Source organism: Stegostoma tigrinum, chromosome 4 (genome assembly GCF_030684315.1).
Source record: "Stegostoma tigrinum isolate sSteTig4 chromosome 4, sSteTig4.hap1, whole genome shotgun sequence".
In the NCBI taxonomy this organism is placed as follows: Eukaryota; Metazoa; Chordata; class Chondrichthyes; order Orectolobiformes; family Stegostomatidae; genus Stegostoma; species Stegostoma tigrinum.
Window position 1 is genome coordinate 68,107,316 of NC_081357.1, and position 140,954 is coordinate 68,248,269.

Here is a 140,954-nt window from a genome sequence, read left to right on the forward strand (position 1 = left end):
CATTACATTGATAACTGTATCAGTGCCGCCTCGTGCTCCCATGAGAAGCTCGAAAAGTTCATCCATTTCACCAACACCTTCCATCCCAACCTTAAGTTCACCTGGACAATCTCTGATACCGCTCTCTCCTTCCTGGACCTCTCTGTCTCCATCTCCAGCAACCACCTAGAAACTAATATCCATTTCAAGCCTACCAACTCCCACAGCTACATAGAATACACCTCCTCCCACCCACTTTTCTGCAAAAAGGTCATCCCCTATTCCCAATTCCTTCATCTCTGATGCATCTGCTCCCAGTATGAGGCGTTCCACTCCCTTAGATCTCAGATGTCGTCAATTTTCAAGGATGCTCAACTTCCCCACCACAGTGGTCAAAAATGCCCTCCACCGTGTCTCCCGCATTTTCCGCAACTCATTCCTCACACACCCTCCCTGCAATAACAATAAAGACAGAATTCCCCTTGTCCTCACGTACCACCCCACCAACATCCAAATCCAACGTATCATCCTCCGACACTTCTGCCTTCTCCAATCTGACCCCACTAACAAAGACATTTTTCCCTCCCAACCCTTATAAGCTTTCCGGAGGGACCGCTCTCTCCATGACTCCCTTGCCCGCTCCACAATCACCACCAGCCCCACCATACCCGGCACTTTTCCCTGCAACCACAGGAAGTGCTACACCTGCTCCTCACCTCATCCCAGGCCCCAAGAAGACCTTCCACGTCAAACAGATGCTCACGTACACATCTGCTGATGTGTTATACTGTATCTGTTGTTCCCGATGTAGCCTCCTCTACATCGGAAAAACCAAGCAGTGGCTTGGAGACCGCTTTGTGGAGCACCTACTCTCGGTTCACAACAAATGGCTGCATCTCCCAGTCGTGAACCATTTCAACTCCCCCTCCCACTCCTTGGATGACGTGTCCATCCTGGGCCTCCTCCAGTGCCACAACGATGCCACCCAAAGTTTGCAGGAACAACACTTCAGATTTGACTTGGGAAACCTTCAGCCCAATGGTATCAATGTGGTTTTCACAAGCTTCAAAATCATCCCTCCCCGAACCACATCCCAAAACCAGTCCACCTCGTCCCCGCCTCCCTAACCAGTCCATCCTTCCTCCTACCTATCCACTCATCCCACCTCAAGCCCCACCCCTACCTCCATCCTACCAGCCTCATCCTGCCTTCTTGACCTGTCCGTCCTCCCTGGACTGACCTATCCCCATCCTAACTCCCCACCAATACTCACCTTTACTGGCTCCATCCGTGCCTCTTTGACCTATCCATCCCCTCTCCACCTATTTGCTCCTTTATCCATCTTCCATCTGCCTGCCCCGTCTCTCTATTTATATCAGAATTCCCTTCCCCTCCCCTATTTCTGAAGAAGGGCCCAGACCTGAAACGTCAGCTTTCCTGCTCCTCTGATGCTGCTTGGCCTGCTGTGTTCATCCAGCTCTGCACCTTATTATCTCAAATCTGGACACGGGTTCACCTGTGTTCCAAACTGCCTCCATCCTATCCAGATTCAAACTTCAATCCATCACATGACCTCAGATTCCAACTTTAATTGATGTCATGTTGCCTACTACAGTCACAGTACTTATTATGAAGCATACATGTAATTTGTGTCTATTAGCATGCACATGTTCTTTCAAACAGGAGAAGAGGGGAATTGGCTCCGCTCTTTCTAACTCCTTCTAGTTTCAATCTAACAAATATTTAAATCTACTTTTTCGCCCCCTACCACCCTGAAATAAAATTATAAAAGTGCAGCATCAAAACACACGCAAACGAAAACAATAACTTTTAAACAGTGAAGGTGTCTTGTGTGAACAGGAAGATAAAAGCAGGTGCAGTTTAAAAATTTTTGAGTCGAGTTATGAGAGTGAAATGATTGTTCAACTGTTGTCTTGTTTCATCATCAGTAGCAAAATTTATACTATCCTCAGTTCTCAGTGAATGGTTATTTTCCTCCATTGTTTTGTCACAGGTGTTTCTTTTGAGAGTCAGTAAGGCACAGGGAGAAAGTGAGAATAAGTATGCAGGCTTTGTCACAAAATCATTCTTTCTTCTCTCTCTTTTTCCCCTCAAGAATTGTAGCTGAATAGGGTCGATTTATATTTTCCAGAGTCTACATTTATTGTTTTTCCATTTTCCGGAACCTTTTACCTCCCAATATATGTACTTAGCAAGCAAGGTTGAAGTAAATAGAATACAAATTTATTAATGTTAACTTAGTTGTTCTGTTTAATAGTCCTGTGATGAAATGTTCATTTCAGTGCAGCTGATTTATTGTAATGAAGATAATAAAATGTGAGGCTGGATGAACACAGCAGGCCCAGCAGCATCTCAGGAGCACAAAAGCTGATGTTTTGGGCCTAGACCCTTCATCAGAGGTTCCCAATATTGTAATGAATACAGGTTTCCTAGATTTATCTCACTCTGTGATCAGGTAAAGATGGTGGTTATTTTAGGTCAGTATTTGTCTTTTTTAAAGCTATTTTTAATCTATGAAAATGTCAGACATTAAAATCAAGTGGTAGAAGTTGAATATTGATATCTATGGTTAACACTACCATAACAATGTTTACTGATCCCCCAGACCCAGCAGATTCATTTCGTATTGAGATCTTCTTCACAGTTCTCACCTCTTAACAAACTTGCCTCACTTTAGGATAGGACTGCAGCAATCTCCATTCTAATCTCAGCACTGTCTAAAAATTTCAACTGCAGAATCAATTTCTGCCTCATTGTGAGCTGCAACTCTGTGTTTTTCCTATCATATATTGATAATTGCTATATTTTATGTGCATTTTCCTGAAGGTTACCTCTCATCTGTATTCACTAAGGTTCATTGTCGTCAACATTTTCCCTGTTTCTCTCAGCCAGCTCAACTTTTCCCCATTGGACACTGCCAGAAGACCAACAATTATCACTCTGCTTTGTGTTTACATCCAAAATATCCTTTCATTCATAAACAAGCCTTTTGCCATTCATCACCTCATCGTGAGTAATTGCTTTGCAATCCTTGATATGAAAGCACCTAGCTTCATGATGATAATCCTTATCTTTTTCCTTTGATTCATTCAGGAATGTGGGATTTGAGTCATAGCCAATATTTCTTGCTTTTCCTTAAGTGCACTAGAAAAGGTGGTAGTGAGCTGTCTTCTTGAACCATAGCAAAGCATTTGCTTTGGGTAGACCCACAATGCATTAAAGAGGGATTTCAATTATTTTGATCCAGTGACGCTGAAGGAATAATGATATATTTCCAAGTCTAAATGGTGAGTGACTTGGAGGGGAAATTGCAGTTGGCACTGTTCCTACATATTTGTTGCTCTTGTCCTTCTAGATTGAAGTGGTCATGAATTTATAATTTTCTATCTAAGGAGCCTTGATGAGTTTGCAGAATGCATCCTAAGTACGATATACACTGCTGCTACCATGGATCGTTGATGGAGGGCATGAATGCATGAAGATGTGGTGCCAATCAAGTGGACTACTTTGTCCTTCATTATGTCATGTTTCTTGAGTGTTGTTGGAGCTGCCCCCATTCAGGCAACTGGGGAGTATTCCATAACACTCCTGATTTGTGCCTTGTAGATGGTGGGTAGGCTATGGGGAGTGAGGAGGTGAGTTACTAGCTGCATGATTCCTTGCCTCTGACCTGCTCTTGTAACCATAGTATTTACATAGCAAGTCCCGATCAGTTTGTGGTCAATGTTAGCCTTCAGGATGTTGATAATGGGGGATTCAGCAATGGTAAGTAATACTGTTGAATGGTAGAGAATAATGGTTAGAGGTGGTCATTCCTTGGCATTTGTGTGGCATGGATATTATTTGCCACATGTTAGCCTCAGTCTGAATATCATCAAGGTTTTGCCGTTGCTTCAGAATTTGAACAGTGTGCATACATCAAAAACTTGCCCACCTCTTTATGATAGAGGAAGGTAATTGATGAATCAGTTAAAGATGGATGGGTCTGTCTGTTTAACTACTCATTCTAAAATATAATCGATTCATCTCTCATCGTGGAGACATGACCTGTATAACTAAATCATAGTTTTCACTATTTCCTTACTCCTCTTTTGAGCTTCTTCCAGCCTTCACTGACCTCTTCATTTTCTATCACTCTCCCATGGTCTAACTCAAGTTTCTCATTGAGACATCCTCCATCCATCTTTCTCTCACTGAGCTACTTCTCATCCTCAATTTACACCTCGATCTACCTTGCTTTCTGATTTCACTATCAATCTGTTCCACCACAATTTCCCTCTGTGAACCAGTTGTTTGATCTATATTTATGAATCCTGCAATGGCATTTTGTTGCAACTGACCTCTCTGTTCTATGATCATTTAGGCTGGGACATTTCTCACTATTTTCTGGTCTCCCTCAACAGCCCACACACCGGGTTTACCATGCACCCATTTCAGAAAATAAGTTTTTATTCACCAATAACAAAATACGCCTCACAGTTTTATGATCCCGAAAGATAAACTTAAAATTCCTTATGTTAATTGCTAGAGTCAATTACCGAGCGCTATAAAAGTAATACAAACAGTATATAGTACAAGTTTTTTTTAGCTGGGATCTTCTGACAAAGAATCTATTCATGAATCATTTATAATGACAAACAGGCATCACAACAGAAAGAAAACCATAAAATTTGGTTTCCATTTACCACCATAAACACAGTGGAATTATATAGTCATTGCCTTTCTGTAAAGAACTGCATCTCTCCAGTAGAACCATTGATGAGCACTGTACTTGAATCTGTGGTAGTCTGTGCCATTCCTGTCATGTCGTATTCTGATATTAGCAGTCCCACAAGGGGAGTCAATTCAACTTACTTTCATTCTGTTTCCTTTTTCCATTTGGGTATAGAAACAGGAGCAAAGAAAAATGGGAAGAGAGGTGTAATGAATGGAATTTTTTTCATAGGCCAGTTGGTAGAATGCATTTCCATGCCATTTTCTCTTTACTTAATTCATAGTTCAAATTAAACTAAGAAAAATGCAAACCAAGTAAATAAGGAGCACCTATTTCCATCTAACTGGCATAGCTGTGTAATACAGTATCAATTACATAATTTAATTTACAAGAGATTTAAGATACAGATACTCAACAAAACAGAACTGAAGTACCTTAATTTATTTGCCCCTGCTTAAATTGCTTACATCCTCCGTGGGGCCAGATATCCTCCACATAACATATTTAAAATGGTGTGAGCACCTTTACAAATTGTGATTTGAGAATTCCAAAGTATATCATGTATAGTAAAATCTTCCCTTCATGCCAGCTGTGATCAAGGGTTGGTAAATAATTTTGCTTAGGACATAAGACAAAAATAGTTTACTAACTTATATATACATTCATTGTTGTGCAGATGAAGTAGTGGTCATTTTCTTTCTAATACTCTGCACTACTTCAGAATGTCCTTTTTTTTTCAATGACCAAAACTTTGTAAGTGCAGGCATAAGGAATAAAAGTGACAGTCTGCACAATATTGTAGTTTTAATGAATTTGTTCACTCACCCTTTTACTACGTTCTACAATAATGTGCACAAAGGTAAAATTATGGTTGGGTCTTTATTTGGGATATTTCCAACATGGGGCAAGAATCGTTGCGATTGTGTTAAAAAGCACAAAACATAAACATCGAGAAAACTTAGTATATATTGGAAATAATGACAATATATCAATAACGGCAGTAGTTCCATATATTTATGCAAAACATTTTTCAAAGGTGTTATATTTTTGCTGCTGCATCGGTTTGTTTTAATTGACTGTACAATTTATTTAATTTCCGTGCTGATATTTCTCCTTGCTGGTCTAGAAACCATTAAAATATGTTTTTTTTTTAAATTCACTCATGGTGGATGGGCATCACTGGCTAGGTAAGCATTTATTGTCCATCCCTAGCTGCCCTTGAGAAGGTGGTGAGCTGACTTCTTGAACTATCCCTTCAGGAGGGCATTCCAGGATTTTGAACCAGCAACACTGAAAGAAGGTGTTATATTTCCAGGGCAAAATGGTGAATGTCTTGCTAGGGAACTTGCAGGTGGTGGTGTTCTCAAATATCCGCTGTCTCTTCTCCTTCGAGAGGAAAGTAGTCATATGTTTGGAAGGCAATGTCTCAGGATCTTTGATGAATTTCTCCAGTACATCTTGCAGATAGTATACACTGCTGCCACTGAGTGTCGGTGGTGGACAGACCTAATATTTGTGGATGTGCTGTCAATTAAGTGGGCTGCTTTGTCCTGGATGGTGCCATGCTTCTTGAATGTTACTGGAACTTCACTCGTCCAGGCAACTGGGGAGTATTCCATCACACTTCTGACTTGAGCTTTGTAGATGGTGTACAAGCTTTGGGAAGTCAGGAAATGACTTAATCTCTGCAGTATTCCTAATATTTGACCTGGTCTTGTAGCCATTTTATTTATAAGATGAATTCAGTTCACTTTCTGGTCAATGGTAACCCCAGGATGTTGATAGATGGGGATCACTGATGGCAAAATCATTGAATGTCAGGTAGTGTCGGTTAGGTTGTTAGATTATTTCAGAAGATATATAGAGGTCTAAAGGAGCTGGGCGATAATGTTACTTTTCTCTGAGCAATCTCACTTTCGGTCACCCTCCAAATATAAATGCAGTGAGCTGATGTATAAGATATTTTGATGTGAAATCTGTGCCTACGGTGCCTAATTTAAACACTCCATGTGTTTTAAGTTGAGCTTCCAAATAAGTCAGAATTGCTTCTGATCAATTGCATTGTTCAAAGAAGGAGCCAAGACTGATCCAGCAGAAATCTTCTCTAATTTGGAATGAAGATATGACTGCACAATTTAATCTATAATACAGAGATTAAGTCTCTAAAAGTAGGTGAAATTTATCAGTGAGTGCTCCAGGTCGGAAATATTGATAGAGTTTATTTGGGTTCTGCTTTATTATGATTCCATCTTTACTCATCCTGCTGATTTCAACATTGGCAGCAGAAATTAGAGGATGTCTTGTTGGTAATGTGGTAGCATCCCTAACTCTGGGCAAGGTGCTTTGGTGTTGAGCTCCATGTCAGGGCTTGATGACTGTAGAAAGTGTACTTGTAACATGGTCAAACAGGTTGATTCTCCCAATATGCCTAATGAGTCAGTAAGGGCCAGAGAGTCTCCCAGACAACCATGCCGCACAAAGTAAAAGCCATCCTGCAGAATTTAATAAGAGCCATAAATATAGACCAATCCAACTGACGTCCATGGCCCAACCCTCAGAAAAGAGGTTGAGAGAAAAGACAGACAGTTGGAATTATGTGGTTGAATTCACAGTTTAAATAATATTTTGCAATACATAAATAAAGATAAATTGCAATGAATATGTACTTATATACCATTTGAAAAAGTAACATGAAGAGGATCATGATAAAAATAGCTTAGCATGCAGAAACGAATCTGAAGTTGTCTGCGAGTGATTCTCATGGTGAATAGATAGTGGAACAGAGTCTTCACCAATCCATATACTTAGTCCTGAATTGTCAAACACTGTGGAGACAGTTCTTTACATGACGGGGCGTGCTTGAGTTGGGGGGTCAGGATGAGGATATATGGGGGAGGAGATGTGGGTTGTGGGGGAGGTGAAACCAACTTTCTAAAGTACAGCAGCAAGTACTGGACCTTTTGTGCCCCCAGGCAGGAAGATAAAAATTAATTTTGTGAGTCTAAATGGAGCCTTTTTGCCTGGAGCATGGGGTAATCAATCCTCTCCGGGTCACGAGTAGAGCTCCACAGAGATCTGTATTAAGCTAGTTGCTCTTTCTATCTTTATTAATGATCAGGATAAAGGCTTTGATGTGAACAATCCACATCATTTTTAATGAGATAAACACATGTGTGGGAGTTAGGATCTTTGATAAAAAAAATAGTTTGCAGGTGGGTCCAGACACCATAGGGCAGATGTCTTTCATTATAGACAAGTGCATCATGATACAGTTAGGCAAGCACATTTCCAACCATGTTGAGAACTCAAAGCTGCAAAGTGGGCGAAGCACTTGGTATAATCGTTCATGGATTATTGAAGGACTATGACTAAATTCACAAGGCTGTTATAAAACTGCTTAGATTATTGGGATAAGGGTAGTTAAATACAAAATAACAAGCAAAATCCTTCCCTAATGGCAAAGATTTGGCCAGCCACATTTCAAATAATTTTTTTAATCTCTCATATCTTTGGGTGAGACTGATGAAGAGCCAGAAACCAGCTATGCAATTTTAAGGATTTTATAATTTGCAAAAGATTTCAAGGGGTTATTTTTGAGACCTGTGAAATAATCATGGGATTAGATTCCTTCCCTGAGGATAAACTATTTTAGCTGTATTGGTCGTGGAGAACCAGGAGTATCTGTTCAGCTAGTGTCTGATCACAGAAACACAATCATGCAAGTTTGTGCAAGGTACTCAGCCAGCTGTTATGATGTATTTATCCTGCAAACCACAACCATCTGTCTAGTCGTCAACCCTTCAACAATTTGACAGAGTGGCTGTTGGGTGACAAGGAATATCTACACTGACGTGGCACATGACACCTTTGCACACCCCCCTCATGAGAATGAAAGACAAGTAGAATACACATTAGTGAGCTGTGAAACTGACATTCAGATGGCTGGTATGCTTGGAGGCTCCCTACAATATTGTCCACAAATAGTCTCCTCTCTCAAAGCACTCTTCTGCACCCTGCACAATTTTGCCATGTAGAGCAGTTCAATTTGGAATGTGTGGAAGTCTGATAGCAGATTTCATTGGACAACAAAGATTCGTCAAAGGCAGGGGAGCCCACCTTAAAACCAGCAGAAAGAGAAAGGAGTCCACAGTTTGAAGCAATATAAATGGATTAAAAGTAACTGAGTTAATTCCCAATATATTAATTGCTTTCCGATTGTTTCTCATCTCAAAACTGCTTAGTGTCTTATAAAAATTCTAAGACTCAAAAAGCCGGTGAATAGTTGCTGTAGTTATAGCAATTTCTCTGAGATGCTAATAACCAATGAGTTCTGGTACTGTACTACAAATTGCCGCACCTTGACTGCCTCCAAGAAAGTGTGGCTTTGAACTTTTAAGTTCGCAGTACTATGCAGGGCTTTTTCCTTCAGTCATCCGTGGACATCACTGGCCAGGTCGGTATTTATTGCCCATCCTTTATCACACAGAGAGCAGTTAATGGTCAGCTACATTGTTGTGGGTCTGGACTGTAGGCCAGACCATGAAAGGATTGCAGATTTCCTTCCCTAAAGGACATTAGTGAACCAGTTGTTCTAATACAAGATTGACAATAATGGTTCCATGGTCTAGGCTAGATGCGTTTGAATTTAAATCTCCCACAGTAGAATTCAAGCCCATGTTCCCAGAATCTTAGCCTGGGATTCTAGATTCCCAGTCCAATGTCCAATGACATTACTGCTAAATCACTGCCTGCCCCTGTTCCTCAGGTATTGCTTGATTTGCTTGAGGAATACCTGTACTGGCATCCTGATAAAGAACCACATGTGGCCACATCATTCCCAGCCCAGGGTGCTGGAGTTCAACACTACTAGCATTGCTTGGAAGAGCAGGTGGCAGGGAATGAGGGATTCCTTGTATCAATGTCTGAGGTGGGTAACTGACATTCCAAAGTCAATTGCACCATTCTGGGAGGTAGGTCCAGTTCTACGTGAGATGGCTTATTACTTTCAGTCATGGTAGTGGCATAAGGTTTTCCATGACCTCGAATAATTGTTTGTACAAGAGGATAATTATCTTTTCAAGGCTGGTCTCCTGAAGTCTTCATCACTGTTCACCTCAGTGAATGAAAGCATTAAATGATCTCACATTAAACTCTCCACATTTCATAATTCCTGCTATCAATACCATTGCTCCTTCATGCTAATACTGCTACCTCATGTCCTAACCCAAAGAGAGTGCTGGGATTTAGGAGGGAATGTAACATATAATGACACATCTTCAAGAGAAGTCTCAAGAGGAAAAACAAAAGTGACAGCAATCCCTAGATCAGATGGCACTGAGAAGCTGAACATATCTATAGATGATGGACTTAAGAATGCAACAGAAACAGAAGTTGCTGGAAACATTCTGTAGGCCTGAGAACAGTTCTGAGGAAGGATTCTCGGATTCAAAACATTAACTCTGATTTTCTTTTTCATGGATGCTGCCAGACCTACTGAGTTTTTCCAGCAACTTCTGTGTTTGCTCCTGATTTACAGCATCCACAGTTCTTTTGGTTTTTATTCTTGACTTAAGAATGCAATTTGAAGTGTCAAGCTTGCTGAATATTTGCTGAGATGAATGCAATTACCAGTAATATCCAAATAATCCCTCCCCTGGCGCTTATGTTTTTCTTTAGACAATGAATCACGAAGGCTGTGTGTTGGACTCAGATAAAGGCTATGTAACAGGGTCATTTACCTTCCACTCCTTCATTCCTCCACCCACTCAATACCTAACCTGCTTTAAAACTGGGTCTGTAGCATTCTACAGCAAAATGCAATAGATCTGATGATTCACCCAGAGTACTCTGACAGCCAATCATTCAGCAGCAGCTAAAACACATGGCTTCTGCAGAATTAATTTAGTTATCAAAAAGAAGCAACTTCCCTCCAAAAAGAAAATAGCCTAATGATTTAATTGTCAAAGCTTTCAATGTGTTTCCCTTATGTTTGTAACTTTGAAATGTTGGCTCTTACAAGGACTTCTCGTCTTTTATGAGAAGCATTAACTCTCCACAATGATAAGCAACATTTCTTAGTTTTAAAAGAAGTGCAACAAAAATGTCCTGTACAGAGCTAAGCTGGAACTTTAGGGAAAGTATCCATACTTAGAACACTCAAAAATCATTGAGTAGAGACATTCACGACAAGATTGATCAAAAGAACAAAAAAGTAATTAAAAGATGGATAAAAATGTTAATTGAACTTAATAAACTCTTAACCAAGCTATTTCACCCTAATCTTCGAAAATATTCAGCTTTCATTTATATTTCATGTTTAAAGATTCTGCAAGTTTTGTAATATTTCATGCTATTAGTCTACCACCATTGCTGAATCACCCTGTATCAATATCCTGGGGTTATCATTGACCAGAAATGAAATTGAACTAGCCATTTATGTACCTACAAGGGTGGATCAAAGACTAGGAATCACACAGCCTATAATTCATCTCCTGACTCCCAAAGACTTTCCAGCATCTGCAAGTCGGGAGTCTGATGGAATACTCCCTTTTGTTTGGATGAGGGCAGCTCAAACAACATTCAAAAGGATTGACTCCATCCAATGTGTACCATGTACTAGAAGCACTGCAGAAATTCACCAAAGCTCCTTAGACAGCACCTTCTTCAGACACAATGACTACCATCCAGAAAGTCAAAGGCAGCCATTATGCAGGAATATCACCACCTGCAAGTTCTCCTCCAAGCTACTCACCACTCTGACTTGGAAATTATTCACTATTCCTTTAGCGTCACCAGGTCAAAATCATGAAGATCCTTCCCTAACAGTACAGTGGGTGTACCTTCAAGAAATAGACTGCAATTCAAGAGGGCAGCTCACCATCAACTACTCATGAGTAACTAAGGATAGACAATGAATGCTGGTCTAATGAGCTATGCCAGCATTATATGGTTGAATATTAAAGTATATAAGCAGAAAACAAATTTAAAGATATGTTTTCTAACTATGAATTAAGTATTAATGAAAGATTTCTATTATAATGGATAATAATGTTTAGATTGTAAGGATATGCATAGAAAGCAAACTAAACATTTTATTCATTAAGTAACAGTACACAGTCAAATAAAACCTTATCAAAAGGGTTTGAAAGTTGACTATCAACCTGTTTGGCCACTTTATCATCACAGCTTCCATGGCCGTCAAATCCTGGAGTGGAACTCAAGCCTGGAACTCTGGTTCAAAGGAAGGGTTGCTTCCCGCTGTGTCACAAGACCACCTGGCATAAGACTATTAGGGGATCTAAAAGTTGTGGGAATTCAGAAATTAGAAAGCAACAGATTCTCGTTAGCAGAGTTACATTAGGATAGAAGAATTTATTAAGTGTGATTTATTAGGTAATGTCAGTGGGATCTGTATTGTTTCTAATTTACATCAGTAACATGGATGCAGAAACTCAAGATATAACACATTTTTGCAGATAATATCAAACTAGGAGATGTAATAAATTGGACTAATAGATGAGAAATGCATCTATCTCTGCCTTAAACATATTCAAAGATTAGTGTCCACAGCCCTCTATGGTAGAGGATTCCAAGGGTTTAGAACACTGAGTAAAAAAAAAATTCTCCTTAGCTCGGACTTTAGCAGTCTCTTCATTTTTGTACTGTGCCCAAGTTCTAAACTCCCAGCCCGGGGAAATACCTTAGTTACATTGATCCTGTCTATCCTTTTAAGTATTTTGTAAGTTACAATGAGATTACCCCTTATTGTTTGAAACTCCAAAGAATAAATGTCCAGTTTACCCAATCTCTCTTCATAAGGCAATCCTGCCTTCCCAGGTTCAAACCTGGTATTTCTGCATCTATGATATAATATCGTTCCTCCGGTAACAGTTAAGAATTTCTCTTCACATGTGCTTCTCCTACCAAAGTGAATATCCTCATATTTTTGCACATCATATTACATCTACCATGTTCTTGTCCATTCAATTAGTCTGTCAAAAACCTCCTGAAGATAATTTACAACTTATCAGTAACATACATTCCCATTGAACTTTATATCATCTACAAATTTGTAAAGGGTAATAAAAGAGATTCTAGCTTATGAATAGGATAAGTTAAATAATGGCTGCATTAGGAAGATCAATGTGAATTTCATTTTGATGATTTGCAATTATTCATGATGTTCTAACATTAAGAAAAACATTTAAGCTAAAATGAAGATACAAACAAGTCTTCTTGACACTTAACCTGAGATCAAGATAAATAGCTAACATAGGAAGCGACAAGTAGAAGTGCCATAAGAAAACGTTGTTTGGGCAAAAGTAAAATGACAATATCAGGACATCTTGAAAGATCTACAGCTATGTTATGGATATATTGATATAATTAAGACTAGGATTAAAAAGAAAATCTGAGATTTCAATTTTCTGCAATTTAATGACAAGTTGAAACATTCTGATATATTTCTGAATTTTGAGGGAGAAGACACAAAGTTAACCCATTTTAGAGTTGATTTCAGCAAGTAAGTTAGACACTATTGCCTAAAGAATACAAATATGAAAATGGCACTCTGAAAAGTTTTCAATACAGCAAAGAAGTTAAATATATGGGTGACAGTTCGGTAAATTTAGAATTTGACTTGCAATTATTGTTACAATGTAGTTGAACAAAAAAATGAAATTTGAATGAATTTGTCTTCGTACATTAAATGAGAAAGAAGCAGCAAATTTAGACAGAATACAAGTGTACTTGTCACCAAAGCTTTGCTTGATTTTGGATTTTTGCTGGATTTTGGGTTGGGCCCTAAAGATTGTGAATAATTTGGCCCAATTTGGATCAGGACCTGATCAGGTGTACTCTAGAGCTCTGTGGGAAGCTAGGGAAGTGATTGCTGGGCCCCTTGCTGAGGTATTTGTATCATCAATGGCCACAGGGGAGGTGCCATAAGCCTGGAGGTTGGCTAAGGTTGTACCACTATTTAAGAAAGGCGACAAGGAGAACCCACAGAACTATAGGCCAGTGAGCCTAACATCAGTAGTGGGCAAGGTTTTGGTGGGAATCCTGAGGGACAGGATTTACATGTATTTGGAAAGGCAAGGACTAACTAGGGATAGTTAACATGGTTTTGTGCATGGGAAATCATGTCTTAATAACCTGAATGAATTTTTTTGAAGAAGTAACAAAGAGGATTGACAGAAGCAGAGTAGTAGATGTGATCTGTATGGACTTCAGTAAGGCATTTGACATGGTTCTACAATAAGTAGTAACCTTACTAGCCATGTACTCTTTGGTTAGTAAGGTTAGATCAAATGGAATGCAGGGAGAACTAACCATTTGGATACAGAACTGGCTCGAAGGGAGTAGGCAGAGGGTTATGGTGGAGTGTTACTTTTCAGACGAGAGGCCTGTGGCCAGCGGTGTGCCACAAGGATCAGTGTTGGGTCCACTGCTTTTTGTGATCAATATAAATGATTTGGATGTGAATATAGCAGGTATGCTTAGTAAGATTGCAGATGACACCAAAATTGTTGATGTAGTGGACAGCAAAGAAGGTTACATCAGAGTACGATGGGATTTTGATCAGATGGGCCAATGGGCCAAGCAGGGCAGATGGAGGTTAATTTAGATAAATGTGAGATGCTGCATTTTGGGAAGGCAAATCAGGGCAAGACTTACATACTTAATTGTAAGGTTCGGGGGAGTGTTTTAGAACAAAGAGATCTTGGAGTGCATGTTCATAATTCTTTGAAAATGGAGTCTCAGGTAGATTGGACAGTTAAGAAGGTATTTGGTATGCTTGCCTTTGTTGGTAAGTGCATTGAATACAGCAGTTGAGAGGTCATGTTGCAGCTGTACAGGGCATTTCTTGTGCTACTATTGGAATACTGTGTGCAGCTCTGGTGCCCGATTATAGGAAGGAGTTTGTGAAACTTGAAAGGGTTCAGAAAAGATTTACAAGCATGTTGCCAGGTTTGGAGGGTTTGAGCTACAGAAAGAGGTTGAATAGGCTGGGGCTACTTTCTCTGGAGCAACAGATGCTGAGGGGTGACCTTATAGAGGTTTATTAAATCATGAGGGGGATGGATAGGGTTAATAGATAAGGTCTTTTCCCCAGTGTTGGGGAGTCTAAAACTAGAGAGCATAGGTTTAATGTGAGTGGGGAAAGATTTACAAGGGACCTATGGGGCAACATTTTCTTGCAGAGGGTGGTGCGTGTATGGAATGAGCTGCCAGAGGAAGTGGTGGAGCTGGTAGCATTACAACATTTAAAAGACAATTCCAGATTTTGGACAGCTGGCTTTGAGAGACTGCTTGTAATTTAAATCATTCTCTGCTTCAGTGTATAACATGCATCCACAAACAAATGCACAAGCAACTCATTTTATCTAAAATCTTGAAAACAGAAGAGTTTCCTGACGAGTGGATAGAATGAAGATTTTCTACTGAGTGGGGTTGTCCAGAATGAGGTGGCATCACCTTAAAGTTAAAATAAAGTAGTCGGAGTTGAGTCTTAGTCAGTTGAAAATTTCAGAATTGAGATTGTCAGATTATCATTGAATAAGGTTATTGAGTTTCAGAAGAAGGGGCCAGAGATGGAGTTAAGATAAATATCAGCCATAATCCGAATGAATGGTGAAGCAGACTCAAGGAACTGAATGGTCTACATTCCTATATTCCTAAGCTAAAGAGTGCACCACTGGGAATCATATATGATTGGTTGTATCAACAAAGAAACTTTATAACTATATTATTCCAACATAACATTTTTGTGGTAATGATGATAGTCATTTCCTCACCTTTTTGGATGTTAAATTGTGAGACTGATATTTACTCTGCTGCAAAAATGAAGGTACAAGTAAAGGTATGACATGAATATGTTACCTTTCTCAAAGAAAAGAAAGCATACCTCAAACAGGTAGAAAACTGAGTCAAAACAAAACAGAAAATGCCAGACAATTGCAGGAGGTCAGGCAGCATCAGTGGAGAGAGAAACTTGACATTTCAGGCCGTGAGGAAAAGTTATCAATCTGAAGTATTAACTGTATATCTATCTCAGAAGATGCTATCTGGCCTGCTGAGTTTTCTTAGTATTTTACGTTTTATACCATGTAATTCTGCAGATTCTGACAAAATACAGTTGCTTTCACATGTGTAAAAGCGTGTTCCCTGCATCGATAACAAGCTGGCGTTGTGCTGCCACTATCAACGCAGCAATGATTGTACAAGAGCAAAATACAGGCACCATGAATACTGAGCAACTGAAGTTTTAAAAAAACGCAGAAAGTGCAAGGAATACTCAGCCGATCTGGCAGCATCTGCAAACCAAACGACGTCCTTTCCTCGTGAACAACAATAATATCCAGCCTGCATTGACGTTAACAGGCCAGCACTGGTCTTAGATTGTTCCTGTGCGCTCGGCTCTGAGAGCACCTCCAGCTGGGTTCATGCGCGTTCCGCAGACTGCACAAACTTTTGTAAAAATCCATTGTAAAATTTTAGACAATTTAAGTGATGGCGAACTATGTGGACGCATTATTCCAGCCGATTTGTATTCTTTTAGTGGAACTGCAATCAAATACTGATTTCATAAACCCTGTTACACGCTCTTAACTGTAGAAACTTTAGAACTGTAGGCAAATGTAGGAAAAAAACTATATGAGAATTTTTTTAACAAAACAAATTTCAAAGCAGTGGACGTGCAATTTGCGCTGAAAGCGCTTCCCACATTATCGCAATTTTAATAGGATTACCCCTAGCTTCCTTATTTCTGAATGAGCAACTGTTCCTGACATTTGGATCTCCCTGTTCTGTATCGTTGTTTCACTAAAAGAAATTCCTTCGCATGGAGTAGGACATTTCCCAAAATGATGTAAGCCTTAAGGTTGGAGCGTTTTCTTAACATATCGCTATCTCCATCTAAGTCAGCTCGTGAATTGGTACAGGACTCGCTCTGTTGATCATATTGCACCCACTGCATACGGGCAAATGACACGGAATTAAACGAAATTGGAATCCGATAAAAATCCTATCACATAACCTCTCAAAGAGGCCGGCTCCCGTTAACTGTCTTGTGAAACGTGGTATTTGCTCTGTTTGGGAAAGTTAGGCGAAATGGGTAGAGAAATGGCTTTATATTGTCTTCAAGCAGAAGGGGCGAGGTCAGGCCATATTTACTGAAAAAAAAGACAAGTATATTAGACAGAGCCCGATGCTGCCTTGTGGAGATTGTATGCGCCAGCTCACGTCATATGATCTGCTCAGTGCTGTTCTCCTCAGTCATATCGCCCTCAAGAGTGCGAACGACCTCAGCGCTGCTGCTCTGCAAGAAAACTTCGCGTTCTTGTTTGCCCTCAGCTCGACAGACGCTTCACACCTCCCTCCGCTCGTTGGACGAGAAGAGGCTGCAACTCTGTAATTAACCTGAAACTATCGAGCGGTTAGCAGCAATGACTGGCGGAGCTCCGAAGATGTTTAGCACCACAGCGTGAGACTGGCAAAGGCAAGCAATCTGCCGCAAGTGGCCAGCTATCGCAGTCATACTGGAGGGAGTTTGGATTGCAATATGAACTGCGGGGGAAATGTCTGAAGATATTTTATCTTGAATTTTTTAAGTGTAAAGGGAAATTGCACTAAACCAAATCTGATACGAAAAATGAAAGGCTTATTAAGCTTTTTGTTTAAAAAATAACATTATATACTTTCAGTTAGACTGTTCATCGAACGCTCTTTTAAAAATTTCCGTGATTTAAGGGTCTGAATGAACTGCAATCAGATAGCTGGAAAATTATTTCAGAAAGAATTACCCGAGTAAAACATTGGCATTTGTTCAGATTCTTGAGCTGTAGATGGCTCTGAAGGTGTTAAAAGTGACAGTTATTGACTGGAGACGGCAGAGCAGATGTTGACGGGACCTGGTCTGAGGCTATCCAAGGCGTTTCTTTTTAAAGAGGTGAAACCCCAGCACTGAGTTCTATGAGGAGGCTTCCAAGACACTTGGCTGCAAGATGTTACTTACAAGTCGGGCCAGTGATTCCGGGGCCCTACATCAGATCTGCAGGCACGTTGTAGCACTATAGATCTGGAAAGGCTGTTTTTACTGTTCTTTTTCTTTGCTGCATTTACATCGATAGCCAGAACTTGATTTTTAAGGAGCCGAGGATATCCCGGAGATTCTCCCAAGTGAGCTCCGAGTCACTGCTGCAGCTGCTTTTAGGAGACATCACCCGCAGGTTACTATGCAATTTCGACTGATTTCTGTGGTTCTAATTTTATTAAACTGTATGGAATACATTGGCAGCCAAAACGCCTCAAGAGGAAGGCGGCACAGACGAAGTAAGTTCGATTTTTAAAAAATGTCCTGTTACACCTGCTTACATTTCCAAATACCGGTACGACTTTTGTTTTCTCTATTTTTCTGTGTCGTCTGTATCTATAGCTCCCTTTTACATTTGGTCATGTAAATTCTAAACGTGGCTGCCTCAAACCATTTAAAGTTGGCGCGGAGGGGGCTTGTGTAGAGAGGGAGCGTGCACTTCAGTTAACTTTTCTGTCAGTCGGCTGTTCAAACCGATGCTTGAAAGTAGTGGGGTCTGGTTGAAAGTATTACCCTTTAAAGAAAAGGTACAGTGATCTACAAAATCGCAGGCTCAGTGCCTGGTTCCCGTCTCTAATCTCGGATATTTGCTGAGTTAATTGAGGAGTTACAACAATTAAAAAATTGTCCCTGAGGAAGGGGAGTGCGGTTCGCCTGTTGCTATAATTTCAAACAGCGGCTATCCGCTGGTCTAGTACAGGTCGCTTTTAACACTGGGAAGTCAGCGTGCCGTTGTGAAAGCTGGGTCAGCGCCTACTTCATTACTACTTGTAAGAACTCGGATTTAAAAACAGTGCGCAAAGAATGGCAGAAATTAAACCACTGAAAGAGGCGAAGTGCCGTGCGTGTGTTTGCTTTCTTACGTTTTATTAATTAAAGAGAGCAGGATATTATGGATCTCAGCGAGTGAATGGACTGACTGACATGCCAGCATACCTGTGCATGGGGGACCGTGTCTGGTTGAAAGGGCAACACGTATTGCGATCAACATCTATTCTCACCCGCCAGTGTTTTGAAAAATGTGTAGGTCAAGGGTACGGGTAGTCAGGTCACCAAAGCGGGGTCAATAAGTGCATATTCCCCCATCGGATGGAGTTGTTGCGGCTGAGAGCGCTTTTGTACTTGACACTTTGCTTATCGCCCTGAGATCGCGGCGCTAATGTGCTTCTTCAGTTTGATTGCAGAAGTATTTCAGTACTTCGCCTCTTTGGTCAACTACATGTAACCTGAAACTTACTGACAGACGTTCCTCGCAGCCCCTACTGCTTAGCGCCATGTAGGAACTGAAATAAGAGATCGCACATGCATTGCCCGTAAAGGATACTAGGAAGTGTTGTGTATGTTTATTTTCTTTCAGACAAATAACCATCGCACACCACCTTCTAGTGTCAGTATGTCAGTCCGGTAAGGCATTGGTTAAAACATAAGCATAATATGTGCTCAATGAGATAAGAAAATGTAATAGATTTTGGGGATGATTAATGAATATTAAGGAAGATTTAATATGTTTATATAAGAAAAACATTAAAAATAACAACGCTCTACAAATGAATGCATGTCTTTACAGGTCATTGATGTTTGTAGATGTCCAAAAAGCATCAAGTGTAAGATTTTCACACCAGTTCTTGTTAGAAGTGCAAGGACAAAGACAGTTCCTTCACAAATCAGGAACAAAAACCAGAAATTGCTGGAAAAGCTCTGCAGGTCCGGCAACATCTGTGGAGAAGTCAGAGTTAATGTTTCAGGTCCAGTGACCCTTCCTCCGTAGCCGGACCCTCAACCCTAACTCTGATTTCTTTGCACAGGCGCTGCCAGACCTACTGAGCTTTTCCAACAACTTCTGGTTTTTGTCTCTGACTTACAGCATCCGCAATTCTTTCGGTTTTTTTCCCCCCACTTCCTTCACAATTCAGTTGACATCAGTCATCAAAGCCTGTCTGAGCCGTCCTTTTGAAGGTTTCCCATCCTCTTATAATGATCTGTTATGAGTCATCTCGACCCGAAACGTTAGCTTGCTCTTTCTCCATGGACGCTGCCTGACCCGCTGTGATCTCCAACATTTGTTGTTTTCAATATATCTGCAGTAATTTGCTCCTACATTGTGATTATCCCCATCCCGACGCCCCACTTCGCTCGAAAAAAGAACCGAGCGACCTTTCTAGTGTTAAATCGGACGCAAGGAAAAGCAATTGTAAAACAACCCGAGCTCAAAGGATGCGGCGACCAACAGGATTCAGCCTTGCTCCATGCCTACACATTGATTTCAAATTTTAAAAATCCTTTGGCTATACCCTGAATGGCTGGATTCCAAGCGACTGGTCTATTTAGTTTGCAAATCAGTGCCTCGAGCAGGTAACATACTGGCGAATTTCTCGCTTCTGAGTCCCAGCAACTCTCTCGAAGCGCGCCAAGACATTCGCTGCAAGATCATCTCGACACCTTGTGCTTTCGGGTGATCCATTTCCAGTTGGAATAACTGAGAAAAAGAAGGCGCCTTAGCGCCGAGAAAAGCTCCGAAAGCATTTCTAACACCATTTCCAATCCTGGAGCTTGAAAGCCTGGGGATCAGTAGAGCAGAAAGCCATTCAGCAGCTTTCAAGCGCCGAGACAGAATTAGCCCGAGTAGGCGGCGGTAAATGGTGTTTGGATTTGGATGGATCCCGCTGTTGTGGGAAAATGACAACAGAGTTTGAGTCATTAGGAGAGGCTGGTTAGGCTTTGTTCTCTGGAGCCCAGGAGTTTGAGAGGTGACCTTTTAAAGGTTTACAAAATCATGAGGGGTGCGGGTGGTGGTTCTTTTAAATATCTGCTACCCTCGTCCTTTTAGGTGATAGAAGGTGGGGTTGAAAGGTGCTGCCAGAGAAGCTTTGATGACTAGTTGTACTGCAGCCCTCTCAGCGTGGGAGCTGGAACTCTGAGCGGAGACAAAGTGGAAATGTTCACTGAGCAGTGAAATATCAATGAGTTGCAAAACGAGATTGGACTCAGAACGAGCAACAAGTCTACACCCTTGCTCGAATCCTGACACAAAACCAGAAATTGTTGGAAAAACTTAGCAGGTCTGCCAGCATTTATGGAGAGAGATCAGAGTTAACGTTTCGGGTCCAGTGACCCTTCTTTAGAACACTGAAGAAGATGGCACTTTGGCCAAGAACCTTTTCAAGTTCCCTACGTTTGGGAATTCAGTCTTCGTTGACTTTTTTAACATACATTTTACGAACCCCGCCCCCCCCATGAAACTTTGGGTTGGAGCTTGCGAGGTGAAAGGATACATTTTGTTTTCTGCCATTCCTTCAAACACCTCGTAAATACCGTGCGAGTCAAACTCTTACATTTGCGCTATTGTGGTAATCGGTGTCACAACGGAATCAGCGACTGGTGTACGGGACCAGGCTTTTGTGAGATATGTAACATGCATGTACTGAGTTCCAGTCTTCCCCGCCCACATGCTTCCCAATATCACTGCTTCTACTGAGGGCGAGGCCTCCGGGGGAAATTCCGAGCGAAAGAGTAAAATATCCGATTACTGCCTGCTCACACCGCAGATTTGTTGTACTAAAAACTGGGTTCGAAGACCTTCAAATTTTGATCAGTTTGGAATCATTTTACATATGCGTATCTAGCACAAGCCTTTCAAGCGAACACCTACTGCGACATCTTGTGTTGTAAAATATTATTTCTAAGTCTACTTAACGCGACTGCTAAAAGTGGCGCCTATTGTCTGCCGCATGTACAATTGTAACTATTCCCGAGCTACAGCGTTACAAAGAAATTCGTTTATCCCGGGCCGTGGGTAATTACGACGAAGGCAGAATGATAACGACTGTATTTTTTGCTTACACCACTTTATAATTATCCAGTGTAATCCGGTCTGACAGGACATTGCAATTTGGGGAAAAGGCAACAGGAAAGCAAAAGCCTGCAGATGCCGGAGAAAAAAAAATGCCTTGTTTCCAACACAGTTAAATATTGATCGTATTGAAGGCTTGGCCGCAGTGCCAACATTTTGAAGAAATTTTAAGATGCAAGCATAACTTGACCATTCTGCAGCCAATGTAACAGAATGCGTAAACCAAGTTTGAAATTGAACACCAATTTATGAAGAAAAAAGATTTGGGAGTCATTTGTTGGATTTAATATATTCTTGCTGCTAGGTAGCTTGGTACCCCAATGGATGTGTTTTCCTAGTGGTGTTTTGCGTGCTGCTGTGTACGATTAGGGAACGTCACTTGAAAAATAAGTAACGTTAAAGCTCTGAGCAGACAGGCTGGTCTCAGGTTTTATCACCGAGAGACGAAGGGCTTAAGATTCAGGTAATGACACAGAAGAAAGAATTCACGCCCCTTTTAAAAAAAATGCGTTTGTTTTCTAAACCGAATTGAAACAAGATTTGAAAAACAAACGTGATAGATCATTTGAATGCAGTTAGCTCCAGGCACCTTCTCCCTTTGTTATCCCTGCAGCTGGAGAGGGCGGGGGACTAGCTCCATTACAATTCGTGGTCCCAAATCACAACATCTAATCATGTGTGTTGAAGGGTCTAGGCCCGAAACGTCAGCTTTTGTGCTCCTGAGATGCTGCTTGGCCTGCTGTATTCATCCAGCCTCACATTTTATTATCTAATCATGTGTGTGTTTACTGGCGGGAGATCGCGCACCAGAAACAGGTCTGCGCTCGGGTGGTTTCGATTGAAGACTCAGCGACGTTTCCAGGTTTCTTTGAGAAAATGATTAATTACGAAATTAATCCAAAACAACGCACCCGGCGAACGTACAGAGCTGTTACAACAATTTGGATGTTAACATAGCTATTTAATGACTTTATGAGAATTGAATTGGACGAGGATACCCCCAAGTCCACGGCAACAATAATGAATGTTGTAGATTAAGTTTTGGCAGAAGCGTTAGTGAGCGTGAATAGAATGACCGTACAGGCTTCTGAATGATGGCATTCAGCAGAGATTAGTCTGTGGGTAAAACAGAAAAAAGCCCTCAATGACTGAAAACCTCGAATGTGAGGAAATCTTTTCCAATCCGATTGGATTTGCCTGACACCGAGATGATGAAGGGACACATTAACGTCGCAGCTGAGATTCCTTTATCTTCAAAGCACTGGGAAGTGAAACATTGTTACAGAGGGCTCCCAAGCGGTGAAGGTATGCTCCAGTAGTAAAACCAACAACTGATTTTTAAAAAGTCAGCGATTTCTCTGTACCGTCAGATGAGTGTGGGAGGAGCTAATTGTAAATGTTGAACGAATTGAAAAGCGACAAGCGAAACCAGTCAGAGAACCTTTTGAAATGTTATGCTCTTGAAACTAGAACATTTTGTCAGGATTGGTGTCGCAATATGTGAGATGATCCAATTAAAAATGACTCGTAGTGACTACTGTATGAGGAAGGCCGTTCGAGGCATTTCAGAACTGCTCAAATAGTTGTAGGTGTAACAGTCCATTTTATAAACTCAGAAAGATAATACTATCTTTCAGAAATTAACACTTTTTTCTGGAGCGGATGTAGTGGTTTCTCCTGTCTAACTGATGCCTATAGTGACGCTAATGTTCTTTAGTTGCAATGTCGAACAGCACTAATGTTTGGGAATCACTCCCCCAGAGTGTAGTTCACATTGGAAACACATTCTGGCTTTTTCAATTGAGATCTGATGGCAGAAGAGAGATAGAAGTCTGTTACCAAAATAAATAGGACCGAAGTTACTTGATTCTACAGGGTTCAATCCACAATTGTTCACAAAGACTGTGATCAGCCCACAGCCAACAAGAGCGCTGTCATCAATCTGTAGGTTAATAAACACAGTGACAATGTCGAAAGTCCCAGTCAGTATCCTATGGGATACCTACATGTCAGTTCTGGTTTGGTAATTTTAGAGAAACATGAAAGGCAGTTCGACTTGTTTAGTTGAAAGGCCAGTTGCTTTTAGTTTAGCATACAGTGGCATTACTTAATGTTTAGCTTTGTTTAAAAGATGACAAAAAATCATAAATGATTAAAATATTAATTGCTGTTCGTGGATCAGAGTAAAATTATGACTCAATGCCCCCTCCCCTTTCCCAAATAAATTTCCACGTGGGAAATGGTAGTCTTTTCAAAACCCAGCGGTTATAATGCGTTGCGTCGTTGCCTGTTTGTGCAGCTTTAGAACCCACTTATTGCTTCCAATAACACTCTGAGCGATAAAAGTGATTTACACCGTTCCCCTACGAGCCCCACAGACGGCCGGTTCCAAACACAACAGCTCCCATTACAAATGGCCTGCTGTGTTCATCCAGCTCCACACTTTGTTATCTTAGCTCCCATTACAAATACAACATTGGACTTTTTTCAGCACAGAGCAGGATAGTGTCCCTGATATAACAAGGTGCAGAGCTGGATGAACACAGCAGACCAAGCAGCGTCAGAGGAGCAGGAAGGCTAAGTGCGCCTTTCTGGTTCTGCAGCTTAAATCGACAAGAAGGAATGAACCTTTTATTTTATATTTTTCAATGACGAACCCACGGAAACCAATATCGGAATGTTTGAGAATGCAGGAGAGGCATATGAGAATAATTTTCATACTTACAGGTTCATTCTGGTACAATAAGTCCTCATAACATGTTGGAAGGTAAATATGTGTCCTCATTAATAATCCAAGTATGGTTTGTGGGTTTGAACCACTGCAGTGCGTGGAAGAACCACACTGTCTCCAGTTTTAAAATGAACCCTTAAAAACTGTAGCTCTTTCATCACCCACAGAAAACTGAATTCTGGAGATCAAGCTTCCAAAGGTTTAAAGAAGGGTACTCCAACCTTACTCATACCCATCCCCTGTCCTTTAAACTGTCGGATAGCTTGAGCCCAGGTAAATCCCAGATATGTCCAGATCTTCAATTAGAGCTCCAGTGGCATTGCCTTCAATCAAGCGCCGTTTCTGTCCACTGCTCCCAGTCTGGAAAGACAGATGCTCAGAGCTTTCCTCAGTTAATGCGCACTTAAATGACCGGCGATTATGAGCAACATGTTTTTAAAATATGACTTTTTGTTTACATTTGGGCCCTGTAGTGAAAGCACGTGGTGTATCGGGTTGTAACAGTTCTATTGCTTTCGGAAACAGAGTCTGCACTTGTTTGGAACTGGGCGGTACGCATTTATTGTGACTGCACAGACACTAAGCCGCAATGATACCGCGCTCTTCTCAGGATCGCTCAAAACGATCGACACGTCAATGTGTGGAGTGTCAGCCGGCAGAAGAAATGCTGCCTCTGCGCTCTTCTAAGACTTAATGCTGCACTGAAAATGGTGAAAAATGGCAACAACCAATTCTGCTCCTTAATGCACGGTAAGTTGTCACACTGATACACTTGCACAGGCTTTGCAGAGCTGGCAGTGGTCTGGGGCGAAAGTTAGTTCTGAGATGATGCATTATTGACTCGATCGAAAAACAACGGATAGTAGGGCAAACCGCCTCTCTTGTTCAACCTGGGACGTGCCTAAACCTCATGAAAGACACGCTGAGTGAAACTTAGTACCCATCTTTTCATCTGTATCGGCTAAACGGACGTTCGTTTCTCGCATTTCACCTCCGTTAGCTCATTCAATACAAAGGTGGCAGTGTAACTGCAAGGCTGATCCAAATTTGGAGCCCACTGAAGCTGAGCAGCGTGAGACCTCTTCAGGATGCCAGTGCATATTGCTTGAGCTAAGCACTTAGCAAAGACGAACTCCAATCTGCTGTGAATCCAGACCAAAAAAAAGTGCTCGGGCAGTTTGCCGAATACCGTGGACAGCTGGAAGATTCGTACTCACGTAGTTCGATGGCTGGAGTCGTTCGAATGCACGAGAGAGCAATGATCCAATGTCTTCATATTAAAAGGCAGAGGTTTCTGTGGGGAAGAGAACTTTCCCGATGGGCACAGTATAAGAATACAATAGTATAAAGTTTATTTCCCCACTAGTTCTCTCACCGTTGACGGACCCCTGAGCTATCTGGACTGCTGTTCAGAATTCAGCGTATTGGATATGTAGAAACTCCTTTGTGATCTCAGCTGGAGCAATGTAAAGAGCGGCCACTCAATCCTGATAGGAAGTAACATTTTTCCTAATTTCCATTCCATTCCCCCAGCTAGTTATTTTGCCTTCGCTGCTTGATACCTATCTCAACTGAGTTTCTTGACACTCACATTGAAGATTTTTCTAATGCTGCATGTCATTTCAACAATTTTTGGTTTTCTGCCCCTAGCCAACTTGTCTTCACAATGGATGCCCAGTCTCTGTACCCTGACATACCCCAAAGCTTCAAAGCCCTTTTCTTGTTCCTTAAATAGAGGAGCAAACCACCCTTATCTCTGTCACCCTCGTCTTCCTGGCTGAATTGCTCTCTTACTGAACAAAGTTTCCTTTAACTTGACTAACGTCTTCCAAATAAAAGGGAATCCTGATAGGAGATAATGGGAACTGCAGATGCTGGAGAATCCGAGATAACAAAGTGTGGAGCTGGATGAACATAGCAGGCCAAGCAGCATCTTAAAGGCACGAAAGCTGACGTTTTGGGCCTAGAGCCTTCATCAAAGGGCTCTCTGATGAAGGGTCTAGGCCTGAAATGTCAGCTTTTGTGCTCCTAAGATGCTGCTTGGCCTGCTATGTTCATCTAGCTTCACACTTTGCTATCTCAGAATGCTGATGGGCCCTGATTAAATCTGTCTTTCTGTAGCATGTGTAGAACTTTTCCTTGTTCTAGACCATCTCAGTTCCACTCTCCCAATTGGTTTTCTGATGCATTGATGACTTTTCCTGAGAAGTGGGAAAGAAGTCAATTTTGCTTGTAATTTTCACCCTTTTCTTATGATCATGTCGTCCATTTCTCTTCATTCCTCAACATCTCTGTCTCAATTTCCAAGGTAACCTGCATATGAATATTCATTACATCCTCACTGACTCCTACAGTTACTTCATCTGCACATCATCACACCTTGCTTCCCTTAAGGATCTGAATACCATTCTGCCAGTTTGTACGCCTCTGTTACCTTCCACAACAGTGCTTCTGACTTGTCTTCTGACTGTTCTTGAACTGAGAATTTAAATGGTCCTCAATAGTAGCCAATATTTGCATGTTTACCTTCTCCCTCCTCACTGTACAAAGCTAGACACCCCTTCCAGGTGAATCAACTATTTGTTGGTACTTCATTCAATGTAATCTACTTGATGTTTTGTTCACAATGAAGTCTTCCCTTCAATGGGGAGAGTAAACATAGACTAGGTGACCACTTTGCAGAAAACCACTTGTTCACTCTGCAAGTGTGATTCCAACTCCCCATTTCTTGCCATTTCAGTACATTATCTTGTTTTCATGCTTATTTCTGTCCTTGGTTTGATCATGTATTCTTGTGAATCTCAATGGAAGTTTGAAACAGCACCATCACAATAGTGATAAAATGTGAATTATTTGTTTTAGATTCCACCATTTGATTTTAATATCACGGACTGAAATGATTTCAAAAAGGCAAAATACTGAATTAAAATGGCTGCTGTAATCACCTGGCCACAGGTCAAGCCAAACTTCATGAAACCATCAATAAACAGAAGCGGTCTGAAATGAAATTAAGATTTTTATTAAAAGAGACTGAAATCAGCCAGGCGTGTAAAAACATATTAGGGACAAAAGCACGCAGATGCTGGAATCCAAGGTAGATAAACAGGACACTGGAAGAATACAGCAAGTCTGGCAGCATCTGAAGGAAAGGAGCATTTCAACATTTCCGGTATTACCTTTCTTGCAGCCTCATGAAGAAACATATCATTTGTTTGATTCATTCATACTGTCATGAAAATTTTACATGTTGGAGATTTTGTTTAAATTTCATCCATAATTACCCAGATACAGACAATGAAACTAGATACAGGAATACACTAGTGATCTGTATTTCAAGGAATCCCTTTGGGAGAGCAAGCGTAATGAACTTGTAACTGGAATTGGAGAAGGTTCTTTCACCCTCTCTCTTTGCTGTCTCAAGAAGGACGATCTGGTGACAAAACAAATTGAAGAAATATCCAAACTTTGAGAATTCAAAGACATCTTCAATATTCTTGTCTGCAGTTGGTCCAGGACATCCCTAACTAACAACAGCTTCAGGTTGAAATCCAACACCTGAAGAGCACCCTAAGGATTTTAGACTCCATATTTGTTTATCTTCCTCTTCGTATATGACATTAACCCCCTTTTGATTTTGAGTGTGCATGTGTGTGTGTTGTGTGTGGTTGATGTTTTTGATGTTCTATTTTTATTTTTCTCAGCATTAGCAAGTAATAAACTGGCTCTTACACAAGGAAATCTTGCAATTGGCTCCTTATTGTTTCTGGTGAAGTTAGTTGGTGTGAGGCATAGCTGTTCGCTAAAACTAATTTAAAACATTCTGTTATAGCTGACCAAGGAGTTTAAAATGAAGACAGCCAGTTCAGCCCTTCTCATCTGGTTGTAACTCATTTTCCAATTAGGCAGTCCACAACGTTTGGGCTTGACATTGAGTTGAACAACTTTCGACCGTGAAATTTGTCTTCTTTGACTCTTTGCAAATTGCCAGTCTGTACCTTTTTTTCATATTGTTGATTTTGCATTGACTTTATCATTGTTCTGCCATTAACATTAAGGCTGTATTTATCCTTTTGTTTCTTTACTACAACTACTGTCAATCCCTTTGCTTTTTTTTTACATGACATCTTTGTTATCTTCTCTCTTTTGCCCTCTAATTTATACCAAAAATTCCCTTTTGTTCTACCTCCCCCTTCCACAATCAACAGCACAAAACTCATCACTGGTTTACTTCAGAGATAATGGGAACTGCAGATGCTGGAGAATCCAAGATAATAGTGTGAAGCTGGATGAACACAGCAGGCCAAGCAGCATCTCAGGAGCACAAAAGCTGATGTTTCGGGCCTAGACCCTTCATCAGAGAGGGGGATGGGGTGAGGGGTCTGGAATAAATAGGGAGAGAGGGGGAGGCGGACCGAAGATGGAGAGAAAAGAAGATAGGTGGAGAGGAGAGTATAGGTGGGGAGGTAGGGACGGGATAGGTCAGTCCAGGGAAGACACACAGGTCAAGGAGGTGGGATGAGGTTAGTAGGTAGCAAATGGAGGTGCGGCTTGGGGTGGGAGGAAGGGATGGGTGAGAGGAAGAACAGGTTAGGGAGGCAGAGACAGGCTGGACTGGTTTTGGGATGCAGTGGGGGGAGAGGAAGAGCCGGGCTGGTTGTGTGATGCAGTGGGGGGAGGGGACGAACTGGGCTGGTTTTGGGATGCGGTGGGGGAAGGGGAGATTTTGAAGCTGGTGAAGTCCACATTGATACCATTGGGCTGCAGGGCTCCCAAGCAGAATATGAGTTGCTGTTCCTGCAACCTTCAGGTGGCATCACTGTGACGCTGCAGGAGGCCCATGATGGACATGTCATCTAAAGAATGGGAGGGGGCGTTGAAATGGATCGCGACTGGGAGGTGCAGTTGTTTATTGTGAACCGAGCGGAGGTGTTCTGCAAAGCGGTCCCCAAGCCTCCGCTTGGTTTCCCCAATGTAGAGGAAGCCACACCGGGCACAATGGATACAGTATACCACATTGGCAGATGTGCAGGTGAACCTCTGCTTAATATGGAAAGTCATCTTGGGGCCTGGGATAGGGGCGAGGGAGGAGGTGTGGGGCATGTGTAGCACTTCCTGCGCATCCATTCTTTAGACAACATGTCCATCATGGGCCTCCTGCAGTGCCACAATGATGCCACCCGAAGGTTGCAGGAACAGCAACTCATATTCCTTTTGGGAACCCTGCAGCCCAATGGTATCAATGTGGACTTCACCAGCTTCAAAATCTACCCTCCACCAACCGCATCCCAAAACCAGCCCAGTTCATCCCCTCCCCCCACTGCATCCCAAAACCAGCCCAGCCTGTCTCTGCCTTCCTAACCTGTTCTTCCTTTCACCCATCCCTTCCTCCCACCCCAAGCCGCACCTCCATTTCCTACCTACTAACCTCATCCCACCTCCTTGACCTGTCCGTCTTCCCTGGACTGGCCTATCCCGTCCCTACCTCCCCACCTATCCTCTCCACCTATCTTCTTTTCTCTCCATCTTTGGTCCGCCTCCCCCTCTCTCTCTATTTATTCCAGACCCCTCACCCCAACCCCTCTCTGATGAAGTGTCTAGGCCCAAAACGTCAGCTTTTGTGCTCCTGAGATGCTGCTTGTCCTGCTATGTTCATCCAGCTTCACACTTTATTAACTGGTTTACTTCAGTTCTGAAGAAGAGCCGTACTGGACTCAAAACACGAACTCTTTCTCTCTCCAAACATGCTACCAGTCTGTTGAAATTTTTCCAATGCTTTCTGTTTTAAGAGTTACTTTGGGCATATAAAAGCTGAATTTTGCTGAAGGCTCTTTGACCGCAATTTTGAGATTAAGTGGGGAACCTGAGCTTGCATTTATCAATGGTGAGTTTGGTCTTGCAACCTGTAGAAGGCAGGCTTCCACTTGCTTCGCAATGAAGAATGATGGGAGAGGTCTCAATGCTGCAGGCCTGGTGTGGCTGCCTCCCATTCTGGCATGGCAGTCTCCAGGCCCAGCGAGGTGGGCTGTTGGCATAGCATGGTGGTCTTTCAGCAGTTACATGGTGGTCTTATGGCCCAGAGTGGCCTCAACACGGACTTCTGGTCTCGAAGTGACTCCTTAAAGTGCAGTCCCAGTCTGGCCAATCACTTAAGAAAGACTGTAATGTTTGAACATGCAGCTTTATTTCTTTTCTCTACTTAAAACTAAGAAAATCCGCATGTGTAACGTTTAACCTTATTTTATGTGCTTTACACTACACTATAATGTTTACCTTTTAACTTTGTTACTTGTTTGTATCTTATTCTTAAGTTTCAGTACCTAGGTACTTATATGTAAGAGGGTGCCTTGTGTGGCAACATTTCACTGTACTCCTATGACAGTAAAATCAAAATCAAATCAAATCAAAATGAATCTACAGGCTGGCAACTTAGGAGTCTTGGTAGCTCCTCAAGAGAGGTTAGCACTGTTGAAGCAGCTCAGTGAGGTCGGGGATCAGACAGAGGTGTCTCAATAGTCTAAGACTTTTTTGCCTGGAGGGTAGGAGGCTGAAGCGTGATGTTACAGTGGTTTGTAAAATCTTGTGGGGCGTTGATAGGTGAATAATTAAAGTCTTTTCTCAGGGTAGCGCGGTCCAAAACTAGAAGGTACAGGTTTAAAGTCAGTGGGGAAAGAGTTAAAAGGGATCTGAGGGGCAACACACAGAGGGTGGTGCACGTATGAAATGGACTGTCAGAGGAAGTGGTAGATTTGGGTACAATTACAACATTTAAATGACCGGAATGCTATATGTTTAGGAAGGGTTTAGAGGGATATGGGCCAAAGAGGACTAATACAGTTTAGGAAACTTGGTCAGCATGAACAAGTTGGACCAAACGACCTGCTTTCTTGCTGTATGACTCAATGACTCTTTGTAGACACACCTTTACTGGACTGCAAAGCAGCGCAAAAATAAAATGAAAGACCTCGGCTCCATTAGAATGGAGGGAATATTCTTTCTCTGCTTTTGGTGTGATTACAATTGTTGCCCTATCAATTGGGCATGTAACCTCCAGCCTTGAGGGAGGCCACCTGCATTGGATACATATAGACAGCCTCTCTATGAGCAAGGCTGATCAGTCTCCCCCTAATTGGGATCATAACCAGTATAATTGGCTACCTGGTTTTGTTCTGTTAGCAACCAACCCAATTCCCAGCCTGGTCTCAGAAACATTCCCAGTTGCACAAACACATCAAGGAGCTGCCATGATGAGGATATCCCTTAATTGCCTGGCTCCCTCATATGTAATTCCACCATCATGGGACCATGGAAATTCAATCTTAAGTATTAATTGATAATGAAGTTGAACTATAAACATTAATTGTTGTGGTAATAAATCAGGTGCTACAAGTATAGTAAATATTGAATAACTGCCTTATTTAATGTCCTTTAATGTAGATTTCCATGGTTTCTCTTAATCTCTAATACTGAAACAGTTGCTAATCAAGTGGTGAGTTGGTTGTGCTCCCATGTGCAATGTTGAAACTGTCAGTTGACACTTCTAGCCAATGTAAAACTCATGGCTTATGAGTTTCTGGGAGGAAAACATTAACTTGGTTTTAATTTCCACTTCATCTTTGGAACAGCCTTTACATTTTTCATTCAATTAAAATAAAGTTCTGGATAATGGTCTTGAAATAATTCATTTAAAACAAACTATGTAAAACACTAAAGACTATAAAATGCAATGTATGACTTCAACAGATTGGATCAGTTTTTTTATGATTTAGAGGTGGGCAGATCTCAACAGGCATGTGCAATCACAGAATAGTCTGATATATTTAAATAAGTAAAGAGAGCTTATAGTGCTGCCATGGAGGTTTACATAAACCATAATGTTTGGATGAATGAGATTCAAAATTTATACTATGAGCATTTTATTTTGTATTATGATTGCCATCACAAATATGTTGGATATTGAGAGGGCTAAATGGTTCATATATTGTCAAAGAGGAAAGACAAAACCTTCTGTAAGATATAAATATTTCATAGTTAATGAGGAACTTCAAGACAATATCAATAGTGATGCCTGAATTCTGACTCTAAATCCTGTTCATCAGTAAGAATGCCGACTGTCCGCCTCCCTAACTCATTGCTGCCGCAGCTCAACTCATCTGCTGCTGAATCCTTCTTCCATGTTGTTGGTGCCTCGAGAACAGAATACAACAATGCTCACTTGGTCAGCCTCTCAAGTTGCACTCTCCATTAATTTGACATTGTGAAAGAATCGGTCCACATTCTAAGTCACACAAAGTCTTGCTAAGACCTCCATTGGCTCTTGGTTCACCAAAGCTTCAATTTTAAAATTCTTACTCTTGGAATCATTCCCTAGCCTTACCCTTCAATATCTCTACAACTACCTCCTATAAACCTCTGAGATTGCCACACACCACCAATTGTAGCCTCTTGTACATCTCTAACTTTCATTACTCCCGTTTTTGGTGGCTGTAAAGTCTTCTGGTTCTCATAGTTTAGAAGTAATTATACTTTAGATTCAAATTGCTGGAGCACTATCAGGTATATTTCTCGCATCTTTCCATGTGGCTGGTGGCTGTTAAACTATTCGGCACTGAGGTGCAGTGGAAAAATGTGGCACCACAGATGTAAATTCTAATAACTAATAGTCCATATTTCTTTATGAACAACATAATAATATAACAATATAACCATATTTCTGCTTTTTACAGTGCGAAATTCTAGAAATTCTTCCCTGTTGTCTAATTCCCTCCTCATTTTCAGGATTCCTATTTCTTTGATTAAGTAAAACATATTTCTTTGACAGGGCTTCTTATTATCTGTTTTATTATCTAATATGGGTGACTGTTAATCTTTGACATTGCTCTTGTGAAGTACTTTGGTACGTTTTTCTACATTATAGGTGATATATTAAGGACAGCTAACAAAGTGTGGAGCTGGAGGAACACAGCAGGCCAGGCAGCATCAGAGGAAGAGAAAAGCTGATGTTTCAGGTCGGGACCCTTCTTCAGAAAAGAAAAGACACAAAATGTCAGCTTTTGGGTCCTTCTGTTGCTGCCTGGCCTGCTGTGTTCCTCCAGCTCCAACCTTTGTTGTCTCTGACTCCAGCATCTGCAGTTCTTGCTGATTCTATTAATACAATTGTTGCTTTTGTCGATGTCCCACACGGGATGCTTGGAAATGGAGCTTAGATGTAAAAGTGAAATCAAACATTTACCTGCAGAATTGGAAGAAAAAATTCGCAACAGACTTGGAAATCTTAGATTCAGTGGTAAATATACCCAACCAATGCAAAGCAGTTAGCAACACTGCGAACGGGATGTTGAAATTTGCAACCAGAACAGTAGAATTCAAGGCATGACCATTTTGTATAGACCTTAAATCAGATTACCTTGAGAACAGATAATTGTTCTCAAAACCAACTAAATAGATTAAAGCTCTGCTATCTTGCCACATGCAGTTATGAATGATCATGGACAGTCAAGTGACCAACAGAAGGAGAAGGCTCAATGAATGTTCCTAATCTCAGTGTTAATAGAATCCAACTTGGAGTGCAAAAGCCAGGACAGCAACCATCTTCAGCCAAAAATGACAAATAGGTACTCTCTGTCAGCCTGCTTCCATGATACACCCCAATATACATGCCAGTCATCAGCCAATTCAATCCACTCCATGAAACATTATGAAAAAGCTGAATGCATTGAATACAACAAACACTACGAACTCCAACAATATTAAAATTGTAGTGTTAAAGATTTCTGCTTCTGAACTAATCACATCTATAGTTACAACATCAGTGTGTGTGTGTGCGCACGTGGGTGAGTAGTCCTACTTGAGCTTTCTGAAGAGAAGTGTGATACACTAGAAAGAACCTGAGTTGATTAGGCAAATTAAAGTTCAGCTAATATAATGCTCCAAAGAACGGGATAGCAAAACCGTTTGGGTATAGGAGTATGGGGCTTTACTGTGGCTTTCCAAAGGGAGTATGATATACCAAACTGATTGCCATAAGTTCCTAAGCTATTGAAAATTTAGCTATCATAATTCCTGATTAAAAAGAATTTCCTTTGCATCAATTTCTTAGCGCCATATTAACTATTACTGCACTACACTTGGAACAGTGCCTAGTGCAGGACTAAATTATGGGAGCAAAGATTGAAATTTTTTATATGATTGAAGTGCGTAAGGCTGGAAAAGTAGTGCATTATTTGCTTTTCATAATTGACAGCTCTTTTCAATTAACATTTGAAGAAAGTGAAGCACACTTGAAGTCTTCTCCAGATGGCTATGGCGAAAGGTTAAGATGGAGGAATATCTGTGACAACAACCCAGGATTGAAGGGTACTGGTGCTGCTGCTGCTGCGACAATCTGATCTTCCTGATACCCATCTGATCAACTATGCTAATAGCTGTCATACAATGTAAAATCAACACCACAACTTTAGTCCAATCCAGGCGAGCTAGTGTTAACAAAGAGCTTACTGGTAAATTACTGGCCTATCAGTCTATACTTAATCTTTAGCAAAGTAACGGAATTAGTATCTATTGTGACAGCTCAAGATATTGGTCACCAGTACTCAGTTTGTGTTTGCCAGCGTCGCTTTGGTTCAAACATTGACAGAAAAGCTGAATTCCAGAGGTAAGAGTGACTGCCCTTTATGTCAAGACAACATTTAATCCAGTGAGACATTTAGGAGGACCCAGTAAGATTGAAACAGTGGGAATAAGGAGTCAGAGTTTTTAGCAACACAGATAGAAACCTTTGGCCATCACGTCCATGCTGGTCATCAAACATCCATCTAAACTCAATTTTCCAGCACTAGTGTTATATGCTGTGTGTTTCAAGTGTTAATCTAAATTCTTCTTAAATATCTTGATGGTTCTTGCTTCTACAAACCTTTTTAGGCAATAAGCTCCAGAAACCCAAAATCCTCTGGTTGAAAAAATATCCTGAATTCTCCTCTAAATCTCCTGTTCCTTACCTTAAAACTGTGCTGCCTGGTTATTAACCACTTTACTAAGGTTGGGGATGGATGGAGCTGTTCAGTGGCTAGAGCTATGCCTGGGCCAAGGAAGATGGGTGTTGTTTTTGAAGGCCAATTATCTCAATGTCAGGACATTCTTTCACTGAAGGAGCTCCTCAGGGCAGTATCTTAGCCATTATTATGTTTAGCTGCTTGGTCAATATCTTTGGAAGATCAGGAGTTGGATTGTTTGCTTTTGAGTGAATATTATTCAGATCAATTTACATTTTTTCAAGTAATTGACAGTGTGTTCCTGCATGCAATAAGGCCTGCACAGCCTGCAGGTTTGGGCTGATAAATGTAAAATAACACACAAGTGGCACATGAGAAGTTGGTGATGGACTGTAAATGGCTACCATGCCCAAGTTCCATGAATGAATGTTTTTTTTTTAAAAAGTCTTGTCACAAAAAATAACAATTTTCAAGCACTGATGGCAATGACAAAAAAAACCATGATGCTGAAATCCAGTGTTAGAAGTTTGAGCTATGAGAAAAAAAAGAAGGAATTTGGACTTTTCAGTATCATATGGTAAGAACTACATCTTATGGTGGTATACAAGATTGTTATGAATATATTAAAGGTAACTTTATTAATATATTGAAGGTAGTCCAGATGTCAAAATAATTAGGACAAGGTGTTACCGTGAAGAAAGATTTGACAGGGATGCCTGAGAGCAAATGGAACGAGGGAATGATTCCATGTTGCAGGATAATTGGATGAGAATTTGATTGTGGGGTCCAGTTAATCAGTATGTTAAAGTTTGGTGATGTGTAAGTTGAAATAAATCTCTTGCTTAGAAAACCATGTGCCAGGACTTTTCTAACCAACCTTTAATTTCTGGTGCTTAACAAATGATTGTTAGTTGCCTGTAAGTCAAAGATTGAAAATCAAACATTCTCCTAACTGGGTAGTCAATACATAAATGTAGGTAGAGCAGAGAAAGACACTGGAAAACTACAACAGCTAGATGAATGTACAGGATGTGAGGCAGAAGTTTAGGCCCATGGATTCTGAACAGGAAGTAGAAAATGGGAGGCAAGAAGATGCAGTGTACATTCAGACAGTGAGTCTGAGAGCAAACGTGTTCCCAGAACAGTTCACAAACCTTTCAAAGGCATTCTATTAATAAGAGCAAGAGATCACATTAACAGTCTAGAAAGAAATAGGAAGCAAAGTAGAAGCAAGAGGAGGCAATGACCTATTGGTATTATGGCGGGTCTGTTAACCCAGAAACCCAGGGAATGTTCTAGGGATCGAGGTTCAAATCACACTATGGTAGATGGTGGAATTTGATTTCAATAAATCTCTGGAATTAAGAGCCTAATGATGACCAAAAATTTATTGTTGATTGTTATAAAAATAAATTGGTTCATTAATGTCCTTTAGGAAAGGAAACTGCCATCCTTACCTGGTCTGGTCTACATGTGACTCCAGATTCACTGCAATGTGGTTGACTCTTAACTGCTCTCTGGGATGGGCTGTAAATGCTGGCCTAACCAGTGATGGGCTCATTCGATGAATGAAGTTAAAAGAAGGCATATCTTAACAGGGAATATAGTACAGATCAGGAATGCCAACAGCAGCTGAAGGCCATGTGATTGGCAGGTCTTAGTGGCAATGAACAAATGAGAAGATACGTTAATGAAAGCTGCCAAACAGCAAGAAATATAAAGCTGAAGTGAATTTGCGGTGTACACAGAGGTGCCAGAGTGGGGACACTAAGCCCTGTCACATAAATGGATATGCATTGAGCAGATATCTCCTGATAGTATATAAAAGTTATTGGCATAACGATATAAAGACAACCTGGGATCAAGATATCAGAATGGAACAACTGAATTGGCTGAACCCCTAAACAATGTCTTGCCAAATGGTGATCTTGGAGATCACTATAACTATGAAAAGCCCCAAGCTCAAAATAATATTTTGATAAAGGAAATGTTAGCAAATTAAAAATAGACAATTGTATTTTGAAATTTCCATCATGGGGGAGAAGCCAGAAATATGAAACTGACTAGTGATGATTCTTCCATAAATTTCTGCAATGGATTCTCAAGTGCAGGAGAATTTTAATTTTTCTTTTGAGGAAAAGGAGGTAAATGTTGCCATTTAGATTAGGTAGCTAACGTGTTCAGAAGAGATGTAAAAAGTATGTCCATGGCAGAAAATCGCATTCTCTTGATAGAGTAGATATGGCATTGTGGAAGAAATTCAAAAAGTGGATTCAGCAGCAATACCTATTCAGTGCTATATTGATTATAATTCACTATGTGATAGCGTATATTCAATAAATCACATGAATGAAAAAGGACTGAGAATCAATGCTGCAATTCTGAAATGGATGCTGGAGAATGGAGAACCTACAATTTGAAATGGCTGGATAGCAGCAGTCAGCTATCTGATTGCTTTATGAAGAAAGGAACAATTAGAGATATTGGAAAAACAATTTTTGGAACGTGGATGTACACTAAACACGAGGGAATATCATGTATCATCTTTCTGTACAATACATTAGCATTTTGCAACTTTGTTTTGTTTGTTTTTCATTATTATTGTATATACATCCACATATTGTATAATTTTTTTTTTAAAAAAGAAAATGAAGGGAAATGTGAAATCATCTAATAGTGCCTGACTGTGATGCTTGAGACCAAATCAAATGAGGGAACAGGTAATCGCTATATGTTATTTCATGGATAAATACAAATAATTAATGTTTTGCTGTTATGAGATGCATGTATAAGTTGTAATAGAACTCTGATCAGAAAAAAAAGCCACAGATTCTGTCTAACTAATCTTTAACCTCTGTTGTTTAACATGGGGGTAAACAGGTTCAAACTGGTAAATGATACATTTCATGATGCTATCAGGACATTAGTCCTCAAACGTTTTTAAGTGCTTTTAAGAATGGGTAACAAGTGCTATGCCTTCCAAGTGGAGGGATAAAAGGCATTTAATAATTTAAGAGGTAATTGGATGTCGCACAAAGGGCCCTACAAACTGCTTCTAGATGAATGCAACAAAAAGGACCAAATGGCCTCCACATCACCTAAAATTCTTTTGTGATCTTGAGACCTAGCCAGCAGCCTAGACAACAAATTTTAGAAGAAAGAAAGTGACAGTACTAAACACCTACAAATAACCACCTTATCATATTACCAAAAGAATATTTCTAACATCAAGTGTAACAGATTAATCTTGGTCAGAAGTATTGTGTATTTTAAACTTTATATAGTGTTACAGTCTGTTTGATAACAACAATTGTTGTTTCCTCCCAGCCAATGCAAGTGTGAGCCAAGGTTGCCCCAAAGGGTGTGATCGATGTTCTGAATATAATGGATGCATGTCATGTAAACCTAGACTCTTCTTCTTTCTGGAGAGAAATGGCATGAAACAGACTGGTGTCTGTCTCTCCTCCTGTCCGAGTGGATATTATGGAGTCCGAACACCAGAAATGAACAAATGTACAAGTGAGTGTCTAAAATCCATGGGGTTAATGTTATGTTGGTTAACTTAATGGTTAATTTCACAGGTAAAAGCATTTCAAACAAACCAAGTGGATAATGTTACAGAGATAATAGGAACTGCCGATGCTGGAGAATCTGGGATAACACGGCGTGAAGCTGGATGAACACAGCAGGCCAAGCAGCATCAGAGGAGCAGGAACGTTTGACATTTCGGGTCGAGACCCTTCTTCAGAAAGATAAGAAGGAGCTCAACCTGAAATGTCAAACTTTCCTGCTCCTCTGATGCTGCTTGGCTTGCTGTGTTCGTCCAGCTTCACACCATGTTATCTCAACTGGATAATGTGTTGGGTTTATACTGATATTTGAGCCAAAGAAGACTGCAAAAGGCTTCTTTGCCACTGAAAGCTAAATGATATTCAGAAAACATAGAACATAGAACATTACAGCACAGTACAGGCCCTTTGGCCCTCGATGTTGTGCCGACCTGTCATACCGATCTCAAGCCCATCTAACCTACACTATTCCATGTACATCCATATGCCTATCCAATGACGACTTAAATGTACCTAAAGTTGGCAAATCTACTACCGTTGCAGGCAAAGCGTTCCATTCCCTTACTACTCTCTGAGTAAAGAAACTACCTCAGACATCTGACCTATATCTTTCACCCCTCAATTTAAAGCTATTAACATTATTGTTGTTCGATTCCCGTGAGCATTCCTCAACATACAGACGTGAAAAATCTTGACAGAACACCTCAGGTTAAGATGCTGAGATGCTCTACAAGTAGATAACACCAAGTCACACTCCCTAGACTCCATGAATATATCTGTGAAAATAATGCTCATGTTAAAAAAAACTTTCCAAGTTCAACACTGCCACTGCTAACCTTGATAAAAACAACCCTCCACAAAGTAATGGATTATATTTTAAAAATAGAGTTTTCATTAACATCAAATTGAAATACGTATTTAATTTTAATAATGGTTATTGGAGTTTATTTTTCTTAATTTTCTTTATTTTCTGTTAAAAGCAGTGGCAACAGGTATTAGCAGATTTCTATAACTCACTAAACTGACCTATTCTGGATACGTGAACCAACAGAATGAATACTGGCAGCAGGACAACACTGGGTGAATCACAGACAAGTTCAATCATGTTCTCATCCAAAGTTCATAGCTACATTTTCCAAAAGAAACATTAGATAGTTATCAGGTTCGAGAACCCGGACTGATTTATTTTCCTCTTTAGCCTAAAGATACAAATCTGGCCAGGCTGAGATTGGCTAACAAATCAGGATCAATCCTGGAAAATTCGTAGTTTATATAGCTGGCCCCATACTGCACGTTTGTCAGCCAACAGCCCAAAGTCTACTCTCCTGAAATCTACTGAGTTTCATTTTTCCGAACATTGGTTCTGAACCTCATCCTCAGCCGATATTCACTTCGCACTCTTTTTACAGAGGTTATTAGACACTACACTGAACTAAGAAATTTGACTTAAATTTCCACTCCTTAGTCCTGGAGAACTACAGCTAATCGATTCCTTAGTTGCTACTCTCAGTCACATTTGCATTATTAGTTAGCACCACTCTCAATTTCAAACTTTCTGTATTGTGTGGTAATAAAATCTTCATAATTAATTAAATGTGCCGCTATAGTGTTTTAAGCAGAACCTGGGGACTCAGGATTTGTAGGCTATGACATAATACTACAAATAGACACATTGAGGGAATGAAGATAAAAATGTTAGGTCCATCAATTAATGTACATACATGTGATTTCACATATTGTCCAAGTATATTAAATAAATTTATTAAAGTATTTCTTCCTTTGAAAATAACAGCATGCATGTGAGTACTTTTACCATTTATTTTTCCAGATGTTGTTAACGTGCTTTTTGGGTTCATACGATGAGTTCATGTTGTAGATAGTGGAAGATAAGATAGAAGACATTTGAGGTCAACTGCAATTTAGTAATCTGGCATTCAGGTAGCAGATTTACCAATGGGAAAAAAACTTAAGTAATTTGTAATGACATTGTGAACTCCAAGATTAAGTTGCAATTTCAGCATTAATTATGTGACTACTTAATAAAGTTATGCCACTATTCTGCAAGGAGAAACTGTCAGGAGATTACATTGTCATGATGATTACACTGGTGGATTAACCAAATTAACAAGAAGTGATCTGTAATTATCATCAGGATTTTCTAAAATCTATACATGTTAGATAATACTATTGCAATCGGAAATGTAAGCAGCTTGTTTCCAACAAAACCAAATCTTCATGTGAACAGCTCTGCATTGAAAAGAAAATTGTTTATAAATGAATACTATAACTTCAAATGCTAACTTTACCCTATTGCAGTCATCCAGTTTAAGCAATGAACTTGGCTTCTTGCCTTCAGCTTCTGCCCCAATGTGTCTCAGGATTTGAAGTTTTTGAATTCTTGGCAGTGAATGAGACAGATGTTATTTCATGAATTTATTATCTAGTTCTAGAAAATTCAGTTCCACTTTCCATTTGGGGAAATTCTATAAGTATACATTAGTTATCAAATTGTCTTTGACCAACTGAAAACATGTTCTTAAAATGTCTTTCAAGATCTCAATTTGCTCCAAATTCCGGCAATTTCTGAGGTTTAGCCATGACAATAATGTTGTAGTGTATAACACCAATAATATGCCTCTAAAGATCACATTTAACATAATAAAAGCATCCCTAAGCACTTTACAGAAGCATTATGGGAGAAAATTCAATACAAAACAGTGTTAAGTCGAATCAAGACAGATGACCAAAAGCATAGTCAACGAAATGTTTTTAAACAGAGTTAATGGAGGAGAAAGGTAGAGAGTTTAAGGGGGATTCCGAAACATAGTTTCTAGACAGATAAAAGTGAGGGCCGAAGGGCCTGTTCTGTTCTGCAATGTTCTATGTTCTATCTAAGGTGATTCAGCAAAAACTGGGGATGTGCAGGATGCCAAGATTGGAGGAGCCCAGGTATCTTAGAGAGTTGAAAGACAGATATAGGGAGGAATAAGATTATCAGGAGAGGGATCTGAAAAGTAGAATGCGAACTTTATAATTGATCCACTTATATATAAAAGATATTACTGCTATTATAAAGACTACACTAATTTAAGTATGTTATCATTGCAGGCTTTGCAAGCCCTGAATGTGTTTTCTTTCCACCCTTGTATTCCATTAATTTGTATTTGAAGTCCAGAATCATCCATTTCAAGATGTTGCTGGCAAGATGACACTTACATGCAACAGCTAGTACATTCCAAAAAATGGATCTTGCCGGTTGTTCATGTAAAACCTAATTCAAAACTCAAAACTGTGTACTTTGTGGTCACTTTGTATATTTATAAAAATGTTATGTTTAAAGCACATTGCCAATTGTAATATTTATTATCCACAAACTTTGTGAAATTTTGGAACAAAATGATCTCTTAAAATGTGCTGCCAGTAAATATGTTTTAAACAGTAAAGAAAGCTGAGACCACACATTAGCACAGCAGGCTCTGTCACAGTGGCCATTGTAAAATCCTGTCTTTATATATTTACATGCTATTAAATTCTTTCTGGCCATTCACTCATTTAACTGCATCTATTGCTAAAGCAACTTGTTAAATTCATTTAATATGTAATTATATTTCTTCCTCAGACATGTCTATTCTGATTAGATTGTGTAACTTCATATTCAATTTTACTCTAAATGAATTGCACAGAATGGAAATCCTGTTTATTGATTTTTTTAAAAATTTGTTTTAGGATGCAGAGCTGACAACTGTGACACCTGTTTCAACAAAAATTTCTGTACAAAATGCAAACAAGGATTCTATTTGCATAAAGGAAGATGTTTTGATATCTGTCCTGAAGGGTTTACCCCAAATAATCAAACAATGGAGTGCACTACTCCTGGTAAGAATGCTTTCTTAAGTTAAACACAGAAGAAAGATTGATTTGTATTGAGTGTGGTACATGTCCTTAGCATATCTTGGAGTGCCCTACAGCCATCGAAGAACTTTGTAGGTGCAATCACTATTGCATGAAGTGCAGCAGTCAATTTGTATACAGTATGGTTCCACAAACAGCAGTGCAATACTGACCAGATAATTTATGGTTGTAAAGTCAGTTGCAGAATAATATTGGCTAGGACACTGAGTAACCTCCCTGTTTTCTACTTGAGAGATCAAATTGGGCCTCAGTATAAACTCAGAGTCATAGAGTTGTATAGCATGGAAACAGACACTTCAGTCCAACCTGTCCATACTGACCAGATAGCCTAAGTTATTCTAGCCCAATTTGGCAGCATTTGGCCCATATCTCTCTCAACCCTTCTTATTCATATTCCAATCCAGGTACCTTTTAAACGTTGTAATTGTACCAGCGTCTACCACTTCATCTGGCACTTCATTCCATACACGCACCACCCTCTGCATGAGAAGAGTTGCCCCTTAGGCCCTTGTTATATCTTTCCCCTTTCAACTTAAACCTATGCCCTCTAGTTTTGGACTCCCCTACCCCAGAAAAAGGAACCTGTCCATTCACCCTGTCCATGCTCCTCATAATTTTATAATTCTCTGTATGGTCACCCTCAGCCTCCGACACTCCATGGAAAGTAGCATCAGTCTATTCAGTATTTCCCTGTAGCTCAAAACCTCCAATCCCAGCAACACCCTTGTAAATCATTTCTGCACCCTTTTAAGTTTAACATCATCTTGCCTATAGCAGGGAGACTTGAAAGACAGTGCCACAAATTATGCTTCACTTGCAATTGAATACAGAATTATTTATCTTCAATTGATGGAACTATATTCAGATTTAAGAGTAAGAGCAGATTTAATAACAGGTTTTCTCCAATATTGTACTGTTTAGAACCAATAGAAATGGATGGCTGCCTATGTGAGGTTGTACATTGTGACACATTCTTTCATTTATGAATTAAATTGAGAAAATAATGGCAAAAAAAGCAAAGGAAAATATTGATGAAATAGTGGAAATCGTTGTATATAAGGAAGAAAAGAAAAATTATAGATAGTATCCAGATTAAAGAAAAGAATGGAAAAGTTAGGATAAAAGCAAAGAAAATACAATTAGAGCAAAGAACAGAATATAAACTGATGGAACAGAGAAATTGTGAGATTACAAAAAGACCCATGTCCGTCAGGTTTAGCATCCCGGAAATCACACAATATATTGTAAAAGTGAGTTGATCATAAATCAAGCAATCTCTGGCAATTGGACTATAATGCATCAAGACCTGGCAGACAGAAAACTCCATTGTGGAGAGCCTTGGGAACCATCGGTTAAAGCTGCCTTTTTCTTTCTAAGAATGCTATACCAATCACAAAACAAAAGTTATATGTCACACAAATTAACAATATGGCACTGTTAGAATAAACAGTTTCTATTAAATTCTTTAAATGCCAAAATTCATGGTTAACTTCTTAAAACAGGAATTGCTTTCCTTTCAATTGTTGTGAACATTTCCACCTCTGTAAATTTTTAATGCTGAGTATGTTTTTCTACTGCTGAAATTTTTCTGACTCATTCTAAGTAAAGTAAACCATATTTTAGTCTTGGTAAGCAAATGGAATATCTGTCCAGAAACAGAAGGATGTTTGCTCTGCACAATCGGGCATGATTTCCTTTTCACAAACTATGTTGTAATGAAGGTCATTGAATAAGAACACAAAAACATAAGAAATAAGAGGAGTAGGCCATTCAGCCCCTCAAGCCTGCCCTGTCACTCAACAAGATCACAAATAATCTGCCCCAGACTTCAAATCCTCTTTCATGCCAGCTCCTCATTGCCTCAACTTATCTATTTCTTTTTAGAACTATCTTCTCTTTAATACTTTCAGAGATCTATCCTTAACAACGTTCTGAGCTGTAGAATTCCTGACATTCTGTATGCTCTAGGCAAAGAAATTCCTTCAGATCTCAGTTTTAAATGAATGCTCCTATATTCTGTAACTTAGTCTTCTGGTTTGAGTGGAAACATCTTCTCAACATCTACCCTGTCAAGCCCCCTCAGAATCTTGTATGTGCAAAAGGTAGAGTAAGGACTTAGTTTAACAATTCAGGAATCTAGCTTTTACATGCAAAGCCACTGGGACTAGTCAAGACCAGCTAAGAGCTGAGTCTATTTCTTCCACCGCACCCTCATCACCATTCCTTTAGGACCTTTGCAGCACCCATTGCATTATAGAATCCCTACAGTGTACCATTCAGCCCAATGAGTCCACACTGCCCCTCTGAAAAACATCCCACCTAGACCTAATCTATCCTTGTAACACAATATTCCCCATGGCTAACCCATGGGCAATTTAGCATGGCCAGTCCACCTAACCTGCACATCTTTGGATTGTGTGGGGAAACCGGAGCACCTGGAGCAAACCCACGCAGACATGGAGAGAATGTACAAAATCCCACGCAGACAGTCGCCTGAGGTTGGAATAAAACCCGGGTTCTTGGTGCTGCGAGAGAGCAGTGCTAACCACTGAACTACCATGCTGCAATAATGTAAAATGACCATGAATATCCTTAATCATCTCTAATAATATTTTGATAAAAGCATTAGAAATGACCCCTTCGATATCACTGTAACATCAGGCAAAATTTTACAATCTTCCACTTGAGAGTTTGAAGTTGGATGGAGAGTGCTGTCATAAAATTGAGTACGTGAATTGTATGCCTGCCAGCGTTGATGTCTCTCCCAGTTTACAGAGTGGGCTGGGGCATCAGGTAGCCCACCAACAATTGGGCCTTTAGTATCTCACCTCAATCTTGCCACTATATTAACCAAGGCAGGGGAGGACCATGTCACATTTAGCAGTGGTTACATAGTTGCCAATAGATTAGCTTTTAATTCTGGATTTCATTGAATTCCAACTTTACTTTCTGCCATATGGATTTGAAGACATGTCCCCAGATCATTAGCTTGGGCCTAATGGCTTACTAGCCCCGTGACATTACCACTGTGCCATCAGTTCCCCCTTACCTGGAGTCTAGACATGAGGCAATTATTCCCCTCTGAGTAGGGAATAACCATAGAAGCTACTGTTTGTTTTGGAAAATTCCAGCATTTGGCAAGTCCTAGCAATTATCATTTCCAGACCAGGTACATCACTTGCATTACAATGCCTTTCTGTCATAAATATCTTCCTTAAGTTCAATAGCCTTAGTTGCTGTCCTAAAATGTGTAATCATCTTATTTATTTGGGGGAGGGGGGGTGGTCAATTCAAACTGGACAAGGTCTTTTAAAGCAACAGCACAGTTCAGGGTGTAATAACATTTCATCATAACCTGAACTGACACTGTTGTGTTTTTCATGTGTACTTCCTCAATCTGGACAAAGGCAAACAATACAAGCATTTGGAGAGGCAATTTTGAAGGTATTGCTGCTTGTTTTTACGGCAAATCAAATACAGGTTGTGATCAAAACTCACTTCACTTTCCACACCCAAACAAAATAATGAGCTCACCATGCTGTTCCCCCTTGGCAGATTTTTGTACAAGTATTTACAGGGTTATGTTACTTGCTGTGCAATTGCTGACCATAAAAATCCATAAGTTTTGGCTTTCTGTCCAAGGCAGGACTTCCATTTTGTATAGAATTAAACCTTAAAGCAATTGCCTTTACACTTACAAGATATTGGTCAGTGTAAACCTATTCCAGGTAAAGTTCAACAGCATCAATAACTGATGAAATGAGAAATAAAGCCTTGTTCCTATTAAAGCCCAGGCAGAAGTGAACATCAGATTGGTATCCTAGGGGTGCCTAATAATTCAGCTGGTAAATTCAATGTTTAGTATAGAACTGAACAGTAAAATTTCTGAGATAGTAGGGACTGCAGATGCTGGAGAATCTAAGATAACAAGGTGTAGAGCTGGATGAACACAGCAGGCCAGGCAGCATCGGAGGAGCAGGAAGCCTGACGTTTCGGGTCTAGACCCTTCTACAGAAATAGGCCCCATTTCTGAAGAAGGGTCTAAGCCCAAAATGTCAGCCTTCCTGCTCCTCTAATGTTGCTTGGCCTGCTGTGTTCATCCAGCTCTACACCTTGTTATCCCAGTAAAATTCTTGGTCTGAGTCAAATTGGAAGATCTCACTTTGAGCTGACAGAATGTGCAATTAATTGAAAGAAATTGGTACAATGAGGGTAGGTTGGACAGGATACCTTGTCATCATTATTCAGCCATTCCTGATAAAAACAAGCTCGCACATAGAAAAGCTGGTTCTTCTATTGAATAGTCTTTGGTATTTGATACTTATGTTCACACTGAAGGTACCGTTGTATTGAAAGCCCCAACACTGCATAAGTGAGGACCTACATGAGAAAAGGGGAAAAGAAATGATTTCCAAAAATTAAAGTAATAAATATCATGAACAATTTTATCTACCCCTTTACAGTGCACTGTGAAGTAAGTGAGTGGACTGCATGGGGTCCCTGCACAAAACAAGGGAAGACATGTGGTTTCCGGAGAGGCAATGAGTCAAGGAAGCGAGATATTGTGCAGTTTCCTTCAGCGCAAGGTAATGCCTGTCCAAAAATCACAGAGACAAGAAAATGTATTGTGCAGAGAAAACGATGCCCAGCAGGAGAAAAAGGTAAGAATATTTCTACGTAGCTCCCAAAGAGGGATAGTGGGCTACTGAAATAACTAACGCTATAATCTTACAATATTATAGCAACAAATGTCTGAAATATTTGAGTCGTTGATGCATGGTACCAATGCTATTGGCTGTAATTATTGTCAGGATTGTACACAGCACCAGCTAATACTTAACTAGAAAAGTAGCCCTCACTTTTTAATTTTAGTGACTTGTAATTATTACACTTTTAAATTTAATACAATGCTTTCTGTACATTTGTTGATGAAAGACCATATGATCTCAGGCTATGGCAAACATGTGTGCAATGTTACACAAAGTAGGGATCCCGTCGAAGTAGTCTTTACAGGATCTGAAGTGACTATAAAAAGCTGCAGCAACTAACAAATTGCTAGCTACGAGCAATCAACAACACATGTTACATCGATGCACTGGGATCAAACTGTTTAGCAGAAACAGCCTACTCACATTGTGCTTCTGTGAATAACCATAAACTACTTTGCCTTGTTCAGTTAATTCAGGGTGATGTTGTTACATTTTGTATCTTATTTTATTCTGCAAATAAGACTTGGGCCAGCAATTGAATGTGGTTTTCTGGGAATAGATGCAAAAGGGAACATCCGAGTTTACTTTCTAAGCAGGAGATACATTGTTAGCTGACTTCCATTTTTGGGGTGTGGTGTTACAAAATTTGGAAATTTTTTTTATTAGCTAATGGCCTATAATATAGCGGAGGCAATGGCCTAATAGTAGTATCACTAAGACTGTTAATCTAGAGACCCAGATAACGTTCTGAGAACCCAGGATCAAATCCCAAAGCAGATAGTGGAATTTGAATTCAGTTAAAAAAAAACTGAAATTAAGAGTCTAATGATGATCACAAATCCATTGCCAATTTTCAGAAAAACCCATCTGGTTCACAAACGTCCTTTAGGAAAGGAAACTGCCATCTTCACCTGGTCTGGTCAACATGAGACTCCAGATGGACAGCAATAAGGTTGACTCTTATCTGCCCTCTGGGAGATTGGAGATGGCCAATAAATGCTGCCTAGCCAGTGACACCCTCATCCCACAAATGAATAAAGAAAGAAAAATCATCTTGCTCACAGTCTGTGTACAGGAAGATATGTCTAAAGCACACATAATATCATTATTTGCATGAGACAAGCAGCTCTTTGGCAAAATGAATTTCAAATTTGAGCCATTGCATGGTTGGTGCTGTCCTTGAATAGGCCCTAGGAGGAGTAAACCAAGTTCCATATTCAGATTAATATTGTTACAAAAGTATGGTGGCAACCTCAAGATTGATCAAGCAGTATGTTGTCTTGATTATATTGATCAGTGGATCCAGCATCAACAACATTCGGGCCAGTTCAGTTTCGGAAAGGGGACCTGAAACTGGCAAATACATTCCTTTCCACAACTGAAAATATTACCAGCTTTTATGTTACTTTGATACAGAACAAACTGTGCGACTGTAGTTAAGTATGAAATGTTTTAAAGAAAGTTGTACAAGTGGATAATCCTTTAATGCTGATAATCTATTTACATTTATGGCTCCAATGTTTATGGGAAGCTACATCTACAGCAAGAATACTTTGAACTACTGAGACAGTGGAGTTGGTGTCAAATTTATTGGTGGGATCTCATTTATAGAACTTTTTATTTCATTTCCTGCCCAGCAGAATCTTTAAGACTGCAAAGCTGCCTACTGGGAAGGAATGCGCTTGGTTGCTGACAATTCGAGAATGTCACGGAGTGCTGGAGATGCTCAAATTGTGGCAACAAGTAGGGAGAGAGAAAGCAAAGGTGTGGCTGTGGAGAACATGGGATGGGAAGGGGATGGGAGAATCTGGGTGGGAATCAGCATTCATAGGAAGGGAGAGAATTCAGGAGAGGAGATCATTAAGGAGGAGTGATTGTGACAAGAGATGACAGGAAGGGAGGGATTGCGGAGAAGAAGAGAGATTATGGGAAAGGAGACAGCAGGAAGGGAGAAACCAAGGGGAGGGAGAGATCACAGTGCAGCAAAGATTTATTGGTAGACTGTGGAGGAGGGAGAAACTTCAGTAGTGAGAGATCACAGAGAGTGAGAGATTGTGATGAGAGAGAACATGGGACGAGAGACTGTCAGAGGAAGAGGCTAGGGGTAGGGATATCACTTGATAACTTTAATATCTCAAAATATATTCATCACTACCTTGAAGGGACTCGATAACTCAGCTTAAGCTGCTCTTTGGGTAGAGAATTACAAAACCTAAATGGCTTGCCTCTTGCTCTGAGATATTTTTGCCTGATTTTGGATCATCCAACCAGTGAACAACCTTTCCACATCTACCCCACTGAGCCCTGTAAGAATTTAGTATGTTTCAATGAGTGGGAGAGATCAGAGGGAGGGAGAGATAGGAGGCAGAGTAGTACCACAGGGAGGAAGGGATTGCAAGGAGGGAGAGATCATGGGGAAAGAGATCGTTACGAGGGGAAGATTACATGGAGAGAAAGATTCCAGGCAGAAAGAGGCTTTCAGGAACACCTTGGGTATAGAGAACCATGGAGAGGGAGAGATCACTTGGAGGGAGAGACCATGAGGAAGGAGTGATTGAGGAGTGGGAGAAATCATGGAGTGGAAAGACCACAGTAAAAAATGAATTGCCAGATATATCAAGAAAGTGAGAAATTGTAGGAACAGAGATTGAGGAAGAGATTCTGGCAAGTAGTTTTCTTGAGGGCACTTTGTAACCTCTCCTGTTTTCCTTGGCCCACATGCAGTGCCAATAAAGCACTTTTTTGCTGGATCTGACAGCTTCAGCCTTGTATTAGCTGCTGAGCTTCCAGACCGTCCAGGAAATCTAGCCTCCAGCTGCTAAAATCAAATAGTTCTCAAGATCTGAGTAATAGAGGTCTAATCTGAATATTACAATCACTGAACCAATATCCAGGATGATTTGCTCAGACTGTACCCAACAGGTGTGTCTTACTGGGAGATGGAAGGTAGTTTAAAATTTCCCCGTAAACAATAAAAAACTGTGGATGCTGGAAATCAGAAATAAGAACAGAAATTGCTGAAAAAGCTCAGCAGGCCCGGCAGCATCTGTGAAGAGAGCAGAGTTAATGTTTCAGGTCCAGTGACCCTTCTTAAGAACTGTAGCCAAACAATAGCCTGCAGTGCACTACTAGAATCTATGCATTTCTAATTCACTGGAGTTGTACTAAGGCTTTATTATATGCATTAAATAGTGGTGGCCAGGGCTGATTTTGATGCAGACCATATTAAGCCACATCTTGTACTGGAATTACATAAAAAATGAAAGGTGCCCGAGGTGGCAAAGCAAGGGAATTCTTAACTTGTAAATGTAATTAATATAAATAAAAGAAGTCTGAGCGTGTACATAAAAGCAAAACAATGGTTCTTGTGATTCCTATCTCTGGGACCAAAGGTCTGAAGTCTAGTCTCAACAGGCCAAGAGGTGTATCATAATATGTCTGAACAGATTGATTAAAATAACTATAACAGAATAAACAAAATAACTATAAAAGCAAAATACAGCAAATGCTGGAAAGATTGCAACAAAAGGTTCAGAAGGAGAGTCAAATAGACTCGAAAGGTTAACTTTGTTAATCTCTTCATAGATGCTGCCAAGCTTGCTGAATTTTTGAGTGTGTAGCTGATGACTGTTAAATATATAAATTCAGGAATGAGCAAGAAAAATCTAGATATTCTGAATTAAATGCATAATATGAGTACACAGTTTTATCGTACTGTAAGATGAAAAACTTACTGTATATTTCAGATCAGTGCGCATAGTTTTCTTTTGACCACAATCTAAACAAAATTGATTCAAAAACATTTAGTAATACATTTCTTTGTAGTCAGGGTTAAATTTGTGTCAGAGGTTTATTAGTTCTAAGAACTGAGGAGTACATATGCCTACACATTTTATACATATTAATATTTACTTTGTAAAATAATCATGAAACTTCTGTCAATGAGAAGACAACTTCTAAATAATAATTTTGTGTTCTCAATTTGAAATATCCTGTGATATTTATTGCTTATACTGCATGAGAAATAATCAATTTTGTGGGACTGTTCTCTTTGAAAAAGAGGTTGATGGCCATTTGATAGAAGTGCTGATGAAAAATCAGAAGTGGTCAAAACAGAGTAGACAGAAAGATACTGTTCTCATTTCTGGAAGGATCAAGAGCCAAAAGGCAAACTTTTAAGTTGATTGGCAAAAGAAGTAATGGCTATGTAAGGGAAATTGTTTTTTAGACAAGGAGTAATGGGAGCTGGAACACACTACCGGAGAGTGAGGTGAACGGCGGTTCAACTGTGGATTTTCAAAGAAACTGGGATTATTATCCGAGATGTGAGGGATTCAGGTCAATTTCACTTTCAGTGAGTCAGCAGAGTTGTGAAAGGCTGAAATGGCCTCCTTCAGTGTTTAACAGTTCTATGATTTCATTTTTCTATGAGACAGTGATCGTCCTGAATTCAGACCTAACCCTGCCTGCCTGTTCAAACTTACCTGCTGCAGTAAAGTCAATTGAATGTCTCTAGTTTTCCCGAAAACATCAGGATGCTGCTAATGTTCTTGTCTGTTCCTAATTACTGCAGAGGCTTTAGAGATGTAGGCTTTAAAATTTCTCAGGTAGTGACAGTTATGATCAATAATGATCTCCAGTGTTAGCTCTGATGAGTTTGTGCCGTCATCCAGAGAACACTCAATTTGAATGGATCAAGTTTGCACACTTCAACTATGCCTCTGACGTTCACTGCTCCATGCCTGTTGGACACTCTGCTGTCCATGAGAGAGGTGAAAGTGTGGCCAGTGGATCTGAGGTACATTCCAAAGCATAATGTTCTCAGCCCATCAGATCACTTGAGAAAATTTAAGGCCTATGTTTCTTAGCATTCAAATAATCTAAGGTTCCAGTGCAGTGCTGAGGTAGTATTGGAATGCTGTCTTTTCGTGGAGATGTTCAACAAAGCCCAAACTTTCTTCTCAGTTGGAAGTAAAGATCCCACAGATCTATTTTCAGAAAGAAAAGGAGAGTTATTCCTGAATGAAGACTTTATTTTCATGTGAATTTTACAGAGAGAAAAACAGCAAAACACGGTGAAAAGCTTTTCCACTGTTGCCATGATCCAGTACCATTTTGAATAGTTTTAAAAATATGAAAACAAAAGATGTAGCTTAAACAGGCCATCAGTCTTGAGCCAGCTCATCATCGATGCCAAGATAATAAAATGTGAGGCTGGATGAACACAGCAGGCCAAGCAGCATCTTAGGAGCACAAAAGCTGACGTTTCGGGCCTAGACCTTCATCAGAGAGGGGGATGGGGTGAGGGTTCTAGAATAAATAGGGAGAGAGGGGGAGGCGGACCGAAGATGGAGAGAGTATAGGTGGGGAGGTAGGGAGGGGATAGGTCAGTCCAGGGAAGACAGACAGATCAAGAAGGTGGGATGAGGTTAGTGGGTAGGAGATGGGGGTGCGGCTTGGGGTGGGAGGAAGGGATGGGTGAGAGGAAGAACAGGTTAGGGAGGCAAAGACAGGTTGGACTGGTTTTGGGATGCAGTGGGTGGAGGGTGAAGAGCTGGGCTGGTTGTGTGGTGCAGTGGGGGGAGGGGACGAACTGGGCTGGTTTAGGGATGCGGTGGGGGAAGGGGAGATTTTGAAGCTGGTGAAGTCCACATCGATACCATTAGGCTGCAGGGTTCCCAAGCGGAATATGAGTTGCTGTTCCTGCAACCTTCGGGTGGCATCATTGTGGCACTGCAGGAGGCCCATGATGGACATGTCATCGAAAGAATGGGAGGGGGAGTGGAAATGGTTTGCGACTGGGAGGTGCAGTTGTTTGTTGTGAACCGAGCGGAGGTGTTCTGCAAAGCAGTCCCCAAGCCTCCGCTTGGTTTCCCCAATGTAGAGGAAGCCGCACCGGGTACAGTGGATGCAGTATACCACATTGGCAGATGTGCAGGTGAACCTCTGCTTAATGTGGAATGTCATCTTGGGGCCTGGGATGGGGGTGAGGGAGGAGGTGTGGGGGCAAGTGTAGCATTTCCTGCGGTTGCAGGGGAAGGTGCCGGGTGTGGTGGGGTTGAAGGGCAGTGTGGAGTGAACGGGAGTCACAGAGAGAGTGGTCTCTCCGGAAAGCAGACAGGGGTGGGGATGGAAAAATGTCTTGGGTGGTGGGGTCAGATTGTAGATGGCGGAAGTGTCGGAGGATGATGCGTTGTGTCCGGAGGTTGGTGGGGTGGTGTGTGAGAACGAGGGGGATCCTCTTTGGGCGGTTGTGGCAGGGGCGGGGTGTGAGGGATGTGTTGCGGGAAATACGGGAGAGGCGGTCAAGAGCATTCTCGATCACTGTGGGGGGAAAGTTGCGGTCCTTGAAGAATTATCTCATCATCGATGCCTGCTGGTCTGGCTAGTATTGATTTTTGTTTCAACATCATGAAAAAGAAACAGACCAGTTGAATATTTTATAACAGAAATCTTTACAGAGTTAAAGCTCTTTCCCAGGAGTATAAAACATATTGTTCACAGTGCTTTAAAATATTTATTTAATGCTCCAGCTCTGGCTTCCTGCTCTTGTACAGTTTTGTTCGTGTTTCTTTGAGTCCACATTCAGGATTAACCGATCTTCAAGCAGAGTGAGCATCAATATGAAGAGACACAAAGAAGGAATCACAAAACAATCAAATAATACAGCTTCTCCCCTTGCCAAACAAAATTAAACCACCTTAATCAATAAATGTGTCCATCTTGTTCAAGTACAGAAATGATAAGATGTAATTATAGTCCTTATAATCACAGTACTCAAAATATCAGAGATAGTAAGAACTGCAGATGCTGGAGTCAGAGATAACACAGTGTGGAGCTGGAGGAAAACAGCAGCCCGGGCAACATCAGAAGAGCAGGAACGCTGATGTTTTGGGTTGAGACCCTTCTACTGATTGTTCAGAATCACTATATTGTACTCAAAATATCATGGTTTATTTGCTATCAAGATTTTTCCATTCCATTTTGTGTTGTCATTTAACAGAGAAGCGTTGGTACTGGACAAACATTTGATCTGATTTGGCCCTCACAGAGATGATGCAAGTTTGTTGTCATGATTTGATTGCTTGATGCAAACCCAACTTCAAATCATGATTCTTTTACTCCTGCTCACTTACCAAAGTTCACTTTTGCTTTATCTTGTTGATTTGTGAGTTTACCTGTTTCTACTCTGATAGTTTTATTGAATGGTGATGACCCCTTAAGAATAGTTTGTGGCATGCAAAAACAGTAACCTGTCATGCAGTTGGCTGATGAATTTCCAACTAGAGAGTATGGGGTGGATTGTTATTTGCAAAGTAGGATATGATTGTTTCTTCAAATATTTTCCCCTCTGACATACTGGCTCTCAGATTCTCCTCTACCTCTCTGTTGAATCGTTCGACTCCACCATTCGGTTGCAGGTTGTATTCTAATAATATTAGCTCTGTAGCTTGCTAAGAGCTCCATGAACCAACTGGAAACAAACTGCTGTTCTTTGTCAGTGATAATCATCTCTGGCAGCCACCATTTTGTTAACAGCTTGTCTAGAATATCAATGACCAAAGTGATGGCTATAGAATTTGTTATAATGACTTCCAAACCTTTGCTCTGCAGATCATGAACAACAACAACAAAAAATGATTTCTAAGGGCTGCTTGCACTTATCTAAAATAAGGAACTTGGAGTTGTTGCTATGGTTCTGTTGGCCATAGGGTCAGTTGCAGAAGTAAGAGAACCAGTTTGACAAGAATTTTCGCTGATTGTACAAGCTAAGCAATTTTTAATAAATTCTTCTATGCAGCTTTCTGTAGCTGGCCACCAAACTATTTCATTGGACATTTGTTTTTGCATTAACATGAACTCAAATGTCCATCATGGTCAATACATGTTATTGCAGCAAATTTTGCAATAAATTCTCAATTTGAATGTACAAAATTGGTGTCACCAATCAATGCAAGCTCATTTCATATTCTGCTGTAGTATAGGAGCAACTCTTCTATTTTGTGAGATAATTGAATTTTTAGCTACTTGTTCACTCTTTGCAGTATGCTGTCCATTAGCAATCCTGCCCTCAACTCCTCTGGCAATAATAAGATTCACACTCACGTAAAATCGCCATTATCATGTCCTCTTCAATGTTACAGTTCATTTTGCTGTGGTTAACGCTGTCTGTGGTAGTATTATGGCTAAACATGTCAGGAACTCGATTGCATGAACTAATCAGATTCTCAAACTCAAGAATTATAGTAGTGAAGATAACCTGACCATCTGTAAATGGCCAGAAATTGATAACCAGATCCTGATGAGGCTAACAATATAGTCAGCACTTGATGGTCAGTGGGAAGAGTGGATTTTTTATCCTAAGGTTGCATATGCTGATATTGACAAGTGTAGATGCAGGCTACTGCTTCTGCTTTATTTTAACTTGGATTCATTTTCTGACAATGGATGTGATAAATGATTGATCATTAAGGACTAAATTGAAAAGTCGAACAAAAAGTCAACAATCTCCAGCTTATTACCTGAGCGATGAGCTATTTGGCACACAGTCAATAAGAGGTAAATGCAAGGCTCAACGATTAGTGTAGGAGAAGTAGGTTACAATTTAAGGGAGATTGATACCAGTTCTAAGGAAGAAGGAAGCAGTTTTGATGGGATGGGCTCCACCTGAATCATACTGGGACCAGAATGTAGCTAATTGCCTAACTATGGCTGTAGATATGGCTTTAAAATAGATAGTATGGCGGGGCAGGGATCTTCAGTTGCATAGAAAATTCGGAATCAAAGTTAAAAGAGAAGACAAGAGTGCAGATTTGTGATGAGGCTGATTGTTACCAGAAAATAAAATGAAAGAGCAGAAAATGTGAATGTCAAATTGCACCAAAGAATCATAAAAAAGTAAAGACATTTAATGGTAGAGTAACCTTAAAAGCTATGGAGCTAAATGTACAAAGCATTTGGAATAAAATTGATGAGTTTATAGAAAAACAGAGACAAATAGGTCTAATTTGGTGGTGATTACTGAGATTTGGTTACATGGAGACTAGTTGAGCAATTGTATAACCAAGGGTACTCAGTGCTTCAGAGCTGTGGCAGGAAGGAAACGGAGGTTGGCGTAGTTTGTTAGTAAAGGAAGAGATAAGTGCTGTAATAAGAAATGATTTAAGGATTCAAAATCAAGATGTAAAATCCGTCTGGGTAGAAATAAGAAACAGCAAGGGAAAGAAGTTCCTGGTGAGAATAATCTATAGGTCCCCAAACAATAGTTCAGCAGTACAGCCTCCTATAAACCAGGAAATACTGCAAGTTTAGAAGAAAGGTGCAACAAAAACCATGGTTGATTTTCAGATGATAATAGTTTGAAATAATCAAATTGGCAACGGTAGCCTCAAGGGCAAGTTCATTAAACATATTAGAGATTGTTCCTTGGAACAATGTTATGGAACCAACCAGGGAACCAACTATTCTAGATTTGGTATTTTATAATGAGGTGAGATTAATTAATAATCTCAGTTATGGATTCTCTCAGGAAAAGAGATGCTGGAATTCCAAGCTCAGTTTGAAGGTGAGAATCTTGGGTTCCATACAAATGTTCTGGAGTTAAACAAAGATAATTACATAGGCACAGATAGGCACAAGGCCTGATTTGTTTGACTGGACAGGAAGACTAAAAGTTTAGACAGCTGATGAGTGGTGGCAAATGTTTAAGGAGATATTCCACTCCTCCTAACTAGTGTGTTCCAACGAGGAAGAAAGAGTCTAGCATGCTATTAGTTAATGGTAACCTAAAGGCAAAACCTAAGGCACAGAGTATTTTAAACCTGTGATGGTTACTCATTTTGGTCAGAAAAACAGAAAGGCAACTTATTATCTAAATGGAGAGAGAACTTTAGAGTATTTCGGTGCAGAGGGATCTGAGTGTCCCTCTGCATGAATCACAAAAAACTAGAATGCAAGTATATGAGGTAACAAGGAAGGCAAACAGAAATTTGGCATTTATTGCTGAAAGAATAGAGGATCAAAGGAGGGAAGTATTGCTGCAAATATATAAGACTTTGACAAGGCCACACTTGGAATACTAATAGTCTTGGTCTACTTACTGAAGGACAGATGTAGTTGCATTGGAGGCAGCTCAGGAGAAGTTTACTAAATTGATTCCAGAGATGAGGAATTTGTCTTATAAAGAGAGATTGAGCAATTTAGGCCTATACTCTCCAGCATTTAGACAAAGGACAGGAGATCTAATTAAGGTACATAAACTGTTAGATGGGATTGACGAAGTAGATGTAGAGCAGATGTTTCCTTCGTGAGGCAATCTAGAATGAGAAGTCATAGTATTCAGCTAAGGGCAAGTAGATTTAAAACAGAGATGAGAAAGAGTTATGTTTCTCAAAGAGTCATACATATGTGAAATTCACTGCTGTGGTAGTGGTATGGTGGATGTCAGGGCATTGAGTAAGTTTAGGAAGAGATAGACCCAAGATTTTTTAATTAGGATTAGGTTGAAAGGTTTGCACAAATGTGCAGAATGATTGAGAAATAGTTGCTATATTTCTTACATTACAAAATTCATTATACTTGAAAAGTTCTTCATTGGATGTAAATCACCTAGGGAGAGCACAAGCTTGTAAAAGGTGGTGTACAAATACCAGTTTTTCTTTCTTCTTTTATTGTACATTGTCAGAAACTACCATTACGTATTCAATTACACTGAAAGTTTCTAATGGAATGACGGAGATGACGGTGCAATGGTAATGTTATGAGACTGAAATTGCCAGCAGCTCAGGCTAATAATCTGGAGACATGGGCTTATATCACATCATGGCAACTGGTGGAAAATAGGTTCAATTAATAAATCTGGAAAATAAAGCTAGTCTCATGATTTAAAGTTAGTCTCAGTAGCCATAAATCTCAACTCATTCACTAATGTTCTTGAGGGAGATTATCTGACAACTATATGTAGTCTGGCCTAGGTGAGACTCCAGACCCACAGCAATGTGGTTGACTGGTAAATGCCTTCTGAAATGGTGCAGCTCTACTGGGTCAAATTATTGCAAAGTCAGAAAGGAATGAAACCAAACAGACAACTCAACTTCGGTACTGAAAATGACAATGGCAAACCTAACCTCGTGGATCCTGCAAAATCATCCATACTAAAATCTGGTGCCATGCAGATGAGACAAGGAACAGCCTGACATATTCATTGAATCATACCTCACAGGCAATTCCCACTGTAACACTATCACCATCCCTAAGTATGTCTTGACCCAGAAAAATAGACCCACCAGGGGTAGCAGCACAGTGCTATATAGTGGAAGGGAATTGCCCCTGGAGTCCTTAGCTTTGACATTGGACCCATTGTTTGTGGTATTCATAAATGTAAATGAGAAAGTGGGAGGTATGGTAACTAAGGTTGTGGAGCATAAAGATTTATTGAGTGGTTGACATTGAAGAGGAAGTGTTAGATTGCAGGAGGATATAAATGGATTGGTTAGATGGGCAGATCAATAGCAGATAGAATTTAACTCTGATGAATGTGAAATGATGCACTTTGGAAGAGGAGAACAAGACAAGGGAGTACTCAATGAAAGGCAAGTCATAGGAAGCTCAGAGTAACAGAAGGATCTTGGGGTGCTTGTCCACAGTTTCCTGAAGCTGGCAGGTAAGCTAAGAAAGCAAATGGAATGCTTATCGATCTTGGCATACCTTATTGGAGTAGGGAGGTCATATTGGAGCTATACAGAGCTTTGGTTAGGCTGAAGTTGGAGTATTGTGTGCAGTTCTGGTCACCACACTATGGGAAGGTTGTGATTGCAATAGAAGGGATACAAACAAGATTCACCAGGACATTGCCTAGGAAGGAGCATTTTAGCTATGAAGAGAGAATGGATGTGCTCAGCTTTTTTTTTGAGCAGAGAAAGTTGAGGGGGTCCTGATGGAGGGGTATGGATGGGGTGAACAGAAAACAGAAACAGAAATTGCAGGAAAAAATCAGCAGGTCTTGCAGCATCCATAGAGAGAAAGCAGAGTTAACATTTTGGATCCAGTGCATGTAATCCTGGACTTACAGTCTGTGCCTGTCTGCCACATTAGGTCAAGGTCAATTTCTTGTTCTGGAAGACCAATAAATTTCAGGCAGATGAAAGAGTGTCTTTTACCAAGTTGATGGTCCTCCAGATGTAGTCATATTAGACCTCTGTCTTAGACCTCCAAATGAAGTGGAAGATGGTTCAAGTTGCTGGTGATGCTGACTGCCTGCAATAAGGTCCTCATCTCACCCACTCCTCTCTGTGCATCATTTCACATTCGTCAGGGTTAAATTCTACTGCCTACTTCCAGTCCTCACCTTATCTGCTGTTTTCCCATCTTCAGCTGCTTCATCAATGGCCTTTCCTGTGAAGTCAGTCGTGGGATGTTCACTGATGATTTCACAATGTTCAGCTGTATTTGTGACTCCTTAAGGCACCAAAGCAGCCCATATCCACCTGGAGCAGGATGTGTTTGATATTTGGGTGCAAGTCGCTACACGATTACCAGGCAGTGGCCTTCTCCGACAAGAGAGCATCTAGACTTCTTGCTTTGATATTCAGTGGCATTAGCCTTGCTGTAAACCCCACTATCAATGCCCTGAAGATTGTCATTGACCAGAAGTGGAATTACAGATTAAGTGAAACTACAAGAACAGGTCAGAGGCTGGGAATTCAACGAGAAGTTACTCCCTCCTAAGTCTCCAAAGCCTGGACCACTGCAGCCCAAAAAAAATTCAAGAAGCTGAACACCTAGCAGCCCACGTGGTCAGCAACTCAGCCAGCATCTTCCACATTCACTCTGTTCATCACTGATGTAGCCTGGCAGCAGTATGCACCTAAATGAAACTTGTTTTAGAAATTTATACATTCTAGTCATGGTCATCAATTGAACAACTTTAGAGAAGTAAACTTCAGACTTATCTGAAGCCTAACCTAAGCAAGTAAATCCATCCAGCATTCCTGTAGAGTATAAATCTTAAAAGTCTTGAAAAAGAATCAGCTGTGTCTTTCTTCCAGTGCCTGAATACTTCTAAAATATTCTGTTTGCGATGAGCTGCCATAGGAAGCTGCAGTCACTTTAGTTCCTGGAATTCCAAAATTAATAATCTGCAGTAAATCTTGTTCCAAGCAATCTCAACAGAATTTATGTGGTTTATTTAAGCCCTTCTGTAAAGATTTTGAACTAAAACCCTTCAAATGATTTCGAGTCTACTACATGCAGAGACAATCTGGTAGCCATGAGTGTGCTGCCCCTGCACAATTTCATTGGAAGTGCAGGGTCACAACAGAAATCACTTTCACAATGAACATAAACCAAGGTGGGTGCATTAAATCTACTTTACATCAAACATATTCAATTGCATTTGGTTCTAAACTTAAAACTAATCTATAACAAAAGTCTTGACGTAAACAAGGTGAATAGAAGTAATCATGCCCTTTTTTTAAACTGTATACTCCTTGTTCTAACTTACGAAAAAAACTAAAGGAACAAGACTTGCCTGGTCATAGCCAAGTTGCTGCATAGTAATCTAATACTTTCTGATAAAGATTGCAGATTATTTGCTGCCACAATAAGACTTGACAAATGGGTCCCTGGTTTATATTCCTAGTGCTATGTCAAATACTGCTGGAAAAGGCAGGGAAATCAGCCAAGAACACTCAAATCTCAAAAGTTGAACATTAAGATAGATCCTATTCAATTGAAGAAGGGATTCGTACAATGCAGCAGCCTAAAAAATCAAAATAGAAAGAAATTACAATTTCATTGTACAGGTTTAAAAAATTATGAATTAAATAAAACAGCCACTGGCAGAGTTCAACTGAGTTATTTTCCAAAGGTGCAAATAAAAGTTAATAAATCTTGCAGCTGCATTGCCCAGTGTTTAACTTTTTATGGTGTAATTGGCAATGAATTGTAAAAATACTAAGGGGTGTTTTATGTCTGTAATTTAACCTTTCTGTGGTGCAGTTCTTGTCTTAAATTTCCCTTCAGTATAAAAGAAAAACATCTGAATTCCCAGGCGAGACCCTCGTCCAGTCAAATTATGACTAGGTCAGAGTGCTTGCAGGCTGAAGTTGGGGTATGTTGGTAGTGCTGTGCAGTATCGCAGCTGCAAGTAAAGGTAATGGACACCAGTGTAGTTAATGACCTTTCTCTCATGATTATCCAGCAAGCTGCAGCCTTTTAAAATTAACTCAAAACTAATTACTGTATCCTTTGAGCTACAGTGTTTATATTTCACATACGCTGAAGGGTCAAAGCTTGAACTCACCAAAAGTGAACTGCATACAATTTAAACTCAGCATGTCCTCAGGGTTCTGCTGTTTACCTCCTATTATTTTTGTCAGGAGTATGCTTTATTAATTTTGGTCTGGAACATTTTGTTTTAAGGATTGAATATAATTATCTGAATAGCCACTAGACTGGAACAGTTCTTAGTAGAGTACCTCATATGGGGGAAGGAAAGAGGTCAATGTACTAATTCTCTTTTCTTAACATTATATTCTAAACTGTAATCATGCACGGTGCCTCTTAATCTGTTGCCGTGTTGAAGACTTGCGAGGTCCCTAAAGTTATCCAATACATAATAAGTTTCGGTTTTCTGTGTCTTGGCAAACCAAGCAGAAAGGAAGTTGAGACATGACTAAAATGGCTTCTTTCATACTTGCAAGGGCTGGGGTTCACAAACATGGCAGGATGCTAATATTTTTGTTTCTTAACTTTGTTCCTGAAATGGATAGTGCAAAGGAATGAAAACCCCTGAAGCAAAACAGTATACATTGAAAAACTCAAGCAATTACCTTTTATATATACCTATCTAAGCCTTATTTGTCAGCAAGAACTCTCTGGATAATAATGTAATATATAGTATGAGGGGCCACAGTTCTTGCCTTCATTAACTTTAGGGGAAAAGGACACATGAATAAAAGGTGTCAGAATTTACAAAGAGAGCACTATGACCACATTTCATTTTTCTCCATGAATTCCCAACTGAGATAAATGGCAGTGGAAAGGAACTAAAAAATATCATGTCATGCTTATTAAGGCTAATCATGGTGCACATGCTTAATTACACCACATTGAAGTCTCCTTGACAAGTGCATATTTAACGTTTCAAAATTAAAGGTCACAAATACATTCACAGAGCAGTACAGAGAGTTTTGTTTCACTATGCTGGTGCACTTTGCAGCAGCAATTGCTGGATTTCTTTAAGTGGAGGAATGGGAGTGGTTAGAGCAGAGGCAATAACAACTTGATTAGCATTGACTCAGTGGCAGCACTGTCACTTCTGAGTCAGGAGGTTAATAGTTCAGGTGCTGCTGTGTATGATCCACAATGACAATTCAATACAGTGCTGTGAAAGTTCTATACTGTCAAAGGTGTGAAGTTTTCACAAGGTCTTCATCTAGCAGCCTTTTTTTTTCTAAAATGATTACTGCATGTGGAAATGTGAAGTAAAAAGAGAAAATATTGGAAGTAGGATGTCAGACAATATCCTAAGAGAGATAGACACTTAATGTTTCAAGTCCAATAAAGGGCTGTAAATAGGATAGAAAGCAGGAGAGATTGAATGGCAAGTTATCCAACAGGAACAGTGCCGCAGCAGGGTAAAACATGAAGAAATAAAAATTGTGCCTTTGCCCTTTACAGTTTTTGCTTTTTAGTCTATTTTGCATTCAGTCAGCAACACACCTGCTCCTAGCATGTATTTTGTTTCTTTGCTTCATTTCCTGCCCTTTGTCCTTGTCTCACAGCCTTTATTGAAAACCCAACACTAACCTCTCCCAGCTCTAATGAAAGCTAATTGGCCTGAAACGTTATCTCTGTTTCTGTCTCCACTGATGCTGCCTGATCTGTCCAGTATAGCTCATTTTCTTTCTTGATTAGCCCTAATGATTCAGATATTTCGGTCAGAGTCAAAAGCCCTTCTTCCCACCCTAATAAAGTTAAAAATTGTCCACTTACCTTTGGATGTCTTCTGCGCTGGACATTTCTGGACAGAGAGACTATTGTTATGAACCTGTAGAGGACTTTTCAAATCCAGTAGTGAAGAAGATTCTCCATATAAACAACAGTCGCTTTTGCAGCAGTCAGTGCACATCAAGTAACACAAGTCTTTTCTCCCCATTACCTGTACACCAGCTACAAGGTGCGGATTAGAAGTGATATAAAATAAGCTGCACTTGCCTGGATGGTGCATCACCAACAACACGCAAGAAGCTTGATACCATCCAGGATAAAGCAGCATACAATTAGCACCCCATTCACCAGTTTAAACACTCACTCTCTTCAGTAGTACATGCCACTAACAAGATGCACTGCAATAACTCACCAAGGCTCCTTCTTTAGTACCTTCCAAACCTGGAATCTCTGTTCCTAGTAAAACAAGGTCAGCAGCTGCATGGGAACACAGTGGCCTGGAAGTTCCCCTTTAAGCCACACATCATCCTGACTTAGGATGACATCATAATTTCTTATTGTCGTCAGGTCAAAATGCTAGAACTCGCATGCTAACATCAGCGTAAATGTGCCACACCCCAAGGGCTGCAGCACTTCAATAAAGTAGTTCACCATTACCTTGTCAACTAGAGATAGACAGTAAGTGAGTGATACCATCATTGCATGAACAAAAAAAACCTAATGTAGATGGAGATTTCAAAAGCTTCTGTCGTAGTCACCCTTAACCTCTGTCTAAAAGAGTTGAATTTTGACTGGGAATACATGATATAACATATATGTTTCTTCATGCACTACCTTTATATTGGTTTTAATCAGTTACTTTAAATGTGTGTAGAATTGTTCAAATTATACACAAATAATTATTTTTGTAAGTACATTCAGTAGCATGCTATTAGGGGAAATTAAGCTTTTGAAAGATATAGCATCAGCAAGACTAACACCAATTTGTATTTACATAGTTCCTCTTGTGTTGTAAAGCAGCCGATGGCACTTTACTTGGACATCACAAAACTGAAAAATACACTAAGGTGTGAATGGAGATTTTAGATTAGATGTTGAAAGTTTAATCAAAAAGGTAATGTTTAGGGAGTGTCTTAGAGGAGAAAAGAGACTTGGACAGCTGGAGAGAGAATTCTAGAGCTTAAGACATTGGTAGCTGAAGGAATGGTAGAACAATTAAAACTAGGGATGTTCAAGAAGTTAGAAATAGAGGAGTACAGATATCCTGGAGGATTGTAGAGCCAGAAGAGATTATAGAGCCAGGGAGGGTGATGCAATGGAAAGATTTGAAAACAAAGATAAGAAATTTAAGATCATGCTGGTACTTAGCCAGATATAATATTAGACGGTGAGCATAAGGGTAACATGGAAGTGAACTTGCAGCCATCCAAGATACAGACAGCAGATCTTTGACAAGCTAAAGTTTACAGCTGGGCTGGGGGAGAAGGGAAATGTGCAAGACCAGTTATGAGAGCATTGAAATATTTGAATCTGGAGGTAACAAATACCATGATTGACAATTTCAGCAGCAGATGAGCTAAGGTGAAGATGGGAATAAATGAAGTTACATTAATGAAAATTGTGAGTCTTAATGTGACATAAATGTGTAGTTGAAAGCTCAATTCAAGATCAGGTAGGGTGGTAAGATTGCAAACAGTCAGGTTCAACTTGAGATGGTTGCCATGCAGAGGGATTGAAGTTGCTGGTGCAGCAGCAATGTATATGAAAGGGACCAAACATAATGGCTTCAGTCTTACCTATATTTAAGTGGAGGAAATTCTGTTCATCTTGTACAGGATGTCAGATGAATAGATGATGATTTGAAAATGGATGTGTTGAGAGCGGTGGTACTGAGGTAAGGTTGGGTGTCATTGTAATACATTTAGAAATTGATGTTATTGAAGGCTGTATGTAGATGATATTTAGGACATATCCATGAGGGATACCAGAGATAATTCTGTGGGAATAGGAAGTGAAGCTATTAATATTTAAGAACAGAATCAGTTGGATCATTGTGAAGAGAACGTGGAGGAGGAATATGGGGAAACTCTGAAAAAGGCTGCAGATAGGTTGAGAAGATGAGGAGGGATAGTTTAGCATTATCATAAACACATGGGTTGTGTCTTTAGCCACACACCGTTTTGCTACATTGGCAGCGTGGGAATCTGGTGTAGAGATTCAAATTTTGAGTTCTAGGAACGATGGTAACATTTAGAGAGACAGTAGCATATTTAAGACTTTGGAGAGGAAAGGGAGTTTGTAATACAGTGGTAGTTTACAACGACGGATTTGTCAGTTATTTTTAAAGGAAGACATGATTATCACAGACTTGAAGGAGGTTGAAGGACGGAACCTGAGGGGATAGAACATTTAACAACATCAACAAACATGGGAGCCAGGAAGATAACTTAGTAATCAGTAGTTTAATAGGGATAGGACTTAGAGAACAGCAAGTGAATCTAATGGAAAAGATGAGATACAAGAGGGCACGTGGGAATACAGAAAAGCCAACATTGTCAGTGCCTTGGCTTGGGGTGATGGGACAGGGGACTTAGAGGATGTTCAATCAGTTTGGATAAGGAAGGAGAGAAAGTAGAAGAGACAGTTGATTGGGTAATCTCAAACTTAGTGACAGAGAAACCCATGAGCCTTTCATTGGGGTGAAGATGGAGAAAACAATGCAGAAGGGTTTAAGAAGATGTTTGCAGTAGAGAAAAGAAATCAGATGTTACCTTTACATTCCAGCATACCAGAACAGTTATGACAGTTTTAGCAGGACATAATGGTAACTTATGTGCTCCAGAGCTGTACCAATTGCCAGTACCTTGGATGTAAGAGAGTGGACATAAGGGCCATAGTGTGGGAAAGGCCAGGGTGCAAAACAAAGAGATTAATGGTATACTGCCTAGGGCATCGAGCCTGGAGATGGGGGTACAATTGAGCAAGTAAGTCACTCCAGAAATGTAATAAACATAAGGTCAAAGATTAAACAGGTCGAATTTTAGAGTGCTGTTGTAAGTGAATTGGGAGTATATTTTCCTCGTGCAGATACAGAATAAAGTAGGATTTAGAGACAGAAACAGATTGTGAGTGTTAATGATGCTAGGAACTGATCAAAGATGGCCTTACCTGCATTCCATTCAATAGGACATAAAAGACCAATTGAAATGACATGGCGCGAGGCATGGCCATGAAAACAGGTTGGGGCATTTACAAGGAGGTTGAGATAAAGGGAGGATAGAGACAGTGAACCCAGAGGAGACATAACATGATTAATTGATGCAGAGTTGAAATCATCTCAGATGAGAAGTCACTCGGTGCAAAGGCTGAGGGAAAGAATAGGGAAGATAGCTTCTTGAGAAAATTGGCATGGGCTGATATTCAGGAGAAGTGCTCTTATTTTGACTTTTTAAAATGAGACATTTGACCAGTCAGATGGATACACTCATTCTAAAGAAGAACAAAAGGAGTTCTGCCTGTTGTCAGTACCAATTACTCAGATTGCCTGGTCATTATCACATTGTAAGTTAACTGGCTGCCATGTCTCCTATATTAAACTATTACCATAGTGACTATACTTCACAGTATCGCATTAGCTATGATGTGGTTTGAAACATTCTGTATTTGTTTAAAATGTTCTATAAATGCAAGTAGTTCTTTCTCTCTTGGTCTGTTTAACCAGTCAAACAGCATTGGAGTACATTATCTCCAGAATATCTTAAACGCCCTTTCTTTCAGTGTAACAACACCAAAGTGACAATCAGTGAGTTTGAGACATTTGTAAGAGATCAAGAGGCATTTGATGATTTTCTGGACAACAAGAAGGGATTATCACTGCTGAATCATCATAATTGGCTTATATTACAAAATCATGAATCATATGAAATATAAGTTTCATTGTGTTTGATCACAAGGCTTTGTAACAGGCTCTAATGCATCATAAAAGTAAACCTATCATTTTATTTTAATAGAAGACTAAATTATAATCCCTGGTGCTGAGCTGGATTTCCTCCATGAGTGAAGTAAGATTTTCAGTACATGCTAACAAAGCAAACTAAAAACTAATGCAATTATATGGAATATATAAGCACAAGTTTTGCTGGTAGTGATGGCAAAACTGATTGTTCACCATCACTATACAAACTGATAACAAGTTCAAGAATTTGCACATACATGTTTGGCAGTCAGTTAGCTCACTTAGCTAAACAGCTGATTTGCAATGTGGAATGATACCAACTCAGCTCTTGTTTTCAACCTCTCCCCTTGCCTGAGGTGTATGGACCTCAGGCTTAGCTGAGACCAGCAGTCTCTCTGTAATGCGTGGGAAGCACTATGGTTAGGTTGGACTGTGGTGAACTTACATGCACAGAATTACACAAAATGCAGAAGTTCTGAAATGTCATTGAGCTTGTATCCCTTCCAAAGAGGCACTTAGAAAGTCCCACAAACTGCAATCTACTATACAAACATGAATTAACAGGAACTTCCATTCTAAAGCAGGTCAATAATCCTTCATCTGGGTACAAAGAAGTATTGGTCCATTCGGGTCCTTTGGGGGAAAAAAGCTTCACTTTCAGGTTTATTCAGGTCCATTTGAGCCAAGCAAAGTTTTTTTCCAAATGGCCAGAATGTAGTGCATCTTCAGGTTTGTTTCGATCTGGTTGGATCCATTTCTGAAAAAACCTTCAGTTTTTAGCTCTTTTTAATTTTTGAACGTGCAGATAAGGGATCTACAAGCTGTTACATCCTACTGAATGAGATGTAACTAAGGTGTTGTGATTTACTTAGATCATATTCCCTGATTCACCTTCATAATTACCTTCCCTGCCCCTTAAAATCTCATTTTATGTTTGTCAAGTGTTAGTTTTTTCTATTATAATAAAATATTCACATTTTGTTTCTTTTTAAAGTAAGTCTTCATATTTTTAAATAATGTCTTTCTTAATTAATCATAATAATTAAATTTGCCATCTGAAAATATAAATTAAAATTAGAGAATTCAGTGGTTTCAATTTCCTGGCTTGCTGTGTATAATATGATTGGATATTCACCCACTTATTGAGATCAACACAACCCAGGTTTGGCACCAGATTTAAAGTGCCATCAGAAAATGAGAAAACCACACCACGTAAATAGCTACATCTTTGTAGACAGCTGTATTTGTGGTCAACAGTATGTATTTTACTTTGTGCTAACCACAAAATCTGGACCATGGACTTCAGAGAACTCAGCCATTCACTCTCACTCCCTGAAGTACATAAAGGAAGATCATATGTAACTAGGACCAAAGTAACCATCTAAAGTTCAGTTAATGTTACAGCAATGTATAAAGCCTGGCATCACGAACATTGTAATTCAGGTATAAAAGGAGTCCATCAGCATTACTAGTTGACTTATTCAGAGCACTGTAAGTATGTTGATTGCCAGTGATCTGTAACTATTGTGACAATCACTGCACATTCATTATCAAAAACCCTATGTCTGTTAATCAAAAATTCTCTCTTCCTTATCTAACTGTAGGTTTTATTTATCTGCTTCTTCTCTTCTGTTGCTGTCCTGTGAGCTATGTAGTCATTTCTCTGAAATATTCACACAACTGAGAGCTTAGATTTTCACTGTCTTTTAATAATCTGCAGAGTTTTAACTTATCAATTCTACCTTTGAAGCTTCAGAAGCAAAAGTCTTTCACTGTGGTGGCTTATTCATTTCATGCTGTGAACAATCTGATTTTCTAGGAGAGATGATACTTGCTTTTGACCGCACGCCCCCCCATTCAATCTTCTTCAGCCTGAACCCCCAAAGGTTTTTCAAATAATTAAAAACAAACTTTTCTACCTTGGATTCTATTAAGGCTAGTGCCTTAATGCTTTCTCTCTCATGTTGTAAACCAACACAGTAATAACAAATAGGCCAAGCAGCATCTCAGGAGCACAGGAGTGCTCCTGAGATGCTGCTTGGCCTGCTGTGTTCATCCAGCCCCACATTTTGTTATCTTGGAATCTCCAGCATCTGCAGTTCCCATTATCTCTCACAGTAATAACAAATATCCGTTAACACTCCAGGGATTCTTGCTGTCGCTTACTCACTAACTCATACTTGTTTTAAAATCATTGTTCAGGAAAGACTAATCTACATAATTTTTAAACACCTTCACAAAAATAAAGCAACACTCAAATGCTGCTAATTTGAAATCCAAACTCTATAGAAAATAAGAATTTTATACAGATAAATCATACACTTGCCCTCACAAATACCAGAAAATTCCCAAGTACTTTGCAGTCCATGAAGTGTTTTAAAAATCTATTAACTATTCTAAGGTTGCCAATTAAATATTCAAATTTATACAATCACTTTTTAAAAAATATCTTGAACCAAGATGCAATGCCTGTCAATTTTTCAAATTATTAAAATGTATATGGATAATGCCAAATTAAACTTGTGACCTGTAACAACAAACTTAAATCTTAATGATGCTCTCAAGCCAAGGGTCATGGAGCATTATCACTACTATTACAGTATGGCCACGTAGACCATTTCCATTATTAATGCTTGCATGGGAAATTATAAGAGAAACATAAAAATAATGATACAAAGCATTAACTTGAGATTTTTGTTTTGTTTCTTAGTCCAATTATCTCCAGTTTTCAACATGAAGCCAACACTTAGTCTTGTTATTCCTTGTATATTAGTCAATTGTTAGAAAAGTAAGAAAACTAATTCTTCATGAGGATAATTGGTATTGGAAAAGCAAATAAATGAAATGGAATCCAGGTAGTTGGCATATAAAAATATGTTCTTTTGTTGGGAATTATACTTCGCTGAATAATACGAAATGATGCAAGTAAATGAGAATCTTACATTGCCTATGTGTGCATGAAGTAAGCTTGTAATTGTCCAGATTTCACATTACCTTGATGTGATGCTAGTAATAGAACCAAGAATACTTGCTAATACTCATAGTCCAGAAACTATAATTAATAGGACTTAGAACATTTGCTGCAGTATACTATCAAAATTGAACTGTGAAAGCAATTGGGATTAAAAAGCAATGCTTCAGGATATAGAGGTCATGATTAAAAGTGTGGAAGGATCTCTGTGAATAGGGAACAAAATTCTTCAACAGAAATACTTCTAATTGCACAGACTAGGATTGTGCAGCTATTAAAGACATTTATCTTCAAAATTACTCCGGAGTGATAACTGTGGACTCTCATATATTCTAACATGATACTTAAGTTACAAAGAAGCTGGATAGAGGATCTTTAGCAAAATTATTTTATTGTATCAGATGCTTTGCTCAAATTTCCAAAGATTCCAAAGATTTTACACTATTCACAGAAACTGGACATATAACCTGGTTTATAATTCAATCTGGTACCTATATTGCAGCTTAGATTTTTCCATCAACATTAACTAATTTATTTAATTCCAGAGAGTGCAGTAAAGGTTTACCAGGGTGATTCAGGGGATGGCGGGTCAGATGTATGAGGAGACATTGACTAGATTAGGACTGTTTTCACTAGCGTTCAGACAAATGAGGGGAGAATCTCATAGAGACTTATAAAATTCTAATAGGACTGGACAGGGTAGATACAGGGAGGATGTTCCCAATGGTGTCCAGAACCAGGGATCACAGTATGAGGATTCAGGGAAGACCATTTAGGACGGAGATGAGGAGACATTTCTTCACCCAATGAGTGGTGAATCTGTGGAATTAGGTAACACAGGAAGCAATTGATGCCAAAACATTGAATGTATTCAGAAGGTGACTAGATATAGCACTTGGGGTGAATGGGATTAAAGGTTATGGGGAGAAAGCAGGATTAGGGTATTAAGATGGACAATCAGCTATGATCATGAAGAATAGTGGAGCAGGCTCAAAGGGCTGAATGGCCATCTTCCTGCTCCTACCTTCTATGTTTTTATGTAATTCAATTCACCCTGACACTAAAATAATATCAATTTCAAAGCCTAAGTTATGAATGACATTTTCCCCTCAGTCAAAATAGTGAAGAGGGCAAACAATTGGATGAGTTGGCCCTCAGGACATAACTGCCCTTCTCGTTACCTCAGCAATTAAGTGTGGGGTGAGAAAGTTCATTGGGACCTTAATTTGTCAGCTGTTAGATCCTTAAATAGATAATTAATTGCCACTTGAGGGTGTCAGCTTGCCACCAGCTTAATGATCTGCCTTCCCGTCAAGCAAGAAAGTGACTGGACTAGGAAACCAGACTGATCTGCTTACTGCATTTGAGGCATGGTGGGATGCTGGATTTGCCCTAGTATGGGTTCAGTCGGGGCAAGGATGGGTGGCAAGGGATGGCCTACTGAAAGCTAGTCCCCTGTCCTTCCTTATGACCACCCTTGGTCTCCTGCACCCTATGATAAGCAAAAAAAATGACATTATTGTCATTGAATACTAGGCGGAACTGTTGTTCTTTAGAACCCAGAAGCTTTCCAGTCTCTGATTGGCTGCTAGCTTCTGAATGATGGGACTCCACTGCTCAGACCTGAAATTGACCAAGAAGCACTGAACAAACTATTTGAGCTCGATCCAGAGAACTTTCTCAATGATGTGAGTGATGAGTCGCACACATCCCACACTTGGCTTACAATTTGGTGAATCATGGCCTGAGCAGCATTTGATAAGTTGAGAAAGAGGTCATTAGCTCTACATTGAGGAAATTTTTATATCTTTCACAGTATCGTCACTGATAGTTTCCATTTTTACGTCCCTGCTCTCCTCTATCTCCTGAAGCTGCCACCAACCCTTTGACAGCTTAGCCTCATGGCCATTCTTCAACTGTGAACAGTACATTTCATAAGGATACTTTACCATCCTGGGTGTAACAGCACAACCGTATATGCACCTGAGAACCTAATCTTCATCTGAAAATCAGAAGTGGGATATATGTCTCACAACAGGCAAGAAAATATGTCAATAACTGTTGCTGACCTATGACTAACTCAGGATTGATCAGAATCAAACCTAAATTCTTTTCACTACAAATTCCTCAGTGTCACATCATATAATGATTACTCACTGAGTCATTAGGTGAATCAGTCCACATTGCTTGAATTACATCAATTTGGCTTGAAAACTGACTTAAGTTCAACTCCACAAGTGAACATTTCAAGAAAGTTTGAAAGAAGTAAAATATTCATTTCATCCCACGTACGTTTATATAAAAGATGTCAGCTTCTAACCCAGCATGACAATATTTCTAATGTGATGTTTATTTTGTTGAGGGAATACACATTCCCATTCATTATAATTTTATTTTATACCAATAGTTCCTCAAGCTTCCAAGTGAAAGCTATTTTATAGTGGCTGATTGCTAAGGTAAATTTATGACATTTTTACAAACATTCAAAAATATGAAGGTAACAGTTTGTTAAAAGGCAATAAGAAGCATAGTACAATGTTAACTTGCATGCAGAAGTATTTTCAGAAGATAGGGCCCTTTGTCCATAACAGGATGTTTGTATTTTGATAAAGTGTCATCTGGATTATTATCTAATTCATCAGGAAAACAGTTTCCTCAACAGATTCTTATTGTGTTGACAAGTTAAAGAAACACAGACTGTAAACTGTTTTAAACTCACCGCTAAATTGGACAGCAGAGCAGTTAGGCTGCCTGCACTGCAATGTTCTATTTATCATGGAGCAGAAGTATGATTTTTGCCAAGCTTTTGATTCTTCTTGCTGTATTTCCAAATATCTGATCCAGTTCTATGGGTTACCATTATATAAAAACTGAAAAGGGATGAAGATTTGGTATGGGCCATGAGCAGAATCTTTCCCTCTGATGTGACATGGAAAATGGCAAGAAAATAGGGAAAATAAGGCACGAATCAAAAACATCAAAATCTTGATGCCATAAAATAAGTTTCTGATTATCTTCTTAAAACTTAAGTAGTGACTTCAGAATCTTGCTATTGAATCTTGCTAACTGTTTTATTTCCATGCTTGGGCATGTCATTAACAGAACCAGTCCAGGTTATTGTATACTATTTCTAATTCTCCTCTACTTCGCAGATAAACTAGGCAGTGTAAATTCCTATTAAGTAAGCCAGAGCAAGTAGCTAGTCACTGCTGCTCATCAATTTCTTGTTCTACTTCACACTTCGCCGCATTGAATCCCGTCTGCCACCTGTCCTCCCACTCCACCAACTTTTCAATGTCCTTTTGGAGTTTCACGTTATCCTCCTCATAGTTTCTAATTTTTAAAATTCAGTGTCATGTGTAAATTAGGGAATTGTCCCCTACATACCAGGATCTTAATCATTATTATATATCAGGAAAAGGGTTTGAAGGGAACTGCAGTCAGTCATGCCATGCTGCCACATTCAAAGCACTGCAGGGCATTAGACAAAGTCAGTCAGGTGCTTAGACCTACTAGGGTCCAGGAATTCATGTCCTTGGAGTCTGGAGATTAGGACATGTCCAGTCCTGTAGGCCAGGTACAGTCAATCTGAAGATGACAGGTAGTTCACTTGGGATGCTATGGAAGTGTATGATGAAAGTATGATAGAAGATGAAAGAGCAGTATGAGGAGAATCCCCAGTGAATGAATAGGGAGTGCAGAGAGCACAAAGTGTTGACAGTTTGTGAGGATAAGTTGTACAAGAGCTGTTGAGTGGACATAATGCATGCAATAGTAAGAGTTGTATTCTGTGAGCATTGGTGAGAGGTGTGTACAATAGTGGAGTTAAAGTGAAAGGTGACCATGTGTGTATAATGATTGCATTTACCCTTGGGCAGTGCATAAGATCATTGGCCTCTTCCTGCACTGCTAGGTGTTCCATTTAACCTGAGACACAGCACTGACCCAGGCTGCTATCTAAGTCCAGGCTAGTTCTATCTGGCAGTGTGACCTTCTGCAATGGTCAGCAAAGTAAAAGACAACCTTCCTACCGAACATCACATCCACCAGCACTTCCAGGTCACTGTCTAAACAGCAGGAGGCAGCAAGCTTTCCTTTCTTGGTCACATCCGTTGTGATGATGGGAAAGCTCACAACACGGCCAATTCCTGGCTTGCAGCGTCTGAAGTAGTGTGCAGCCAGGCTTTCAATGTGGCACAAGCAGCACCAGGATGTCCTAGCAAGAGGGAGCACTTTCTGTCTTTCCTGCCATATGATTCCAGAGAAGAGCACTGAAGAGCCCAGTTGCATGATTAATGAGGAGGGAGTGGACAGTGCATGAGAAAGTCATTCAAACCACGGTGGACTGACCACTGTGAATCTCACTCAACAAAACACTTTAACATTCTACATCTAATGTCCAGAACACTCCGTTACAAGTCTGAATTAACCTGCATGATTTCTACACGTGCATGATGCAAATACAAATATGATTGAACCAAATTTAGCTGGATGGGAACTAGAATTTGCTTAACCAATGTTCAACAAAGATTTGACAAACATGTTTTCTGTTGTACCATATATATAATCTTCTGTAAACTTCAAAAAACATGCTTGAAAAGAAGTTATACGTACGAGATTTACAAAATAGCTATATGATCCCATATATACCATGGACAATAATTAATTTGGATGCAAAACAAAAACAGCCAGTCAATTTTATACATAAGATATAAAGATTACTGGTGGCCTCGAACATTCTTATGTATTGGGATTACTTTCCCTGTAGCTGCAAAAGGATAAATGCTAGTTTTGTGACATATGCGTTTTCAGCTACATAATAACAAAAGAAAAGGGGCAACAGCAGACCATTCAGTCTTTCAAGCCTTCGCTTCCATTCAAAAGATCATGTCTGATCTTCTACCTCAACTCATCCCTACCATACTATTCCCAGATCCTGGTAATCCTTAGTATCCAAACATTTATCAACCCCTGACTGAGCATCCAGAGCCTTATAGTGTAGAAAATCAGAAAGATTCACAACGTTTTAGATAGATGCACTTATAGAGTTGTACAGCATGGAAACAGACTTTTCGGCTTGACTTGTCTGTGCTGACCAGACATCCCAATCCAGCCTAGTCCCATTCACCAGCAGTTAGCCCATATTCCTCTAAACCTTTCCTAGTCATATACCCATCTAGATGCCTTTTAAATGTTGTAATTGTACCCACCTCCACCACTTCCTCTGGCAGCTCATCCATACATGCACCACACTCTGTGTGAAGAAGTTATGCCTCAGATCCTTTTTCAATCTTTCCTGTCTCACCTCCATTTCAGGCCCTAAGTGGCTGATCCCTTATTCTGAAACTGTGACAACAAGTTCTGTAGTGCCAATCAATGGAAAAGTGTTCCCGATACTTTTTCCCTTATTCTTTCATGGGTATGTGGGAGTTACTAGGACAGCCAGCATTCCTGTTCATCCTAGTTCTATTTAATTGAGTGACTTGCTCAACCTTTTCAGAGGTCAGGTAAAAATCTGGAGTCACATGTGGGGCCAGACCATGTAAGGATGATAGATTTCCTTCCACAAAGGAACATTAGTGACCCAGATGGGTTTTTACAACAATTGATGATAATTGTCATGGTCACCATCATTAAAACTAGCATTCCAGCTTTATTAATTGAATTTAAATCCCACTACCATACAGTGATCTAGCCCCAACAGCCACGAAACCTGTATTAGGAGAGAACACAGGGTTCAGCTCAATATCGGTTTCTTGGGCTCTTTGGCATAGGTTATTTTACAATGCTTCAGTGAAGTGTCTTGGGATGTGTTAGTACATTAAGATACTATGTAGTAATGGTCATTTTTGGACTGAGGACTAAAAACTGGAATGCGTACGGTTTCAAACCAAGGAAGCTGCGCAAGAAGGCATTTGCAGTTTTGACAAGTTATTGGAACACATTGTGTGTTGTATATATACAATGTTACCTATTCAAGCTGCGAGGAGAAATTCCTGATAAATCAACAGTGCCTGTGTGTGCTCAGGGCAGTTCTACTCAGGGACATACTTGTCATTGACTTTTTATTCAGCGCCAGTGTTGGGGGCTCAGCATGGTAACAATCTCTTAATTGGCCCCTGGATAGGTGGCTACAGCAGAAACAGCTATCCTGCAAGGAGAAATCATTCATCTCTCTTTCTCTCCCTTGTGTGTAGAAATAAAAGAAAATCCCTAGCAAGTAGATTCCTCCCCTCACCACACCCTTGAGAGCTTCTCTCACTGAAAATCCCATGTTGAAATCAAAAGAAAAAACACTCTCGGAGCTACAGATAGGGCAAATCTTCAATCAGTGAGTGAAAGAGAGAGTATCGGTGTATCCACCACCTCTTCATCAGCCGAATCAGAAGGAATCAAAAGGATTCCCAAGAAAACTTTACATTGATGTTTGTGCTCAGGACTGGTGACAGTAATGTGGTTTTCAGACAGGTTCTTTCCTCTTGCCCACTTAGAAGGGGCACGACCCGAAACATCAGCTTTTCTTCTCCTCTGATGCTGCCTGGCCTGCTGTGTTCCTCCAGCTCCAGACTGTGTTATCTCTTGACTCCAGCATCTGCAGTTCTTACTATCTCTATAGTATTTGTGTCTTGTCTTGTCTCTTTGTGCCTGTTGGAATGTTTTTTTAAAGAGCATGGTTTAACATATCTGGTTATATATTAGCAAGTCAACTTGTCTATTTTTTGCCATTGGTTAAGAACAGTTTGATGATGACAGTTATTTTCTTGTCAACAAAAGCATCTGGTCTGCATTTTCTTTAAGCAGAATTAGACACCTAGGTGGAATGGGGCAATTTGGTGGTTTCATCCCATTTTCACATTTCACTCCGGGAACAATGGATCTTGAGTTCTACCGGGGTACCCCACTGAGTCATGATAATATAAGCATAAGTTCTTGTAATTCAAAGTAAGGTAACTAAAAAGGTGCACTAAAACAATACATAATCTAAATCATAATGCACAAAATGTGCTGTGAAATAGCAAATAATAGCAAAGGCAACAAGCATGGGAGTGATAAAAGACCAAAGTATCTGGCAGAAGAAATGTCAAGTTTTTAAAAAGAGACAAAGACAAAACATTAATATTGGCATAAAGAAGCAGCAGAGATAAGGTTTGAGTAAATATTCAAAGAGATTGTATTTATACAGAAAAAAAAATTAGCCTGGATGTAATAAACCATAGACTCCCTACAGTGTGGAAGACCATCAAGTCCAATCCAAGCCTCTAAAAAGCATCCCACCCAAACCCTGTAAATCCTCCATTTCCCATGGCTAACCTACACATCCCTGAATACTTTGGGCAATTTAGCATGGCCAATCTACCCTTCCTACACATCTTTGAACTGTGGGAGGAAATTGAAGCACCCAGAGGAAACCCACACAGACACAGGGAGAATGTGCAAACTGCACACAGCCAGTTGCCCAAGGCTAGATTTAAACTTGGCTCCTGAGCACTGTGAGTTAGCAGTGCTAACCACTGAGATGCTGTGCCACCCAAAAAACAATAAAAGCAAAAATAACACTTATACAAATGATATTACACATACTGTGATGGGTGGAAATATCCTGTAGGGAGGAACAGCCATTGGGGAAATCATTCTACCTCAACCCTGCAGCCCAATAGTATCAATGTGGATTTCACAAGCTTCAGAATCTCCCCTTACCCCACTGCATCCCAAAACCAGCCTAGCTCATCCCCGCCTCCGTAACCTGTTTTTCCTCTCACCAATCCCTCCTGCCACCTCAAAATGCACCTCCATTTCCTACCTACTAACCTCATCCCGCCCCCTTGACCTGTCCGTCCTCATCGGACTGACTTCTCCCCTCCCTGCCTCCCCACCTATACTCTCTTCTCTACCTATCTTCTCCTCCATCCATCTTCGGTCAGCACCCCCCCCTCCCTATTTATTTCAGAACCCTCTCCCCATCCCCCTTTCTGATGAAAGGTCTGGGCCCGAAACGTCAGCTTTTGTGCTTCTAGGATGCTGCTTGGCCTGCTGTGTTCATCCAGCTCCATACTTTGTTATCTCGGATTCTCCAGCATCTGCAGTTCCCATTATCTCTGATCACAATTCTACCTCCATTACTGTTGATTTTTCTGCTTTTATATTAAATGTATACATACTTGGGAATTTCACTGTTAGCCTCAAGGATTGACAATTAAAAATTAATAATCCTATACGGAATTGCGTATATGTGTGGAAATGCTTGCACATGACATTATGTCTGTTTTCAAGAGCAAGAAGAAAACAATTGCTTTCCAATTTAAACTGTAAAGTAACATCAGTTTGTATTATATGAACTATTAGCACTGCCTCATGAATTAGGAACCAGCATAAATATACAAACTATGGAGAAACAATGAACAAGAACAAAGAATGCCAAAGAAACTCAGCAGGTCTGGCAGCATGTGTTGAAAGAGAAACAGCGTTAACATTTTGGGTCCTTCAGACATCTTCAGAACTAGAACCTGCTAAGTATATCTCTCCAGCATTCTCTGCGCTTGTCTCAAATTTACTGTATCCTTTTACTTACTTGGAAAAGCAGTTAATTACTTTAAAGAGAAAGCATGGGGTTAACAACTGAGATCTGGTAGGAAAGGAGTAGCAAAATGAGTAGGTTATGATAAAAGTGGAACAAGGTGGAGAACGAGCTTACTGAATGCTTTTCACTGAGTTAGGACACAGACATTATGAGTTCCGCTTTCCCAATACTGTCTCATGCAATACCAGAACAATGCAAACAAATTGGTTGCCTTCTAGCACACTATGTTGTAAACTGGTTTTGATCTGACACCAAACTACAATCTACCACCTCGTGTGTGCGACACCCTTTAATCTGACATTAAGCCCAGAGCAATATCAGTGGTACAGAAGCAAAATGCTGTGGATCTGAAATTCAAAACAATAACCAAAAATGCCGGAGATATTCAGTAAGTCAGGCCGCATCTGTGGAGAGAAAAGCAAAGTTAATGTTTCAGTTCAATTAACATGCAACATGTTGTAACATCAATGGTGTCTACAGTCAAATGTTCCAAGTAACGCTATTGATGATTCTACATCCTAAGTCCTAATATACAGTCATGCCAACTTTGATTCGATTTCTAAGAACAAAATTACAGGCAACCATGATGAAAGAATTCTGAGATATTTCAAAATGAAGTGAAAATTGCACGCTCCCCTCTAATGAGAGCGGAAAGTGACTGATGGCAAATTTAATCTATCCACACATGAAGTGAGGTTGAGAAAGTGAATGCAGTGCATACAGGAATTGAAACTTCCCTGTTTGAATAGCAAACCAGCTATTTAGCCAACTGAGATAACCAACTACCCTCAAACGATTTGATTCATTTATTCTCACCAGATCTATGAAAATGATTACATTATGCTCTTCAAAAATAGCAACTGTGAAAAGGCTTGGGAGATCTTATCTAGTACCTGTGCAAGCAACAGTTCTGTATATAATCTTGCACTTTTTTCTAATTAATACATGAGGTGTAGGCATCATTGGCAAGACCAACATTTATTGCCCTTCTCAAATCATTTTGAGATGATGTGGCTGAGCCAATTTCTTAATGACTGACAGGTTTTCCAGCTATTCTGAAAGAAAATAAATGTCAACTATATTACTGCTAAGGCTTTGAAGTCACATGTAGGCTAATTTGGATGACAATGAATTACTTTTATTGAAGAACATAGGTAAATCTGATGTGTTCCTGTGATAAACATGTTGCTCGTTAATTGCTATTACTTCTAGTAGTATTTTAATTCCAGTTTTATATAATGATTTTAAATTTCCCACCCACGAAAGGGGTTTTGCATTTTTATCTCCAGATTATTACATCATTGAAAAAGAAACACTGGATAAAATACTTTCAAAATATATTAGGCTGAAATATATCGCAATTTCCGGTAACATTCATTCACTCTTAACATTGTTTACTGCCTGTGACATTCATTGGGAAGAAACACATCAAACATCACTTTACCAAAAATATCATTATCCAAAAGTCAAACAAAGTATCTTCTTGTGGCTATAGAGAAAGTTTGCAGTGGTGTTAAAGTTGGTGCAAGTCATGGCCTATGTTAAGCTATGAATAGATTAAAACCAACACTTCATTGTATCTTTCTGAAACAGATTTAGAAAATCCCTAATCTCACTGATGGGTCATGTAATAGCCCGTTAACAAGGCCTTGCTCTTGCCTTTGCTCAGAGTCATGTATTTTATATATCTAGGGTAACTACAGTTCCATCTTCCCTGTTGCACTGTACCTACAGTGTCTACAGTCATTTGTTCTGACAAATTCTCAAGTGCAGCATTCAGTTCTATTACTATTGTACTCTTAGCTTGACACTGCTCTGTTCATTGAAATGTTTAGCTGAAAGTTTGATATGGATACTATGCGTATTGCTTTGACTGTGCAAAGTGGTATTGATTTGATAAATAGAAAGAATACTCAAAACAGTGTATAACTCCTCCACACTTTGTTAACTCAGCATTATTACAATTGCACAGCTCCTCCTTGAGGCTCTTCCATGTTCACTTGATAGTCAGTAACCATAAAGCTATGAAACAAACTATTTTTATTAGGAGTTTCTATCTCACCGAGGATTCTTCAGACCAATCCATATCCAATAACCTGCTTCAAAAAATTTGCTCATGTTTTGACAGCTGTGACAAATTACACGCAACAGTTGAATCAATTGTCATCATTCTAAATATCCAATGAAATAATAAATCAAAACAACGTCCAACAGTCTAAAGAAAGGTCACCTCACCCTATTCCCCCAAAGTTAACAAAATCTTTAAAAAAATTTAGGATCTTAACCACATCTTGGCCAATATTGGAACAGTTTATATCCTCAGGCCATGTTCTATTTCTGTACTGTATTTTGTTAAAATCCATCTGTTAGTTTTTGAGATACATTGTTTATAGCCGAACAATAGGAGGCAAAATACCATCTCTTCTGACCTTCAGTGGTGGAAATAATAAACTTCATAAACTTAGTAACAACTACCCTCTTCTCTCACTTTTCCCAAATGTTCTTAATGCACTTATAGAGAAATAAGAATCTTCATACCAAATCTAAATATAGATATATTGACTGGTGAGTTCATCGTTCATTACGAACATCACACATTTTACTAAAATTGGGAAAGAGGAATAGACTGTTCAATACTATTGGAAAGTAAGGCTAAATGCATTTTAAAACATAAAAACCAAAAGAACTGCAGATGCTGGGAAATTTTGCATGTGAACTTCATAGACAAAAAGCACTAAGATTGAAAAAAATACCTAGAATTGTTTCTTTCTTCCCAATTGAGGCTGCATGTTTATTTAGTGGAGGGAACTCGATTCTGTTTACAGGTATTTCTGATAGTTTGGGTAAACTAGACTTCTAGTATCATGTACTTGGTATTAAAGCTCCATTATCTCCAATAAAAATAAAAATGCAACCTTTTGAATACATTATAAATACATCCGCTAAAAACTGCACAGCACTCTTGAACATTGTAAACAGTTTAAATTCTGAGACTTTGCAGATGTTTCTTTGAAATTATTGTTCATAGAATTCTATTTAAAAGCTGCTTTCATTGTCATATTACAGCTGTTACACTGCCCAACTGAAATTTAATTCAAATAAATTATAACATTTCAAGTTTCTCCCTATAATGCCACATCCATTCTAAGACATATTATTTATGACGAGATCTAATGTAGAACAGTGTAAAGTGCTTTCCAAAGGAGCTGTTGTGGTGCAATTGTAATGTCCGTGCCTGAGTCAGGGATTCTGCCTGATCCATAGATGTATCATAGCATCTGAATAAGTTGTTGAAACAAAACCTAAAATACTTGCATAGAGCAGCAGCATGTATATCATTAGTATTTTGGCTGGTTAAACAAATCAAGATTTTAGATATTTTACATCAACCTGCCCAGACACACATCTGGAGCAGACTTGATATAAATATAGGCTTTCTAGTCCAGACAGCGTTACTGCATCACAAGAGCCTCTCAACCATGTGTTTATTGCACAGTCCCCAGTTAAGTGCGAAATAACTAGCAAAAATCAGTCAATAAGATGTCATGCAGTTATTTTCTAGGCATTTTGAATGATGTTTGGAATCTTGAATGATTTTCCATTATGAGTGATGGCTAATGCTCCCTCTTCTTACTGATCAATTCTAGAACTGAAGGAAACTATTTTCACACTTGTTGATCACTGAAATGTTTTACAATTTGGCCTTTATCTAGTAGGTGAATTATGTAAACTGTTCAGGTGTTGTTTTGGTGCAGTGAGCAACCCCCCTCCCCCCACCACCACCACTCCTCCCCTGTGGGTGCATTGTAAAATTATTTTGTTCCCTCTGGGGTATACACCTATAATTCTGTGGGCAAGTTGTACTCATGTATAAACCTGTAACTTCTCTTCTCGACTGGCAAAATGAGGCGTAGGGTGTATTTCTGATGCTTAGAAAATCTGGACCCTCAAGCGTATAAACAATGGTTGACTATCAGACAGACCAAACTCCCACAGTTCAAATTATTCATTATGAGCTCTTCCATCCACTAAGAGAAATAGGCAGGGGTTTGAGAGACTATTCCAGCATGCTCTTCTGACATCAGCGGCCTCCCAGTATGGCACTGAAGTCTTGTTACCGTTTGCATATGCTAAAATCTATTTGCAACAATAACCATTCCTAAAGCTATCATTATTGATGGACTGAAGCAGGAAGTTATCAAATGCCTATTTGTCTGACAGGTCATGGAATATTGTGAAGAATCCAAAGTAAAGCTGAAATCAGAGATAATGGGAACTGCAGATGCTGGAGATTCCAAGATAATAAAATGTGAGGCTGGATGAACACAGCAGGCCAAGCAGCATCTCAGGAGCACAAAAGCTGACGTTTCGGGCCTAGACCCTTCATCAGAGAGGGGGATGGGGAGAGGGAACTGGAATAAATAGGGAGAGAGGGGGAGGCGGACCGAAGATGGAGAGTAAAGAAGATAGGTGGAGAGAGTGTAGGTGGGGAGGTAGGGAGGGGATAGGTCAGTCCAGGGAAGACGGACAGGTCCCGCAGGCCCGACCAGGCCCCCACCACCGACACTCTCATCCGCCTAGCTGAACTCATCCTCACACTCAACAACTTCTCTTTTGACTCCTCCCACTTCCTACAGACTAAGGGGGTGGCCATGGGCACCCGCATGGGCCCCAGCTATGCCTGCCTCTTTGTAGGTTACGTGGAACAGTCCCTCTTCCGCACCTACACAGGCCCCAAACCCCACCTCTTCCTCCGGTACATTGATGACTGTATCGGCGCCGCCTCTTGCTCCCCAGAGGAGCTCGAACAGTTCATCCACTTCACCAACACCTTCCACCCCAACCTTCAGTTCACCTGGGCCATCTCCAGCACATCCCTCACCTTCCTGGACCTCTCAGTCTCCATCTCAGACAACCAGCTTGTAACTGATGTCCATTTCAAGCCCACCGACTCCCACAGCTACCTAGAATACACCTCCTCCCACCCACCCTCCTGCAAAAATTCCATCCCCTATTCCCAATTCCTCCGCCTCCGCCGCATCTGCTCCCACGATAAGACATTCCACTCCCGCACATCCCAGATGTCCAAGTTCTTTAAGGACCGCAACTTTCCCCCCACGGTGATCGAGAACGCCCTTGACCGCGTCTCCCGCATTTCCCGCGACACATCCCTCACACCCCGCCCCCGCCACAACCGCCCCAAGAGGATCCCCCTCGTTCTCACACACCACCCTACCAACCTGCGGATACAACGCATTATCCTCCGACACTTCCGCCATTTACAATCCGACCCCACCACCCAAGACATTTTTCCATCCCCTCCCCTGTCTGCTTTCCGGAGAGACCACTCTCTCCGTGACTCCCTTGTTCGCTCCACACTGCCCTCCAACCCCACCACACCCGGCACCTTCCCCTGCAACCGCAGGAAATGCTACACTTGTCCCCACACCTCCTCCCTCACCCCCATCCCAGGCCCCAAGATAACATTCCACATTAAGCAGAGGTTCACCTGCACATCTGCCAATGTGGTATACTGCATCCACTGTACCCGGTGCGGCTTCCTCTACATTGGGGAAACCAAGCGGAGGCTTGGGGACTGCTTTGCAGAACACCTCCGCTCAGTTCGCAACAAACAACTGCACCTCCCAGTCGCAAACCATTTCCACTCCCCCTCCCATTCTCTTGATGACATGTCCATCATGGGCCTCCTGCACTGCCACAATGATGCCACCCGAAGGTTGCAGGAACAGCAACTCATATTCCGCCTGGGAACCCTGCAGCCATATGGTATCAATGCGGACTTCACCAGTTTCAAAATCTCCCCTTCCCCTACTGCATCCCTAAACCAGCCCAGTTCATCCCCTCCCCCCACTGCACCACACAACCAGCCCAGCTCTTCCCCCCCACCCACTGCATCCCAAAACCAGTCCAACCTGTCTCTGCCTCCCTAACCGGTTCTTCCTCTCACCCATCCCTTCCTCCCACCCCAAGCCGCACCCCCAGCTACCTACTAACCTCATCCCACCTCCTTGACCTGTCCGTCTTCCCTGGACTGACCTATCCCCTCCCTACCTCCCCACCTACACTCTCTCCACCTATCTTCTTTACTCTCCATCTTCGGTCCGCCTCCCCCTCTCTCCCTATTTATTCCAGTTCCCTCTCCCCATCTCCCTCTCTGATGAAGGGTCTAGGCCCGAAACGTCAGCTTTTGTGCTCCTGAGATGCTGCTTGGCCTGCTGTGTTCATCCAGCCTCATATTTTATTAAAGCTGAAATCAGCTGATTTAGTTTCTATCGTGCTTGCCTCTGGTTCCCAAATATCAAGCAATTTAAAATAAAGTAGCTAAAGGTTTAGTGAAATGTCAGTATTTTATATAAAGTGCCCAAAAAAAAGGTGTAGATATAGTAATGGCTGATTAAAAATCACAACTTCTAAAGCATTCTAAGGCCAACATTTTGCAGCCATTCCATTGCACCGCTTTCCCATATTAACAGGTACATAGCAGACAGGTTTGGATTTCGGCGAGAACACAGAAAATGTGGAGCCCAGACTTTAACACAACTGATGGTGCTGCCATAGGATGCCAAAGTTTGCACCCACCACCACCTTCTTCAAGATGACTTCAATAAACAATAGAAATAGGAATGGAGAGAGGGTGCAGGGAGCCACTTATCCTGGGAGCATGCTCTTTGTAAAATTGAAACATTGGCAACTCGTATTTCATGTTGTCTCATGAAACAGCATTCTTATCTTTGATTTAGAAAGTTACAGGTTCAGACACCCGCAGCACTTAATTGCAAATGTTGAATTGTTGCCAAAGCATTCTTATGGCAGAATTTTAAAAGATGGCATGCCATTCCTGATGGTGGAACCAGAAGTGGGTGCCACTTCCATTTCCTTGTTTTTTTTTGCCAGTTTCCATACAATTTCAATTAAAAGTTAAAGCGCTGGCAGCATATACAGGAGACTCATATTATTCCATGGCACGGGGAAGCAGTCAGTGATGAAAACACCATCTGCTGACAGTGCAGCAGGCATTTGTGAGCTACAGCAAAACCTCTTGGATAAACAGGGAGGTTCTGTATAATGGCCTGCTACTTTCCTATCCAATCCATTACAATTAACATTAATATTATTGCGAGCACAGAGTTAGAACAGATATTTTTTCAAATTGAAATTTCACCTGTAAATACTTCATATTACATTCAATTCAATTTATTCATATGTGTGTCAACATTAAGTGTTGAAACTAACTTAGTCCAAGAGCTAAATATCCTGGCACACTTCTTGATTGATGGACAATGGTGATTGTAGGGAGTTACAGACATTTCATTATGGTAGAAGAAAAAGCAAAGCTGGATTTTTAATGCCACTAACAGGTGTGCTTTGGGCAGAGGGAAACCATAAAATATGTCAGGTTGCTAACCTAGCACCTCCACACAGACCCCCGAGCTGACACACTCCATAGTACACTAGATAGATCGGCTTTGTAATTGGCAGCTTGACCACCGTATTTAAATAAATAATTAGAGGTCAATTAAGCCTCTGAGCAAGATTATTGACTAGGATAATGACATGATTGGCATGGCTAGGTGGGTAGGCATGGACTCGTTTTGTGGCCTAGATGAAAAAAGTGAAAAGGAATAGGAAAACTTCATTCCAAGGATGTGAACCAAGAGCAACCCATAAAATGTTACTCCCACCTTCCACATCACACCTGTCCTCCCAAAGCCAGCACTGCCCCTTCTCCAGCGTTGCATCTAATTTTCTTCCTGGTTATGCAGGCCACCGAGGCTCATGCGGGGCAGCAAATTCCAGAATCAAAAGCAATGTTGTGATCAACACTCCAATGCCAATTACCTTGTATGGAACCTTAGACCAGCTATGTGCACACACAAAGAACTAATTTTCACGTAATTCAGAGGAATGTTATCCCCACCTCTCATCTCTGTGTTTTTGATTCTGTCTTCCACCCTAAAACCTAGAGACTTGTCTTTCTGTTGTAGCCACCAAACTAATTGTTCCCACCCTCAACTTGAAGATAGATGTTATTGCAAAACATTCAGTGAAAATTTGTGGAAATGAAAATAGGATCATGCCACAAGAAATTGTGAGGCTTGACCCATCACAAAAGAGCCATCAAAATTTTGACCAAGTCTCTCCACCCATTACTCATTTTCATAAAATCCCATATTCCCATAAAACTTGCATCAGAGACAATGGGAACTGCAGATGCTGGAGAATCCCAGATAACAAAGTGTGGAGCTGGATGAACACAGCAGGCCAAGCAGCATCTTAGGGGCACAAAAGCTGACTTTTCGAGCCTGGACCCTTCATCAGGGCCTTTTTGCTGATGAAGGGTCTAGGCCTGAAACATCAGCTTTTGAGGTCATAAGATGCTGCTTGGCCTGCTGTGTTCATCCTGCTCCACACTTTGTTATCTCGTTTTCCCATAAAACGTCCACGTTTCCTGCCAAACCTCAGTATCAGTTGCCAATTCAGATGTAATCAGCACTGTTTTCATTATTAATCACCTTCAACTATAGGGGACAGAAAATTCAATTGTTCCCATTGGGTCAGTTCATCACTTCCCAGCCGTGCTAAGAGACAACGTCAGCCATGGCAACACTTAGCAAAAAAGGAAAACTATCAACAATAAACTTTATTTGACTTGTTCCACTTGGCTATTTGAGCATTACTTAAATATAGAATTACAGTATAAATTTGAAGTCCGTAGATATAGGTGTTCTAGTGCATTCGTTTCAAAAGCTTAGAATGCAGTTAATGCAGATAATTAGGAATCCTAATTAACGCTGTTCATCATTATTAGAGAAATTGAATGTAGAGGTAAGGATATAGTATCCTTCAGTTGTACAGGGCATTGGTGAGACTACATCTTGAACAGTGTGTGCAGTATTGTTCTCCTTATTCAAAAAAGAATGTAAATACATTCGAGGTAGTTCAGAGGGGGTTTACTGAATTGATTCCTGGAATAAGTGGGTTGTCTTATGAAAATAAGTTGAACAGGGTGGAATTGTTGGGAACTGTTCTGAGGAAGGGTCACCAGACCTGAAACATTACTCTGATATTTTCTTCACAGACGTTGCCTGACCTGATGAGCTTTTCCAGCAACTTCTGTTTTTGTTCTTGTACAGGGTGGGCTTGTATCTTGGAATTCTCCAGCATCTGCAGTTCCCATTATCTCATCTTCATAGGTTGTTTTCCTGCAAAATGTTATTGAACTGTGAGTCAGGATCTTAAGCAGTCACTTTTGCAAGCTATTTGAAGGGGTCTAAAAGCCATTTTAACTCAACTTTTTTGTATACTAAAAAAATTACTAACAGTGAAATATGTTGTGCCTCATGGCAGGAATACTCTCCTACAATATGTCTAGTGTGGTGGCTTACAAGCACTTTGCAGGTAGCTTCTGACAGAATTTCATGTATGGGTCTGGCAAGGTTTTGCATTTGGTGTCATTGATTGTTTCACTGTTGGTGACCAGTAATGATCTTGCAGTATTTCAGTGTCTTGTGGCCAATAAAAGTTAATTTTAGCTTTTAGCAATGCCAGAACGTAGACAGTAACGGATCATCCACCTATTATTTGATATTCAATTCCATTAGCTTCAAGGAAAAGTGAATCACATATATGTACAACGGATGCAGAACATGACCGATACCCAATCTGCTACCACATATTCGTCACCATTGCGAAAAGTTGAAATGAGCCCAATAGTACTTTTCACGAGATAAGTCATACCATTTCACAAAGTTTTAATTCTGTTAACACTTCATGTCTGGCAAATGGCAGAGATACACTCCTGATCAAAAACAGTCTCAGACCGGCCATATACCATTATTTTACAGCTCCTGTAATGACAACATTTCATACATATTGAATGATAATAGTTTGATATGGACAGTCTCTTGTATTTGATGACCATTAACAAGATGTCTTTGGGCATCACGCTGTTGTTGCTGTTAGGCAACAAACGTTACATTATTAAATACCATACGAAAAATTCTAGGCACCATTTAAAATCATGTCAAAGATTGAAACAATAGAACAGCAAGAGGTCATTTGGCCCACTGTGTCTTTATTTCTGCTAGTTATTCCACAAGAGCTGTCTTTCAATTTTTGTGCATTGATTTGTGTGTTTCTGTGTTTTTCTCGAAAAAATTATTCAATTTTCTGTAAAAGTGTGTTGCAGTTTCAATAATCACTTGTGGTAAACCATCCCAAGCTCACAAAATGTGAAAAAGATTCCTATGCTGAAATTCCTCAGCCCATGTCTCTTAGTCATAATTTATGAGAATGAAGATAGCATAAGGATAAACACACCAGGATGTTTAAAATCTCTTAACACATTCTAGAAACATAAGGATTGAAATTATTCTCACCAACATTTGTAATAAAACAAATTCACAAATGTATTGAAGTAATGCATACAGCAATATCATATGAATTGCAGATTTAATTGTTACAGGTAGAATAAAGGTGTGATTGACCAGTAATAAAGTTTTGTTTTTATCCTTCATTTAGTATTTTTATATTCTTTCAAATAATGTAAATGTTGCTGGAATGATCAACATTTATTCTCCATCCCTATTTACTTTTGAGAGGGTGGAGGTGATTCACCATAGCAGCCACACTATTTATAGTACAGAATCATAGAATGGTTACAATGCGGAAGGAGGCTATTCAGCCTGACACATTTGGGATAGATCATGTAAGAGCAACTCAGTTGCTTCCATTCTCTTATCTTTTATCCAAGTTCTGTTAATATTTTCCCTTGAGGTAATTATCCAGTTTTAAAAACCATTATAAAAGTTGCTAATAACCATAATTCCAGGCAGTGAATCCAGAATGTAACTACTTTCTGCATAAAAAGCTTATTCCTTCTGTCATCTCTTTTTTGTTTGCTAATCACTTTAAATCAACGAACTCCAGTTCTTGACCCATCTACCAACGAGAACAATTTCTCCTGACTTATACACTTTCAGACTCTAATGATTTTGAACATCTTTCTCAAATCTTTCAACCTTGTTATCTCTGAGGAGTCAACCACAATGTCATGAATCTACCCACATAACTAAAGGATCTCATCCCAATCTGTTCTGTACATAAGTAATTTCTGCATCCTCCCGTTCAGCTAGCCACAGTTTCCAGAGCAGCAGCTTCAGAGAAGTGGCTGTCGCTGGGGCTGCTGTCCCTGTTGAGGATGATGACCTGCCCTTAAATTGCATCCCCTTTTAGCATAGAATTTGATTAGATCAATTCCTTTTATTTAGATTTAAGAATTTTATAGTGGCAAGTTGCATTCATGCCACACATCTGCTCATGTCTGGGTTCTGTCCTGGTCATTTTCTTGTGGATATAAACTGCTTCCGTATCTGGGGAGTTGTCAATGGTACATAATTCATGTAACCATTAGTAAAACATCCACATCTCTGACTTCGTTATTGAGGAAAGGTACTGAAGAGCTGATTTTGGGTCTACGCAGAGGGATCTTCTGTAGTGATAACCTGGAAATGAAAACGATTGGCTTTCGATAACCACAACAACCTTCCTTTGTATTAAGTATAGTTCAAACTAATTTTCTTACAGCTCCTTGGTGTCAAATGTTGCTTTGAATTCAACTTTTATGTTTATGTTCAGGCCATGGATGAAATGCAGTTTGAAGTGAATGGTCCTGGTGGAATCTAATGTGAGAATTGATTAAGAATCGAATGATGAATGAATGCAGCTTGATAGCACTGCCTCCAGCATCTTTCATTGCCTTTCCGATGATTGAGAGTGTTGATATTGACCAGATCAAGCTTGCCTTGGTTTTTGTGTACAGGATATGATCAACAACTTATATTATCAAGTAGCTGTCGGTGTTATAGCTATAACAATGCAGGAACAACATGGCTAGAGGCAAGGTTAGTTCTAGAGCAAAAATCTTCATTACTTTTTCCAAAATGTTGTCAGAGTCCACAATTTTTGCAATATCCAGTGTCTCTAGCAGTTTTTTAAATTTTACTGACATCTGTGATTCTGGAGACTTGAGGTAGAAGATGAGATGGATGCAAATGCTGCAGCCTTTTGTACTGATGTGTTGCACTCTCTTGCCATTGAGAATGGGGCTGCTTTTGGTACATCTTCCTCCTCTTAGTTATTTAATTGTCAACAGAATGTGGTAGGAATGCAGAGCTTAGATCTAATATGTGGCTGTAGGATCACTTTGTTTTGTCTATTGGATATTCTTTTTACATGTATATATGTATGTCATCCTGTTTCCTAACTTCACATTTTTGGGTATGAAAGGTATTTATCTTGACATGTTCTCCACTGAACCAGGGTTGGTCTTTACGCCTGATGATCTAGGTAGAGTATTCCAGGCCATGAGGTTACAGATTTGGTTGAATACAATTCTCCTGCTGCTGATGGTCACAGCATCTCATAGATTGCTGATTTTGAGTTGCTGGATTTGTTCTAAATCTATCTGACTGTGCTGCACAGAATGATGCAGGCTATCCTCATTGTAATGACGGACTTTGCTTACAGGTCATACAAAGCCAGTGATGGAAAAGGATAGGACTTTGGTCAAAAGCTGTGATTCAATGAGTACAGTTATGTTAGGTCGTTGTTTGACAAATCTGATGTTATTAAGGAGGAGTTTCCAAGAGTGACTAGACTAAGTATTCCTTTCTTATTTCTAATGCCTTGGTCAATATTGGCTTGATCATCTTGTGTTATTCATTATTGTTTTTTATTGCTATTTGATAGAATTGAGAATTTTGCTGGCGTAGTTCCAAAAAGCATTTAAGTGTCAATTTTATTATTGTGGGTTTGGAGTCCCAGGTAGGCCACATCATGTCGGGGGGACAAGTGTCTTTCCCTAAAGGAGCCATTGGGTTTCCACAGAACCACAATTTACTGACACTAATCTTTTACATACAAAAATTGCTGGAGAAACTTAGCAGGTCTGGCAGCATCTTTGGAGTAAAAGCAAATTCGATATTTCAGGTCCAGTGATCCTTCTCCAGAACTCAGATTTTTACATGACTTCTTCATTTCTTATCTACAACAGAATATGAAAATATCAATGTCATGTTGTAAAGTCTGAGGTTGCAGAAAGTGTTGTACCATTAAATATGACATGCAATTAATTTTCCAGACCAGGCTACTGCTGCTTTTGTTTCAGCCTGATGCAACAGGTTTTTTTTTGACTAAAATCTAAATTCAAAACATAGCAATCTTACACAGAACTATTAGTGAATAATTCTTTCAAATGCCTATGTTTCACTTCAGCTGTGGTTATACATAAACATGTGAGTCCTTCCTTTGAATAATAGATACAGAGATCATTATGTTTAAATGCAACTTGAGCGTAGCAAGACGTAGGTAATTAGGGAGTTGAGCTGGCATACATCCATTCATATTATATAAAGACCTGGTGGTTTTCTGGATGTTTAAGTGAAGAGAGTTTGATTTTATTCTGACTGTAGGATAAATTCTTCTGTCAGGATAAATTTTCTTGTGTTGCAAGCACGCTATCTAGTGGAAACCATAGAAACTGGAATAATAATGAAATTAATGGATGAACTATTGCTGTATAGGAAGCAAAAGGCTAAATTTTATGATAGGTATTAAGACACCAGTGTCTGGACTATATGGCTGTCCTAAGCCCACCCATGATATCAACAATCCTGACAGATTCATGGAGTCATGGAGTCATATAGCATAGAAACGGGCCCTTCAGTCCAACTAATCCATGCTGACCATGTTTCCAAACTAAACTACTCCCACTTGCCTACATTTGGCCCAAATCCCTCCAAAACTTTCAAATTCATATGCTTATGTAAATGTCTTTTAAACATTGTAACTGTACCTGTAGCCACTACCTCTGGCAGTGCATACATTGCACGAGCCACTCGCTGGGTAAAAAAGGTGCCCCTCGTGTCCTTTACAAAACTTTCTGATCTCACCTTAAGAATATGCCCCCTAGTTTTGAATTCCCCCACCCTAGAGTAAATCTCTTGCTATTCACCTTATCTGTGCCCCTCATGATTTCAGAAACTTCAATAAGTTCACCCCTCAACCTCCTACGCTTCAGTGAAAAAATGTCACAGTCTTTCCAGTCAATTTTTATATCTCAATCCCTCCATTCCTGGCAATATCTTGGTAAATCTTTTTCAAACCCTCTCCAGTTTTATAATATCTTTCCTATAACAGCGGAACCAGAACCACATACAGTACTCCAGAAGAGGTCTCACCAACATCCTGTACAACCTCAACATGACTTCCCAACTCTTAAACTTAAAGATCTCAGCAATGCAGGCACGTTGGCTAAACACCTTAACCATCCCATCTACATGTGACACAAACTTCAAAGAATTATGTACCTGAATCTTTAAGTCCCTCTATTCTACAACAGTATCCAGGGCCTAGCCATTAATTGTATAAGTCCTGCCCTTGTTTGTTTTACCAAAATGCAATACCTCACATTTATCCAAATTAAACTCCATCTGTCAATCCTCAGCCCATTGACCCAATTGATCAAGATCTCTTTGTAATCTTAAATAACCTTCTTCACTGTCCACTATACCACCAGTTTTGGTGTCATCTGCAAACTTACTAACCGTGTCTCCTTTTTTAAAATTCAAATCAGTGACATAAATGGCAAACAAAAGTGGATCTAATACTGATCCCTGTGGAATACCATTGGTCACAGGCCTCTAGTGTAAAAAACAACCCTTGACCACCACCCTCTGTCTTCTTCTGCAAAGCCAATTTTGCAGACATTTGGCAAGCTCAACCTAAATCCCATGTGATCTAACTTTACTAATTAGCATACCATGCAGAACTTCCACTTTTCCTTCTGATAGTATTGTACTTGAAGTGACATGGAAAGTCAGAGTCATTTGAATCGTTGTATGTCAATTGAACATAATGTCATAGAAAATTACTCGTTTGAAATTCTAATCTACGCAATATCAGCTAGAGACTTAAAGTGGGCTGCCTTAAAGGTGGGGGTAGGAGATGGCCTTGTGGTATTATTGTTAAACTATTAATCTGGGGAGCTTAGTAATGAAGCTGGAATCTGAACTGAAAACAAAACATGCTGGAGATCACAGCAGGTCAGGCAGCATCCATGGAGAGAGAGCAAGCTAACATTTTGAATCTAGACAACTTGTCATCAAAGTTAAAGTGAAATGGGATAGGGGTTAGTAGTGAGGGGGTTTGAAGCGCCAGGCGAGAAAAGTTGCTGATAGTTCAGATTGAGTGGTCAGGGACCCAGGTTTGAATCCTGCCATGGCAAATGGTGGAATTTGAATTCAATGAAAATCTGAAATTAAGAGTCTAATGTTGACCATGAAATAGTTGTTGATTATTTGGAGTAAAAAAACTCATCAAGTTCATGAATAACGTTACCTGGTCTGGTCTACATGTGACTGCAAACACATAGCAACGTGATTGACTCTTAACTACTGTCTGGGAAATTAGGGATAGTCCATACATACTGGCCTAGCTAGGGATGTCCACGTCTTGTGAATGAATAAAATAAAATGTACCCGTTCAGTCAACATATTTCTCTAACGTATTTCTTTAATCAAACTTCTTTGGGGCATTTTCCACAACAATGAATAGAATTGTGCCCCTGCTGTAGCCATTAGGAAAGCCAACACAAACTAACCAACTTTTAAAAAGGGCCACCTACCCTATAGTGATGCACAATACTGGTGGCCATACCAAACAGAGAGTGGGGTTGCCATTCCTCATTGGAAGGAAGTCCTGCCCTTGAGAGCTGCTGGTCAATCTGATTGGCTGGCATTGCCAGTAGTCTCAGCAGAACCACAACACAGGAGCCAGCAATTACCCAGTCCCCAGAAACAAGAGCAATGGATCCTGGGCTAAGGTTAGCCCCAGACTTTTAGAGTAGAAAAGGTTTGGGTATTCTATGTAAGGGGACAAAGAAGGTGTGAGGTTGGGGGAAAGGATTGTGGAGGCCAGCAAGTTGGTTTGGGGATATCATCTTGGCTATTTTGTGAGTGCATAACCATGAAGCATTCAAAGCAATAGCCCAACCCCCAAAGATATACATCCCCTTTCTTCCTATCAAGATGGTGAAAAATCAGATTCACCACTCTTGCCCATTTGCCTATGGAAACTATTTGAACTACTTTATGGTCAGCATAAAGCCAGTTCAGCTCAATTGGCTTTTTAATAAGTTCAATTCCCCACTAATGTCCTTTTTTTACAAAATGATGGGTAGACTGGCGATTTTGGCCCCTGCCCATTTATCATATTATGTGAAATAGGTCAGAGTGTGCAGGAAAGCAGTGGGCTAGCAATTCATCACCTTTAACATGCCCCTACCATAGTCTCAGCCAGTGTACAGCCAAAAATTCACGCCAGAGCCTGCACCAAGTAATAGAGGTAGATACAGGTCATTGTGAGGGATGCAATTCCTAGAAACTCTATAATGTGGAAATAGGCCATTCAGCCCAACAAGTCGACACTGACCATCCAAAATGCATTCTACCTAGACCCATCCTCCTACATTATCCCTGTAACCCTGCATTCCCATGGCTAACAACCTTACCTACACATCCCTGAACACTATGGGTAATTTAGCATGGCCAATTCACCTAACTTGCACATCTTTGGACTGTGGGAGGAAACCGGAGCACCCAGCAAAAACCCACACAGATATGAGGAGAACATGCAAACTCCACACAGACAGTCGCCCAATGGCGGAATCAAACCTGGGTCTCTGGTGCTGTGAAGTAGCAGTGTTAACCACTGAGCCATGGAAGAAAGCCCACGTACAGTGCTTTTCAGAAGCAAAATGAGACTATTCAAGCGCACCCTGCCTGCCTGATCTTTAGGCTGGTATTAGTTGGGCATCAGGTAGCTACAACACATTGGTTCCTTGATTTTTTTTCTTGATTGACACTGTACATAAGGAAAACATACGACTATAAAATCTTAAGACCCACAGATCACTCAGCCTATTGAGTCTGCTGTTCCATTCATGAGATCATGGCTGATCTGATAATCCTCAACTCCACTGTTCTGCCTTTTCCCCATAGTCCTTGACTCCCTTATTAATTAAAAATCTGTGTATCTCAGCCGTAAAGAATTCCACAGATTTTACCCTCTGAGAGAAGAAGTTCCGCCACTTTTCTGTCCTAACCAGGTGACTCATTACTCTGAGATTATGCCTTCTGGCCCTAGATTCTCCCACAAGGGATCACAATTTTTCCACATCAACTCTTTCAAGCCCCTTATGAATCTTATATATTTCAATAAGACCATCTGTCATTCTTCTAATCTATTAGTATAAAGCCAAGCCTCATAAAACAATTGTTCCATACCTGAGATCAACTTAATGAACCTTCTCCAGACTGCCTCCAATGCCATATTTTTCCTTTGACACGGGGACCGAAACTGTTCTCAGTATTCCAGGTGTGGTCTGATCAGTGCTTTATATAGTTCTAGCAAGAATTCCCAATTTTTACATGCCGTTCCCTCTAAAATAAGGGCCAACATTTCATTTTCTTCCCTATTATGTGCTGAATTTGGTTGCTAGTTTTTTTGTCATTTTTGCTCAAGAATCCCAACTTCCTCTGTGCTGCAACTTTCCGTAGTTTCTCCATTTAAATATTATTCAACTGCATTATTCTTCCTGCCATAGTGCATAAGCTAATATTGTCTTACTGTATTCCATCGGTCAAGTTTATGGCCATGTAATTAACTGGTCTGTACCCCTCTGTAGATTCTTTATGTCATCCTCACCATCTGCCTTCTCACCTATTTATGTGTGATCCTCAAATATATAAAAATGTAATGGCACCAGGGCTGATCACTGTGACACTCCACTAGTTAGAATTTCCCATCCTGAAAATGTTCACGTATTCCAACTTTCTGTCTTCCATTATTTAGCCAATCCCCTATCCATTTCTAAAATACTAATCCCAAAACATGGATCCTTGTCTATTAAGTACCCTTACATACAGTATCTTACTTAAACCTATTTGGAAATTCAAATACATTACACCTACTCGATCCCCTTTATTTATCCTGCTTGTTACTTCCTTAAAGAATTCTAACAAATTTGTCAGCAATGACTTCACCTTCATGAAACCATTCGGACTGCTTGATCAATGCTCTGCTATCACATGCTTTATATTTGGCTCTGAGATTTTCCCAGTAACAGACATTGAGCTGACTGGCCTACAATTACCCTTTATTGTTTCATTTCTTTTTTGAATAATGTTGGAAGATCACAACTAGTGCATCCATTATCTCTGTAGCTACATCCTTTAATATCCTGGGATGCAACCTCTCAGGTCCAGAGGACCTATCAGCCTTTGGATTTCCTAATAATTTTCTTCTTGTGATAATTATTGCATCATTTCCTCTTCTCCTATGCCACCTTGATTGTTTAGTATTTTTGGGATGCTATTTGTATTCTCTACCATGAAAATTGGTGCGAATAGTTTATTAAACTCTGCTGTCCATTTTCCGTTTTCCCCATTATTGTCTTCCCAACCTCATTCGCTAAGAGTGTTATGTTTATTTCAGTCTCTTTTCCTTTTATATAGTTAAAGAAGGTGTTGCTGTTTGCTTTGATATTACTCGCTAGTTTATCTTCAAAGTTTTTTCCCTCTATTATTACCTTTTAGTTTATTTTTATTGGTTTTCAAATCTCTCCCAGTCCTTTGGTTTACAATTGATCTTTGCACATTGTATAGAGCTGGATGAGCACAGCAGGCCAAGCAGTGTCAGAGGAGCTGGAAAGCTGATGTTTTGGGTCTAGACCCTTCTACAAAAATGGGAGCGGAGAATGGGATTCCGATATAAATAGGGAGCGAGGGGGAGGCGGATAGAAGATGGATAAAGAAGAAGATAGGTGGAGAGGAGACAGACAGGTCAAAGAGGTGGAGTTGGAGCCAGTAAAGGTGAGTGTAGATGGGGAGTTAGGGAGGGGATAGGTCAGTCCAGGGAGGACGGACAGGTCAAGGAGGCGGGATGAGACTAGTAGGTAGGAGATGGTGGTGGGGCTTGAGGTGAGAGGAGTGGATAGGTAGGGAGAAGGACAGGTTAGGGAGGCAGAGATGAGCTGGGTTGGTTTTGGGATGCAGTCGGGGGAGGGGAGATTTTGAAGCTTGTGAAGTCCACATTGATACCATTGGGCTGCAGGGTTCCCAACCTAAACATGAGATGCTGTTCCTGCAACCTTCAAGTGGCATCGTTGTGACACTGCAGGAGGCCCAGGATGGACATGTCATCCAAGGAGTGGGAGGGGGTTGGGAGGGAGTTGAAATGGTTTGCGACTAGGAGGTGCAAGGATCTCGACCCAAAACGTCAGCTTTCCTGCTCTTCTGATGCTGCTTGGCCTGCTGTGTTTATCCAGCTCTACACCTTGTTATCTCAGATGCTCCAGCATCGGCAGTTCCTCCTATCTTTGCACATTGTATGTTTTTTTTCTTGCAATTTGATGCTCTCCTCAATTTACTTTGTTAACCATGGTTGGTTTGTCCCCTTCCTGGAATATATCTTTGTTGCAAGTCAAAAATTGCTTTCTTCAATGTCTGCCATTCCTCCTTAACTGTCTGATCTGCTGAACTCTCTCTAGTCCTCCCTGGTTTTCCTGATGTCCACAATCTGACCATACCTGACTGGGTCTAGGCCCGAAACATCAGCTTTTGTGCTCCTATGATGCTGCTTGGCCTGCTGTGTTCATCCAGCTCTACACCTTGTCATCTCAGATTCTGCAGCATCTGCAGTTCCCATTATATCTCATACCTGAATTATGTCCAGTTATGTAAATAAAGGTAAACGTTTATCAGAGATTTATGACTTGCATCCAGATCTCCTATAGTGGCATCACATGCAGCTCAGAAGCAGAAATCTGGCATGTCTAATTCTAGAGATACTTGATCAATGTTATCTGTCCTAAAGGATGAATCAATGTTACCAAGACAGAATGTGTGAGGGAAGTGACAAAAATAGAAATTAATGGGGAAACTCAGCAGGTCTGGCAGAATCTGTGGGGAGAAAGCACAGTTAACATTTCGGGCACAGAACAATGACTCTTCTTCCTGCCACAGATGCTGCCAGACCTGCTGAGTTTTACCAGCAATTTCTGTTTTTGTCTCTGATCTCCAGCATCCGCAGTTCTTTGTTTCACTATACTATGTGGGAAAAGAGGTTTGCACAATGGAATCGGCCCCTTCTGTGAATTTTAGTGAGCAAAAAAATGAACAAAGTGGAGTGAAGAAATTTTGAGGAGGGGTGTAGACCCGGCATACTCAAATGTTAGGTGCACTGAAATTATGCTGTTACTGTATAACCAGCAGTGTTGAGTTCTTTGTAGCTACTGTACTTTTGCAAGTCTTTCACAAAGCATTATCCACAACTGCAGTTTCCTAAAAGTAAATGTTAAGCGTTAAGTTCAAGAAACAATATGGAAACTTTACAGGAGTTCAAAGCTGTTTCACAGTGACTGTGACAGAGATACAGTTCAATTGAGTAGTCAGAATGAAAGTGGATAAAAAAGTCAAAGGAAGCAAGCATTCCCCAGCTGATAAGATTCCTACTGAGGACAAAGACATATCGGTTAGGACAAAAAAATCCTCCTCCCTTATCTTGACTGCTCTAAATAGTTTGAAACATACTATAAGTCAGAAGTGCAATGATCTTAGGGTCCTTTTATCATCAATGACTAAGAAATGCTGAAATGCATCCGAGGGCCTCAGGATGTGTCATTCATTGTGTTTAACTATTTTTTCCTACCTTTTTGTAGTGCAGCTGTGAAATGTAATATCATCGTTATAAGAGAATGTCAAACAATATTTCAGTAGCTATGTCTGAGTTTCAAACCTTCTTGATTACTCATCAAGGTATTTGGGTTCTTTCTCCATGAGATGTGGGTATATTTTCAACTTTTGTTTCAAAATTATCTGACAGCTGTTCATCAAAGTTGCTTTGGACCCCAGAATTTGTGGTATATTTATAAACAATTGTTTCAAAATACAAATAACATTTAATATTCTTTTTATGTGCCACTTTTATGCCCAACATGAGAAAGGGGCATTTGACTTATATTCAGTCCTTCATGTATTTCCCAGCCACAAATGGTCACGAGGAGGAGGCAATCCATCTAAATCCACCCTCACTATAGTCCAGCCACTGGAAGATATATCTATTATCATAAGAACAACTGTAGAATACAGATTCTATGATAAGTTACCAGAAATAATATTTTATTGAACTGAAATACTACCCTCAAACCAGTCCTGATAAATGGTCATTACCCTGAAAAGTTAAGACTTTCTCTTTTCATAGATGCTGCGAGACATGTTGAGTACTTACTGTATTTCTTTATTTTTCTTCACTGCCTCTTTATAAACAAGGGGCAATAGGGTTGCTCACTGGTTAGCACTGCTGCCTCATATCACCAGGGACCTGGGTTCAATTCCACCCTCCGGCAGCTGTCTGTGTGCAGTTTGCACATTCTCCTCATGCCTGCATGGGTGTCCTTTGGGTGCTCTGGTTTCCTCTCACAGTCCAAAGAGGTGCGGGTGAGGTGGATTGACCATGTTAACTCGTCCATAGTGTCCAAGGATGCACAGGTCAAGGTGGATTAGCCATGGGAAATAGAGGGTTACAGAGGGGTGGATCTGGGTGACTTCCTCTTCAGATGGTCAGTGTGGACTCAATGGGCTGAATGGCTTGCTTCCACACTGTAGGGATTCTATGACTTTTATTGATCTGGCGGAAGGTGGCTATCCTGAAACATCGACACTGTTTACATCTCTGCAAAAGTTTCATCATCTGCTGAATATTTCCAGCATTTTCCATATTTTTTAAACTTCAGTTTACTTTTATCTGCACCATTTCGTATTGAGATTTGTGATGTTGGATACTGTGAAGTTTTACTAGATTTGTTTTTCCTAATCCTTCCTGAGATTGCTGAAGTAGGTTGAGTAATGTTCATGATAAAGAAAATTCTTTGTGGTCTGATGAAGAAATAAGTTTGATATATATTTCTTAACATTTCTCATTCTTTGTTTATATTTGTGTCATAAACAGTAAATTTTTATTGGTAATTAATGTGCGCTCTTTAATTTTAGGAAATAAGGGCAACGACAAGAAAAATAAATCAAGAAAAGAAGGCAACAAAGAGGCAATGCAAGGAAAACAAACTAAAAATAACAAGAGGGGCAAAGATAATAAAAACACCAGAGAAGAACGTGTAAGGAAAGAAAAATCTGGAAACAAGAAACGAAGAGGGCAGAATAAGAAACTGATATCCACAACAGTGAGCACTGTTCACTAAAAGCCTCACTTGGTTGCTGAGATTTCTGATGCTGCTATGTATTAACAAGCTAACCTATAGAGGTGCACTGTATAATGGATCCAGTGCTGGGTTCCTACTTCTAATTCTTACTCCTGACCTTCACAGAGACTGCTAATCATTTCAAGGACTACAGTTGAAGCCGAAAGTGTAGATATGCCTACGTTTATTCAACATTAGACATAATTAATCCCTGCCCAACCATGTTAAATTAGAACTCCAGGTGGTTAGGACAAGTATCATAATTAGCCCTCTAAGGGTTAAAAAAGAGCCAAATATACTGCGAAAACTGATTCCATTTTAAGGGAAGGATGTCTTCAGCCACAGTGCTGGAGATTCCTCATCAAATGTGATGTGCATTTGTGCATGTTCTGGTTTCTGTATAAATTGACAATAGGATCTTTTTTTTCTTTTTTTTCTCATAATTATTAACAGATTGCTGCCTTGTAATATAGAGGAATGTAATAAATGTCATTTGAAGCCCGGAGAACCAACTGTTAACACTCTTTTTAAAGTATTGTTTTTAAGTTTCTGTTTATGACTTCTGTAAGAAACAGTGCACACACTTGAGCTAGTGTCATTGTTGTCAACAGATGCCACTAAACTGCTTAAAAGCACCTGTATTTCAAATAAAAAAATATATTTCCTTTACCAAATTCTCAGAGTATGTTTATGACATAACTATTCTTCTATATGTAGCATTATGGTAGGTAGTTTGGAAGATTATTATTACTTATGTAGTAGTTTATTGCATGTAAGTTTGGAAGCATTTTGACTAACTGGAATGATATAAAGACCTGCTCCACCATCTAGCTCTTTAATTTGCTACACATTCTTGACAAGAATCCAGAATGGTCAAATAGAACCATTTACTTGTCACTGGCATATATTGGTAGGTTTGTTTCATTTTTCCTTCTTAATGTTTCAAAAGAATTCATAAAACTAATTGCACTTATTTATTTTTGAGTTGAAATCACATTGTGATAAAACTAAAATTTTCAGATATGAACAAAAAGTTATATCATACATTGCTTCAAATGAAGGCATTTTAAAAGCCAACAGAAACATTATTTATCAACCTATAAATACATTTATCACTGATATTACACAGTACAATTTCATACTTGTCATAATTCTCATTCTCTGGTGTACCAGAGAAAAAATGAAAATGGAAGATTGCCGTTTATATTAATTCCATGTGTAGTCAATAAGGCTTTGTGAGGGAAGGCAAGATTCTGGGAAATCAGCTAGATTAACAAATATTTTTGTTGTTGATGATCAAACTCAACACACATGGTGGCCCAGTGGTTAGCACTCCTAAGTCACAGTGTCAGGAACCTGGGCTCAATTCCAGCCTCAGGCGACTGCCTGTGTGGAGTTTGCACACTTGTATTTCCTCCGCAGTCCAAATATGTGCAGGTTAGGTGGATTGGCCATGCTGAATCACCCATAGTGCCCAGGGATGTGTAGCTTAGGTGGATTAACCATGGAAAAAGCAGGGTTGCATGGGTTACAGAGGGGTGAGTCAGGGTGGGGCGCTCTTCAGAGATTTGGTGTGGGCATGTTGGGCCAATTGGCCTGTTTCCACACTGTAGGCATCCTATGGATTCTTTCTGTAGGAAAACTGACTAAGAATGCTTCTTAAAATCTTGGATTTTATCTGTACACCTGGTAAAAATGAGAATATTTTAAAATGGTTGTATAGTTATGTAAATGAGTGAATTTGAAAGAAATCCTGAAACCATGCACATTCCTAATATAAGGGTAGCGTAAACTTCTATGTTTGGCTGAACTACAGTAGTTGAGGCTGTTAATTTCCTTATCTGTGCTTACTTTTGTGATCTAGTACAGTTCAAAATTGTCAGAAATAGGCAACATAGGTTGCCTAATAGATTCCTAATCCCAGGATTATTTTTGGAGGCAGCTGCTCAGCAATGAACAAATTCTTCACTAACTCACTTTTCATCTTGCTTTTTGAGATTTTTTATTTTCTCTTCTCACCTCCATGAGCATTAACATGGTAAAGGCTAGAAGCAACCCGACTGTATATCTATCATATGTCTGTCTCTCATATCTAAGGCTGAATGATGAACCGCAGCAGGTGATGCAACTCCGCAAGAAATAACAGCTTAGCTTGATCCTTGTGTTGTGAAATATTCATATTATATCCCAGCAAGGGTCACCAAGAATGTGAGTATGGGCCATGGCTAACATTTCCCCCGGATTTTGAGATAAAAACAAACACAGATGTAGATCCATCTGAGATCAGCTAGAGCAGATTATAACTGAGATACTCACAAACCAGAAGGCTCAGTTCCACATTGACCATTTAATGTACCAACTTGCTTGATTGTTCGATTAATAGCATGATTAATATGCTATACTTCTACATAATGGCTGGCAAAGTTGTCACACATTATAATCTTATAATTTTAAGCTTATAGCACATTTACAGTTTTATTTTCATATTTTTGTTTCCTTAAATCTTTGAATAAATATGTTTTTCTTTATAATGCAATTTACCTATTTTAGCTATTTAAGCCTCGTTTTTGACATTAACATTCAACTTCTATTTGGGACTCTTGTATCATTCCCAACTCATGTTTAAAAAAGCATAATCTTGACTAAGCATTTCTGATAACCTCCTTTTTCTTGTGGAGTAGAAGATCAGAAAAAATGTATGTTTTCATCACTCTAAAGATAAAATGATACAATTGTGTTTTGATGTGGCTTATGTTACTTATTTCAACATTTGCTTGTAAATAAAGGGAAGTCTTTTGGACAATTTTTCAAGACACCACTTTAAAAACATTCAATTTTCAAGTAATTTATTTTTTCCTCTGCTAATTTCCTTAATGTGTTCCCATATTATTTTTACTGTAATTTCTCATGTTCAATTTATTCTGTGATTTCCACCAACAAAAATACTCAATTTAATGATTCATTTTAATTCACTCAGATTATATGTAAGTCTTCTCGACCTATAAGACTTTTCAACATCACTGCCAAACTCATTTGTGATCTCTTCTTAATCCCAGCTGTAACACATTTTGTCCAGTTTTACAATGGCTCAAGAGGCTACAAACTTTCCCTTTGAAACAAAACTACTTTTATCAACAGATTTAAGAACACTTTCATCTCTGCTGTTATCAGACTTAAGAACAGACCTCTCATATATTAAAGCTGATCTTTCTCTGCACCTTCTCCGTAGCTGTAACATTTTATTCTGCATTCTGTCCAATTACCCTGATGTACTTAGGTAAGATATGATTTGTTTGGTTAGCAGCAATACAACATTTTTCACTGTATCTCAGGATAACTGACATTAATAAATCAAATCAAGTCAAATAAAAATTTGTATTTAAATAGTACCTTTCATCAGACTAAAAGTCCCAAATTGCTTCATTAGAGCACTCAGAGCAAAATCTGTTATTTAGAAACCTAAGGAGATATTAGAGCAGGTGACTGAAACTGTGGTAAAGAGTGACGGTGTACAAAACAAATGCAAGGATGATAAGAGTTGAAGAGATCCGGCCAATGATGATGAATTCCACAGAGCAACAATTAATACTGGGCACAGTTAAGAGGCTCAAAATGAAAAGCACAAATATCTGCATGGACTGTGCATCTGGAAAATGAATTCCTTATTTTATTGTAACATAGATACACATATTAAGGAATCTTTTATACTTTTAGTACTTGTTAAATGTTAAAATGTAGAGAAAATATTTAACTGTTTGAAGTATATAATTTAAAGGACAGAACATGCCACCCTTCCCCACTTGCAAACATGGATCTGTCAGGAAATGGCAGTCGTGGCAGCACTGTGGCTCAGTGGTTATCACTTCTGTCTCATAGCACCAGCGACCCGGGCACCACCATCAGGCAACTGTCTGTGTGGAGTTTGCACAATCTCCCCGTGTCTGTATGGGTTTCCTCCAGGTGCTTCGGCTTCCTCCCACTGTCCAAATATGTGGATTGACCATGCTAAATTGTCTGTAGTGTTCAGGGATGTGTAGATTAGGTGGGTTACAGCGGGATGGGTCAGTGTGGATTTGCTGCGCCGAAGGGCCTGTCTCCACACTGTAGAGATTCTATTGATTCATTGCAACTACGTATAACAATATGGAAAGGTATGAGCAAAATCTGCATTTTGGCCTTTATTACAAAGAGACTGAAATGTAAAAATTGTGAAGTTTTGCTGAAAGTGCACAAGGTAGTAGTTAGTCCATACCTAGAACCCTTGAACAGTTTTGATTCCCCCTTATTTAAGGAAAGATATACTCACAAGGAGAAACTGAGCCTGTACTTAGAAGGCTGAGCAGAATTAGACAAAACCTTAATGGAACATAATATTCTTAAGGGACTTCACATGGCAAAAATAGAGGGGTTGTTTCCCCTTGTGTGAAAAGTCTAGGACTAGAAAGCATAATTTCAGAAATAAGGGGTCATCCATTTAAGACTGTGATGAGGAGGAATTTCTTCTCTCAGAGGGTAGTGAATCTGTGAAATTTTTTACTGCAGAGGTGTTGCATCCACACAAGAATGTGATAGATTTTTAGTCAGTAAGAGAATCAAGGGTTATGGGGAAAGGTAGGAAAGTGAATTTGAGCATTATCAGATCAGTCAAGATCTCACTGAATGGCGAAGTATACTTGATGTTACATGCGTACATCATAACAACAAAAACTTCTGCCTTTACAATAGGTTACAAAAGTCATATGAGGCTGGATCTTAGTCAATCAAACCCATCCATGTTTGTTTTCAGAGGTAACAGTGTGGAGCTGGAGATACACAGCAGGCCAAGCAGCTTCAGAGAAACAGGAAAGCTGACATTTCAGGTCGGGACTCTTTTTCAGGAATTTCTGAAGAAGGATCCCGACCCAAGTCGTCAGCTTTCCTATTCCTCTGATGCTACCTGGTCTGCTGTGCACCTCCAGCTCCATACTTTGTTATCTCTGACTCCAGCATCTGCAGTTCTTGCTATCCCCATGTTTGGTTCAGTTACTTACACCTCCATAATGGCAACTGTGGGAGTAAAGAAAGTGATTTTGTTTGTTTTTGGTTACAGCGACTATGGTTGTCAGCCGCATTACATTTAAAAGGGCCAGATATAGGAGAAAGAGGAAAATAAGTTGACTGTAAGGCAATAGAGTGAGCTGAAATACATGATATTAAATTTGATGTTAGCATTTGAACCACTAAATACAAGTATATAAAATATAAAAAGCAAACACAGATCGTGAGAATAGTTATAGAGGAATAAGGAAAAAAATCATAAATTATATAAATTTAAATGAAAAATTTGTAGCAAACTAAGAAATCAGTGCTGGTTGTATGGACGGCGTAAACCTGAAAGTTAGAAAGAAAAAATTACTCAAATGGGAAGGAGGTAATTTCATGATTTAAAAACCAATTGAGTACAGATAGATTGGAAAGACAATTGCAGACTAAAGCAGTAACAGAGAAATGAAGTTGCATTCAGGAAAGAGACAATTCAGGTTTTACTTTTAATTCACTCATGGGATGTCGTCATCGCAGGCTATCCAGCATTTTATTGCCCATTCCAATAAAGTAAACATAATTCTTAGAAGGGTAGAGCATCCAAAGTTAAGCACCCTGCATGGCCAACAAAATAGAAGCCAAAATAAATCAAAATAAGGAGGTTTATGACAAGTGCAGCAGCAATTGGAGTTCACTGCAGAAAAGTATTAAGTTATGGGAAAACCAGCATGAAAAGAAATTAAGTGGTATGATTCTGAACTTTACGTAACTTGAGATAAATAACATGCAAATTTATTTTATACTTCTGGCATGGGTCATGTTTCCTCCATTACTGCAGTAAAACACCAACAAGCATAGATGAGTAGGGATAGCTTGATGCTCTATCTAAAGAAGTAGTGACACAAGTTCATAGAGCATTTTAAAAATTGGATTGCTTGGGTTTATAAATAGAAGATTAAAATAGGTAGACAGATAAATAATTCTAAAACTATAAACCATGGTTAGTATCAGCCAGAGTATTGTAACAACTTGCAGTGTCTACCTGGGCAGTATCAAATTGTTACTGACAGATATCAACTCCCCTCTCACCTAATCCCCTACAAGATCCAAATTTCACCTCCAAAAACCACCAGCCAATCAGAGCAGCCTACATCAGTAATGCCACCCACCTTCCCACTCCATCCATTACCACCCAGCAGGCCACTAAGCAAATGCACCTTCCCACCAGTCACTCAGCTCCCCACCCAGATAATAGGTTTACTGTTGTTTGAATATTATAGGGTGAGATCCATATGTAGGTACTGGAGAGAAGGGTGCGGATGGGTTGGGAGTTCACAAAATGCTGCTTGTGGTTTATTAAAAATAGCAATAGATGAATTTAAAAAGCAATTATTAGAAGTTCATACTGTAATTGAACATAAAGATTTTGCCTTAAATGTATTCTCGCTCTTAAACTGATTAAAACTATTTCAACTCGTCATTACTGACTTTGCAGTTCTAAAGCAGTTCTCTCTCGAGAAGTATCTTTTTTACATTAATACTTGTCCAGTCCCACAAGTTTGGCTAATAAGGTAATAAACTCCAGACAAAACTAAGAAATTGAATGGTGAAGTGGTTAAGTGTTGCATAATCATTGCTTGTTGGTGTTTTACTGCAGTAGTGGAGGAAACATGACCCGTGCCAGAAGTATAAAACAAATTTGCATGTTATTTATCTGAAGTTACATAAAGCTGGTACAGAGCCAAATAAAAATTTTCTTTAATGTTGTGCACATAATTCTAAGTTAATGTCAGACACTGACAAAAATAAGAAATTAATTTCCTTAATGAGTCATTGAGCATATGGTAAAAAAAAACAACGCATTTGAAAACAGTTCAATCAATAGGCATTGTAACATATTTTGGTCAAAAGTCGATATGTGGCTGTTTTAGGCTGACATTCCTTCCAGAAAGTATTTTCCGTTGAGGAAAAGAGAGGCCAATTTTAACAAATGATTGCACAGCACAATGGACTAGAAAACTATCCTTTCACACCAGGAAAGTGAATTCAGATTTAATTGAGGTAGATCTTGCCTCTACATTTTGTGAAACGAATTTGGAGTGTAGTGAAGTCAGGCATTCCAACAGGATTAGGTTTCTGAAGCTTCACTTCCATTGGGGTTTGTGTATTCTACATGTTTAAAAAAAGTCACAGGATATGGTCTTTGTTGCCTAGGCCGTCATTTATTATCCACCCCTAATTGCACTTGAGAAAATGGTGGTGAATTTCACTCTTGAACTTCTACATGTATTGTAGGTACACACACGGTGCTGTTTAGAAAAGAGTTTTAGGATTTTGTCCCATGAAGGAATGGTCGTATAGTTGCAAATCAGGATTGTGTGCAGTCGGTGATGGTATTCCCATGCACCTGCAGTCTTTATCCTTCCAGATAATAATGGCCAAGAGTTTGGAAGGTACAGTCGAAGAGGCTTGATGCTACAGTGCATCTGGTATATAATATACACAGCTGCTACTGTGTGTCAGTGTGGAAGTGGTGTTTTGATTTGGCATTCAAGTGGACTGTTTTGTCCTAAATGGTAACAAGCATCTTGAATATATTTGGAACTGCACCCATCCAGGAAAGTGGACATGATTTGAGGAGGTTGGTTACCATCACAGAGTTCTCAGACTTTACTTCTTAACTCCTTACCACATCTCTTCCAGGTGTGCCCACCTTGTAGAAGTTCAGCTCCTCTCTCCGACTGGAATCTCTTCTTGTTTGCCATCGTTACTTCCATTTTCTTGAGTTTTTTTCGAGTGTTCGACAAGGTATTTATCAAAACCTGCTTCCGCAGCTACATCTCATTCATCAGACTCTCTGGCTTATGATTAACAATCCCTTTTTTGGGGATAGCATCTGCCTATCCTTTATTCTGTCTCTGTGGTCTCCATCTCCCCCTATCCACTCCTTTTCCCCCTCCCCTCTATCATCAGTATAAACACTACCTTTTCCAAGCTGCTTTCAATTCTGAAGAAGGGTCATTGGTCTCGAAACAATGACCCTGTTTCTCTCCAGAGGTGCTGCCAGACTGGCTGATTTTGTCAGCGATTTCTGTTTTTGTTCAGTACAGAATTCCCAGTCCTTAACTGCTGTTATAGCCAGTGTTTATAGATTAATCTAGTTTCTGATCAATGGTAACACTTGGAAAATTAGGTGATAATGATCTTGGGGGAATTCAAAGATGGTAATGCTACTGAATGTCAAGTGGCGATGGTTGGATTTTGTCCATTTGGAGATAATCAATGCCTAGCATTTGTGTGGTGCGAATGTTACCTCCCTGTTGCCACTTGTCAGCTGAAGCCTGAATGTTGTCCAGGTCTTGCTGCATTTGTACACAGATAGCTTTTTTATCAGCAGAGTATTGAAGAGTGCTGAACATTGTGCAATCATCAGTGAACATCCCCACTTCTGATTGTATAATGGGAGAAGGTCATTGATGAAGAAACTGAAGACAGTTGCACCTACGGAATCCTGGGAAATTCCTCCAGGAATGTCCCTGGTCTGAGAGGACTGACCTCCAAAAACCAGAATTATGTTCATTTTTTTTCCCAGGTAGTAATGCTACCACTGGAGTGTTATTCCCCGATTCCTATTGACTTGAGTTTCATTAGGGATCACTCGATGCACGGCAGGGGAGAAAATGGTGTAACTTAAAATATTAGGCAAAATGCAGAAGGAACTGGATTCTGTGTTTTTGTTTTGTGATCCTGGGGTGATCCATTCCAATTATATCCCAGGCCTCTTTCAAAGTTTAAGATCTACACTTTCTAAAGGCAATGCACTGAATCTTAAAGTTTCTGTTGATAAAATTAACAGTCGCATTTTTCTCACCATATTTTACCAACTTCACCATATCCACTACCCAGGGCACCCCACTCATGAGATTCTGACCCAATTTTAGCACCACTGCTCCAAGAACAAGTCACCCCTCAGTGGATGCCTGCTGATAGACCAGCAGCCCTGGCACCAATGCGATCTTTAAAAAGCTATTTGAGCACCTAGACTTGCATCAACAATTGAGCATTGACCCACACCAGCAACATAATGGGACGGCAGCCACAACACCATGCTGCTCATTACACATTATTGCTGACATTCCCTTGCACATACAACACCATTTTTCCACACTGGTTCCTGTTGAACCACCTGTTGCTGCACAATTTACCCATCCTTAGTTCCATATCATTTTAACATCCTCCCTAAGACACCATTATTCTGTCCCTAAGCACTATTGTAGACTCACATCTTATCATCCAGGAGGGGGACATCATATACAGGGAAACAACCAGTTTGCCTCCAAAATGCTAACCAAATACTGGCATGATGACTGATGACAGTTCAATAGGCAGTGATGGTCTGCTGCACCTACATAGAACATAGAACATTACAGCACAGTACAGGTCCTTCGGCCCTCGATGTTGTGCCGACCTGTCATACCAATCTGAAGCCCATCTAACCTACACTGTTCCATGTACGTCCGTATGCTTATCCAATGACGACTTAAATGTGCCTAAAGTTGGCGAATCTACTACCATTGCAGGCAAAGCGTTCCATTCCCTTACTACTCTCTGAGTAAAGAAACCACCTCTGACATCTGTCCTATATCTTTCACCCCTCAATTTAAAGCTATGCCCCCTCGTGCTCGCCGTCACCATCCGAGGAAAAAGGCTCTCCCTATCCACCCTATCTAACCCTCTGATTATTTTATATGTTTCAATTAAGTCACCTCTCAACCTTCTTCTCTTTAACGAAAACAGCCTCAAGTCCCTCAGCCTTGTTCTTATTTACTGAAACCAGAAATGTCAGTCAGGTCCTGCTTGCTCTCTGGGAGCAACTGAGCTGTGTCACGCACAAGAAGCAAATTCTCCTCCCCAGTGTTATCATCATCTTCATCAAAAGACTGATCCCTTTCCACCAGTTCCTCAGTATCCAGCACATTGCCTCATTGCATACTCCAATGTGCACAGTAAAGCAACCAGGATGATGCAGCACACACTATCCATCTATGCTGGAACACCTCACCCTGTCCAAATCGATCGAAGCAAAGGAAACATATTTTCACAAGTGCTGTCATATGTTTCCACATAGCCCAGTAATTGCAGAAACCAAATGTACGCCATCCCCTTGCCATCCCAGGCCCACATTAATCATTGTATTCAGGGTACGGCATTTGATGGAGAAATGCTCCCCTTGTCACGGTGTCCTCGGAAGTTTCACAAGTGATGGGACACTTTTGACCAGAATTTGCCTATTTTTAAGTCAATGTCACAGGCTTCTGCATCATTGATTTGCCAATGATAGATTCCCAAGCACCAATCAGATTATGCAAGTCATCTTTGACCGACATTTCAAGCCAAAGCACATTCACTCTGCATGCATCTCAAATGGTCAAAGAAATGACTGGAAATGAGTTTTAAAATGCATGATACATGTCTTTGAGTTGTCAATGTCCTTCATACCCTAACCTGTCCCTCATTATAGTCCTTGTTCCTATGTCAACACTTACCTCTGCATTTCCTCACCCAACCTTGATTCTTCCAAAACTCTTAGCACTGTTACCTAGCTGTCCCTACAGTCTCCCTTTGCACGTTCCTCAGTGATCAATGCATGGGCCCTGAGACTGTACTTGCTTTAAATCTGTAACCAGCTTCAACAAGCATGACCGACGGGAACTCTGACCACTGTCTTTGCAACTCTTTGACTGACAATATGTGATTCTCCTGACTGCTTGTAGGTGGCGGGTTGGGGGGGGAGCGGCGAGGGGAGGGGTTACATGGAGGGGACTACAGGACTTACGATTACCAAACACAGGACAGTAGGACTATGATTGGCCTGAGCAGATGACTGACATTACCTGATCAACAGCTGCGCCCACTGACTGGACTGAGAAACCCCCATCCATGTTTCAACATGGCCATTTGGTTGAACGCATGTGATATTCTGCCATGCAGGCAGCTGGTATTGGTGTTTAATTGACCTCTCGGCGTGTTGTACAAAATGATGGGTAACCATTGTTTTTAAAGACGCTGTGCAAGTGTTTTCTTTGGCTTTGCTGTTGTGGGATGTTACCATGATAATGTTACCTAGTATGGTGATGAAACATCTGCAAACCAGCCTACCAGCTTAATGAAAAAAATCAACGAACACATCCACAACCCAAGCTGCAAGTCTTCTCAAAAACTTACCATTAAGTATATAGGTCCTGCCTGATTTGCCTGACCAAAATGCAGCATTTCACATTGATATAAATTAAATTCCAACTGCCATTCCTCGGCCCACCAGCCCAATGGCCCATCTGATAAAGGCCCTGTTGCACTCTGAGGTAACCTTCTTCACTGTCCAGCACACCACCAAATTTGGTGCCATCTGCAAACTTACTAACCATGCCTCCTGTGTTCAATCCATATGTTTTATATAAATGACAAAAAGCAATGGACCCAGCACCAATCCTTGTGGCACACCGCTGGTCACAGGCCTCCATTCCAAAAAACAATCCTCCACCACTACGCTCTGCCTCCTACCTTCAATCTAATTTTGTACCAAAATAACTAGCTGTCCCTGGATTCCATGTGATCTAACCTTGCTAACCAATCTACCAAAAGGAACCTTGGTGAGTACTTTGCCCTAGTCCATATAGACAACATCCACCACTCTGCCGTCATTAATCTTCTTTGTCACTTCTTCAAAAAACGCAGTCAAGTTAGTGAGACATGACTTCTCACACACAAAGCCATGTTGACTATCTCTAATCAGTCTTCCAAATACCTTCCAAATACATGCAGGTCCTGTCCCTCAAAATCCCCTCCAACATTAGCCACCACTGATGCCAGGCTCACTGGTCTACAGTTCCCTGGCTTTTCCTTACAGCCCTACTTAGATAATTGCACTACAGTAGCCACCCTCCAGTGTTACGGCACCTCACCAGTGACTATCAATGATATAAATATCACAGAAGGGGGCCCACCAATCATTTCTCTAGCTTCCCACAAAGTTCTCGCATACACCTGATCAGGTCCCAGGGATTTATCCACCTTAATGTATTTTAAGATGTCCAGTGCCACCTCCTCTGTAGTATGGACATTTTTCAAGGCATCAGAATTTATTTCACCAAATTCCCTGGCTTCCATTTCTTTCTCCACAGTAAATACTGATGCAGTAACATTTGTTTAGAATCTTACTCATCTCCTGTGGTTCTACTCATAGTCAGCCTTGTTGGTCTCTAAGGGACCCTATTCTCTGCCTGACTAATCCTTTGCCTTTAATGTATTTGTAGAATCTCTTTGGATTCCCCCCAATGCTATTTGCCAAAGCTATCTCATGTCTCCTTTTTGCCCCCCGATTTCTCTTTTCTGTATACTCCTACTGCCCTTATATTCTTCTAGGGATTCATTCAATCACAGCTGTCTATATCTGCCAAACGCCTCCTTCCTTTTCTTGACCAGAACCTCAATTTCTCTAGTCATTCAGCATTCTCTACACCCATCAGCCTTGCCCTTCACACTAATAGGAGCATACTGTCTCTGGATTCTTGTTATCTCATCTTTGAAGATTGCCCACTTTCCAACCACCCCTTTACTTGCGAATAGCGTATTCCCATCAGCTTTTGGAAGTTTTGCCTAATACTGTCAAAATTGGCCTTGCTCCAATTTAGAATTTTAACATTTTGATCAGGCCTATCCTTTTCCAAAATTACTTCAAAACTAATAGAATTACAATCACTGGCTCCAAAGAGTACTCCCAGGGACACATCTCATTAGGACTCTGTGCAACTCTGCCAAGTGAAACATCTAATACCTCCTCTTATTAATCTTAGCATGTTCTAGAACATCACCATCCCACCTGAAATCCCCAACCACAATGTCTTTCTCCTCAGTGAATGCAGATGAGTTACTTGCCCACTTTTCATGCAAATTTCATGGGAATTCTATGATTCTAAAATGCTTCATCTTTCACTTATCAGGATTAAATTCCATCTGCCATTGCTCTGCCCTATTTACCAGCTAGTTAATATCAGATGGCAGCCTGAGGCCATCCTTCTCACTATCAACAATACCACGAATTGTCATTTCATTTGCAAACTTACTAATTCTTTCTTCTATATTCACATCCAAATTGTTAATATACATAACAAACAGAAGGGTCCCAGCTTCAATCCCTAAAGTATACCGCTGTTCACAGGCTTCCAGTTCAAAAACAAACCCCTAAAATTGCACTTAGGCTCCTATTTGTAAGCCAGTTTTGGACCAAGTTTGTCAACTGGCCTTGCATCTCATGGGTAATTAACTTTTGGACCAGCCTTCCATGTAGGACCTTGACAAAGGTCTTACTGAAGTCCATGTAAACCACATCAACTGTACTACTCTCAATATATCTACTCACCAATTCAAAAAACTAATTAAATTAGTCAGACAGGACTTCTCTCCAAAAAATCTGTGTTAATCCCTGATCAATCCTGCCTTTTCAAGTATTAATTAATCCTGTGCTTCAGAATTTTTCTGATAATTTCCTGATCACTGATACCAGTCTCACTGGTCTGTAATTACTTGGCCTGCCCCTGCTGCCTTTCGTGAACAAAGGAACCAGATTAGCTATCATCCAGTTTCTGTGGTCAGAGAAGAATTAAAAATTTCTCTTAGGGCCCAACAATTTCCTCCCTTGTCTTCGATAGCAGCCAGGGATACATCTCATTAGGACTCTGTGCAACTCTGCCAACTGAAACATCTAATACCTCCTCTTATTAATCTTAGCATGATCTAGAACATCACCATTCCAACTGAAATCCCCAACCACAATGTCTTTCTCCTCAGTGAATGCAGATGAGAATGATTCATTTAAGACCTTATACACGTCTGCTGGTTCCACATGTTGGTTGATCCTTTGGTCTCTGATAAGTCCCATCCTTTCCCAGGTAATCCTCTTACTCTTAACATATACTTATACAGAACCTTAGGGTTTTCCTTGATCCTAAGTGCCAAAGATATTTCATGGACCTTCTTTGTACTCCTAATTTCTTTTTTAAGCAACCTCCTACAGTCTCCATTGTTTTGAAGGGTCTCCTCTGCTTTTAATCGTTGTACCTGATATATGCTTCTTTCTTTTTTCTTTGTCAAACTCTCAATATGCTGCATTTCACTCTTAGAGAAGTAAGTTGGCCCTGAATTCTCACTATGCTACTTTTAAATGATCCCATTTCCAAATGTAGACCTATTGGCAAATAACTGCCCCAGTCTGTTTCCTGGATCATGTCTAATGATATTGAAATTGGGCTTCCTCCAACTGAGGCACAATTCGGCACTATTCTTATCCCTTGCCATAATGCCTTTGAAACCTACAGAGTTATGGTCACTATCCCAAAAATACTCACGCACGGAAACTTCAACCACATTACCAGTGTCATTTCCATGGATTAGGTCGAGTTCTGCTCAATCTCTAGCAGGACTATCAACATACTGGCACAAAAAAGACTCTTCTGGATTCACTTTACAAATTCCACTCCAGCTAATCCTTTCACACTGAGGTGATCCCAGTTAATGTCAGCAAATTTGAAGTCCTCTATAATGATAACCCTGTTTCTCTCACACCTTTCTGTAATTTGCTTACATATCTGCTCCTCCATCTCCTTCTGACTGTTGGGAGACCTGTAGTCTAATCGCACAAAAGTAATTGCCCCGTTTATTTCTAAGCTGTAGCCTAACGGCCTCTTTTAAAGATCCTTCTGTGACGTCCTCCCTCATTACTGCAGTGATGGTTTACTTTATCAACATTGCAATACCTCCACCTCTTTCATTTCCCACCAATCGTACCTGAAACTTCTTATACCCTGGAATATTTTGTTGCTACTCCTGTGCTTCCTTCAATTGTGTATCAGTGATTGCTATAATATCGTATTCCCATGTGTTGATAATTACTCTGAGTTCATCCACCTTACCTGACAAACTCCTTGCACTACAATAGATACGACTTAGCTTTCTAAGCCTCCCAGTTGCCTTATCTTGCTCATGTCTTCTCCACTACTGTACTATCCAAACATTCCTTCTATAGCTGATTGGACCTTGCTTCTAATTTTACATCTGTAAGTTCCCCATTCCCCTGCTAATTAGTTTAAATGCTCCCCAACAGCACGAACAAACCTCCAGCAAAGGATATCGGACACATTCCAGTTCAGGTGTTACCTATCCAGCTTGTATGGGCCACACCGGTCCCAGAAACTGTCCCAATGATTCAAAAATCTAATGTCCTCCCTCCTACACCATTCCTTTAGCCATGCATTCATCTCTGATTTATGTTACTATTCCAATACTCAGTAGTGCATGGCACTGGAAGTAATCCAGAAATTACAACCTTCATAGACTTCTTTTTTGATCCACTACTAAATTTCTAAATTCCTACTGCATGATCTCTTTTTCTTTTACCTGTGTTGTTGGCACTAACATGTATCATGGCTGCTGGCTGTTCAGCCTCCACCTTCAGAATACCCTGCAGCTGCTCTGATACATCCCTGACCCTGGGACCAGGGAAGCAACATATCATTCAATAGTTTTGTTTGCTGTCATAGAACCACCTGTCAGTTCCCTTTACAATCAAGGACTCTATCACTGAAGCTTTCATACTCTTTTTTCTCCCTTGCTGTGCAGCAGAGCCAACCACGGAACCACAAACTTGGCTATTGCTGCTTTCCCCTGAGAGACCACCATGCCATCAGTGTCCAACGCAATATATCTGTTTGAGAGGGGCACGGCTGCCCACACTTACTAGACTTCCTCATGATCATCCAGCACTTTTCTGTCTGTGTTGCCCTTACTAGATTTGCTAGATGCTTTACCTACAACATTGACAGCATCAGGGATGCTCCGGAGTGTGAAAGAACATCACGTCAATGCATAATTCACCCATCTACTTGGTGTAGTGAAATGCTGCGGCCTTTATTCAGGAAGACCTTTGCAAGCTATTCACCACCTTCTTCCCTTAGTTTCTGTAAGATGTCTTTGGGAAACCCCCTGGTTTTAGTAATCATTAAGGCAAAAAAAATTAGATTCAAGTGGCACTCCTCTGCGTCTGGCTCTGTATTGACCTGGACATTTCTGTGTTTGGCGCATGGTTATCCTCAACTTGATGAGGTAGGTCCTGCAGAAACTGCTGACAGTGCAGAAAACCAGGTAAAGCTGACTGTTGACCGCTGTACCATTTCCTCTTTGATCCAATGCCAATGAAAGCATGAGATATCAATTAGGCATTCAAGCGTCTCTGTGGTCCCAGTTTCTGTTGGGAATTGTGGCCACCAGATTCCCTAATCCCCTGCCAAAGTCAGCTACAGTATTTTGATCTCTGTTTTCAGAGACTGGTGTACAGCTATTGAGTGGGCACACTGCAGCTGTTCATGTCTGGCAGGTCTTCATTTCCTCCTTTTCTTCTGATTACCTCACATAAGAGCATTCCCATTTGGAATCCCATTCGAGCCAGGAATGGTAATGAAGTAACAACAAAAAAAAACTGGCAGAAAGACTCAAAAGAGTACCAAGACTTATGAAAGCAGTATGATCAGCAGAAATGGGAAAGAAATGATTAAGTTGCCAAAAGGTTTAAATTAATGCCTCTTGTTTCTTTGTCGCAACCTACAATGAATGCCTGATTTTCAAGAGAGGGCATGGAATTTTCAAATTTTCACAGTGTTTTGTCAAATGAGATTCATGGTATCCAGTCTGAATGCCTGAAAGTGACGTTTCTCACCCAGTTAATAATACAACAAAACTCTTGGCTGCCTTTCTTGGAGAATCTCAGGCCAGAGTGGAGGAAGTTCTTCCCACTGATGGACTTTCATACAATTGTGCTATATTAAAGTCCACCATTTCAGACCTGCAAGCCAGAAAGTGGCCCTCATCCTGTGATGCTTGACCATTATCACAGAGGACATGGTCCAGAGAAAAATAAAGCTTGCTTCTGATTTTGTGGGCAGGGATCTGAAGGATGAGGTGATTGTTCTCTTCCTGCAGGAGGCCTTGCCACTTGGACCAGCCAGCCTGGATCCAAATTGCAGCCTGGGTCAGTTCTGTGGCCCAGGTGAAACAGGATCCCCAGCAGCCCCGGAAAAAGGTCAATAGTTTTCTGTGCTCTGCCAGTGTAAGTACCACCATCTTTCCTCTGCTATCTCACACTCAGAGGCCACTCACTCCAACTCTGCCACTACACACACCTCTCACCAAGGTTCATGGACTACAACTCTCACTATTGCATGCATCATGTCCACTAACCTGCTGTCATCCACCACATCCTTCCAATCTACTAACACTTCCTGCGTTCTGTTGTTTATGCACATTTATAGACAGTTGGTAAATTGTACACATTCTATATTTCAAGGAAGTCTTCATCTGCACCTTTCATTGAAGCAAGGTTGATCACCTAGCTTGTTTTAGGTGAGATGCTCCATTGCAATATGCTCAAAATTACACTGGGGTTCCAACAGATTTCTGTGCAGCTTTATGTTCCTTTATACCAACTTAAGTTTTGAGATGAACAAAATTTTCTCCCGATATCTTATAAAAACAGGTCATGTTCATAACATACCTTTGGAAGGGCCCATTCTTTCACTTAGATTTTACTCCTTATCAACACAAATACATAACAAGTTATGGTTGGTTGGTTTTCAATTTATGAAAATGACTGGAAAGTGACTGTTTGAAAAGGGCAACTGAAATCCTGCATTTTTTTTACAGAATCTCATTAAAGACTGTGGCTTAAATGATAGTGATTGCTTAGTCAGGGCTGGAAACAGTCTGACCTTGTTACAAAATGAAAGAGTATTTAATCAAAATTAGAGGTTTCATGTCAGTCCAGTAGGCTACTTTGCTGTTCAGCAATTTATCATCTAGTAAAGACCTCCCAGTAACAGAGGATACATACTTAAAAAATATTGATGAAAATAGCTAACTGCATTTGTGCAATACACAATGCATCCACAGTGAGCACCATGCATAAGACAATTAATACCTAAAAGGGTTCATTGACATCATTAAGTAGGCTCTGTTCATCAGGATACAAAACCTTTCCTGGGACGAGATAATCAGAGTTTTTAAGGAGGCACCAGCTTGTTTTACTAGTTCGGTGTGGTGTGTTGAATGCACCAGAAAGTTTTAGTAACAGTAATATGAACCTACTCTTAATCTCACACAGACCATCATTTATCTCATATTTAATGCAACTAACGATTAAGTAATATGTAATAAACCTATTTGTTTGTCAAAATCAAGCTTCCTCTATCTAAGGTATTGTGTGGGCATTTTTCCCCACTTCGTATCAGAAGCTTAGTCTGATGCCAGCAAGAAGAATTGGTCACCTTTAATCTGCCAAATCATCTCAGATGGGTCAGGAGGATGGACATAGCAAAACATACCTTCAAACTGTAGATAAGAACACATTGAAGTTGCAGTGAGTGAATACGTATACAGTAAGCGTTGCATGGAGACAGAATTCATGAAAGGCAGGCATGCGAATGGCGGTGCTTTGGAAACTGCAAGTGGATAAAGTTTAACGTCTACATGGCCCAGATTAATGTGAGTTTTAGGGAATTTAACATCATTTACCATCATGTCACAAGATTACAAAGCAAATTATAGTGAAAGAAATCTTTGTTTCCTGTAGACAATATTTTAGGTAGTTAATACATAATTGTCCAAAGTAGTGTCAATGTGGATGGAATTGGATGCAGATTGGCCTAGTTTTTAACTGTTTTAATTTATCCACCATTAAAACCAGTTACAAGAGTTTACAAACCACGCAGGAAAACACACCGACGCTTCATCAAAGGCTGCATTGAGGATGTTACCAAGCACGGTAACGAAACGTTTGCAGAACAACAAACCAGCTCAGCAAGCCAACCAACTTTAACACCCTCAACCCAAACTACAGATCTGCTCCAAAACCTTATCCAGCATTAAAAAACAGAGTTTGGAACTACCAGTGTCCAGATAATTGGCGAATGCCATATTTGGGATTCTCCATCAAAAATGACAAAGACTTGAATATCCTGTTTAAATATGGGTTGGAAGATTCATGTTTAATCACAACAGGGTGTATCAACATCACACTTCTGTCATCCTTGTTTACCAATTATAAAATGCAAAGCATCACAGCAGTTAGGGATAGGCAGTAAATGATGGCTCAAACATTGATTCCCACATCGCATTAACAAGCTTCGAATAAAAGTGTTTTATGTATGAAGATAACTTTTTGAAGAAATAAATTGTAGTGGTTCTGTAACAAATCTTAAAAATTTATTTGTGGCCTGTTTAAAATTTTCCAATGGCTCGATTGGCAGTCAATACCATTGATCTAATCAAAGACGGAGGTGCTGTGCCTCGATCTACATTGAGCTTCAGAAGAACAGTGAAGGAAGCTGCAGGCAGAGTTAAAAAAAATCTTTTATTCCAGCTATCATTTTATCTTATGACAAAGCTTCCTAATAATAGAAGCTTATAAAGCATTGGTAATATGGTGAGAACATCTTTTAGATTCTCAAACATGTAGTGTCTACACTGATCTTAGAGGTTACTCACACAATCAATTAGTGTTCCATACAATTACTTTTCAAAATGAATGACACTTTACCGTGGAGTTTTTTTTATTTTACTTCTTCCTCATTTTTGTTTACATTTTGTTTTCAGAATGGACTGCTTTGAAAATGGTGAGGTTTATATCTTCCTTCTAAAATCCTTTAAGGAGGCAAAAATTGTGGATGAGGTTGGCTGGTTTCAGGGCACAGCTGTACTGCTCCCATGGGGGCATACTTATTTGTATTTACTGTTTAGATTCACATGTGGAAAATGACCACAAATGAGTCACTGTTTCATAGAGTTTTAATTTCCCTAGAGTCTCTCTTTGGCAGGAGGCTCCAGTTTAAGTGCAACAAAACAAAACTGAAACAATTTTCAGTTTGCAGACACTGAGCACTGTGATTCATTAATAATATTGAGATAACACATTGGTTTTCTTGGGAACAGAGATTCATATGCATCATTTTATCATTTGAAAATAGTTATCCCATATCACTTCAGCATTTTCCTGGATAGAACTTACACAATCAACTATTATTGTTGATTGGACAAAAATAAGAAGAATCTTAATTTATTGAGTGCAAAACAGCAAAGCCCGAAACACTTATTAACTACAATTCTTTTTTTCTGTAGTTTTAATTTTAGTCCCAGAACAAAGCACATCAAGTAGTTGCTAATATGTAATCATAACATGGGTTTTGCCAGTAATTAAATATATTTCCATCAACCCCTGAAAATAATATACTGTCAACAGTTTTATCTCATACAAGTTTCATTGTTATTGCCATTTTTACACATATTGCTTTAAGCACCATTGTGAACATATCTAGCACTCAAAATAAATATAATTAAGAAAATATAATACTAGAGTTATTCAGTGCTACCATCATTTAGCAAACCTACTATTATGTTAACATTTTAATAATAGGACACTGTTAACGATCTGACCTCAAGTAAGCTAATCCCATGGAAACTGAAAATAATATATTCCCAGAAAACTAGTGGTTACACAATTACCGTACCCCAGTCTTATCAAATCTTTGCTGAACTACACAAACTACTTTCATCAACAACTGTAGGCAATTTATTTTGAAGGACATTAATAATGGAAGAATTAAGTCTGTTACAAGGTACGAATTCTATATTGCTTTTGTGTTTTCTTGGCTGAAGTAGAAAGAATGCTACAAATTACTTTTGACCACCAAGTAATACAAGTTAATCACATACAAGAATATTGTTCATACAAAACCTACAATCTTAGCCTTGGATGAAATAACAAGAACAATATAGTACTTTCATGATATTAGTGATAAAAGAGGAGCGTTCATTTGTTTGAAAAATGCTGTTGATTCAAATAGTAGGGACTATAAATGTCATCTGTTCCATTTTGATCACTTGCTGCTACTATTTATTATTAAAATGTCCAGCGGTTAAAATAATTTGAATCAAATGAATCATAAGATAATAAACATGAAATGTACTATTCAAAGGATGTGAGAATTACATAAAATTGTTTCTTGTTTATTTCTTTAGCTTTCGCCTATTTTCTGCAATAATTTTGTAAATTGTTCTTTTCTGAAAGTGGTGTCTCCATTGAGGTATGTTTCACACGCGCTCTGGGTGAGCTTCGGTGAAAGAAGTCAGCGAGCCAGTTAACTACAGGTGACTCCAAAGGTCAAATGTGAAAGTCCAGGGCTGAAATACAGTCTTTAAAATTACACTGGTCCTAAAATTCCAATCAGGCCCTGGACTGGATAACCCAAGAAGCATCAAAAACACTCAGAATCCAATTCGTTCTGCATTCTGATCAGTATTTTAAGAGACACTATTTTCTACTTAGGCTAGCTACAAATTGATCTTCTTCCTGGCTTTCCAGATCAAGGAAAGAGTTTATGGACTTCTACAGGAGCCCTGCCCTTCGAGCACTCCCTGTGCCAGAACAGAATAGTTGGGATATGAGTGATGCTATAGCCTTTAACAGATGATAAACCTTTTCCTAAGGAAAGATAATCAACTCCGGAAAAGATGTATTTCTTTCTTGTATTTTTCCATTAAAATCACACGGTGCCATTTTGACACCACATCAGTTGTTCAAAGTGGTCACAGTTACTGCCTCGCTGGTATCATCAAGAGTGCAAGCATGTTAAACTGTTTCATCAAAGACCTTCCCTCACTCAAAAGGTCAGAGGCGAGGACATTCACTGGTGATTGCACAAAGTTCAGCATCATTTATAGCTGTTGCAGACACTAAGGCAGTCTGTGTGCAAATGCATCAAGACCTAGATGACATTCTATCTTGGGCCAATATATGGTAATTAAAAATTCACGCATGCAGCATCTCCAACAGGAGAGAATTCAACAGTTGCTCCTTGACTTTCAATGGTAAAACTGAGTCCTCCACTATTAACATCAGGGAAAGGTTGGGGGTGGGTGGATTTCATTGACCAGAAACTGAACTGGGCTAGTTATGTGACTACAAAAGCAGACCAAAGACTAGGAATTCTGTGGCAGGTAACTCCTCACTTGACACTCAAATCACGTTGACCATCTACAAGGCAACATTTAGGAGTGTGATAGAATGCTGTCCACTTACCTGGATGAGTGAAGCTCCAACAACTCTCAAGAATCTTAATAGCATTCAAGGCAAAAGTGTACTTGATTGGCATCCCATCTAACACCTTCAACATCGCCTCCCTCTTTCACTAATGCACAGTGACAGCACTGCATACCATTTACTAGGTTCACTATGTAACTCACCAAGACTCCTAAGACGGCACCTCATAAACATACAGCCAGCAGAGACAGAGAAACAACTGCAAGGTCACTGCTAAACCACTCAACATCCAGACTTGGATCAAATTTTGTATTCTACAGAACAGGTTTCTGTGGAAATGAATAACATAAAATGTGCCAATAAATGACAATAACTAACATTATTTATAATACTTCTTGCATTTGAGTATGGATTTCTCAACAATCCTGCTAGGTATGTCAAATGGATTAAAATGAGCTTTAGGAGTAGTGAGGCTACAGACCAGATCAAAGAGATATGTTTTAAAGGTCTCTTTTGAAGAAATTAGGAAAAGTAACAAGATAATTTGGTTTTACAAGTACGTTCCAGAAACAGGGCACTGTAGCGCCAGTCTTTTCTGGTGAGTTGATCGGGTATCTGGAGTTAGGAACCTAGAAGGTGAATTTAGTAAAAGATGATGGTGAAGACAGAGATATTGGAAAGTAAGCTCAAATAAGCTTCTGAAATTGCAAATAGTCTGTTTCAAACTTTCAACTATCTGTAAGGCACAAGTCAGGAGTATTATGGAATAGTCCTCACTTGCCTGCATGGATGCAGCTCCGACAACACTCAAGAAGCTTGATACCATCCCGGACATGCAGCCCGCTTGATTGGCATTACATCCCCAAGCATCCACTTTCTTTACCAATGTCACTCAGTAGCAGCAGTGTGTACTATCTACAAGATGCACTGCAGAAATTCACTAAAGATCCTTAAACAGCACTTTTTAAACTCACAACTTCTTCCATCTTCCAATTCTATCACAAAGGAAGCAAATACATGGAAATTCCACCACTCGCCTATTCCCCTCCAAGCCACTCACCATCCTGATTTGGAAATATATTGCTGCTACTTCACTGTCATTGGGGTAGTTCAAGAATGCTGCTCACCACCACCTTCTAAAGGGCAACAAGGGACAGGCAGTAAGTGCTGGTCAGCCAATGATGCCCATGTCCTGCGAGTAAATAAAAAAAATCACCATTCCTTCATTGTCATGGGAACAAAATCTTGGAACTCCCTCCCTAACAGCACTGCAGATATACCTACATGATATAGACTACAGTGGTTCAAGAAGGTAGTCCACCACCACTATTCCAAGGGCAAATAGGGATGAGCAATAAAAGCTGGTCTAGCCAGTGATGCCTTCACTTTTTGAATGTATAATTTTTTTAAGTGTGATACCTCTCTGACCAAGCAGAGATCCTGCCACTGTAGTGGCTGTAACTTGGGCTGAGGGTGAGCGGGAAATTTCCACATCACAGTATGAAAACAATCAGTTCCATGGCTTCTAACTTCAATCTCTGCTCAACCATCTCTCTTCTTTGGTTGAGGGGCTTGGGCTTAAGCACACCTCAAAGACTTGAAGAAATAATCCAGGCCAACCCTACAATGTAGTACTGAGGGAATACCAAGCTATTGGAGTTGCTATTTCACTGTGACATCGTGATATTGCACTTTTATTAGACGGATGTAAAAGACTCCATTACACTTCTATCTTTTGTTTATCCCTCAACCAAATGCATTAAAACAGATGAGACGGTCATGTATATCATTCCTGTTTGAGAAAATTAGCTGTCACATTTTCCAGGATTGCAGCAGGGACTACAACTCAAACGTAGTTTATTAAGCACTTGCTCAGTTTGTGAGAGATACTAAATAAATCAAATATCTTCCTTTCTAATTTGCTACCTTTCACCCATTGCATATTTTGATAACACTTTTTGTGAAGGAAACCTTGCAGATACCATAAATCATAGAAAAAACATATAATTTTACAGTTCAGAAGGGACACATTTGACCCATTGTGTCTATACAAGCTCCCAAAAGAGCTACTTTGCTAGTCCCATTCTCTGGCCTGATCTCCATAGCCCTCTAATTTCATCATTTGCAGATATATATCCAGCTCTGTTTTGAAACCTCATATAGAATCTACCTCAACCACACTCCCATGAAGTGTGTTCCAAATCCTAACAACCCTCTGAATAAATATGTTTCTCCTCACCTCACTCCTAGATCTCATGCTGACAATCTTGAAACTGTGATTCCTAGTTACTAACATATCAACCAGTGGTAATAGAACATCTGCTTTTAGCCTCTCAAAATTGTTCATAATTTTTGAACACCTCAATAAGCTTCTCTGTTCCAGGAGAATAAGCCCAATTTCCCTAATGTTTCCTTGTGTCTAAAATCCCTAATTCTTGATATCATTCAAGTAAATCTCCTTTACAGTCTCTCCAGAGCCCTAACATCCTTCCCTAAATAAGGCACCCAGAACTGAATTCCAAATGTGGCCTGACAATGATTTGGATGAACACAGCAGGCCAAGCAGCTTCTTAGGAGCTCAAAAGCTGATGTTTTGGGCCTAGACCCTTTCTCTGATGAAGGGTTTAGGCCCGAAACGTCAGCTTTTGTGCTCCTACGATGCTGCTTGGCCTGCTGTGTTCATCCAGCTCCACACTTTGTTATCTCGGATTCTCCAGCATCTGCAGTTCCCATTATCTCTGACCAATAATTTATACAGGTTTAGCATCACTTCCTTACTTTTATACTCTTTGCTTCTCTGAAACCAGTTTGAAACATTTCAGAAAAGCCTGCTGTCAGTCATTATAACCTGCAGATCAAACCAAAAATACTTGGGGAACAAAGAACAGTACAGCACAGGTAAAGGCCCTTTGGCCCACCCAGACCTTGTCAACACATGATGCCTTTCTGAATGAAAACCTTTTGCTCTACATGGTCCATATCCCTCTATTCACTACATTTCCATATATCTGTCAAGTTGCCTCTTAAGCATTGCTATTATATCTGCCTCCACCACCTCCTCTGGTAGTGCATTCCAGGTACTTAGCACTTGCCTCTCAATCTCCTTTAAACTTACCACCTTTACCCTAAACCTATGTCCCCTCATGACACTTCTACTCTGAGAAAATGACACTGACAATCTATTTTATCCACACCTTTCACAATTTTGTAAATTTCTATCAGGTCAACCCCTGTCATTCTTTGATGTTCAAGTGAAAACAAACCAAGTTTGTCCAGTCTCTCCTAGCTAATACCCTCCGAATCAGGCAACATCCTGATAAACTGTTGATCCACCCTCTCCGAAGCGTCCACATTCCTCTGAACACAATATCCCCATGTGGTCTAATAAAAGTTCTATACAACGGCAATACGACTTGCCAACTTTTATTCTCTATGTCCCAACCAATGTTGACAGGCATTATAAAACTGTTAATTGCATTCCAACATGGATACTTGTGCTGGGTTACATTTTGTTCATAAAAATAAGGAGGTTGTATATTATTTGGAAAAAAAATCAGATAAAGGAGTAATAAAATCTAGGAGCACAGATACACAAACCATATGAAGTAGTTATTCACATTAATAAGATCATTAAAAAATGCAAACCAAGCACAAGGGTTTATTCCCAGAGGGATGACATTAAGATAGAGAAGCTTATGCTGAGCTCATATCAAACATTGGATCAAACGCTTTAGAAGTACCACGTACACTAGTTTTCCTTTTCATATTCATGGCGTACAGGCTATCGCAGGTGAGCCAGATATTTATTGCTCATCCTTAATTACTCTTCAGAAGACACTGCTGAGCATTTGGCTTCACCATTGTCCATGTGGTGTTGATATTTCCAGAGTGCTGTAACTTACAGAGTTCCAGAATTCTGGCCTAGCAACATCATAGAGCTCAAGGTTATGTTTAAAGGATCAAACTGTGTACTGGAAACATGGGGAAGCCATTGGGAAGAAAGCCAGTGTCAGTATTTAAATACCATCTATGCCTGATTTTCAAGCCATGCTCAATCTCTTTGAATCTGCATACAAGAAATTTGGCCTCTCCTTGAATTTATCAAAACAAAACTCATAGGAATTTGTATCCGGTCAGTCAAATAATCCACCTCCCATTTATACTGAAAGAGAGACTTTGGCATATATTGAGCACTTCCCATATAATCATGATCTTGAAAGGTCACTATTGATGAGGAGATCTAACACCACATCAGTTGTACCATCCCAGCCTTCTAGAAAATACAGCAGTGAATGTTTCACTACGAAGACCTCCACATGTCAAATCCCAGTGTAAAGAGCTGTTGCCATTACCACAGTCCTATCCTACAAAGAGACCTGAACTAAGCAACAGCAACATGTAAGAATAGTTGAGAAATTCCAACAGCAATGCTTCTGCCATATCCTCTGAATTTAATGGGAGGACTGTTGACTAAATGCAAGTGACCTTCTTGACACATTCTTGGATAATCCGTCAGGATTCAGACAAATTCCTGTACAGTAGTTTTTGACAAACTGGCCGCTGTGACCACTTGGCTGCAAGTTAAGTCCTGTTCCATCAATTGTAAAATGGCCAGTGCTCCAGGGAGGGCAAAGAAACATCTTCTCAGGCACTTTGAAGCTCTTCTTAAGCACAGCACCACTGACGTTAATGACTGGGAGGAGCTGGCTACCATTTCCTCAGGGTGGCAAAGATTAGTTCATCAAGATGTAACAAGTTTCAAGTCACTAATACCTACTGATGAGGCAGAGCAACCACATAGAATGAAAAGGGAAGCAAGTCCTGCATTTCCACGATAAGAAAGTGTGGAGCTGGATGAACACAGCAGGCCAAGCAGCATCTCAGGAGCACAAAAGCTGACATTTCGGGCCTAGACCCTTCATCAGAGAGGGGGATGGGGAGAGGGAACTGGAATAAATAGGGAGAGAGGGGGAGGCGGACCGAAGATGGAGAGAAAACAAGATAGGTAGAGAGGAGAGTATAGGTGAGGAGGTAGGGAGGGGTTAGGTCAGTCCAGGGAAGACGGACAGGTCAAGGAGGCGGGATGAGGTGGTAGGTAGGAAATGGAGGCGCAGCTTGAGGTGGGAGGAAGGGATGGGTGAGAGGAAGAACAGGTTAGGGAAGCAGAGACAGGCTGGGCTGGTTTTGGGATGCAGTGGTGGAAGGGGAGATTTTGAAGCTTGTGAAGTCCACATTGATACCATTGGGCTGCAGGGTTCCCAAGCGGAATATAAGTTGCTGTTCCTGCAACCTTCAGGTGGCATCATTGTGGCACTGCAGGAGGCCCATGATGGACATGTCGTCTGAGGAATGGGAGGTGGAGTTGAAATGGTTCATGACTGGGATGTGCAGTTGTTTGTTGCGAACCGAGCGGAGGTGTTCTGCAAAGCGGTTCCCAAGCCTCCACTTGGTTTCCCCAGTGTAGAGGAAGCCACACCAGGTACAATGGATACAAAATACCACATTGCATTTCCACTATCTTGCCCCATACATTCAAATATTTGCAGGTCAGAAACAGCCTGTACAGTTACATGAAGAGTTACTAGATGAAGACAGACAATTGAACCAACGTACCCTCTGTATTTGCAACAGTAAAATGAATCAATTAAAAACCCTAACAAAGTGACCCAGACTTCTGAATAACCAATCCCTTGCTTGGTGAATAATTAATTTCCAGACACCAGAGGTTTGCAGCTGAAACAAGAAACTTAACAATTTATTAACTACAAATCGACATTAGCAAGTGAGAAAATTAAACAGCATGGTAAATTGATTAATATCCGTAATTTAAACCCAAAATACTTGTTTTCAGCCCCATTCAGACAAAAGACAGATAGGCAAACAAGCACAGTTAAGGAATAAATAAAAGAAAATAACAAAACTGGCTAGATTACTGAAATACCCTTCACGACATATTGTTCACAAGCACAAATGGCTGTTTTTCCTGATCAGGGTCACCTTCTCAGTTCATCCAGGAAAAGGCGGCAATGTGTCTAACACAGCTTTCCTCTCTATAGGCTTCCAGAAACTGGTCTCTCAGGGTAGGCAGGAAGCTTACAAGCCCAGTAACCCAGAACAATCACTCTGAAAACATAGCTCAAAAAAAGTATTTTAACTCTAGCTCTGCCCTGATCAACTGATCCACTCTCCCCACGTATTCTTCACCATTCGAGATCTGCCATTTGCTTGAATGTAAAGTATCCTTCATGTTTATTAGAACCAACTCCCAGGTACTTGTTCCATAACAACCAGCTTCTGCTATCTGTTTGAACAGAGTAGTTTTCCTGGGGATTGCTGTGTCTGCTACAACATTTCAATCAAGGCTCAGCCTACATTAGCGATAGTGAGAACTGCAGATGCTGGAGAATCCAAGATAACAAAGTGTGGGGCTGGATGAACACTGCAGGCCAAGCAGCATCTTAGGAGCACAAAAGCTGACATTTCGGGCCTAGACCCTTCATCAGAAAAAAGCCCCGAAACGTCAGCCTTTGTGCTCCTAAGATGCTGCTTGGCCTGCTGTGTTCATCCAGCCCCACACTTTGTTATCTCAGCCCACATTAGCCTCCAGGCTTGGCCTCACAACAAAATGAAGCTTGCCTGGTCTTTTCTTTCTAAGCCAAGTTGTCCCAAAAAGTCCGTCAGACATAATTCACAGTTGGTAAATTAATAAAATGACAATAACAAAATATCAGCAAGGATTCCAACAGAAAGTTCCTGGCAGAAACTTAATTTTGAGCAGATGTCATTTTTGAATCAAGTGACAACTGACAAGTGTCTTCAGTTTCACTAGGGCTCTCTAGGTCCAAGATTGATTAATTGCATCACTGAATCAAGGACAGCTACTTTCAATTCTCTTCTGGCATTCACCTCTTTCAATTATATTGGAATCAAGGCTGTGATGATGTTTGGAATTGATTTTCCTTCTGGTGGAATCTGAGCTGAGGATTAGTGCTCAGGTTATTAGAGTCATAGAGCCATACAGCATGGAATACAACCCTTTGGTCCACCTCATTCATGCCGACCAGATATTCAAAGTAAATCTAGTCCCATTTGCCAGCATTTGGCCCATATCCCTGTGAAATGTTCCTATTCATTTACCCATTCAAGTGTCTCTTAAATGTTGTAATTGCACCAGCCTCCACCACATCCTCTGGCAGTTCATTCCATGCGTGCACCATCTTCAGCATGAAAATGTTGCTCCCTTAGGTTCCTTCTAAATCTTTCCCCTTTCATCTTACACCCATGACATCTAGTTTTGGACTCCCCCATCCAAGGGAAAAGACCTTGGCTATTCACCCTGCCCGTGCCCCTTATGATTTTATAAACTTCCATAACTCACCCCTCTGGCTCTGATGTTCCAGGGAAAATAGCCCCAGCCTATTCAGTCTTTGCCTATAGCTCAAACCCTCCAACCCTGGTAACATCCTTGTAAATCTTTTCCGAATCCTTGCACGGTGGCTCAGTCAGGCGGCACGGTGACTCGATGGTTAGCACTGCAGCCTCACAGCACCAGGGACCCGGGTTCAATTCCCGCCTCGGGCGACTGCCTGTGTGGAGTTTGCACATTCTCCCTGAGTCTGCGTGGGTTTCCTCCGGGTGCTCCGGTTTCCTCCCACAGTGCAAAGATGTGCAGGTTAGGTGGATTGGCCATGCTAAATTGCCCGTAGTGTTCAGGGGTGTGTGGGTTATAGGGGGATGGGTCTGGGTGGGATGTTTCAAGGGGCAGTGTGGACTTGTTGGGCCGAAGGGCCTGTTTCCACACTGTAGGGAATCTAATCTAATCTAGGGAATCTAATCTAATCTAATCTTTTCTATAGCAGGGAGACCAGGATTGCTTGCAGTATTCCGAATGTGGCCTAACCAATGTCCTGTAGAGCTGCAGCTGACCTGCCAATTCCTGTACTCTATCCTATCTACCTGCAACTCCATTTTCAAGCTAATATGAACCTGCACTTCAAGGTGTCTTTGTTCAGCTACATTCCCCAGGGACTTATCATTAAGTGTATAAATACTGCCCTGACTTGCCTTTCCAAAATGCAGCACCTCACATTGATCTAAATTAAACTCCACCTGCCACTCTTTGGTCCAATGGCCCATCTGCTCAAGATCTCGTTGTACTCAGAGGTAACGTTCTCTACCCACTATACCTCCAATTTTAGTGTCATCTGCAAACTTACTGACCATGCCTCCTATGTTCATAGGAAAACCATTTATATACATGACCTAGCATCAATCTTGTGGCACACTGTTGGTCTGTGGCCTCCATTCAAAAAGCAACCCTCCACCACCACCCTCTGTCTCCCATCTTTGAGCCAGTTCTATATCCAAATGGCTTGTTTTCCCCGTATTCCATGTGATCTAACCTTACTAGCCAATCTATCATGAAGAACCTTATTGAATGCCTCACTGAAGTCCGCATAGTACACGTCCACTGCTCTGCCTAATTCAAAAAACTCATCAGCTTAGCGAGACATGATTTCCCATGCACAAAACCATGTTGACTATCCTAAACAGTTCTTGCCTTTCCAAATACATGTAATTCCTGTCTCTCAAGGCTCCCTCCAACAACGTGCCCAGCACCGATGTCAGGCTAACCACTTTACAGTTTCCTGGCTTTTCCCTACCACCTTTCTAAAATAGTGGCACCACATCAACCAACTTCCAGTTTTCCGGCACCTCACCTGTGGCTATTAATGATACAAATATCTCAGCAAGGGGCCCAGCAATCACTTCGCTAGCTTCCCACAGAGTTCTGGATTACACATGCTCAGATCTGGGGGACTTATCCACCTTGAGTGAGTGTCATTTTAGAGCATAACTGAGTATACCTTTCGTTGTTTTACTTATGAATGAGTAGGGGTTAGTAAGGCAGTATTTGGCCAATTTTATTTCTGCATAGCACATATCTTGTGAAATATTACATATATTTGGATGGTTGTCATTACTATGCTGCAACAGGCTGGTGAGAAGTGACACCAGCTTTGTTGTACAGCAGTACAAACTGAGAACACCACCAAAGCCCACATAATTTGTCCAGAGCACACATTATTTTCTTAATATCACACAAAGTGAACCAAATTAGTTAGAAGTATTCATGTAGTTTTGTTGCACATCTCCTGCAGGATTGAAAAAAATGCTTAATTGTTAAGGTGAATACATGGAGGTCAATGTGAGATATCACTTGACAATAGCTAGAGTAAGCTGTATACTAAGTGCAGCCATCTTGACGATGTGATAGTCAGACACTACTGGTTTCTCTGAAGCAACTTGCTGAGTTTGAAATGATTGGCCTATAGTGAAAGGTCACCAGACTTCTCAGCTGGTAGTTATAAATCAGAGAGCGAAAACTTTTTGTTAAGTAAAGATATTTAGGAATAAGGGCCAAAGGCAGGCATATGGAGTTAGGCTACAAGGGGCTGAATGACCTACTTCCGTTCTTGTGATCCAAAAACTCAGGCATAATTGGTCACACAAATATGAAACTGCAGCTTGCACAAGACAGCAGGCAGAGGAGTTGTAGATGTATTTGTTAAGCTTTCTTGGGATTTTATTTGGGATCCAAGAGGTTCCTTAGCAACTCCTGGAGGGGAGCATGTGGTCTTGTATCATAGAACATAGAACAGTATAGCACAGGAACAGACCCTTCAGCCCACCACCTCTGTGCCAACCAGGAAGGCATTCTAAACTAATCCCATCTGCTTTCACATGGTCCATGCCCTTATATTCTCTGAGCTCTGAGGAAGGTCAATCACCCCGAAACATTAACTCTGATTTTTCTTCTCAGATGCTGCCAGACCTGCTGAGCTTTTCCAGCAACTTCTGTTTTTCTTTCTGATTTACAGTATCTACAGTTCTTTCAGTTTTTATTCCTTATAGTTTCTATATGTTCATATGTCTATCTAAATGCCCCTTAAACATTGTTATCATGTCTGCTTCTGCCACCTCACCTGGCAGCGTATTCCAAGCATCTACCACCCTTTGTGTAAAAAAACTTGCCTTGCACATGTCCTTTAAATATGCCCCCTCTCACCGTAAACTTATGTCCCCTAGTGATTGAGATTTCCACCCTGGGGAAAATGACTCTGACTCTCCACTTTATCCACGTCCCTCATAATTTTGTATACTTCTATCAGGCCACCCCTCAGTCTTCAAGCCCTAGTGAAACAATCCGAGTTTAGAATCATGCAACTCAACAAGTGAGTCAATTATCATTTAAATTCATTACAACTTTCACAATGTGATTGATGTGACAGACTGACAATCGGTGCCACTGCGTTATAATATGTGATATTTTTGAATTCAAACACATTGCATTGGCTTTGAGGAAGCATACCAAATAGTATTTAATGGGCAGCAATGACTTTAAGTGCTATTTGTAGCAGGGAATTTTACAACTTTGTTAAAGTTAGATGATTGCATATCTGTTAACTAGCTAAAACAGCAGTGGTTGGAAGTTTTCAGAGATAACGGGAACTGCAGATGCTGGAGAATCCAAGATAACAAAGTGTGGAGCTGGATGAACACAGCAGGCCAAGCAGCATCTTAGGAGCGCAGAAGCTGACTGTTCGGGCCTAGACCATTCATCAGAAAAGCTTTTCTGATGAAAAGTCTAGGCCCGAAGCATCAGCTTTTGTGCTCCTAAGAGTTTGGAAGTTTTGTTTGGCAGTCAAATATAAGAAGGAAGGAAAAACAATAACACTCTCAAATAAACCTCTAACTGGATATGTTGCTTAAAAATGCACCCATGTTCACTAATCCTACCACACATATCTTCACAGATTGGTTACAGAATAGAAGGCCATTGTGCTCCATGTCACATGGTAGACAAACAGGAGCCTGGAAGAACAGAGATAACACAGTGTGGAGCTAGAGGAACACAGCAAGACAGGCAGCATTAGGGAAGTAGGAAAGTTGACGTTTCATGGTTTCCAACTTTGAGAGGAGAAAGCTTTCACCAGGTTAATCCTTGAGGGACATGGGTTCAAATCCGGCCATGGCAACTTGATGAAACTTTAAAAACTCATTTAATAAGTTTGGAATGTAAATGAACCACAGGAATAGAAATAATCACTGATTGTTTCTAAAAACCTACCGGGTTCATTAATGTCCTTACAGAAAGGAAGCCTCCTGTTCTTAGCAGGCCTGGCTGATATGCAACTCCAGACCCTCAAGGTTAACCACCTTCTGAACACATGCCCCATAATCAAAAAAGAAATTCCATCACCCCTGCTCAACCAAAAGCAATTTTAGCTTTGGAAATATAAACTGGTTTATACATTTCAATATCTGAGTTCAGTGCTTCCAAGTTGTGTGAGATTGAGCAAAAATCCCTATCATTTTAAATACTGGACCAAAACCCTGAACTTTTCACAAAACTCTAGACTTTTGACAGAACTTTTAAAATAAAAAAAAGGCAGCTGGTCTGTGCTCTGGGGAAATACACAGTCACAGGGACAGCTGCCTGGAACCATTGTTCAGGTCGAAGATCCAATTCACACCTCAACTCTAAAAGAACAATGAACCAGACCTAAAACAACAACTTGACCAGACGTAGATAATAAAATGTGAGGCTGGATGAACACAGCAGGCCAAGCAGCATCTCAGGAGCACAAAAGCTGACGTTTCGAGCCTAGACCCTTCATCAGAGAGGGGGATGGGGAGAGGGAACTGGAATAAATAGGGAGAGAGGGGGAGGCAGACCGAAGATGGAGAGTAAAGAAGATAGGTGGAGAGAGTGTAGGTGGGGAGGTAGGGAGGGGATAGGTCAGTCCAGGGAAGATGGACAGGTCGAGGAGGTGGGATGAGGTTAGTAGGTAGCTGGGGGTGCGGCTTGGGGTGGGAGGAAGGGATGGGTGAGAGGAAGAACAGGTTAGGGAGGCAGAGATCTCTGATGAAGGGTCTAGGCCCGAAACGTCAGCTTTTGTGCTCCTGAGATGCTGCTTGGCCTGCTGTGTTCATCCAGCCTCACATTTTATTATCAGAGACAGGTTGGATTGGTTTTGGGATGCAGTGGGTGGGGGGGGAAGAGCTGGGCTGGTTGTGTGGTGCAGTGGGGGGAGGCGACAAACTGGGCTGGTTTAGGGATGCAGTAGGGGAAGGGGAGATTTTGAAACTGGTGAAGTCCACATTGATACCATATGGCTGCAGGGTTCCCAGGCGGAATATGAGTTGCTGTTCCTGCAACCTTCGGGTGGCATCATTGTGGCACTGCAGGAGGCCCATGATGGACATGTCATCTAGAGGATGGGAGGGGGAGTGGAAATGGTTTGCGACTAGGAGGTGCAGTTGTTTGTTGCGAACTGAGCGGAGGTGTTCTGCAAAGCGGTCCCCAAGCCTCCACTTGGTTTCCCCAATGTAGAGGAAGCCGCACCGGGTACAGTGGATGCAGTATACCACATTGGCAGATGTGCAGGTGAACCTCTGCTTAATGTGGAATGTCATCTTGGGGCCTGGGATAGGGGTGAGGGAGGAGGTGTGGGGACAAGTGTAGCATTTCCTGCGGTTGCAGGGGAAGGTGCCGGGTGTGGTGGGGTTGGAGGGCAGTGTGGAGCGAACAAGGGAGTCACGGAGAGAGTGGTCTCTCCGGAAAGCAGACAGGGGAGGGGATGGAAAAATGTCTTGGGTGGTGGGGTCGGATTGTAAATGGCGGAAGTGTCGGAGGATGATGCGTTGTATCCGGAGGTTGGTAGGGTGGTGTGTGAGAACGAGGGGGATCCTCTTGGGGCGGTTGTGGCGGGGGCAGGGTGTGAGGGATGTGTTGCGGGAAATACGGGAGACGCGGTCAAGGGCGTTCTCGATCACTGTGGGGGGAAAGTTGCGGTCCTTAAAGAACTTGGACATCTGGGATGTGCGGGAGTGGAATGTCTTATCGTGGGAGCAGATGCGGCGGAGGCGGAGGAATTGGGAATAGGGGATGGAATTTTTGCAGGAGGGTGGGTGGGAGGAGGTGTATTCTAGGTAGCTGTGGGAGTCGGTGGGCTTGAAATGGACATCAGTTACAAGCTGGTTGCCTGAGATGGAGACTGAGAGGTCCAGGAATGGACCTTGAACTTGACCAGACATCATGGAGACTCTACAGATACCAAGGCATCCAACTTCAATTAATGTTCTTTATATTCCACCTAATCAAAATACTCTAAGCTATCAGGAAGGCAATTCACCTCAAAAGGAGGCAACAGTAACATAATTGAAAAGCACAGATTTTGGCACCAAGATAAGATACCTGCAATTTAGTATAATCGCAGGTCCTGATCTCATCTGATAAAACAAGAAAAGGAAAGAAAAGGAGAGAAGAAAGAAGAGTGATCCACCTCAAAAGCTATTCCCCGCAGCTACCAACAGGAAAAGGACTCCAGAGAGCTCCCGCACCGAGTAAGGCTCCTACAGCCATCTCCAGTCACCAGCGTCCGATCCATGACCTGCAGACTGAACAACCAGTGACCTCTGAGAACCACCAACCCGATCAATACTACAAAGCCATTGGCACACCCCGAGGTGAAAACCTGCTCAAAAAACCCACCCAAAGATAAGAAAACTAAAATACTCACCCAATACATCCACAACACGTCTTACCGCATCAGCAGACTCAACCCAGACTGAACACCCTCAACACCGTCTGAAGCCTTCAGCAAAGCACTGACTGCACCAAGCAGGAAAGGTTGGCTGAAATTCAAAATACATTTATCCTCAGAGATGAGGTTATTTTTCTCAAGACCCACAGCATCCAGCGTTGCTAACAGGGAGGGAAAGGTGGTATGGTGACAGTGCAGGGCACCTTGGTCAGGAAGTCTAAAAAAGTGTCTGTGTTTAAAACTACCATTTAGTTTATAATAGTAAGTGTCCTGGGTCAGTAGTTAATAACTGATCGTGTCAGTTTCACTGTTTGGCTTTATTTTATCTCTTGTAATTTATTCACCTGTGTATTATTTCCTTGTTTATTACTTTTGCCTTTTTATTTCTAGTGAGATGCACACCTTTGTACTTAATAAATGCACAGATTATTTTCCCAGAGATAGTAGGAACTGGAGAATCTGTGATAACAAGCTGGATGAACACAGCAGGCCAAGCAGCATCAGAGGAGCAGGAAGGCTGATGTTTCGAGCCTACGTCCTTTATTTTTCCTCCTGATTTATTACTCCACCTTCACTAACCCAAGTCCAGCGTCAGAACCAGGAACCTGGTGGGTGATCTAGGCTGCCTGAGAGTTCCGACAGAGTTACCAATGGCACAGACCAGAATGCCCCAAACTTGATAATTGCAGATATTGTCTCTCATCTCCTTATCATAAATGAAACTTACCAGAAGGGTGCAAAATCAAAATTGGAGACAAGAGCTTCTGCACACCTGACTGGATTGCCTAGTTTCAATAGTTTCAGCATCTTTTGATAAAAATGTGAATTTCAGTTCAGATGATTTTGTTTATCCCACATTCATTCATTTATAGACTTCCTGACCGGGTGCCCTGCACTGTCACCATAACACCTTTCCCTCCCTGTTAGCAAGGCTGGATGCTGTGAGCCTTGAGAAAAATAACCTCATCTCTGAGGATAAATGTATTTTGAATTACAGCCAGCCTTTCCTGCTTGGTGCAGACAGTGCTTTGCTGAAGAATGTAGTAAGGGAATGGAACGCTTTGCCTGCAACGGCAGTAGATTCGCCAACTTTAAGTACATTTAAGACATCATTAGACAAGCATATGGACATACATGGAATAGTGTAGGTTAGATGGGCTTCAGACAGGTATGACAGGTCGGCACAACATCGACGGCCGAAGGGCCTGTACTGTGCTATAATGTTCTATGTTCTATGTTCATTTCATGAAGTTTGGCATAATTGCATGTTCAGTGTACTTTCATAGTCATTTTGAGTCAGCGATTTGTCCCCTTGCTAAAATTATTCTAATTCATGCATGTCCCTGCTGTTAAAATCAGATAAAAGGATTCAAAAATTAATAATTCGTATTTTCTCATTACTGTCACAGCTGTCTGAGACAGGAGGAGCAGCAAGTTTAAAAAGAGTGTGGCACACTTACTCAGTTCACTTCGTGAATGGAAAGAAATCACGTGTAAATTCACATTGAAACAAGTAGGTGTTTGATTGAGGAAGCAACTGGCTTTTTGGTGAGTATCTGTGAAATTGTTAGAATCTAGTTCAGTAGATTGAAAGCTTCAGGAACTGGTGGTAACCTTAACAAAATGCAAATAATTGAGTAAAATAACTGAGTAGTTGATTAAAACAAATTAATGAGATGACAAGGCAGATAGTGTGCTGTGATTGGAGATAGTAGGAACTACAGATGCTGGAGAATCTGAGATAACAAGGTGTCGAGCTGGATGAACACAGCAGGCCAAGCAGCATCAGAGAAGCAGGAAGGCTGACGTTTCGGGCCTTTCTGCAGAAGGGTTTAGGCCCAAAACGTCAGCCTTCCTGCTCCTCTGATGCTGCTTGGCCTCTAGTGTGCTGTGATTGTAGGTTGTGGAAGTTTCTGGGTGCCAGTATGATCCAGAGCGCACACATCTGTAACAAATGTTTCCAGCTTGAGAAATTTCAGCTCAAATTTATTGAGCTGGAAGCCAAGCTACAGACACTGCAGCACATCGGGGAAGAAAGATGTGACCTGGTCACTGTATTCCAGGAGGAGGTCACAGTCCTGAGGATGCTGTCTTCTGATTTTATTAGTGGTCGGGGGCAGAATGATGTGACTGCAAATGAGGCAGGTAGGGAATCCAAAAGGTGGGAGAGCAGGAGCCTCAGACTTTATAATTATCCATCAGGTTTGAGGTTTATCAGCTTGTTTTGATTAGGCAAGGGTCTGCAGTGTGGATGAGTTAACTGACAAATGCAGCATTGTACATGAAGCCTTTCAAGTGGGGGTAATAAAAGTGAATTTGGGGTATTAAGGGACAGTACAACAAGAGGGATTGACACTGTTCTCTGCAGTTAAGCATGTGAGTCCAGATAGCTGTGTTATCTGCCCAATTCTAGGATATCCGCACTCAAATGGAGCAAGCTTCGCCATGGGATGGGGAGGATCCAAAAGACATGGCCCACATTGGTACCAATGATGTAGCTGGAACTAGAAAGGATGTTATGTCATCTCATTTTCCACTTGGGAGCCCTTCAGCCTTCAGGACCCAATTTTGAGTCTAATAATATGAAGGCCTGAGCACCCTCTTCCATGTCCTTCCCCCAACCCCCACACACCAGGCCCTGTCATCACCTGGGCTGTGACCACAACCAACCAGCTTCCAGTCCCCATTAGCAGCTACCGATTCTCCCAGACTGACCATTACCCAATCCTTTGACTGCCAACTACTATTATCTCACTCTGGGCTCTATCTCCACCTAGCGTTTATTCTTCCCCCTCCTACTATCCCTTCTTTTGCATTTATCCCACCTTTTCCTAGCCACAATTAGTTCTGATAGAAGAGTCACCAAACCCAAAACATTAACTCTGCTTTGTCTCCATAGAAGATAATCAATACGTTGGCATTGATATTCCAAATCCACTAGTTGCTGGAAAGATTTCACCAGGCTGGAAAGAATTCATGTAACTTCTTTAATTAAGAAGGATGAAAAGCTAGAAAACAGGTAGTTATAGGCTGGTTGACTTGTCTTTCATGAGGAACGTGTTAGAATTGATCATTAAGGACGTTATTTTTTAAAAAACAATGAATTGTGAATGCTGGAAATCAGAATCAAAAACAGAAATTGCTGGAAAGCTCAACAGATCTGGCAGCATCTGTGGAGAGAAAACTGAGCTAATGTTTTAGCACCAGTGACCCTTCTTCAGAATCCCATTAAGTAGCTTATTGTTAGCCACTTAGAAAAATTCATGGTAATTAGGAGTAGCATGATTTTGTGAAATGGAACTCAAGGGTAACAAATTAGAGTTCTTTGAAGGAGTAATGTGCACTGTGGGTCTGGGGAGCCTATTGACATGCATTTTGATTTCCAGAAGACATTTGACAAGATGTCATACAAGGGCTTTCCACACAGTAGAAGCTCATGGTATAGTGGTTAACATATTAGCATAGATACAGGATTGGTTGAGTTGTCAAAAACAGCAGGTGCGCATAAAACAGTATTCTTCTGATTGACAGGGTGTGATTACTGAAATTTTCCAGAGATTTGAACTGGGCCATAGCTTTTTACAATTTATATCAATGACTTAGATGAGAGATTAAAGGTGTTGTAACTAAAGTTGTGGATGATACAAAAATAGGTGGGAAAGTATAACACAGTGAGGAGTTGGATGATTTCTGAAGAAGGGTCCTGAACCGAAACGTCAGCTTTCCCGCTCCTATGATGCTGCCTGGCCTGCTGTGTTCCTCCAGCTCCGCACAGTTATCTCTGACTCCAGCATTGGCAGTTCTTACTATGTCTGGGTGGAAAAG

At 40.4% G+C, this 140,954-nt stretch overlaps 1 protein-coding gene across 3 annotated transcripts; it reads left to right on the forward strand.

The window, feature by feature from the left end:
* The first annotated feature begins 16,960 nt into the window (after window positions 1-16,960).
* On the forward strand, window positions 16,961-102,023 carry rspo3 (R-spondin 3). 3 transcript variants are annotated; one of them, XM_048531129.2, is made up of 5 exons: window positions 16,961-18,046; window positions 38,704-38,895; window positions 42,672-42,821; window positions 47,321-47,518; window positions 101,152-102,021. In XM_048531129.2, the coding sequence occupies exons 1-5, from the start codon at window positions 17,950-17,952 to the stop codon at window positions 101,355-101,357; spliced, it is 843 nt and encodes a 280-aa protein (XP_048387086.1). In that variant the 5' UTR covers window positions 16,961-17,949; the 3' UTR covers window positions 101,358-102,021. The 3 variants fall into 3 exon arrangements, with proteins under 3 accessions (XP_048387086.1, XP_048387087.1, XP_059501373.1); XM_048531130.2 differs by lacking the exon at window positions 16,961-18,046 and adding an exon at window positions 22,729-22,962 and having other exon boundaries at window positions 101,152-102,023; XM_059645390.1 differs by lacking the exon at window positions 16,961-18,046 and adding an exon at window positions 25,027-25,138 and having other exon boundaries at window positions 101,152-102,022.
* Window positions 102,024-140,954: the final 38,931 nt, after the last annotated feature.

Excerpts from the sequence above, each read along its gene's own strand:
- rspo3 (XM_048531129.2), top strand. The coding sequence starts at position 17,950 with ATGCAATTTCGACTGATTTCTGTGGTTCTAATTTTATTAAACTGTATG. Across the intron at positions 42,822-47,320 it reads AATGGAGTGCACTACTCCTG|TGCACTGTGAAGTAAGTGAG; the intron begins GTAAGAATGCTT and ends ACCCCTTTACAG. Across the intron at positions 47,519-101,151 it reads ATGCCCAGCAGGAGAAAAAG|GAAATAAGGGCAACGACAAG; the intron begins GTAAGAATATTT and ends CTTTAATTTTAG.